Below are 123,375 nucleotides of genomic sequence, written 5' to 3'. Positions count from 1 at the left end.
GCCGCGGCTCATCCCGCACGATTTCTCCCGCTCCCTCTCAGTCTGAGTGACGTCACTAGGTCTAGGTAGACAGGCACTGGCAGCGGCAGGGCAGGAAGCGCAGCAGCTGCGCAAGGCAAGTAAGCTCCGCCTTATCGCCTCCAGTCCACTGTCCTCCTCCGCTCGCCTCGGACCGCTACAAACACTCTATGACTCTGAGACTGAGTTTGTCTCTCGACAGTCATATACTGTGACAATCCATTAATGTTATGTAATTGTAAATAAAATACATTTAGTTGCATAATCATTGCTGCACACATCACGCAAGATCATTCAAAATAAAATTTTTTTTTTTTTTAGCATAGTAGGCACTTGGCGCCCCCCTGCTAATGCGCCCTAAGGCGGCTGCCTATTCTGCCTAATACAAAACGCCGGCCCTGAAGGTCTGCACATGAGTTACTAAGTCTACTGGATTCATTATTGTGGCTTGATTATTATGTCAGGTTATTCACCTGAATTGCTGAATTTCCTAATTCCTGTAGGAAGAAATATTTATCCTTTAGTTGAATCCAACTGTAGTAGAATATAAATTAACTAATAAGGATTTCTATGAGTTTTGTTTAATAGGTGTGTAGAAGATTTATTCCTAAATAATAGGTGGCAACATATGAAAACTTGTTCATAATTAGAAATAAACCTTGCATTGATATATGGTGGAAATCTACACAAGTAAATCTATAGTCAGGTGGATGGCAGCTTATGACAGAGATACTAAGTGCAGGACACCAATATAAAAGATACAGACAAATGCAGCACAATATTAGTAAAGATTGTTAACAAGTTATAGTTTAGGTACCAGGTAATTATTAACATTAGAGAGGAGTATTTAGGTAAGAATTCTTACTATTTAGTGGAAGTCCAGATACTCTGTAACAGGAGGAGATCCTTTGGAGTTGAGACAGTCTGTGTGCAGCTCCGGCGTGTGACATCACACCTGCAGTGTTACCGAAACCGGAAGTGTGAAACTGTCAGCTCTGGGAGAGCAGGAGTTTCAGGGAGACAGATTGATCCTTAGAAATTACTCCAATGAGATGGTAAGTGAGAGTGGATGCTCAAAAGGTGATAGCTGGTGAGAGAGGTGAGGTCTGCACAACAGAGATACCAGAATATGCAGGAGCTGGATAATTCTGAGCTAGTAGAACAAAATAATCAAGCAACTATTAGACTGTGGGAGGAACTTTTATACCTGATGATAGACACCTCCTATTAAAGGGAAAGCAAGGATAGGTGAAAGCATGACACATATATATTTTTACATATTTTCCCATTCTTTAACACATTGTTTACACATCATTGCCTTTGTGTTATTCCAGCACTATTTTTGTTACACCCACTGTTTGTTAATACACACCGTTTGTATTGGATTACCCCAATTGTGTATCACATTACACCCGTCAGTCCTCAGAAAGGACAGAACCATGTCTGTATGAGATTTTTTCAGATGGTAAGACGACGCCTGGAACAGAATATCGTCCAGATAAGGTTCCACTGCAATGCCCAGCGGCCTGAGAACCACCAGAAGAGACCCTAGAACCTTTGTGAAGATCCTGGGTGCTGTGGCTAACCCGAAGGGAAGAGCCACAAACTGAAAATGTTTGTCCAGGAAGGCAAACCTTAGGAACTGGTGATGATCCTTGTGGATAGGAATATGAAGATATGCATCCTTCAAGTCCACTGTAGTCATATATTGACCCTCCTGGATCAATGGTAGAATTGTTCAAATAGTCTCCATCTTGAAGGAAACTTGTTTTGACTTTTTAGATCTAAAATAGGTCGAAACGTGCCCTCCTTTTTGGGGACCACGAAAGATTTGAGTAAAACCCCTGCCCCTGTTCCAGTATTGAAACGGGACGAATTACTCCCATAGTAGAGAGGTCTTCTACACAACGTAAGAACGCCTCTCTTTTTATCTGGTCTACAGACAATCATGAAAGAAGAAACCTCCCCCTTGGGAGAGAATTTTTGAATTCCAGTTGATACCCTTGGGACACGATCTCCAGTGTCCAGGGGTACTGAACGTCTCTTATCCAAGCCTGGGTAAAGAAAGTAAGTCTGCCCCCTACTAGACCGGTCCCGGATCGGGGGCCGCCCCTTCATGCTGTCTTGGGAGCAGTAGCGGGCTTCTTGGGTTGTTTACCCTTGTTCCAGACCTGGTTGGGTCTCCAGACGGACTTGGCTTGAGCAAAATTCCCTTCCTGTGTAGCGGAAGAAGGAGAGGAGACCCCTTTGAAATTCCGAAAGGAACGAAAATTATTCTGTTTACCCCTCAGTTTAGCTGCTTTATCCTGAGGTAGGAGGTGACCCTTACCTCCCGTAATGTCAGAAATGATCTCTTTCAAATCAGGCCTGAACAGGGTCTTTACTTTGAAAGGAATAGCCAAAAGCTTTGACTTAGATGACACATCAGCAGACCAAGATTTTAACCATAACGCTCTACGCGCTAAAATGGCAAATCCAGCATTCTTAGCTGCCAATTTGGCAATCTGAAAGGCGGCATCCGTAATAAAAGAATTAGCCAGCTTAAGAGCCTTAATTCTATCTAAAATTTCCTCTAAAGGAGTCTCAGTCTTAAGAGATTCTTCGAAGGCGTCAAACCAGAAGGCCGCCGCAGTTGTAACTGGTACAATGCAGGCCGCCGGTTGTAAAAGGAAACCCTGATGAATAAATAACTTTTTCAGAAGACCCTCCAACTTTTTATCCATAGGATCTTTGAAAACACAACTGTCCTCAATAGGAATAGTTGTACGCTTAGCCAGGGTAGATATAGCTCCCTCCACCTTAGGGACTGTTTGCCAAGAGTCCCGGACAGTGTCAGCTATGGGATACATTTTCTTAAAATTTGGAGAAGGTGAGAACGGGATACCCGGTCTTTCCCATTCCCGCATAATCATTTACGAGATTATATATTTTATTTTTTATTCATCATCCACTCCATCACATCAAATTTGGATATCTTATTTTTTTGAATTTGAACTTTTGTAATTTTTGTGTATACACTTCACATTGTGTGTTTTTTCATCTATTTGGAGCATATATTTTCACTACACCGTAAAGGAGGGATCACATCACTCAAATATTCAGAGACTTATTTTGACACCCCTTATTTGGGGTTCTTGGACAACTACTTTTGGACATATTATTCTCAGTTTGTGCACTCACTTATAACCAGTCATATATATTTTTACATATTTTCCCATTCTTTAACACATTGTTTACACATCATTGCCTTTGTGTTATTCCAGCACTATTTTTGTTACACCCACTGTTTGTTAATACACACCGTTTGTATTGGATTACCCCGATTGTGTATCACATTACACCATTGATTACCTTAGCCCCATTGGTTGTTATAGATTGCGAGACCTTCCAACTTCACTTTCCATAGAATAGGCGCTGTATTATTATTGTTTTTTAGCCTAATGTATCATTTTGAACTCATTATATCTGTATTCGCATCATGGATCCATGAATTGTTTCAAATTGTACATCGGTTCTTTTTAATTGCGTTTTAATTGTTGTTTATTAAATTATTTTAATGTCACACATTTGATCTAGAAAATAAGATGTCTCCACTCCTCTTGGGAAGTTATTGACTGACGATTTCTCCCTGAGAAAAATAGTACTCACTGGCACCATTTTAAAATAAAAAACTTCTTGATTCACCTCATTTTACCTCTTCCTATCACTAACACAGGCAAAGAGAATGACTGGGGTGGGAGGGAAGGGAGGAGCTATATATACAGCTCTGCTGTGGTGCTCTTTGCCACTTCCTGCTGACCAGGAGGCGTAATCCTATAAGTAAGGATGAAATCCGTGGACTCGTCATATCTTGTAAAAGAAAAAGCTATAAGGGCTCAAAGATTGGAGATTTCGGGTGTTAGAAAAAAAAGGCGGGCAAATGGCTTTAACAATGAGACACATACATATACATTTCTAAAGATGTATTTGTGTATATATATATATATATATATATATATATATATATATATATATATATATATATATATATATATATATATATATAATCCTCCTTGTAGTAAATCCGACCTCCTGTGTCAACAGCCTGGGTACTAGCATGGAACAAATATATCACAATGGAAGAAAGCACTCACAGGACTTCTCAATAGTGGGTCAACCAAAACCTTTAGCCTTTTTGGTTGACCCACTATTGAGAGAAGTCCTGTGAGTGCTCTCTTCCATTGTGATATCTATCATATATATATATATATATATATATATATATATATATATATATATATATATATATACATATATTTATATATGTGTACATATATATTAATGTATTTATATGCGTATATATATGAATTTACAATTATATATACACATATCAATACATTAATATATTTGTACACATATATTGAAATATATATGCAGTAAGTGCATTATAGCCCTTTGCCCTTAAGCAGATAAAACCATGATAAAACATATTTATGCAATATGTATATTTAATAAAGATTTTAACTATGTATTTACTGTAAATCTTTAAAATTTGCTATTGCGAATATGCTATGTTTGCACAATGGGTGCTTGTTTTTTAATTATCAATTTTTTTTTCTCCATTGACTTCTATGGGGAATGTGATTAGGCGATGGTATTTGCACTATCTCGGGTGTTATTTTTTTTCTCTCCATTTATCTCTATAGGGGAATACATACACACGCACGCAAAAACATTTTTTGGGAACTTATAATATGAATGCAACCCGCAAGCGCAAAAATTAAAATCCAAGCAGAGTTTTCGCTAACATTAAAAATATATATACCGTGCCACTTGTAATCTAGCATATAGTAGGGCACTAGTCTTAAAATTACATGCTTTAATAAATTAGAACATGTATTAAGGCCCTTTTGCCATAATATGCAGCATTGCAACTGGGAATTGCAGACGAACAAGTTCTCAAGCTTTTCTATTTGAGAATTTGTCCACCTGCAATTTTGATACATTTTCCCCATAGTTACATTTGGATACACAGTATTTAAAAAGAATAGGAAAGAACGTGGTAGGAGTTGCTCTATATTTGAAAGAAAATATAAATGTTACTGAAATTGTAGGAACTAATGAAAAGGTGCAGTACAATATTTAAAATAAATAAATAAAAAAATAATATAAACTGGGTCATGCAGACAGCTGCCAGTAATGACAATGATTGCCACTAGGGTATAGAGTATTAGAGAGATGTTTGGGAGAGATTAGGGAGGTGGGAAGTGTCAGGTGTGTGTGTGTGGGGAGGGGTGATCCCTACATTACAATACTATTATTCTTACTAGCTAACTATTTCACCCCTTCCCTTCTTGGAATTTCACAAGTGTGATGCGCAGATGCAATTAGCAGCCTTCTAATTACCAAACAGCTATACCCGACTAAAATTATATTAAGGTGCGTTAAATATTTACATAATTTAGATATAAAATATTAAAACAAATTAATAATTAAAAAAAAATATTAAAACTATTTAAAAAATGTAAAGAAACGTAATACTCATATGCTAAATTACTTGAAACTGATGCAGTATAACTGTAAAAAGCTGACAGGAAAATGTCACCTGAGCATCTCTATGTAAAAAAGGAAGATATTTTACCTCACAATCTCCTCAGCTCAGCAGAGTAAGTTCTGTGTAAAAAGTTATACTCAGGTGCTCCCAGCTGCAGGTAAAAAAAAAATAAAAAATGAAGAAATGAACAGCAGCCAATCAGCATCAGCAGTGCTGAGGTCATGAACTCTTTTACTGTGATCTCATGAGATTTGACTTAACTCTCATGAGATTTCATAATAAGCTGAATAGGGAAATAATATGAGAGTGCACGATGCTCATCCCCTAAGCTGTCCCAGGACAGACATACTAATATGCTGCTTACAAATCCTTTACAATGGGAGGTGGCTACTGAGAAACTTTTGAGGTAAGATATCATTCTTTTTTACATAGAGATGTTCAGGAGATATTTTCTAGTCAGCTTTTTACAGCTATGCTGCATCACTTTCAAGTGTTTAAACATTTGGGTATTATGGCCCTTTAAATATTTAATGATTTATTATAAATTTGAAGAATCTCAAAATTAATTATTTTAAATTATTAATTATATTTATTAATATTTTATATAAAATAAATACCTAAAGTGCCCTTATATAACTCCTGTTGGGTATACCGCACATGCAGAACTTATGCGTAATAAATATGAATGGAGTAATATAACTCTTTTAAGCATGCTAAGCTGACATGAATAATATAATTATTTTATGCATACTAAGTTGACACAAGTAATATAATTTTTTATGCGCGCTAAGGTGACAGGAGTTATTTCTGTATTGATAAATGTATATACATAGAGATAAATGGTGCAAACATGTCGGAAGGAGTGTGCAAAATTACTTACAGAGGGAAGGATTTTTTTAGGTGTGCTAACAGCCTAGCCTTTTCCTCTATGCCGTTATAAAAGCTTCGGTACTGCACAATATTTTCACCTGTGATTGGGTATAGCACACATACAGAACATCTTAAAAGTAATAAAAGCCTTAGATAGTGGTTGGTATTGGGTTTTATTTGAAATAATATTTAGTTTTATTATACACTTATATTATTAGTAAGGCTTCCTTACTGGCGAAACATGTCAGGGAGCGCTGAGACCTCCGGTCTCAATTTTTAAATCTCTAGCAGTGCGCTTGGATACACGTTTTACCACTTTATTACTAATTTTAACTAAGTGTGGATGAAAAAGCGTGAATGTGTTAGTGCAACCTTTTTTTAAAAAATAACTTGATCCTGAATGTATTATTCTCTAGTCTAATATAGTAGTATTGAGCTGAGATCTCCCGGTGGGGAACCATTCCTATTAGAAGTATTGGTAATTGGCCATTTACTCTCACACGAGTTATAGTGACGACTTTGGCTACATAATACAAACCTATACTAGTGGATATCTCCCTCTAGAGCGTCTATACATCGATATGACAGTGTTCTGATAGTATAATCAGACTACTAGATACTGTGTACAGCTCTTATCTACACCCACTGGGGCCAACGATAACATTAGTTTTTTGGTCTCTCTCTGACATTCAGTCTGTTATATTAATGCTTACCTAAGTCTTAATTCATGCAATACAAATTGCCTATAAATACTACAAATTATATCTTCATATCCAGACTAATATCAGGCATATGTCTAAAATGTATTATAAAGAAGTACTGAGACCTACCACTATTTGTTGATCTAGTTAATGATAGACTTATTTAATGATATATTCTATACAATTTGAACTTGCATTTCTTCTCCCATTAGATCCTGTGTACAGTTTCTATTACATACCTATTGGGGCTAACGATAACATTATTATAAATTTTTGGTCTCCCTCTGATGTTCAGTCTGTTAAATTAAGTTTTAATTCAGGCATCACCTATTGCCTGTAAATACTACGAATTACATATTTACATTCAGACTGATACCAGAATTGATAGACTCTATACAATTTGAACTTTTTTTAGTCCTCCCACTTGATACTATGCTCAGTGTCTATTTATACCTACTGGGACTAACGTTAACATTATTTTTTGGTCTCTTTCTGACGTTCAGTCTGTTATATTAATTCTTTCATCAGTTTTAATTCGGGCATCATAAATTGCCTGTTAATACTAAGAATTATATCTTTACACTTAGACTGATACCAGTTATATATCTAAAACTCATTATTAAGAATTATAGAGACCTATCACTATCTGTTGACTTAGTTAATGATAGACCTATTTACTGATAGATTCTACTCTATTTGAATTGTCATTAAGCTATCCCACCAGGAGTGTCATAACAAGTACACCACCTATAACCTCTAATTAGAGGATGTGGTAAGCACTACATTTTATCGACATATATGGTTTTCATCTTGGAACTCCTTGGTTCCAACTCAGCCCAATATTACTGACCACAGCTATTTCAGCTCTAACTACACATTAAGCCTGACTATTGTTAAAATTAGCTCAGTGATCAGCAATCACCAGCTATTACCACCTATACCATCATAAGGAGGTTTCACCCCAATACCACCTCCAGACCCAAACTGGGGGGTCTCAATTAGTCTACAGACAATCTGTCTGGAACTCGAGTGCAACCGCATAAGTACACCACCTATACCCTCATTGCAGAGGGGGTGGTAAAGCACTACCATTCACTCTCACTCAGGATCTATAGTTAAGAGGTATTCTACCCAGATATATATGATAACCAGCTATTTTTTCCTGTTGTCTTCCACTTAAGTGATACTATTTGTTAGGTCCTGTGGTCCACACCTGCATTTTTTAATATAATCATTTCCTTTTTATTTGTTCCTATTAAAAGTTAAGTTTTAAATACCTGCCTCTACTAGGGGCTTTCATTCAGAAGTATACTGTGGTCTCTCCGTGCTGTATTGGGGAGTGCTATCCGAGTACATTCTTTTTCATTCGCCTTTGCGAATGATCTCCTTCTCTCAGTTATTCCTTTAATGTACAGCACCCCGGTCCTATAATTATTACCTATATTATTATCTGTATAATTCTCCTTATACAAATCATATAAGGATATACAATTAGGAATAAGGACACAATACCAGTAGTGCCATCTAATTCCCTTTTCTCTTGTCACCAGATTTTAACAATTGTTTAATAAGATATCTGTTGAACAATCTGTTGATTACCATGTGTGGTTTTAATCAATGGCTAATACAATAATTTAACCTTTAACTCACAACAAATGTTTTTTTTTTTTTTTTAATAATCTTTTACTAAGGTTTTGTGCAAGAAAAGAAAAACATACAATAAATGTTATAGCAAAAATGACAACATTTTCATGGAATACAGTCAAAAACCAAATTGATTGCTAAATTATAAATATCTGAAACCTCTATTTTATGATTTTAGGTAGCTTACATGAGTAACCAATTAGCTAGCTGCTTATGGGCCCTTTGATATAGGAAACACTGGTTGGGCATGTTAGTCTTATTAAAAACCCTGTTGGGTCTAATAACACTTATTTAGGAATATTTTACAGCGGGTAAACACCGCTTTAAGTAATGCATTAGCTTAGTATTCAGCGGGTAACAACTGCTGTTGATATTGTAGTATAGATGTATATCTATGAAAATAGTTATTACATTAAGACTCATAATAGAGTAGCATACAACAATACTGCATGCGCAGGAGAAAGTCCATATTACATTCTAACCCTTAGTATATATGTATACATATATAGTTTCAAATACATAGATACCTTAGCTACAACCAAGCAAATAAGAACTGCAGGGGTTTTTCCCTGCTTTGTTTGCCATGTGCTGCTGGCAGCCATTTTACTTACCTCTTACTGAATCTGGTGCAGAGTGTCTGATGCTGCTCATAGCCTGCACTCCCTTTTATGGCCGGACTGGTGTACATCATCCGTGTGAGACAGTTTGCAGTCTCAGTATTGTGATGTCATTACTTAATATTTAAAGGGCCTCTGTTCAGTATGCTTTGCCCTTGCGTTGTCTCAGACCTGTTTGTGAGTTCCTGTGTATTACCTGGCTGTCTGACGTCCCTCCTTTCCTGACTTGGCTCATCTGACTACTCGCTTTGGCTCCTGACTTGGCTCGTTTGACTACCAGATCTGGCTTTGACTCCTGGCTTGTTATTTGACTTGTAGACTTTTTATTATTTCTTTGTTATTAATAAAGGTGTGATTATTTTTGCACTTCTCAATTCAGTCTGATTCCTGGCACCCTGACATTACACAAGGGCCATGAATCCTGATGGTGCTAATAATCCACCTTTACCTACCATCATTTCCAGGATGGATGAACAGAATCACCGCTTGGATAAATTTGCACTAGCCCTGCAAACCCTGCTGAGTTGCACCTGCACATTTGGACGAGAGTGTCCCACAAGTTATGGTTGATCCACAAGTCCTACCAGGAGCATGTTCGGTTCTACACCTCTACCTCAGCATTATGGAGGCTATCCTATTCAGTGCAGAGGATTTTTGAACCAGGTGGCCATTTACTTTGAGATGTTACCTCAGGCATTTCCCTCTGACAGAGCTTAGGTTGGATTTCTCATCTCGTTACTATCTGACACAGCTCTTGCCTGGGCTAATCCCTTGTGGGAGACTAATAAACCTGTGATTTCAAATTTCGAAGGGTTTTTGATGTTCCGGCTCGCTCCTCCTCTGCTGCTAAATGACTCATGTCCATTCAGCAAGGTACGAGATCTGTTGCTCAGTATGCCATTGAGTTCCGTACGTTTGCCGCAGAGGTGGGTTAGAACAATGAAGCCCTTGTTGCCGCCTGTGACAAATCAAACCTTCTCAGCGTCACAATAGAGGGGTGTGGGCATGAATGGGTTAATGGCACACAGCTCTGGTTCCCTTATCCCTGCAACTCTGCAAAAGGACCTTAAAAGAGACACCTCATTAACACCACATCCGGCCAACACTGCTCTAATTAACAATTTCCCTGCTGCCACCACCAAAACTTTTAAATTAAAGGGGAGTTTTGGGGAACCCCTTAAAAACTCACACTATTTAATACTTAGGTAACGTGCCTTTAACTTTGTCTCAAAAGGAGTGTGAATTTCGGATATTAGAGCCCAAAAGACAGAATGCAAAATTATAAAGACACTCAAAATAACATACAAATGCAAAGCTACAGTTCTTTAAAAACAAAATGGGACATGAAAAGAATTACACAATATCTTACTTATTATCAAATTCCTTTAGATATGTGGAGAGCTGCCATTTCAGATGTTAGTCGCTTGGTCCCAAGGGTAGTTCTGACTAAAAAAGTCTCTGTTGCATACTTAAAACAAAATTCCTTTGTCTTGTCAAAGACAATGCCCGGGTTATAATTTACAAAGAATCTGGCCAATAAAAAGAAGTCTTAGCTCCCACTATCAGTCTCAAAGGGGAGGAGTGTTCTGCATTCCTACACACAGTTACACAAACAGCATTAGGCTAAGGAGGGGGAAGGGGTCTCAGCCCTTAGCTTCTCTGAATACAGATTCCACACAAAGAAATAACAGTTCACCTTAACCCCTTCTAAACTGAGACAATACCACCTCTTCTGAGCAGCCAATCCAGGCATCAACTACTCCACATGATTGTATCATGACACCGCCTTATTTCATGGGCTCTCTGATGCGATTAAAGACGAAGTTGCTGCCAGAGATTTACCAGAGGATCTTGAGGCATTGGTGTCTTTTTTAATCCTAATTAACATCAGACTAAGTGAGATGTCCTCTTTCAAGGAGCGGTTGCGGAAGCCTCCTGTTACATTGTCTCCTACATGTTCATTTCCACCCATGCCTCCCTCTCCTCCCATGCTTCCTGGTCCCGAGTCACCAGGTACTGCTGAGCCGATGCAGTTGGGATTCACGCATCTCTCCATGGCGGAGAGGCCCTTTAAGGAGGAGGGAGGGCCTCTGCCTCTATTGTGGGTTACAGGGCCACCTTTTAAAGTCTTGTCCTACATGGCCAGGAAACGCTCACACCTAAGGTCCTGTTGGGGGCAAACCTTGGGTGGTTTATCCTCATTCCCGGAACCGCTAACCGTTTAGTCACGGTTGTCCTTTTCTGGGTGGACTCCTCCATAGTCACCCAGGCTCTTGTTGATTCTGGTGCTTTTGTATCAAATCACTCCATTCCTGTATTGCCTCGGTCTGTTCCACTTGCTATTGAGACCATTGATGGCAGGCCCCTTCAGTCCGCACATGTTACTCACAAAACCGCTCCGTTATCCATGGCTGTTGGGGCTCTCCATTTTGAAGCCCTCCAGATCCAGGTGATAAACTCTCCGCATTTTTCGGTTGTTCTGGGTTATTCCTGGCTCCAAAAACACAATCCCAGTCTCCACTGGCGCAGGTCCGAAATTTTGTCATGGTCCCCACAATGTATCTCCACTTGTCTTCGGAAACCAGTCAAAGTCTTGTGCACTTCTTTGGTATCTCAATTGCCAGAGGAGTACCGAGAGTTTCTAGACATTTTTGACAAGGTGTCAACCCAGAGCCATTCCTCTTCGGGGCCGGGTTTACCCTCTGTCTGTTGCGGAGAATTGTGCTATGGAGGAGTTTGTTGCAGATGCTCTGTCGAGGGGGATCATCCGCAAATCCTGCTCTCCTGCATGGGGCTGGCTTCTTCTTCAGGAAGAAAAAGGGTGGTGAGTTAAGACCATGCATCGATTATAGGGGTCTTAATCGTCTTACCATTAAGAATGCTTACCCTATTCCGCTCATTACAGAAACTCTTTGACCACCTCAAGGGAGCTACAGTCTTTTCTAAACTTGATTTGAGAGGAGCATACAATCTCGTTAAGGAGGGCCACAAATGAAAAACAGCATTTAACACCAGGAGCGGGCATTATGAGTATCTTGTAATGCCCTTTGGCCTATGAAATACTCCAGCTGTTTTCCAGGAACTTATTAATGATGTCCTACGAGATATGTTGCAACAGTGTGTTGTGGTGTACTTAGAAGATATTCTCATACACTCACCCACTCTTGAGGCTCATCATTCTGATGTAATAAGGGTACTTCAGAGATTACATGAGAACGGCCTGTTTTGTAAACTCGAGAAATGTGAGTTCCATCAGACTCAAGTAACCTTCCTAGGTTATGTAATCTCCATTGGAGGGTTCTCCATGGATCCTGACAAGTTGTCTGCAGTCTTGCAGTGGCCTCGCCCAGTTGGTCTTCGCTCTATTAAATGTTTTTTGGGCTTTGCCAATTACTATAGGAGGATTATTAAAAACTTTTCTTCCTTGGTCAAACCTATCACTGACATGACCCGTAAGGAGAATGATCCACTCCATTGGTTACCTACTGCCAATAAGGCTATTGAAAGTCTTAAGACTGCCTTTGCTGCCGCTCCAGTTCTGGCTCATCCTAACCCTGTCCTGCCTTTCATTCTTGAGGTCGATGCGTCTGAGACTGGAGTAGGTGCCCTCTTGTCTCAACTTCCTACTCCTGATGGTTCCTTGCATCCGTGCTGTTTCTTCTATAAGAAATTGACTCCCGCGGAGTGCAATTATGAAATTGGCGACAGGGAATTACTGGCCATAATTTTGTCACTCAAGGAATGGAGGCACCTTCTCGAGGGTACTAGTTTACCAGTGCTCATTCTTACTGACCACAAGAATTTGACTATCCAAAGCAAAACGTTTGTCACCCCGACAGGCCAGATAGGTGCTATTTTTGTCTCGGTTTAATTATGTGGTCTCTTACCTGCCTGGTAGTAAGAATGTTTGGGCTGATGCCCTCTCTCACCAATTTTCACCTCTGTCAAAGGAATAGTCTGTATCTATTCCAGTTATACCTCCTGACCATATTTTGGCTACCATACGTACTAATTTGAATTCTCCCTTGGAGGAGGAGATCCTGGCTGCACAAACCAATGCACCTCCTGAGAAACCTAGTGGTAAGTGCTTTGTTCCTGAGAATCTTCTAACTAAACTATTGCACACTTACCACTATCCTAAAGCCGCAGGTCACCCGGGCAAGAACCAAATGATTTGGTCTGTCACTCGACAATTCTGGTGGCCAGGTCTTCATTCTGATGTTGCTGCATATGTTGCCCCCTGCTCAGTATGTGCACAAAATAAGACTCCTCAACGTCTTCCTGTGGATCTTCTTCAACCTATTGCTAATGGTGAGTGTCCTTAGACACATCTTTCCATGGACTTCATTGTCAAGCTCCCTGTTTCCAATGGCAATACTGTTATCCTAATGGTGGTTGACCGTTTTTCTAAAATGTCACATTGCATTCCCTTGAAGAAGCTGCCTACTGCTCAGGAACTTGCTTCAATTTTTGCCCGGGAGGTCTTCCGTTTACATGGGTTACCCAAGGAGATAGTCTCAAACCAGGGTAGCCAGTTTGTCTCCAGATTTTGGTGTTCCTTTTGTGCTCAAATGGGGATCCAGCTTTCATTCTCCTCGGCATATCACCCTCAATCCAATTGGGCTGCGGAACGGTCTAATCAAGCTCTGGAACAGTTCCTCCGTTGATATGTCTCAGATCACCACAATAATTGTTCTGAACTGTTACCTTGGACAGAGTTTGCTTGTAATAGTGCAATTAATGCTTCCTCACAGTTATCCCCGTTCATGGCGAATTATGGGTTCCAACCATCCTTGTTGCTCGATTCATTCATGTCTCAAGGTATTCCGGCTTTGGAGGAGCATCTCCGACAACTCCGTTCCATGTGGGTGCAGATTCAGGATTGCCTTCATCGTTCTATGCAGCGCCAAAAGTTCCAGGCTGATCGTAGGCATCTGCCCGCGCCTTCCTACCAGGTTGGTGAGAGGGTTTGGCTGTCCTCCCGCAACTTGAACCTTCGGGTGCCTTCCAATAAACTGGCTCCCCGTTATGTTGGTCCTTTTCGAATACTCTGACAGGTCAATCCTGTGGCCTACGCTCTTGACCTTCCTCCTGCAATGTGCATCTCCAATGTTTTTCATGTCTCCCTCTTGAAACAACTGATTTGTAATCAGTTTACCACTGTGTTGCCTCGTCCCATCTCTGTTGACAACTTTGAAGAATATGAAGAACAAGAAGATACAGATGCGCCACATGGCCCAATATTGTTTGATCAAAAGATATTAAAATAATGTGTATGGTTACACTCACATGTATTATAGCACTCCAGATAGTGCAATAGGAGCAGTCTGGGATCTATAACAGTCACCCAGAAGACCGACTTCTTATGATAGATGTGTGATATTTGTTGTAGCAAATATACAACAAATATCACACATCTATCATAAGAAGTCTGTCTTCTGGGTGACCTTGGATCCAGGCCGGGTCCTTCACAGATTGCTGCCTCCGTCGATCATATCAACACAAGAGACTCTCATATATTTATATATACTGCTGGTTTCAGTATCATTGGCTTTAAACTAATATCTCTTTATCCACAGATACTTATTTCCAAATTTTGCCATTTTTTTGTTGGTGTTATTATACTAATTGTATTAATTAGCAGAATAGCTTGTATATGAATCAGGTACATAGTATATAGCCCGCTGTGGCAATTGAATGGATAGTTCCATTTATTGTGTATCACTAGAGATTTACAACAATAGTACATTCTATCGCTTTAATCACAAGGGCGCCCCCTATAATTAGTTTGCATTGAAGAATATGAGGTCAGCAGCATTATTTACTCTAGTATGTCCAGGGGCCGCGTACAGTATTTGGTTCACTGGAGGGGCTACGGTCCGGAGGAGCGTTGATGGGTTCCTTCCTCTGATGTTCATGCTCCCGCCCTCCTCTGTGCCTTCCATGCCCGTTTCCCCAATAAGCCTTTTGTCCTCCCGTGGGGGAGGGGTCATTGAGAGGAGGGTACTGTCAGGGTTTTTTCCCTGCTTTGTTTGCCATGTGCTGCTGGCAGCCATTTTACTTACCTCTTACTGAATCTGGGGCAGAGTGTCTGATGCTGCTCATTTCCTGCACTCCCTCTTATGGCCGGACTGGTGTACATCATCCATGTGAGACAGGTTGCAGTCTCAGTATTGTGATGTCATCACTTATTATTTAAAGGACCTCTGTTCAGTATGCTTTGCCCTTGCGTTGTCTCAGACCTGTTTGTGAGTTCCTGTGTATTACCTAGCTGTCTGACGTCCATCCTTGTTCCTGACTCAGCTCGTCTGACTACTCGCTTTGGCTCCTGATTCGGCTCGTCTGACTACTCGCTTTGGCTTCTGATTCGGCTCTTCTGACTACCAGGTCTGGCTTTGACTCCTAGCTTGCTATTTGACTTGTGGACTTTTTATTATTTCTTTGTTATTAATAAAGATGTGATTATTTTTTCACTTCTCGTCTCAGTCTGATTCCTGGCACCCTGACAAGAACCCAATCAATATATAGTTAAGCCAGTTGGTAATAGTTAACTCAAGGGCCATGTGGTACTGGAGTAAATAATAGCACAAGTAGTCAAAAGTATGATAGGTAAAAACTGCATATCCAATTTCTTCCTTATCTTATATTTGATTGGAAAGCTAAAGCTGAATACATAGAGAGAACAATGGGAAATTATCATGTTATTACTTCACTATCCTGCACCCCACTGCGAGTGTAATTTCTTCTGCTGGCTGTGTTTACTTAGGCTATTCAACAGCTGAGACTCCAGTATCAAAACTTTCAGTATAGGTTGGGAAACCACAAGCTAAATCAGCTATTTCAAAGGCCAAAATAGGGGTAAAGGTGCTACTTGTAAACAATTTAATACACTCCAGCAGGTAAAATGGATCATTGGGAATACTTTATATGAGAGAATTTCTTTGGGTGAACTGTCCCTTTAAGGTTATACATTTTTTTTAAAGGGAGGGAACGTATGCTGGAAGTTGGAAATAGACCTCTAGTTATATAAGATTCTCTATGGTAAATACTTTGTAGTAGATAGACATCACAGTGATATTATTGTCTCTGGACCGTTAGAATTATTCAAATAGGTGAACAAGGTTATTATAAGGAACAGTTACATAACAGTTACATAACCCAAGACATTAAGAAGGAAAGCAATATGTCTTGATTATAGTTGGTGGTAGACAAATACAAGAGAAAAAGTGCAGTCCCGTTTATATGTAGAGTTCACTATCGGCTTAGTCATCCTCAAAAACATTTCTCTTACTAGTGTGTCCTGAAAGCTCACTCTTCGGTAGCGAGTGATCCGATTACCCATATTGGTATCTTTGGTGGGCTGTCGAAGTATGGCGTATAGTCGCTTCAAGTACCTGCTGACAGACGATAAAGGGACTCCATTTTGAGTACTCAGGTTTTTCACTGCGTTGTCGGGTGTACGATTGTCATTTCAGGGTACCTCTTGATCATCTACTGACTCTGCATCTCATTTTGAGGGGTCGGCCGCAACCCTCGGATCGACATCGGCATGTAGATGAGAGGAAGAGGAATCTTCCCCAGTACTTGGCAAGTCAGGGACACTCATGGCTGTGATAGTGGTCTGAGCAAGGATTAATGGTGGGAACGATTTTCGGCCGGTGATATAGTAACGGTCTTTGCTGTTTTTGCAGAAACGCTATACTGCGCTGTAGTAGATCTAACAGTGTGAGACAGGGATTCAAATGTACTTTCCATTTTGAGCTTAAATTCCTTTAGACTGGCAAATATATGTAGCTAGACTTCCTCCTGGTTCACAGCCATTCCAATGCTGTTTAACCTGGGTTACCAGGGGGGTTTGTTAAAAACTCTGAGATGTAGGTCACCGCCTAGGGCTCCGAGTATATTGATCTCTTCTGCTTGGATAATAGAGATGCTGTTCGTGGCCGCTGATGATTGGAGGCTTGCGCGGTTAGTTTCTTAACCAGGGGAGGGGAGTTGATAAGGTGCTGCAGGCCACCGCCATTAAGCTTAGATGGTCCGATTCCACCTTACAAGTTTTCTACTCGTCAGACCTCAATGGATGTAGGTTCTATCAACTCTGGATCTTCCCTTAAGTAGATATACAAAGCTTTGGTGTAGATTGAGATATTTTAGGAAAAGATATTTGGTTGAATAATCGGATTTCAGGCAGAGCTATTGAAATTTGCAACTTAGCATGGTCACGGCTGTCAGGTATCTGTTCTCTGCTGTATGTCCCTTTAAATCTGTCTGTTAAAAGCCTGTCTCTCCCAGCAGCAGGTGCTAATTAATGCAGTTAGATGTGGCATTTGCTACAGCTCACACGCTAAAGAAGCTTTCTCTTCATATCTACAAGGAATTTATAACTACCTTCAACCTCCTAAAAGTTCAAACTATAACTTGTTTCTTTATCAGCAAGAGACTTTTGTACTAAAGAACTTTCCTGGATTGCTAAGGTTGCTTTAAACCGCAACTACAATTCCTACTTACCGGAGCTGTGTACTTCTTTCCAGAACGTTCCACTTATTCAGTGCATCACCAGATTACAGCACCTTTCATCACTACAGATTCATTCCGTTACTGCAAACTGTAAACTAACCGAAAAGGACTGTTCACTTACTCCTAAGAGTTAAAACCTTCGGTATTGCCAGTATCAAGATCTAATGCCATTGGAATTAAACTACCTACAATCAAGTTGTTACTTTGGATCCGGTAAGACCGATGGGAAGATTGTTATTACCGGTTAACAAATATCTATCTCACACCGCTGCTTGTTACGTCACTCAGATTGACAAGCTTGCTCCTCTCTGCAGTGTGTATCGGTCTCGCCCACCTGTGACGTCACTGCAGCTTCAAGTGTAACGCTGCACAAACAGAGTAAGTCAGTTTCCCTTGCAATTAAGTATTGAGTCACATTGTGCAAATCTTCATTCTATCATCATTTGAGACCATCTCATCTCTGATATCTCTTCTTGATACAAGTTCTACACAGGACACTCTCCTGTAACCAGTTAATATTAAAAGAACATTCTGATTCACTAAAATCAGCAGCTCTTACTTCTCTCACTGCTTCTCCATAAGTCTGCAGCTGTGATTCAGGTTATTGCAGCAATATCAATTTCAAGGACTTAAAATTCCTAAATAAATAGATACCTAACATATTAATTAGCCCAAAAACAGAATATGGATCCAGCAGACTTGCCTACTGTGGTGTATAACCTAACTCAACAAGTAAATCAGCTCACACAGGGCTTAAGGGATCTACAGGTGCAAAACGATAGCTTAAAGGAAATGATGAAAGATAATACCCCAGAGCCACAGGTTTCTCTCCCTGAAAAATTTACAGGAGACAGGTCAACTTACAGGCAATTTAAGAATGCATGCCACTTATTGTTCTTAATGAGACCTAAGACCTACAACACAGAAAGAATCAAGGTTATGACAGTCATTTCTTTTCTAAGAGGTGAAGCTAGAACTTGGGCAGATCTACTGTTTGAAAATGATGACCCTATCTTAGGTTCTCTTACAGGATTCTTCACAGAAATGAGTCTTCTCTATGAAGATACTCAAAAACAGCTCTCTGCTGAAGCTAAGATGCGCTCACTCAGGCAGGGACGTAAGCCTGTTGAAGAATATGTTACTGAGTTCAAATTATATATAGCAGACTCTGAATGGAGTGAGATTGCTCTACGCAACCAGTTCAGGCTGGGTTTGTCTGATTCGCTCAAAGATGAGTTGGCTCATACACAACTTCCCAGAACATTGGAAGGTCTCATTAATCTATCAATCCAGATTGACCGTCGCCTTCGTGAGAGACGTGCAGAACGCCAGCAGCCAGAGAGTTCATTTAAATACCAATCTCCATATACTGCCTCAGCATCAGCTAAAGAACCTTCAGTCCCTATGGAACTTGGGGTTGTAAAAGGTCCCCTGCAACCCGAAGAAAGGAGCCGTAGGAGACTTAAAAATCTATGCATGTACTGTGCTTCTCCTGATCATACCGTGAAGGACTGTCCTTTACTCCTACGTCAAAGGAAGAGTAAGTTACAGCCTGTTACAAGTTTTTTCACAACCAAAGTTATTAGTCCAGCTTACTGTACTCTTTCTCTCTCCCTACAGTGGGATCAACTCCAAGTTCGTACTGAAGCCATCGTGGACTCAGGAGCATATTCCAGTATTATTGATGTAACACTTACTAAGAAAAATAAAATACCACTTGTGCTATAAGCAAAACCCGTCTTTGTGAGAGTCATTGATGGTTCACAAGTTATTTCAGGGCCAGTTACTCATCAAACCGTCCCTTTGAAAGTAACATCGGGTAGGGGGCACATTGAATATCTTTCTTTTGATGTACTACCATCTCCTTTATTCCCTGTTATTCTAGGGTTATCTTGGCTTCAACTTCATCAACCAAGCATTAAATGGGGTACACTTAAATTGGATTTTGATTCCTCTTTCTGCAAAGCAAATTGTTCACCTCAACAGTTTTTATTACAAATATCATCATCTGATATACCACAGGAATACTCTGAATTCACCGATGTTTTTAGCAAGAAAGAAGCAGAGGCTCTACCTCCTCACCGGTTGTATGATTGTCCTATCCAACTCCTTCCAGGGTCCTCCATCCCTGTTGGACACATATACCCTCTGTCACAACCAGAACTTGAATTTTTGAAGTCTTACCTTGAGGAGAATCTTAGAAAAGGCTTCATTAGACCCTCTACCTCACCTGCAGGGGCAGGTATCTTTTTCGTGAAGAACAAAGATGGTTCTTTAAGACCAATCATAGATTACCGACAGTTGAATAAGAGGACGATAAAAAACAGGTATTCTTTGCCCTTGATTCCAGAGTTAGTAGAACGTCTCAGCAAAGCCAAGATTTTTACAAAACTTGATCTCAGAGGTGCCTATAATCTGGTCAGGATCAAAGAAGGGGACGAATGGCTCACAGCTTTCAGGACTCGATACGGACTGTATGAGTACACTGTGATGCCATTCGGGCTCTGTAATGCCCCAGCAACTTTCCAGTACTTAATAAATGACATCTTCAGGGATTTACTGGACGTATGCATGGTGGTATATCTGGACGATATACTTATATACTCCGACAATATGGAGGAACATCAGAAACATGTCAAGTGGGTTTTAGGCCATTTAAGAACACACCAATTATACGCCAAGTTAGAAAAGTGCATTTTCCATACCTCTGAGATCACACTTCTAGGATACCACATATCCCCATCAGGTGTACGAATGGAAGACAACAAGGTAGAAGCTATTAAGAACTGGCCAACCCCTAAATGCAGGAAGGATGTACAGCGGTTCCTTGGCTTCGCAAACTTCTATCGAAAGTTTATTAAAGGCTTCTCTGGAATCACCAAACCACTTAGTAAACTCACTGATACTAACACCAACTTCACATGGGACTCTACAGCTGAAAAGGCTTTCAATTTCTTAAAAAATTCTTTCTCATCAGCACCAATTCTTCGGTTTCCTAACCCAGATCTGCAGTATATTCTTGAGGTTGATGCCTCAGAATATGCTATAGGAGCCATACTCTCTCAAAAGGAATCAATGTCAAAGCCTTTACATCCTGTTGCCTTCTACTCCCGATTGATGACACCACCAGAGCTAAACTACCCTATTGGTGAGAAGGAGCTTCTAGTAATCAAGTCAGCATTGGAACACTGGCGGCATCTGTTAGAGGGCACAAAAATTCCCATACTTATTTATACTGATCACCGTAATTTGGAGTATTTACAGTCCAGCAAAACCCTCTCAGCAAGACAACTCCGCGGGAGTTTGTTTTTTACCAGGTTCAATTTCCACATCACATACAGACCCGGATCGAAGAATGGGAAGGCTGATGCCTTGACCAGGAATATCAATAAACCTCCTGCCTTAAATGTTTCACAAAGTATAATATCTCCTGAACATTTCATTGGAATTGTATCCAATCCCCAAGACACTCTACGTGTGGAACAAGAGCAAGACACATCTCTTCCAAAGGAAAAATTATTTCTAAAAGATGGCCTCTACTACTTCAAACAAAAGCTTTATATTCCTCCATCATTAAGGAATCAGTTGTTACACGATCACCATGATCCACCCTTACTGGGACATCCTGGTATCCGCAAAACGATTGAATTGTTACGTAGGAACTATTGGTGGCCAAATATGGAACACACAGTAAAGGATTATATAACTTCTTGTTTGATTTGTACCACCTCAAAGAAGGCTTCCTCAAAACCGTATGGATTGCTCAAACCTTTGCCCATACCACCTAGACCATGGCATACAGTCGGAATGGACTTTATTGTCGAACTTCCCAAATCTAACGGTTGTAACACAGTGCTTGTGATTGTTGATCTTTTGACCAAAATGGCTCACTTCCTTCCCTACAAAAAGTTGCCTTCAGCTGCTGAAACCGCTGATCTCTTCCTCACTGAAATAGTACGATTACATGGAATTCCATCTGTCATTGTATCAGATAGGGGTTCGCAATTTACCTCAAGGTTTTGGAGGCAACTATGTAAGCTTCTACAAATTGATCATAGATACAGCACAGCCTTTCATCCCCAGACCAATGGGCAGACGGAGAGGGTGAATCAATGTCTGGAACAGTATATTCGCTGTTATTGTTCGCATCAGCAGGACAAATGGTTTCAAAACATCTTCATGGCTGAATATGCGTACAATAATTCACAAAACTCTTCTACTACAACTTCTCCATTTTTCTCTAACTATGGGTTCCATCCTACATTTCATTTCCACCCTCAGGCTGAGATCAACTCTCCTTGCATAAATGATCTAGTTACTAACCTATCTGAAATACATCAATTTGTAAAGAATAGTATGGAATCCGCTCAACTTAAACAGAAACATCAGTATGACACTAGAAGGAAAACACCGCCTCCTTATCAGATAGGTGATAAAGTTTGGCTTTCTACCAAGAACTTAAAGTTAAAGACACCATGTAAGAAGTTCTCCAAAACTTTCATTGGTCCTTACGTCATTAATAAGGTTGTTAATGAAAATGCTGTCACTCTAGATCTACCATTGGATCTTCGTATTCATCCCACACTCCATGTGTCTGTTCTAAAACCATACGCTCCTACCCGTACTCCTCCATCTCCTACTCCATCCAACTTGATTCAAACTGATGAAGAAATTTATGAAATCAACCGCATTTTGGACTCCAGAATTGTTAGGGGTCGTCTTCAATATCTTGTTAGGTGGAAAGGTTACTCCTCAGATGAGGATTCATGGGAGCCCTCTGAGAATCTGCAAGCGGAGAGATTGATATCACGTTTCCATCATGCTAACCCGGATAGACCTGGACCTTTAAGCTGCAGAGCAGCTCCTTAGAGGGGGGGACATGTCAGGTATCTGTTCTCTGCTGTATGTCCCTTTAAATCTGTCTGTTAAAAGCCTGTCTCTCCCAGCAGCAGGTGCTAATTAATGCAGTTAGATGTGGCATTTGCTACAGCTCACACGCTAAAGAAGCTTTCTCTTCATATCTACAAGGAATTTATAACTACCTTCAACCTCCTAAAAGTTCAAACTATAACTTGTTTCTTTATCAGCAAGAGACTTTTGTACTAAAGAACTTTCCTGGATTGCTACGGTTGCTTTAAACCGCAACTACAATTCCTACTTACCGGAGCTGTGTACTTCTTTCCAGAACGTTCCACTTATTCAGTGCATCACCAGATTACAGCACCTTTCATCACTACAGATTAATTCCGTTACTGCAAACGGTAAACTAACCGAAAAGGACTGTTCACTTACTCCTAAGAGTTAAAACCTTCGGTATTGCCAGTATCAAGATCTAATGCCATTGGAATTAAACTACCTACAATCAAGTTGTTACTTTGGATCCGGTAAGACCGATGGGAAGATTGTTATTACCGGTTAACAAATATCTATCTCACACCGCTGCTTGTTACGTCACTCAGATTGACAAGCTTGCTCCTCTTTGCAGTGTGTATCGGTCTCGCCCACCTGTGACGTCACTGCAGCTTCAAGTGTAACGCTGCACAAACAGAGTAAGTCAGTTTCCCTTGCAATTAAGTATTGAGTCACATTGTGCAAATCTTCATTCTATCATCATTTGAGACCATCTCATCTCTGATATCTCTTCTTGATACAAGTTCAACACAGGACACTCTCCTGTAACCAGTTAATATTAAAAGAACATTCTGATTCACTAAAATCAGCAGCTCTTACTTCTCTCACTGCTTCTCCATAAGTCTGCAGCTGTGATTCAGGTTATTGCAGCAATATCAATTTCAAGGACTTAAAATTCCTAAATAAATAGATACCTAACAACGGCTTAGACACGCCCCCCTCAACAAATGTTTTATACTATTGTCAGGGTGCCAGGAATCATACTGAGACGAGAAGTGCAAAAATAATCACACCTTTATTAATAGCAAAAAAATAATAAAAAGTCCACAAGTCAAATAACAAGCCAGGAGTCAAAACCAGAGCTGGTAGTCAGACGAGCCGAGTCAGGAGCCAAAACGAATAGTCAGACGAGCCGGAACCAGGAACAAGGAAAACAGCAGAGTCAGGAACAAGCCAGGGATCAGGAACCAGGAAGGACGTCAGGCAGCCAGGTAATACACAGGAACTCTCACAAACAGGTCTGAGACAACGCAAAGGCAAAGCATACTGAACAGAGGCCCTTTAAATAATAAGTGATGACATCACAATTCTGAGACTTCATCCTGTCTCACATGGATGATGCACATCAGCCTGGCCATAAAAGGAAGTGCAGGAAATGAGCAGCATCCCCCACAATGCACCATAGTCAGGAAAAGAGGTGAGTAAAATGGCTGCCAGCAGCACATGGCAAACAAAACAGGGAAAAACCCTGACAACTATATCAGGGCTCAAAAGTCCTAAGCTACTAGCCAGGCCAAAATGTTACTCACCACTTCTGATCCCACCCATTCCTCACCCACATCACACCCACTACACCCCTGTATGCAAGCAGTAAGCTATTGTGACAATCTTATACCATAACAAATTAAATGATGATACATACAGTAATAAATTAAAAAAATAATGCTTAACATCAAAGTCAACTAGGGTTTCTGGGTAAGGCAACAACTGGATGAAAAAAGGCAGCTACTGAACTGTGAATTAGCTCCTTTGGTTTATTTTTGTATATGGAATAGCCGTTTTAGTTCTTTGCCACCACAACCAATTAAAATGGACTGAGCTTGCAGGGAAATCAGATCTCCTTATTTTACCATTTTCTATACACACACATGCTTCCTTATCTTATCTCTGACTGTATACCAAAGCCCAATACGTAGAGAGAGTCCCTTTAATACAGAGGGTAGCTACACAACAAACGTGTTAAGGTTACCAGGCATACATTATTAAAGTTTACCCAAATCCCAAGACATAAAATACTTTATATACTGTGTGAGAAATTTAAGACAGCATACAAAGATTTTGTGCCAGATAAGTTGTTTGTATTTATGTTTGTTGTTTTTTTTTAAATGTTTTTTATTCAGTTTTTCAATACAGAACAATATTACAAAACATATAAACATCTCTGTACAAAAATCAATAAGTATATGTATTGATAGACATATTAGTTGCTAAATATTAAGCACAAAAAATGAATTGTTCTTATATAGCGAATGAATAGGGTGGCAAAAAGTCAATAAACAGCATTACCTTAGTGGCAAATGAAATCAATCTCATATGGTTACTGTGGAGGTACTCATATCTTAGGAGTATGGTGGGGAGAAGAAAAAAGAAGGGGGGGGAGAAATAGGATGATGAGGAAGGCAAAGATGATGAAGAAGAAACAGATATGGTGGGAGGGCCTCATGGTATTGGGAGGGGGAGGTGGGACTAGGGGGTCTAAGGAAGAGTTACCGATGGAGCCATGTGTCCCAGATAGACCAATATGTTTCCTTATGGTCAATTGAATTATAGAAATATTTTTCCATTGTGGCCATTTAATTGACTATACTGAGTCAGTCGTGGAGGGTCTGACTTCTTCCAAGCTCGGGCAATACATAGTTTGGTGGCTGTTAGAATAAAAATCATCAATCTCTTTGACGTGTCCGGGGTGCCCTCCTCCAAAACATGTAGGCTAGTGTTTGAGGGGGTTAAAGTCGAGGAAAGGTGTAGAGAAATATTTATGTTTTTTTTGTTTTTTTTTAATAAAGGCTAAATGTGTTATTGCAGTTAATGAAGTTAGATAACGTTTTCAATGCTACCTTCTGGCAATATACTGTAATTGAATGTAGCAGCTCAGAATATTTTAGGAAGCTTCACAGTCAGGAGGTCTGGTAGAAAGGAGGGGAGACCACACTGAGCCTACAGAGATCATACTAGTAAGGAGCTACAGTGATTCTTCAAGCTGTATACTAAGTAGTACTTACCTACACGTTGCCCGCACTTCTCAGTACTCCAACGACGCTGCAGCTCTTCACCTTCAAGTTGGTGCTTAATCTTCACTGCTTCAACGCTGCTACTCTTACAAGCTGTTAGACTTCAATAGTGAGTGAATGTTAATTCAACATTCACTCACTCTTTCACTTGCCCCAGTTTAAATTCTATTTTCCGCTGGTGAGTGAAAATTTTGAGCCCTGCTATATATGGTTATAAACTTCATATCCACCATATATGGCACTGAACCATTGAGGAGATGTAATGATTCAATCATTGAATTTACCATTGTTTATCACAATATTTGGTTTTACAACTATTGTTTGGAAACAATGTGCAATTGAGCACTCATTAAGAGCACACAAGGCTCATTCTTTGTATGCAAGCCTCATTTTAAAGCTATACATTACTAAACAATCACAAGAACATGTGTTAAACATATATTAATAAAAGGGGAAAAAATCACACTCATGAGTGTTGCACTTATTTTTTTTAAATTTCATTACATATACTGTATATATAATACACATTTAAAAGGAAGTATATTTGGGGGGGGGGGGCGGAGCTGACTGCCGAAGCGGCAGGACATGCAAGTCAGGAGCTCCTGGCTTTGACTATCTTTTAAAAGCTAAAAAGGTTGTTTTTTTTAATATTTGTATATATATACTGAAAGTTCTGTCTACTAATGCTTAGGAGTGACTCTGGAGTCTGTAGTGTGAATGGTGCCTGACCCAAGATCTTTGGCAAGACCACTTTTTATAATGGCTGTGATACACTGTGTGTGTAGCTATACCCAGTTTCCTGGGAGGAGGTCGGCAATCTAGCCTTCAAGGATCACAGTGCCCATTCAGCTAATAGTAGCCTCCTTGGTAATGGTGTCAACACACAGCTGCCTTGTGTGTTGACACCATTACCATGAAGGCTGCTATTAGCTGAATGGGCACTGTGATCCTTGAAGGCTAGGTTGCCAACTTCCTCCCAGGAATCTGGGAATAGCTACACGCACAGCGTATCACAGCCATTATAAAAACAGTCCTACAAGTCACTCTAGAAACTTCTATCTGCACACGTCATATGTATTGAGGAGGAGTTGACTGAAACAACATGCCATTGTTTGCTTGAGATCCAGATAGAAAAGGCAACCGACCTACAGATCGCCAAACAGCAGATCTCAATACTGACCCTTCCCAATCAGAGACCAAGCACATCAGATACAACAAGTCTTGAAGAGTGGGCCATTACAACAACGGAATCAATATTGTCTAATACGGCCCTTCCTGAGTTGAAGCAGCAGCAATATACAATGGAAGGTGAGGAAGCAGCAACACTAGATCCCGCCGTGAGGCGGCCGATCACGGAGGGATCAGTGGACAATTTTAGAACATATGAGTATGTCAACTGTAATATACGGAGATCGAAGACTCAACGACAGCTGCTTTGGAAATGGAGGCAGACTATACACTGTGTGCAGAATTATTAGGCAAATGAGTATTTTGACCACATCATCCTCTTTATGCATGTTGTCTTACTCCAAGCTGTATAGGCTCGAAAGCCTACTACCAATTAAGCATATTAGGTGATGTGCATCTCTGTAATGAGAAGGGGTGTGGCCTAATGACATCAACACCCTATATCAGGTGTGCATAATTATTAGGCAACTTCCTTTCCTTTGGCAAAATGGGTCAAAAGAAGGACTTGACAGGCTCAGAAAAGTCAAAAATAGTGATATATCTTGCAGAGGGATGCAGCACTCTTAAAATTGCAAAGCTTCTGAAGCGTGATCATTGAACAATCAAGCGTTTCATTCAAAATAGTCAACAGGGTCGCAAGAAGCGTGTGGAGAAACCAAGGCGCAAAATAACTGCCCATGAACTGAGAAAAGTCAAGCGTGCAGCTGCCAAGATGCCACTTGCCACCAGTTTGGCCATATTTCAGAGCTGCAACATCACTGGAGCCCAAAACACAAGGTGTGCAATACTCAGAGACATGGCCAAGGTAAGAAAGGCTGAAAGACGACCACCACTGAACAAGACACACAAGCTGAAACGTCAAGACTGGGCCAAGAAATATCTCAAGACTGATTTTTCTAAGGTTTTATGGACTGATGAAATGAGAGTGAGTCTTGATGGGCCAGATGGATGGGCCCGTGGCTGAATTGGTAAAGGGCAGAGAGCTCCAGTCCGACTCAGACGCCAGCAAGGTGGAGGTGGAGTACTGGTTTGGGCTGGTATCATCAAAGATGAGCTTGTGGGGCCTTTTCGGGTTGAGGATGGAGTCAAGCTCAACTCCCAGTCCTACTGCCAGTTTCTGGAAGACACCTTCTTCAAGCAGTGGTACAGGAAGAAGTCTGCATCCTTCAAGAAAAACATGATTTTCATGCAGGACAATGCTCCATCACACACGTCCAAGTACTCCACAGCGTGGCTGGCAAGAAAGGGTATAAAAGAAGAAAATCTAATGACATGGCCTCCTTGTTCACCTGATCTGAACCCCATTGAGAACCTGTGGTCCATCATCAAATGTGAGATTTACAAGGAGGGAAAACAGTACACCTCTCTGAACAGTGTCTGGGAGGCTGTGGTTGCTGCTACACGCAATGTTGATGGTGAACAGATCAAAACACTGACAGAATCCATGGATGGCAGGCTTTTGAGTGTCCTTGCAAAGAAAGGTGGCTATATTGGTCACTGATTTGTTTTTGTTTTGTTTTTGAATGTCAGAAATGTATATTTGTGAATGTTGAGATGTTATATTGGTTTCACTAGTAAAAATAAATAATTGAAATGGGTATATATTTGTTTTTTGTTAAGTTGCCTAATAATTATGCACAGTAATAGTCACCTGCACACACAGATATCCCCCTAAAATAGCTATAACTAAAAACAAACTAAAAACTACTTCCAAATCTATTCAGCTTTGATATTAATGAATTTTTTGGGTTCATTGAGAACATGGTTGTTGTTCAATAATAAAATTAATCCTCAAAAATACAACTTGCCTAATAATTCTGCACTCCCTGTACAGTAAAAGACGAAGGATTTTGCCCACAGAGACTGCTGATTAGAGGTCCATACCAGGGATAGGCACAGACAAAGGCTGTGGCGGACATTTTCCAAAGTACAGACCTTAGTGAAGGACACCAAGGAACATTTGAAATTAAAAACAATTTTATAGTGCTGGGTGTTATTATACTGATACAGATACCACTGACCCTATAACCAACCCTTGTCTGGCTATACCATGAACCAGTGTCACTACTGTATCATTATATAGTGCTGGGTGTTATTATATTGATGCAGATACCACTGATCCTATAACCAGCCCTCCTCTGGCTATACCCATGAGCCAGTGTCACTACTGTATCATTATATAGTACTTGGTGTTATTATACTGATGCAGATACCATTGATCCTATAACCAGCCCTCCTCTGGCTATACCCATGTGCCAGTGTCACTACTGTGTCATTATATAGTGCTGGGTTTTATGATACTGATGCAGATACCAGTGATCCTATAACCAGCCCTCCTCTGGCTATACCCATGAGCCAGTGTCACTACTGTGTCATTATATAGTGCTGGGAGTTATTATACTGATGCAGATACCACTGATCCTATAACCAGCCCTCCTCTGGCTATACCCATATGCCAGTGTCACTACTGTGTCATTATATAGTGCTGGGTGTTATTATACTGATGCAGATACCACTGATTCTATAACCAGCCCTCCTCTGGCTATACCCATGTGCCAGTGTCACTAATGTGTCATTATATAGCGCTGGGTGTTATTATACACATGCAGATACCACTGACGCTATAACCAGCCCTTGTCTGGCTATACCCATATGCCAGTGTCACTACTGTGTCTTTGTATAGAGCTGGGTGTTATTATACACATGCAGATACACCAGTATTTCACTCAGGCTTTATTTATTCCATAAATTATCACTCAATATCGCTAGCAGTCTCTTGACAAGTGACTAACTTTATTCATACTACATATATCTTTTTTTATTCCTATTATTAAATCAGAAAGAAAAGTTATACTAAGGTTATGGTGGACACTGCAAGGGCTAGTCATGGACACCAGTGTCCATATACAGACACCTTGCCTATCCATGGTCCATACTTACCCCAGTTTGTCCATGCCCGATAGCAGAGACTAGCATAAAAGCTGGAAGATAGTACTCCAACGTCCAAACCGGTGTGGGGTGAAGATGACATAGAGATACTAAGACAGTCTTTTTGCTATTCACTAGCTATAAGTGTTGGTTTATGTTTCAAGGCCATTGTTAGGACATTTTAAATACTACTATTACATACTTATTCCTTGTTGTTCATTCAGCTATGTAATACTTAGAATTACTATTCCAAATTATCCATATTTTTTAACGTTATTAGCCCAAGAGTGGCTGTTAATTATAACGGGAAATAGTTGATGCAAGCATATAAAAAATGATTCTACTATATACAAATTTAAGAAACATTAAATAAGTTTCACCGTTTGGGATCCAAAAGTGGTTTGCTTTTGTTTCAGATTACCTACTATAGTTTTATTTGTCATAAGTCAATAGGAGGTCCAAGAGTAGCCTCATAAGCCTTTAGGTGGGTTCCTCGTGTAATAGGCAAACAATCACCTAGATTACGAGTTCTACGTTAGCCTTAAAAAGCAGTGTTAAGGGGTCCTAACGCTGCTTTTTTATCTAACGCTGGTATTACGAGTCAGGCAGGAAAGGGTCTACCCGCTCACATTTTTTTCCCGCGACCCGAGGGCTACCGCAAATCCCCTTACGTCAATTGCGTATCCTATCTTTTCTATGGGATTTGCCTAACGCCGGTATTACGAGTCTTGGAAGAAGTTGAGCGGTAGAGCCTCTACCGCCAAGACTCCAACCGCAAAAAAAAGTCAGTAGTTAAGAGTTTTATTGGGCTAACGCCGGAACATAAAGCTCTTAACTACAGTGCTATAAAGTACAGCTAACACCCATAAACTACCTATGAACCCCTAAACTGAGGACCCCCACATCGCAAACCCTATAATAACATTTTTTAACCCCTAATCTTCCGACTGGACATCGCCGCCACCTACATTATCCCTATGAACCCCTAATCTGCTGTCCCTAACATCGCCGACACCTATATTATATTTAATAAGCCCTAATCTGCCCCCCCAAGTCACCGCCACCTACCAACAACGTATTAATCCCTAATCTGCCGACCGGACATCGCCGCCACTATAATAAATGTAATTAACCCCTAAACGCCACACTCCTGCCTCGCAAACACTATAATAAATTGTATTAACCCCTAATCTGCCCTCCCTAACATCGCCCCACCTACCTTCAACTATTAACCCCTAATCTTCCGCCCCCAACGTCGCCGCTACTATAATTAAGTTATTAACCCCTAAACCTAAGTCTAACCCTAACAACCCCCTAACTTAAATATAATTTAAATAAAACTAACTAAAATTACTATCATTAAATAAATTAATCCTATTTAAAACTAAATACTTACCTATAAAATAAACCCTAATATAGCTACAATATAACTAATAGTTACATTGTAGCTATTTTAGGATTTATATTTATTTTACAGGCAACTTTGTATTTATTTTAACTAGGGTACAATAGCTATTAAATAGTTAATTAACTATTTAATAGCTACCTAGGTTAAAATAATTACAAAATTACCTGTAAAATAAATCCTAACCTAAGTTACAAATACACCTAACACTACACTATCAATAAATTAATTAAATAAATTAACTACAATTATCTAAACTAAAATACAATTAAATAAACTAAACTATAGTACAAAAAACAAACAAACACTAAATTACAAAAAACAATAAAATATTACAAGAATTTTAATCTAATTACACCTAATCTAAAACCCCCTAATAAATAAAAATGCCCCCCAAAATAATAAAATGCCCTACCCTATACTAAATTACAAAGTAATCAGCTCTTTTACCAGCCCTTAAAAGGGCTTTTTGCGGGGCATTGCCCCAAAGTAATCAGCTCTTTTACCTGTAAAAAAAAATACAATCCAAGTTCAATCCGATTGGCTGATTGGATGAGCCAATAGAATGCGAGGTCAATTCTATTGGCTGATCCAATCAGCCAATCAAATTGAACTTCAATCCTATTGGCTGATTACATCAGCCAATCAGATATTTCCTACCTTAATTCCGATTGGCTGATAGAATCCAATCAGCCAATCGGAATTCGAGGGACACCATCTTGGATGACGTCATTTAAAGGAACATTCATTCGGGCATTAGGACATCGGAAGAAGAGGATGGCTCCGCGTCGGCTGGATTCAAGATGGCTCCGCTCCGCTCTGGTTGATTGAAGATAGAAGATTGCCGCTTGGATGAAGACATCTGCCGCTTGGAGGACCTCTTCTGCCCTGATCGGATGAAGACTTCTGTCACTCCGGATGTCCACTTCTGGCCCATCGGTGGCCGGCTGGCTGAAGACGGCTCAAGGTAGGGTGATCTTCAGGGGGGTAGTGTTAGTTTTTTTTTAAGAGGGGTTTGGGTGGGTTTTAGAGTAGGGGTGTGCGGGTAGTGGGTTGTAATGTTGGGGGGGTTGTATTTTTTTTTTTACAGGTAAAAGAGCTGATTAACTTTGGGGCAATGCCCGCAAAAAGCCCTTTTAAGGGCTGGTAAAAGAGCTGATTACTTTGTAATTTAGTATAGGGTAAGGCATTTTATTATTTTGGGGGGGCTTTTTTATTTATTAGGGGGTTTAGATTAGGTGTAATTAGATTAAAATTCTTGTAATATTTTATTGTTTTTTGTAATTTAGTGGGGGTTTTTTTGGTACTATAGTTTAGTTTATTTAATTGTATTTTAGTTTAGATAATTGTAGTTAATTTATTTAATAAATTTATTGATAGTGTAGTGTTAGGTGTATTTGTAACTTAGGTTAGGATTTATTTTACAGGTAATTTTGTAATTATTTTAACTAGGTAGCTATTAAATAGTTATTAACTATTTAATAGCTATTGTACCCAGTTAAAATAAATACAAAGTTGCCTGTAAAATAAATATAAATCCTAAAATAGCTACAATGTAACTATTAGTTATATTGTAGCTATATTAGGGTTTATTTTATAGGTAAGTATTTAGTTTTAAATAGGATTAATTTATTTAATGATAGTAATTTTAGTTCGTTTTATTTAAATTATATTTAAGTTAGGGGGGTGTTAGGGTTAGGGTTAGACTTAGGTTTAGGGGTTGATAACTTTATTATAGTAGCAGCGACGTTGGGGGCGGCAGATTAGGGGTTAATAATTGAAGGTAGGTGGCGGCGATGTTAGGGAGGGCAGATTAGGGGTTAATCAGTGTTGGTAGGTGGCGGCGACATTGGGGGGGGCAGATTAGGGGTTAATAAATATAATATAGGTGTCAGTGATGTTGGGGGCAGCAGATTAGGGGTTCATAGCTATAATGTAGGTTGCGGCGGTGTCCGGAGCGGCAGATTAGGGGTTAATAATATAATGTAGGTGTCAGCGATAGCGGGGGTGGCAGATTAGGGGTTAATAAGTGTAAGGTTAGGGGTGTTTAGACTCGGGGTTCATGTTAGGGTGTTAGTTGTAGACTTAGAAAGTGTTTCCCCATAGGAAACAATGGGGCTGCGTTAGGAGCTGAACGCTACTTTTTTGCAGGTGTTAGGTTTTTTTTCAGCCAGCTCAGCCCCATTGTTTCCAATGGGGAAATCGTGCACAAGCACGTTTTTCCAGCTTAGCGCTACCGTAAGCAACGCTGGTATTGAGGGTTGAAGTGGAGCTAAATTTGGCTGAACGCTCCCTTTTCTGAGGCTAACGCAGCCATTCAGACAACTCGTGTTACCAGCGTTGGCTTAAGGGTGCGCTGGAAAAAAAAGGCTTGTTAGCACCGCGGGTCTTTACCGACAAAACTCGTAATCTAGGCGAATATGTTTATTACATTTTCAACATGTCATATGAACATGCACTGTGTATTTTCCCTGACTTATACTGGTTGTAAGCCTTGACATTATGCTTATCTTTATTGTCTATGATACACTGACATTCAATGCTTGTATGCCTTCATTTGAAAAAAAGAAAAAAAAAAGGTAAAAGTATATTTTGCAGAATGCGTTAAATATAGATTAATTAGTATATAGTTTATTAGAACATTATTTTGTGACATTTATTTCAAGGAACATTATAGTTAAAATTAAATGTACACATATGGGTATAACTTCTAAAAAATCTGCCGAATATCCCCTCAAATGTATAACCTGTGCCAAACGGGGATTATATCTACTAAATCAGACAATACTAAAAAACTATAGTTTATCTTTCCAGAAACCTCGCCATCTGAATCAGCGGCAGATCTCAAGAAGCGGCCTAACAGAAAAATCTGCAACAACAAAAGCTGCTTCTGATGAGCCAAAAACATAAAAATTGTAAAATTTAGTAAAGGTATGCAGAGAAGACCAAGTGGCTGCTTTGCAAATTTGATCAACTAAAGCCTCATTCTTGAAAGCCCAAGATGTGGCAACTGATCTTGTAGAACGAGCTGTAAATCTCTGAGGCGGAGACTGACTTATCTCTAAATAAGCTTAGTGGTGAATCAAGGGTTTCATCCAGGAGGCTAAAGAAATAGCAGAGGCCTTCTGGCCTTTCTTAGGACCCCCCCCCCCCCTCGTAAGAGGGAGAGGAATAGCCCGACTAGCGCTCTAGAGAACCCGAGCTTTGAAATCCAGAAACGAGGTAACAGTCCACACCCCAGTACAGCGATACTATCTACCTGTGGATGGCTCCCGTGGGTTGGAGAGATGAGCACCTGGAGCTGTGACTTGGGACTGCAACAGATCAGGGGGCCTCCCCATGCACTTAGGTCCAAGATCTTTCATGGTCCCAAGGTTTCCTATGTTGGGAGCTATGCCTTGCAGAGTGGTGGCTCTGGACTTCAAACACTGTTATTTCAGATGGACACTCCATCAACAAACATCAGATTGGGGATCGGTTGAACTTGATGTGAGGTACGGTTTGCTCCCAACAGGTCTGATGTTTAATAGACTTTCATTGGGAGCTGACCCTATGGGAACTACCATAGCAAAGTTTTGTTTGTGTTTTTATATTTTTTATTTTATCATCCCTTCTCTCTATCGTCTACCAATACGGATCTGTATAACTAAACCGTACCTGTGCCTGTTTAACTTTGAAATAGACATTTTGCTGCCGAGACTTAATACATCCAAATAATTATTGGGGTAATATCTGAAATGATCTAAGCGCTTCCTTTGACAGATCAAACTCACTACTTACCTACTCTAATGTATACTTATAAATATGTGTATAACCAAGATGTGCCTATCTTGACCAGCCCCTACAATATGCTTTTATCTCCATAGGTTTACAGAATCCTCATCTTACTATATCTAACCAAGAAACAGGTTCTTATTTGTACACTAGGTGTTAAGATTACACCTAATATTGGTCCTCCTTACTGTTTTACTAAAGAATTTCATTCAATGGTCTAACCCTACTCTTTATCAAATAGGGGTTACCCAATCCAGGTTTTCTATATGCAGACTTATTTACCCATAATGTTCATATTTATTCCTACCTCTGTAATATGAATTATACCTATATAAAAATGCTGCTAATCCCAGGGGTTCAATATATGTAAATAGCTACTTATACTACACACAATAATGTTTACTCTTAAAATATTTACTAGCCATCCAAAGCGGTTCTAGAATGTTCCATTTTATTGGGTCACCTTCAGAGATATGTCTCCGCTATAGCAGTATACATGTGAGCCAGCCTTATTATCTTGACTCACTAGAATGCAGCTCTCTCTATTAAAAGCGAATGTCCCAACTCACTCGGCTACCCGCCGCTCTGCCAGCGGCCGGGGTGGGGTGGTGGGCTGAATGTTGTAATTGTAAAATATTAGGGGGGTGAATAGTATTCTATACTTGACCAGACTTAGCCATGTTCTTAATGTGTATTTCTAAACTGATGTATGCTGCATTTAAGATTTGCTATGTTATGGGATGGCCCTTCCTGAGGTCAATAGTAGACACATGATTTCATCCTGATGAACACTCTCTGACTAGCTTATAACTAGGAATTACTTTAACATAAGTACCATGTCTAAACCCTAATAGTATCCTGATTGTCAGGGGTTTTAAGACACCTACACATATAGCTAGAGCTTGTGTTTCCCAACAGATGTAGGGAGGACCACATATTTATTTACATATGCCAAGTATATGCTGATTAGCTCATAAACTTAACCTCCACATTAGATACAACCGGGAGTGAATATTAATCCCTGCATTCTAAACAAATATTGCTCGGATCAGCCTGTTAGTCATACACGTGCATAAAATATTTCTCCAATCTAAGTTACACCCCTATTATAAAATCAACACAGTAAATATTGTTAACAGAATTTAGAGTGTTTCGGTTATCCTTCATTCGTTAAAACCTTCTAACCCTGCTATCTCTAACTAAATTTCAAGGTATAAGAGTGACCTATGCAACATTAGATCTCCTCCTCTTATCCATTTAAATTTTGGAGGTGCATTCATTTCCTATACAAAATAGAAAATGGGGTTCGAATACTTATTATCAGTGTTTTGTACCATAGTACTGTATTGTTCTTCTAACTATGCAAAGTTAATAACTAAACAAATTTGACTGTACCCACTGTATATATACTACTGAACTGTTGTATCCTGTTATTTACCTGAATAACCTCAATTAAAAAAAAATGTACACATATGCTTTTCACATTTTCTTTTTTTTGTTTTAAATATCCTTTCATTATCCAAATATGTATGAAAAAATGTATTATTGTTTAGCAACATATGCAGATATGCTGTGGATGGCCTGCACTACTATAACCAAACACCACACATTTTTAGAGAACCACTAGTGGCTTCTGTAATGAAAAAAAGAATCATCATTAACTAATGTTAGGTGTCCCCTTCAGGGGGTAAGTGTCAGTGCAGGCCAAAGCCTGGGGCCTAGTGTACCACCTGAGGCATATGTAGATTACCTGATAAGGGCCCCTTAGAATGACTCAGACCACGCAGCATTATGATCGAAAGCCAATTCTGTTTATTGCACAGTGCAAGCCTTTCTTATAGTGACATACAGGGTTAAGGGGATGACACGTTAGGACCGCGTCATCTTACACAGTTATACAGAGCAATTTACAAGGAAAAACTGGAACATGAGTTTCTCATAACAATATTTACAGAGTCATAACAAACTACCATCTGCAGAGACAACCGAGTGTCTAAAGCCTCTTGTTTACATTATCTTATTCTATCTTACTTCTAGGCATTAGGCCAGGGTACATTGGCAAGGCCGAATAGCTAAAGAAACTCATAACATGCATATAATTCTCACTGCATAATACCCCAGTATAATAAAGTCTATTCATTACAAAATGGCTGCGAGGAACAAGATGGCTGCGAAGAACAAGATGGCTGCCATCAGGTTCATATTACCCCTAACATACCATCCTTTTATTCTAACAGAATAACATAAAAATAGACAGGCATAGAAAATTAGTAAAGCCTTATATTATGGTAACAGAACTCTATAAGAATACTAAAGAGAAAAATATTTGCATGTCGTGATATACTTTTATAGGCTAATTGTCACTGCATATAGGTACAGTCCCTCCAATACCTTCCATCTATCCTCCAGCCTTCCCAAAACTACCGGTCTACCAGCACAGAGACCCAACCAGCCCCCCATCTACCCCCAAACAACGCTGCATCTTCTATCTCTCCACCTGCATTGCTAGCACCCCCCAATATGTCCAACAGTTCCTTTTCCACAGTAAAGCATGACATAGCAACAGCACAACTGTCTCTAGGTGGCCTCTGAATACTTTAAGAACAGTCTTTGTCCATTTGAGAGCGCTGCACCTTGACACTTTGCTATAATACAGTTCTCCAACAGTTCATTTGCAGTAGGGGTGCTTATCCACGGTTCTTCCGCAGGGAGATACTGGAAATCTGATGGTTTGTTCATGGGGTAGACAAGGCAACCAGTGGATACCCATGGCAAGCAGGACACTCGAGTCACAGGGAGTCTAGGAAGCAAACAGAAACAGTACAGGATGAGTACACACCGCAATACAATCACAATTATGTCCAAATAAAACGTCACTTTCATCCTATGTCATTTAAAATCAAACAAAACATTGTTGATATATAATACAAACTAAATACATTGACATTTCTCAGAGAATAATTTACAACTTCTCTATACACTTTTAAATGATACTTCATGAATACTACGCAAGTGAAAACCTGTCAGACTTCCTCAAGGGCCTGAATGTTTATGCTCAAACTTATGCTAAGGCCTGCCCTGTTGTAAGAATGGAAAAAAGAAAACAGTCAATGAAAATAAATGAATTTCTTTACAATATCACTTTGAACTTCTAAAAAATAAAAGAACCTTGTGTTGCTTTATTCTGGATGGCTGCTATCTATAATGCTTATAATTCTCCAACCTAAATTCTCTCACACTCCTATATGAGGAAAGCATACAAACAGAACATCATTTAAAACTACAAGCTCTTTTAAAGGTAAACACATCTTTATGGTAAGAATTACTCTCTTTGACAAACATCAGGAATGACCAAATTCACTTTGCAGATACCATACTAATTAATAAAAGGGAAAAATACATTTGCTTTCATAAACTATAATTATGCTATTCCCTGAACAAACATTTCTCTGTATATTTACTATAAACTTCTAGCTTAGACGTGTCCTCCTTATGTTCTAAAGGGTGAAGGGTCTAAAATATATGCTATGTTGCAGCATTTTCCTTAAACCTATTTTCTATACTCAGTGGGCCATTCAATAGAGTACAATACTGCGAAGTTCACAGTTACACTTATCTAAAGGGTTACTTTGTTACGCACATAAACTACCATGTGCACTAATACCAATGAAGCATATGATTTCTTAGACCAAATATGATCAATAAAAATAAAACAAATACAAGAGAATACAAAACAAGCAATATAAGGAATAGGGTTAAAACAATACTCCCCTAATTTAATTGGTTGATCCTGTAACAGCATAACAGGACTTCCATATCGAGCGGTAAGGCACAGTCCCAGAGAAGGATAGTCTTTATGTCCTGAAGACACACATCAGAGGAAACAGTCATGGATTACCCAGAGTCCAGTTCTGGGGCTGGTACCAGCATGCAAAGCAAAGAATGGATCCAAAGATAGTTTCAGTAACTTTTTTTACTGCAGTATGATGGTTAAAACAAGCTTGACAAAAGGTCTTTCATCTTTATCTTTTCTTTCTTTAAAGGTTTACTTGCTTTCAATCTTTAATCTTTTGAAGAGTGCACTTATGGAATTTTGCCTGTACAGATTTTACCTAAATATGGAAACTCAAAAATAATTCAGTTAGTGTGTTTCAATCTCTGAAGACAGCATACTCTCATCCTGCAAATACAAATATAGTGTTAAGAACCACATAGAAAAATAAAACATTTTAGGCATCTGAAATTAACACAATAACATTGTACGAGGAGATTCACACAACGTTTTAGGTTCACCTCCTAAAAATAATCTCCTCCATTACATAAAGATATTCATCAATACTCATCAATACTTCCCCCATGTTTGCGTAAAACATCTCATGTGACACGCAAACACAAGATAACAAGAAACTAAACGATAACTCATGCACTCCACTCATGCAGAGACAACTCTCAATAGCAAGCAAAATGAAATACACTTCACAATTCAATATGCTGTCCACAAAAGAGAAAAACATAACAAACAATGAAAACCAATCGTTCTTGTCTTACACAAAACGAAACATTAGCTGCTGACAAAAATTTCAAACAACCACAATTAACTTAGAATGCAACACATATTCTGACATTCGCTGAAATGCAACACACTCAGAACATGACAAACAATTAAAAACATCCACTATGTACAAAACTTTAATATCACACAAAGAAAGCAATCACAGCAGATGCCCAAGAAACTTAAGTTACAGATTGCACAAATAAAATTGTGCTTATTTGGGAAAGATCAGATAACCACAGTAGCCACTGTTAAAGGGACATTCTAGGATAAATGAAAATTCATTAACACTATTAAATCCCCAAATAGTTGTGTTTGAAAACTATAACAGAGGATATGCACAGAATACTTGTGTATGCCACTGATACAGCTTTTATTAGAGCAATTTCAGACAATACAAACTTTTTTTTGCAAATAAAAAGACACTTGCACACGTTTAATATTTTGAAATATATTTTATTTTATTGATGTTTCAAAGAGGCCTACAAAAAATGCATTGCAAACCCAAAATGTCAAACAATACTGATTTTGTCAAAATTGAGAGAAAACAAAAATGTACATTAGGATAAGCAGATAAAACACAGGCTAGAAGACTTTATATACATAAGTAAGTTACTTCTTCTGTAGCACTTATGAAGCATATCATGGACCTCTCCATAAATAAAGTATAACTCAAATATAAGGATTGTACTGGTAAACTAGGCCACTTTTGTTACATGAAAGGTATTAAATACCCCTAGGATCCCAGTCCATATACACATAGCTAACTACTTGACATTTAAAATATCCATTTGAAAGAAAGTGAATGTGATTTTTTTAAATAGAAAAACTTAAAACACCTTTGTACTTCACTTAAAGGGAAAATTGTAATTTTAAATGTATAATATATATATATCAAAAAAGTGTAGGCACTCACTGGATTTGTTCAATTCTTTTCACACTTTACTGCGCAATTTGTGACGTTTCGGGAAAGTGCTCCCCATCTTCAGACAACACATTGTACAAACAAACCAGTTTAAATATCCTGTTTTGTCCCCTCCCTTCAAAAAATCCACCTTTTGGTTTACTAAGCAACTAATATTGTGTTGTTGCAATAATAGCATACACTGATCAAATGCTACAAAGTGCAATACTATATATGTGATTCAGAGGAGCTATTAATATAGATCGTCATATCGTCCAATACCTTATGTACAGTTATATACAATTATTCATCTGACACCAATTATATTATTATCAGCATTGTTGTTTACTACCTGCTAATAACAAGTCATATGGGACACATGACCGGGTATCCTCATATAATGATTATGGCCTTAAACTTATCATAACTAGCTTTATAACATCCGATCACCCCATTGCAATCTTTTTGCAATAGCCCTTTATAGAACCCCTGAATTTACTATACCTTCTTCCTATTATAGTGCGAATACACATTCTCATCAAACCACTTGTCCATTGGCGTCAATGCCACGGTTAACTCCCACTACGTGCAGGTCCAAGGTCATGTTGTACCACATGAATGGGGATACTACGTGTATTGGTCATGCCTTAGCTGTCAATGTACAGCGGTCCGTGAACGGGAAGCAACATTCCTATCTGTAACAAGAAAACACATGAATTAACAGTGGTAGTTATTTTCACTACACAGCCTCATAAATTTCTGTCATATCTATCCCCTATGTGTTATACACTCAATCCTCATACTACTCAATAATCCCAAACTGACTACGTGTATCTACCAGATGACACCAACATCAGGGAATATATGCACTACTTAGTTATATCAGCATGTATCTATTTTTCACCCTTTAAGAGTCAATCTATCAATTATTCACTGTATAGAATTGCATCCACAATTTTTCAAATAGATTCATATGTTATTTCCACCTAAACTAATACTACAACGCTAGACAACAGTTGGTGACATTCCTGTCTAATATAATTCACTTCTTATCCCTGCCAGTCCAACTGGTTATTCAAACCCATTGGATGAAGAGTATTCAGACAATGAATCCATCGGGCTTCAATCTGGAGTCATTTATTATCCCTATCCCCCCTCTCCTCTTAGGTGGAACATGATTAATAACTGAGAATCTCAGATCTTGTACAGTATGTTTGGCATCCAAAAAGTGTTTAGCTACTGGTTGATAATTTTTGTTGGTAGTTAGAGCTGTACTTATGGGTGACCTATGGTTAGCCATTCTAATCTGTGCATTATCAGAGGTTTTGCCAACATAGAACCCCCCACACGTGCAGCTCAACAAGTAAACCACAAAAGATGGCCAATTGTTGATCCAGGGATCATGGAATTGCATGTTGTACATCCTTTCCTCAAGATTTTCAGCCATTGTTGTTGCAATTAACAGTGTTCAGGATCTGTTATTACCAATAAGTCTCTTAAATTGACCCCCTCATATCCTATACATGGAACATCCCATTCAGTAAAGGGTAGGCTAGGGTCACTGTTAATAATATGCCAATGGTCTCTCATCATTTGTCCAATTTTCCGTTTACGCAGATGATATACAGTTGAAAAGGTCATCCTAGGTTTCTTATTGCTGTCATCTTTATTATTCACGGTTAAGGCTTCCTGTTGTGTCATCACTATAAACATATGTTGACCTTGTTTCACTATTTGGGGATTGTATCCTCTTTTAATATATTTTTGTGACATATCTTCCAATTGTTGAATTTTTAAATCTTTGTTACTATTATTCCTCACTACTCTTCTCATCTGTGACAACAAAATGGCTTTAATTAAAGATGGGGTGGCCACTTGAGGTTAATAGAAGTGAGCTTCTATCTGATGGTTTTGTATATGATGTTGTTTCAAATTTATTTGCAGTTCTATACACCAATAAATTGAGAAATCTGTTGAGGAACAATCTTCACTTTACATTTCATTGGATGATCACGTTGATTCAGTGTATGGAACAGTTCTTTCAACTGGTGTTCAGTCCCTGTCCAAATCAGGAACAAATCATCTAAAAAAATAGTAATATGATTGTTGTCAGATGAATAAATGTATATAACCGTACATAAGGTACTGAACGATATAACAATGTATATTAATAACTCCTCTGAATCACATATATAGTATTGCACTTTGTAGAATTTGATCACTGTATGTTATTATTGTAACAACACAATATTAGTTGCTTAGCAACCCAGAAGGCAGGGAGGGGACAAAACAGGATATTTAAACTGGTTTGTTTGTACACATTGTTGTCTGAAGAAAGGGAGCACTTCCCCAAAACGTCACAAATTTGCACAATAAAAGTGTGAAAAGAATTGAACAAATCCAGTGAGAATGCACTGGCTTGGGATTGTGTGTATATATATATATATATATATATATATATATATACACAAAGACTGAGTGTCTGTGCCTTCTTTCATAAATGGAATCATAAGCAGATGAAGATAGTATGGTACTAGAATAAAACAATATGGGGTACAAAGCCCCTATCATCACACACTTACTTCTAAAAACCTCAATCAATATGAGGTAAGTAGTCGCTGTATTAAAACAATGCCCCACTTGCTGATGTCTTCAGGCTGTTAGGTAATGGAAGACCGGAAGAGATATTCAGCACTGCGAATCCTGAAGTATGGTAGTTAGACTCCCTCGGTATGGATCCTTACCTTGTCTCAAATAGCGAGTACAAGTCTTTCTGATTAACTGTTTTCTCAGATAAGTTTTTACTGTTCTCCTCCCCACAGCCTCCATACCGAGGGTGTCTTACTATCATACTTCAGGTCCTTTTCAAATGATGATTTTGAAAGTATTCATAACTCCCTTCGAGTTTAGTGCTGTTAGTTAAGTGCAGTCGGGATAATGCGCCCCATAGAAGTCAATTGAAGAAGAATGCACGCAAGCAATATCCAAAGTCCTGAGGTACTATCATGTGGTGGGTAAATTTTAGATAATATGTGTGGGGTTAGATGCCATAGAAGCTTCAAATTAGTTTCTGTAATATAAATAGATAGTGGGGTCTTACTCATATATCGGAAGATCAGATATCAATCTTTGTCTGGCACTTGAAGCAGGGCAGATTACAAGAATGGTGTCTAAGAATTTCTTTAGAGGCTTTGGGGGATATTTAGATATTTATCAATGCGTCAACTGATAATAAGCTGGAATCCCACGTCGTATTTGACGCAAGATTGATCCGCCGTAGTTAACAAAGCTTCAAGATCATCAAATGTTGAAATGTGTGTCGAAATATACGCTCCCGTGATCTCAATCCGACGCAGATCAATGCTTGCGTCATTACAGATGTTTTGAATTCACATTCGACTCTATTTGACCCTTTTCCCAATTTATCAAACATTTAACAGGTACACTCGCGTCTATTCCGACGCAGCGTACCTAGTTTTCAATCTGCCACCCTTGAGGCCACAAGTGCCATAGAAATCAGTGGAAGTCTGAAAACACAGAAAGCTTATGTTCGATGCTGCAAAAGAATGAAGTATATTACATAATAAAAGTAAATTAGAAACTTTATTAAAATGTTCTAAATCAAACAATATTATTGCTCCACATTTGGTGCACTAGTAGATATAGGGATAAAAATGAAAAATACATTACTACTTATGGATTATGTTACAACTTTGTCTCTCATTACAAAGCAAGGGGGCAATATTATTTCTCCAAATTTATTGCAAAGTTTTTCCCCAAACTTGTTGCACTAATAGATATAGAGATACAAATGAAATAAATACACAACATAATATAGCTAACTTCCTTTTTATTGTTTTGGAAAAATCTATTTGCACCATGTTTAAGCCATGTAATACAAGTCCCACTCTCCACTTCGCCCCAAATTTGATGCAACACATTTCGCACTAATTATGACTCAAACTCCTAAACAACCCACACACTAGTGAATTTTTCAACCACTTTTGATTGGAATATGCATAATCACATGATTTATTACATAAGCCAATCTGATTCAAATATACATTTTAAATTTTCACTAGCAAATCAAATTGCTCAATACTTGTGTCTTTGATCACTCATCAGAACTTGTAAGTGCCATTTGTTACATTGTGTATTATACTTTGAAAGTATGTATATGTGAAATTAGTATTAAAGATAAACATTGATGCTGATATTAGGACACACAGTGTAATATTTTAGGCAATGATTTTAAAATTTGAATTGATGTTTGATTCAATAGAATCTTAAGCTGATAGCTCAAAGGGATAGCCCACCTAACATTAAACTGTCATGATTCAGATACAGCAGAAATTAAAATCACCTCTTTACTGTCATGCTATTTTCAGTGTATTTCTTCCTTCTCTTGAATTTCTTTTTCAGTAAGAAATGTCATCTTATATGCCTGCCCATTTTATAACACCTGTGTAAGGGTGGTTTTTAAAACTAGATTGCAATCAGGAGGGGGTTACACAGGTACAGAGAGAAAACTGGCCCAGCTCTTAAAATATCCATTGACTGCAAATAAATACATGATACCCTGATTACATGTTATGTCTGACTGACTGTTTGCAATTATTCCTGCTCAGAATAATAATACATTTACACTATAAACATATAGTGGTATAAATAAATAAACACAGAGATATGAAAGGCAACATTGTTTAGAACATAAAAAGGAATTTAGGGACATGTAAATATGTTTGCAAAAGATTTCTGACATAACACACACACATATATTAAATATATATATATATATATATATATATATATATATATATATATATATATATATATATATATATATACACAGTTGTGCTCATAAGTTTACATACCCTGGCAGAATTTATGATTTCTTGGCCATTTTTCAAAGAATATGAATGATAACACAAAAACTTTTCTTTCACTCATGGTTAGTGTTTGGCTGAAGCCATTTATTATCAATCAACTGTGTTTACTCTTTTTAAATCATAATGACAACAGAAACTTCCCAAATGACCCTGATCAAAAGTTTACATACCCTGGTGATTTTGGCCTGATAACATGCACACAAGTTGACACAAAGTGTCAATGAGTTTCTGGACTCCTGACAGACCCTTGCATCTTTCATCCAGTGCTGCACTGACGATTCTGGATTCTGAGTCATGGGGAAAGCAAAAGAATTGTCAAAGGATCTGCGGGTAAAGGTAATTGAACTGTATAAAACAGGAAAGGGATATAAAAAGATATCCAAGGAATTGAGAATGCAAATCAGCAGTGTTCAAACTCTAATAAAGAAGTGGAAAATGAGGGGTTCTGTTGAAACCAAACCATGGTCAGGTAGACCAACTAACATTTCAGCCACAACTGCCAGGAAAATTGTTCGGGATGCAAAGACAAACCCACAAATATGTTTCAATATGCAAAATAAGGAGGCACTTGAAGAAAAATGGGCTGCATGGCCGAGTCAACAGAAGAAAGCCATTACTACGCAAATGCCACAAAGTATCTCGCTTACAATACGCCAAACAGCACAGACTCCCTGCCCTGCTGTATTGTTCTGACTTCCTGCTCCAACCCTTCTGCCCTCCCAGCTCTATATACTTGCAGTCGCTGTGCGACTGCGCAGCGGACGCACGCAGCAGGTGTGCCGATGGCGCGCCAAAGGTAAGCCCGTCAGTGCCTGTCCATGCCTGGACCGCACCCAGCGACACGAACCATGACCTCTGCACCCGCCACCGCTATAACACCAGCACCCTTTGCTCTCTCAACATCGGTAAATTATCAGCATGTCACCTCGCATCCCAGACGAACACCAGTGGACCATTCACCTGCCACAACTGCTCTTTCACCGCCCTCCCGACCACAAACCTACCAAACATCCCTCACTCAAACAGCCACGAGAACCTCAACTGCATCCTCCTCAACACCCATTCCATCCACAAGCACACCATCGAAATTAACCTGCTCGACTCCACCTCCCCAGACGTCGCCTTCCTCACCGAAACCGGGCTCAACCCCACATCAGCGCCAGACATCGCCATCCCCAATGGTTATAAAATCTCCCACAAGAGATACCTGCTCTTTATAGGTATCCACAAGTCCTTCATACTAATGTAGGGTGCCCTTGAGTTGCTGCACCTCACTATGAGCCAGCGTCAGCTTCTCCTCCAGTGTCGCTAAGTTTGTCTTTAATGTTTCATGTTCCACTCTGAAGCTGGTGTTTTCTGCGGTCTGTCGGTGCAGCTTGTCTAGCAGAGATTCCCGTTCTAAACGTGCTTTTTCCTCTGCGCTCCTCTTTTCTCCCGCTAGCATCGTTACGTGATTGCTTAATGTGACCATTTCATCCTCTACTTGACTCTTCTCCTTCATCAGCGCATTGTAACGGACTTCCACGTATCAATAGTGGACAGAGATTTACTGAGCTCAGTGTCCTGGGGCTCAGCAGCAGGTGGGTCAGTCTCTGCGGCACAGATCTGGGCATGGGTCGTCACAGGGTTAACATCGGTGGGACCCATGGGAGCGTAGGCAGAAACAAGGGGGGCCAAGTCATTTCCAAGGAGAACATCAGCTGGTAAGTCCTTCATGACCCCCTCATTCACATGTCTAGAGCCCACTCCCCAATCCAAATGTACCTGGGCAACAGGTAGGCGGAACACAGTGCCCCCTGCTACCCTCACAGCCACAGTGTCTCCGGTGTGCTGGTTCTCAGACACCAAGTTCTTTTGGAGCAAGGTCATGGTAGCACCAGTATCCTGTAGACCACTGACCTCCTTCCCATTCACTTTAACCAGTTGCCGGTGCTGTTTCCGGTTATCCCAGTGGGCAGCTTGCACGGGGTCTGCTTCATGTAGCATGCCCCAGCATTCTTCCTCCTCTATGCAGTGGGCAGCAGGCTGAGGGTTACGTGGGTTTCCGCCGGAGGGTCTCCTCCAGGACTGTGCTTGGTTCGCTGTGTTTAGGGGACACTCTGGTCTTTTGTGCCCTAGTCACTTACATCCAAAGCACCGAATAGGCTGTGAGTAATCCCGTGAGTTGAACCGGGCTGTCTGAGGATAGTTCGTGGCTGAAGGCGGTGTGGTAGAGAGGTGCTCCAGGGGTTGGTAACTGGTAGCTGCTGGGGTGACTGTGGGTCTGTACTCCACTCTGGCAGGCATCTTAGTGGTAGCAGTGTCCAGTTTGCGGGCATCCGTATACTCATCTGCCAGGCGAGCAGCTTCATGCAGGGTGGAGGGTTTACGGTCCCGAACCCACTCTCTAACTCCTGCGGCACCTCTTCCCCAGATATGGCTTAGCACCCCACTATCCAGTGAGCTGCTGTGCTGTGCACCTTATATGCCCACTCGACGTACGAATCTCCAGCTAGTTTAACAGTGTCTCTGAACCGCCTCCTGTATGCCTCCGGTGTAATCGCATACCTGGAGAGCAGAGCCTCTTTTACAGCATTATAATCCCTGACTTCCTCATCTGGAATGGCCCGAAAAGCCTCACTGGCCCGGCCGGATAATTTTCCGGATAATATCGTGACCCAGTCCTCTGCGGGTACCTTGTGTAGTGCACATTGCCTCTCAAAATCCGCAGGGTACCCATCAATCTCTCCTTCTGTTTCCATGAAGTTTTTAAAAGCTGCAAAATGTACCTTTCTCTTTTCCACTGGGGTTGCTGTGACTTGGGCTGCTGCAGCGCTGCTTTGGCGAAGTAGGTTGGCATCCACAGCTGCTATGACCCGGGCGATAATTTCGGCAGTCGGGTTGGGGCCATAATGTGCCAGTCTTATTTTAACTGCCCGGTTAAAGCTTGCTTCTTCGGGAGTTCTGTCTGATATGCTTGGCTCATTGGTTCCTTCGGGCCCTGGTACTCCGTCCATCTCGGTCAGTATTGTAATAATCTTGCTCTTCCTGAGGTTACTGGCTTGTCTGCCCCGTTGTTCTAGCAGGTCTTTAAGGGTGGCTCTTTTCAGCCTTTCATACTGTATTCCCATTAGGTCCGGATGTGTAGTTGCTCTTCTAGGCTATGAGGACCATCCCGTCGCTTGCCACCAATTGTAGCGGAGAGGCAGTAGGATCCGCAATATCTTTTAGTTAGGCAGAGACATCCTCATCTTAAAAATGTCGTCTAAATAATTCAGTCCAAGTTTAAGTCTAAATCAGCTATTTATTTTGCTTCTAGCCACTGCTTAAAACTGGTGCAACAAAAACAACTGCTAACAACAACTGTCTTAGACAATACAGTTACTCAAAACTAACAGTTACTCAAAACTGAAGTTAACCCCTCCAGTACTGTTGGATTTGCACCCTGTACCTATAATGGGCACAGGGTGACTTAACATAATGCCTGAATCCATAATCCGTAGGGAGGTTGACAGAGGGGTCTGTCACATCCCCCTTTATATAAAGTTCCTCTATTTGGTTGTTGAGCCAGACATAAATATTCAAATGAAGTTAGAGGTCTGCTCAGTTTGTGTTTTTCAGGGTGTCTTGTAATGAAGTGGGAAAGTTGAAAATATGAGCACTAAGATGTAAAGTAAATGGAATACATTTTTTTTTTTTGTTTTAATGAGAATTTATCTTTTATTATATTGGCTAAATTTAATTATTTTTAAAAATCAGCCAATAGAACTGCCAGGACATCCCTATAAAGGGGGGAAACTGACAGGAAAAAATGATTGTGCTGCGTGACAGCATAAAGACCGGATGTGGATAATATCTGATGAAGAGAACCCCTTTGTTTTTTTTCCAGCTTGCATTTTTTCTTTGTTTTTTTTTAATTGTAGATTGTAGATCTGATGAAGAAAAGAATAGGACCCCTTTCTTTTCAATCTATTTTTTCTTGTTTTTTTTTTTTATCATGGATTACTTCTGATGAAGAAGAGGACCCCTTGTTATTTTGTTTTCCATCTTGGGTCTTTTTCATGCCTTTTTTTATTGTTTTTTTATTGCGGATTACGTGTGATGAAGAAAAGAAAACTACAGATTGGGAGGAATAAATATTTGTTTTTAAGGTTTACTAAAGCTAAATTTTTGTATTTTTTGTTTACTTTGTTGTTTTTGTATTGTCATGGGGTTTTGATTTAATGTGTTGGTTTTTTTTTTGTGGTTTACTGTTGTGAGGTTTTGATTGATATTTTTTGTGATAGGTTGTTTTTATTTACTGTCATGGCGTATTTAGGGGTTAATAGAGTTGCTGGGTTAGGTTGCATTTAGGGTTATGATACTTTAGAGGTTAATAGTGTCACAGTGGGTCACCCAGATTAAAAGAGCCTAATGTCTTAACCCTTTGCTAAGCAAAAAAAATCCTTAGTATATAAGTGGCGGAAATTAAACATGTTCTAAATGGTGACATTGAGATGCTTTACTTCATCACACATTGTATTCTACTCTTCCTTGTATTATATATCACATCTCATTTAGCTACCTGACACCTGACTACACACTGCTAACCTTCAACATAACAAAAGATCACACATAAGATTTCAGAAAAAACTTACAAACAGTAAGCAATGAGTAATGACGATAGAGTGCAATCGAAAGCCACAGTGACATCTGTGGAGTACTGCACACAATATTATTATTATTATATTTTTAAGTAAGATTTTTATTGATAATCCTATTGATAATGTGCAGAGTACAATGCATATAGAGACAAAGGAAGGCATTTCAATTTACAAGTCTCAGTAGAACATTTACATCCATGCGTCATGTAGAAATGCCAAGTAAGAAACCTACTCTATAACAATTCTAGAAGCATAAATAAGTTAACTAGACTAAGAAACACTTCAAGCTGATCATATATAGACTGCTACTATAGGGTACAGAAAAACAAAAGAAAAGAATAAAAAGGGGGGGGGGGTTGTGTGACACTTCCCTCCCAAGTCACTAATTCCTTGCCTATATATATGTCACTATTAGGGTAAGCTCTAGTTAGCTTGGGTTCATTGATGACTAGGTGCATCCCAGGGTTCAAAAATCATACAAAATAGCTCAATTTGCTGTGTAGAGCTATAAACATATTCTTCCATGGTTTTACCATGATTTACACAGTCTGAAACATTCCTTTATTGTGGTGCAGACACTCTTTGTCCAATTCCTAGCTATCAGACGTTTCACGGACAATAAAATATAGATCAATAGGTGCAATCTGGCCTTAGTGGTTTTGTTGACTCCTAGATGTAATATTACAGTGCACACACTATTATTAAACTAAATACAGACTTTACTGAACATGGGACAGACTTTAGAGACAGGGTCAGGAAGCCAAAAAAATGGGACAGTTGGCAACTAAGACTTAGAGGGCATATTTTTAATGTATTACATTTTTGCAGCCTTTTTAAACATGCACAATGGATGTTTAATATGGTGTTCCTCTTAAACAAATGTCCCTAAATCCCAAATCCTCCCCTGAATGCCATATAATGCAGGGAAGGGGTGTTGTGCATATTCTACAGGGCTATATATTCATTGCAGAGAAGTTAAAGGACCACTAAATAAAAAATAATTGTAAAATACACAATGCAATAGCACTTACTTTGAATTTAAAATGAGCAGTAGACTATTTTCTGGGAAATTTTGAAGTTAATCCTGTACAATTTTTCCTCCTCCTCTATCATGTAACAACCATCAGCCAATCACAAAATGCATTTATATGTATATACTGAGCACTTTTGTACATGCTAAGTAAAAGCTAGAGCCTCAGAAAGCGTGCATATAAAAAGACAGCACATTTTGATAAATGACTTGCTTTTTTAAAATTGACACATTCTGTGGTAGCAAATTGGTTACAGAGCAACACTCTTCTTGAAGGAAAGATAAATACAATCTATCCCTCTGTCTAGCAAAAAAAAAAGTATTGTTTTTTTCTGTTGGACTCTCTCTTTGGCAAGGAAAGTGTTACAGTGTCACATGATTTAGTATTCTCTCTGGCAGGGCTGGGTGCAATGCTCTAATAAGCTGTCTCTGTGGGTATTAGTTTCTGCAGGCCTCTCTATCTTTAGTAGCAGTGTACTGCTTCCATCTCATGTTTCTATCATGATCTCAGTTTCAGTCTCCTATCCGATCAATTACCAGGTTAGAAACAAACAGTTCTGTGCATAGCTACCTCCTGCCTGTCTTACAGGGCACCCATCAGTCTATGTTGAGCATCATCCAAACATTCTACAGAACTTCTCCCTTCTAGTTTGGTAGCGCAGTAATTCTTTTTTGCCTGCATAGATTTACCTGAACTACTGGATATCTCATTGCTGTTTAACATGATGAGGATCTACTGTGCTCTTGTCTTCATCTCTTCAGCACTTTCCCTCTGCCGTGCAGGTAAAAACATCCACCATTGATAAATGTATTAAGTGGTGTAACAGTTATACTAATCTCCAGTATGCACAGCAGCATTACAGATCTGCATAGACAACTACTGTGAGATCTTCTGGTTATATGTTTGTTTTTCTTTGTTCTGTAGAAGCCTGCAGCCATTTGGGGTCCTGTATTAGCTGTATGGAAGGGGAGCCAGCTCTAAACATCTCCTGCAAATGGATAACTTGTGGACCCTCAGGTAAAGGATACAATTTAAAAACACTAGGAAGAACTCACAAAAGCTTGCAATTTAAATTACATTTTGTAGACAGAGAAGTTGTTTGAAGAATAGTGATGAAACAGTGATCACCAAGAGAGAATATCTTGCACCTTACATTCTTTATATATATATAATATAGCAAAAAGAGCACACTCCCACTCAAATAACATCTACCAGTGTGCAGGCAAATGTAATAAGAGAATAAGAAAAAGGCTTGTACTCACAGTATTAATGACAAAGTGCTTTAATTAGCACATAAAAAAATGTGTGACGTTTCGGGGATCAATCACCCCTTCATCAGACCTTTTTCTTATTTTTTCTTTTATATATATATATATATATATATATATATATATATATATATATATATATATATATATATATATATATATATTTTTATTATTTAAATGTGAAAAAGGTCTGTCTTCAGGTGATTTTTTTTCTTGTATTACCCAGAAAATAGCAGCTGTATCTCCCATGAGAAGCAACCGGAAGAATTATGCCGAATATCAAACACAAGCAGCATGTGCACAGGTGATGTCCAAGTGTGAAAAGAATGTGTCTGCTTTTATTTAAGTTTTTTTTTTAATATGTTTGTAACACTTAAAGGAACAGTAAAGTAAAAAATAAATGTAAATGGTTTGGATAGAGCATACACATTTAAGCCTAAGCACCTATTAGCCTACCTAGGTTTACTGTTCAACAAAGGATACCAAGTGAACAAAGCAAATTTGATAATTGAAGTAAATTGGAAAGCTGTTTAAAACTGCATGACTAGGGTAGTCACCTCAGCCATATTTTCCTGGACACTCTGCAGGGAGGAACATGCATTGTTGTACTGTACAGAGACACAATACATCTTCCACCCTGCTTACTTTGCAACATGTGTAACTCACAAGTGTCCAGGAAAACATGGCCGAGGTGACAACCCTATGCATGACCTATCCAAATCATAAATGTTTTATTTTGATTCTACTGTCCCTTTAAGTTCACAAAGATGTCTGTCTCCTTTTTTCATACGTGAGCACTAAGTTGTATAGAATTTTTTATTTTATTTAAAAATAATAATAATAATAATTTATCATTTTACAAAGGTGTTATTTATTTTATTTTCCCCTGCCTTCTGTTGTTTTTTTTGTTTTTTTAAAGTAATTAATTACATTTTGTTTTGGTCTGTTTCCCTTGTCCCTTTTGATAATGTAAAAAAAAAATACATAAAACATATAATATTACATTTATTCAAATGCTGAATACGTTTGTCAGATTATTAATGAAGATTGTCTCAGATTAATAAAAATGTATGTGTGAATGTAGGAAGGGTGAACAGTGCATGTCACATGTGCACTTTTCATATATGCACAAGCTGGCTAGAAAACAGAAACTGTGCAGTGAGAATGGTAAAAGCTTATGAGGGTATACTGAGGTATTCTCATGCACGTGCATGTGTCTTTAGCACTATATGCCAGCTGTGTTTGAAACAATGTTTGCAACATTGTTTTAGTATTCAGGTGCATGCTCCTGAGCCTACCTCAGTATGCCTTTATAGAAAGGAGCTAATTTTCAACATAGGAGACCAAGATAAAATGATATATGTGATAGTAAAAGAATATTGGAAAGTTTTTAGTGTTAAAGCAGAAAATTGTTTGGGTGGTGTACATGGAAACTTTTGATGTTGAAATGTATTCAAGACTTTGTGGCATATTTATCAAGTTCCGTATGATGCCCCGTGTTTCTGGCAAGCCTTCATAACCTGTCCGTCTGCTCTGAGGCGGCGGACAGACATCGCCAGAAATCAACCCGATCAAATACGATTGGGTTTATTGACACCCCCTCCGATTGGCCGCAAATCTGCAGGGGGCGGCATTGCACCAGCAGTTCACAAGAACTGCTGGTGCAATGATAAATGCCGACAGCATATGCGCAGCAGACAATATCGGATCATGTCTGCTTGCACCTTCTTAAATAGGCCCCTTTGTCATTGTACTGTGTTATTGGTAATTATTGTTGAGTAGATAGAAACAATGACTGTAGGTATAGGCTGATGGACTCCAGTTAAGAGAAATAGATAATGCAAACTTTAGATAAAATGTTTCTGGTTGGGGGCTTAATTTAGCGCAAAACATAAGTAAATTAGTGAGCAAAAGGGTTGTTGGGGTTAAATAGATGATAAACATTTCGGTTGTCTTACTATAGATTAATATTTTAGCCAAGTCTATTTTTTTTTTAAAGTTGTCTGCAGCAATTGTTTTTCACTTGCCCTATTTGGATGAGCCAATCTGGTCTTGAGTCTGCAGCCAACAAGGCTAGTCACAATGATTATGTTAGTATAAAGTGAATTGTTTTGCAGTTGAGGGAATTATATATAGCAAGGTTAACCCTGAAAAGTCTGCAGTGTGGTTTTTCAGTTTTGATAATAAAAAAAAAACTGAGTAAAATTTCATGATAAGGGGGCACATAGTAAAAGCACAGTGCAAAGTTGTTTTATTACGCACAACTAAACCATTGATATTAAAATATGTCCCTTTAAGTAAAGTAGCCACCATAATTATACACTCACTTAAATATAATTCAAAAGAAGCATTAAGATATAATCAGAAAAATACAGAGATAGATAATTAGATTGAAAGAAAAATAAACAGTTGAACATTTAGATATTTATCAATTAATAGATACATATTATCAGCTATTTAAAGAGACACTAAACCCACATTTTTTCTTTCATAATTCAGATAGAGCATGCAATTTTAAGCAACTTTCTAATTTACTCCTATTGTCGATTGTTCTTCGTTCTCTTGCTATCTTTATTTAACCCCTTAGTAACAGACCGTTTTTCAATTTTCTTACCATTAAAGTGATGGTAAACAATGACAGTTTCAAACATGCAGTCCTATAGTAAATCAAAATCGAAATGGACTTTCATTCATGAAATCTCTTATAATGCTGTTTTTTTAAAATATTTACTTTTATAATCCTCCAATTGACCCTCCGTTCCGCCGCCATTAATTATGAAAGTCAAGTTTTATTAATCTGCAATCAAAACCGAGGCCAGTCGGCGACTGTAAAAAACCTAACACGCCCCACGTTTGCAAAGTGCATGCTCTACATATTAGATTGCAGACTGATAGACTGAACGCATGCACAATTCGATCCGTGAAGACAGAGATGCCCATATGATAACATAGAGAGCGGGTGGATCCGCTCTATACTCAGACCAGGAAGTAATGCCGGGGGTGGAGCTAGCAACGATAAAGCTTGGTAATTAAAATCTTAATTAATAAACATACCTTTCACATAATAAAAAACCCACATAGTGATTTAGGTGCTACAGACATAAGGAATACGCCGGTAATTCCAAATTGCACTAAATTTACAATCACTTTAAGGACCAGGGCTGTTTTTACATTTCAGCTGTAATTTTCCTCTTACTCGTCTACTGTACCCACACATATTATATACAGTTTTTCTCCCCATTAAATGGACTTTCTAAAGATATCATTATTTTCATCATATCATATAATTTACTATAAAAAAAAGTATAAAATATGATGAATTTTTTTTAAAAAAACCATTTCTTTCTAAATTTGACCCCCAAAATCTGTTACACATGTACAACCACCAAAAAACACCCATGCTAAATAGTTTCTAAATTTTGTCCTGAGTTTAGAAATACCCAATGTTTACTCCTTAACCTCTTAAAGGACTGGGCAATTTAGACTAAAACTTCCTTAAAAGACCTGTGTATTTTTAGCCTTTTTGCTATCACTCCATTTAAACAGAAATAGAGCCTTTTTTATATTTACCTATCAAAACTATATATATATTTTTTTAGTAGACAATCCAAAGTATTGATCTAGGCCGATTTCGGTATATTTCATGCCACCATTTCACTGCCAAATGTGATCAAATAAAAAGAAATTGTTAACTTTTTCACAAACTTTAAGTTTCTCACTGAAATTATTTGCAAACAGCGTGTGCAATCATGGCACAAATGGTTGTAAATACTTCTCTGGGATCCCCTTTGTTCAGAAATAGCAGACATATATGGCTTTGGCATGCGCACCACACTTGTATTATTTACAGCAGTTAAGGGGTTAATTAGGTAAGTTGTAAAGTTAATTTTAGCTTTAGTGTAGAGATCCGCCTCCCACCTGACCCTTCCCACCCCCTGATCCCTCTCAAACAGCTCTCTTCCCTTCCCCACCCCCATTGATCACCCCTGTCTTAAATACTACTTAAATATGAAAATATAAGGATTTTTTTTAATAACATTTTTTTTTCTGAAACAGCTCTCTAAACCTCCCCCCTCTACCTATTAGCCGCCATCTTAGGTACTGGCAGCTGTCTGCCAGTATCCAGTTTGCAATAATTTATCCTATAATATAAAAGGCCAAGTGTGTTTGTCCGAAGCTGTCATGCGCAGTAGAGACTGCACGAGGACAAACACACCTGGCCTTCAACAAACTGACCTGGTCTGGCTGCTGGCAACTAATCCATGAAGGGGCAGAGCTGACCGGCCGGGAAGGGACGGAGCTGTGTCGTGAAGGGGGTGGAGCTGGGTGTGTAGGGGCAGAGTCTAAATATGACCGGGGCAGGGCCGGGAGCTGCCATGGCTGTCTGAGTGTCTGCATGAGAGAGAGAGCAGCACAAGAGGGGGAGAGAGAACAAAAGAGAGGGGTGAGAGAGAGCAAAAGAGAAGGGTGAGAGAGAGCAAAAAAGAGGGGTGAGAGAGAGCAATAGAGAGGGGGGAGACAGAGAGAGCAAAAGAGAGGGGGGAGACAGAGAGAGCAAAAGAGAGGGGGGAGACAGAGAGAGCAAAAGAGAGGGGAGAGAGAGCAAAAGAGAGGGGGTGAGAGAGCAATCAAAAGAGGGGGAGAGAGCAAAAAAGAGGGGGAGAGAGAGCAAAAGAGAGAGGGAGGGAGAGAGAGAGAGAGAGAGCAAACGAGAGGGGGGAGAGAGAGAGCAAAAGAGAGGGGGGAGAGAGAGAGAGCAAAAGAGAGGGGAGAGAGAGAGAGAGCAAAAGAGAGGGGGAGAGAGACCAAAAGAGAGGAGGGAGAGAGCAAGCAAAAGAGAGGGTGAGAGAGAGCAGGCAAAAGAGAAGGTGAGAGAGTGCAAAAGAGAGGGGGAGAGAAAGAGCAAAAGAGAGGGGGAGAGAGAGCAAAATAGAGGAGAAGAAGAGCAAAAGAGAAGAGGGGAGAGAGAGCAATAAAAATGAGAGAGAGAGAGCAAAAGAGAGGGGGGAGAGCGCAAAACAGAAGGGGGGGAGAGAGAGAGAGCAAAAGAGAGGGGGGAGAGAGAGAGTAAAAGAGAGGGGGAGAAAGAGAGAGAGCAAAAGAGAGGGGGGATAGAGAGAGCAAAAGAGAGGGGGAAGAGAGAGAGCAAAAGAAAGGGGAGAGAAAGAGCAAAAGAGAGGGGGGAGAAATAGAGCAAAAGAGAGGTGGGAGAGAGAGTGCAAAAGAGACAGGAGAGAGCGCAAAATAGAGGGGGAAGAGAGAGAGCAAGAGTGGGTTGAGAGAGAAAGAGCAAAAGAGAGGGGGAGAGAGAGAGCAAAAAAGAGGGGGAGAGAGAGAGCAAAAGAGAGGGGGAGAGAGCAAAAGAGAGGGGGAGAGAGAGAGAGAGAGCAAAAGAGAGGGTGGAGAGAGTGAGCAAAAGAGGGGGGGAGAGAGAGCGAAAAAGAGAGGGGGGGAGAGAGAGAGCAAAAGAGAGGGGTGAGAGAGAGACCAAAAGAGAAGGGGGAGAGAGAGCAAGCAAAAGAGAGGGTGAGAGAGAGAGCGGGCAAAAGAGAAGGTGAGAGAGAGAGTGCAAAAGAGAGGGGGGAGAGAGAGAGCAAAAGAGAGGAGAGAAAGCGCAAAAGAGAGGGGGAGAGAGAGCAAAAGTGAGGGGGAGAAAGAACAAAAGAGAGGGGGAGAGAGCAAAAGAGAGGGGGGGGGGAGTGAGCAAAAGAGAGGGGGGAGAGAGCAAAAGAGAAGGGAGGAGAGAGAGAGCAACAGAGAGGGGGAGAGAGAGCAAAAGAGAGGGGGGAGGAGAGAGAGAGCAAAAGAGAGGGGGGAGAGAGAGAGAGCAAAAGAGAGGATGGAGAGAGAGAGAGCAAAAGAGAAGGGGGAGAGAGAGAGATATTTTAACAAATAAACCATCATCATTTTTTTTCTGTAGTGTAGCTGCCCCCCTCATTTCCCTCCCCACTTCCAGATTGCTTTCCCACCCTATTTACCCTTTTGCACTATAGGAGCCCCCTCTCCCTCCTTTCCCCTCCCTTCTTCCCCCTCACTGACACTCTACCTATTTTTTTCTGTAGCGTAGAATAAGCACCAATAAGCAAGCTAAACCCAGGTTCTGAGCCTAAGTTTTAAAATCCTGCTTTTTAAATAAAGATAGCAAGAGAATGAAGAAAAATTGATAATAGGAGTAAATTAGAAAGTTGCTTAAAATTGCATGTTCTATCTGAATAATTGAATAAAAAAATGTGGGTTTAGTATCCCTTTAAATAGCAATTCATACTGCTGTAGATCATTACCTCACGAAGGAGGAACAACACAAAGACTGGGGATAACACAGATCCTAGCATGACATCCACACATTTTTGTAATATGACAGAAATGACCAAGGATGCCTACTATAATCAGAAGATATAGTTTCCACACCTTGAGACTGACACATAGTTAATAGTAGTTCCTACATAGTTTATAAATGGTGCTAAGTACCACCTTGTTACCTGTAAGAGAAATAAATGCATCTCTGTAGTATCTCAAAATAACATGGTCACTGAAAATACTGAAATAAAGCCCCATCCTGATACAGATTTATTTGTGTTGGAAGAAGTATTACGAGGGCTATTGGTGTTAAAGGACCAGTAAATACAGTAGATTTGCATAATAAATGCATACATGATAAAAAGACAATGCTGCCGTGGATCCACATACAATGCCCTAATTTATAAAAAAAGTAAAAAACACGCACGTCAAGTACGGTGCGATGAGCATCGGACTGTTGTCAACTAACAGTCATCGATGTTGCAGTTATTCTGTTTTTTTATTCTGTTTTTTTCCCAACTTTATTTATACCATTTCATTACTGTCCATAAACAAGAACATTTCTCTAAAGCTAATCTTTATTTTTCCATATGTTAATGTCCAAGAAATAGCTTGATTTATACCTCAACAAACAATATCTCATAGAAAGTTATTTTTAAATGTATGTTATATGATACTTTCACATAAATTATTATGTATTTGTATTTGAAAAAGTAATTATATGCTTTTATCTAATGTTTTTTTCTATAAATGATTACTAATGCTAGCATTTGTACATATATCTTTGCACATACTTGTATATATATATATATATATGTGTGTGCGTGTGTGTGTGCATGGGTTATGTCAGAAATCTTTAGCAAACATATTTGCTGCTCTATCTGAATCATGAAAGTTTAATTTTGACTTGAGTGTCCCTTTAAGAGTAACTAGATGTAAAGGGTGATGGCGTCTCCAGTAAATTAATTTATGTAAGAACTTACCTGATAAATTAATTTCTTTTATATTGGTAAGAGTCCATGAACTAGTAACGTATGGGATATACATTCCTACCAGGAGGGGCAAAGTTTCCCAAACCTCAAAATGCCTATAAATACACCCCTCACCACACCCACAAATCAGTTTAACGAATAGCCAAGAAGTGAGGTGATAAAATAAGTAAATGAGTAAAAAAGCATACAAAAAGAGGAACTGGAATATAATTGTGCTTTTATACAAAAAATCATAACCACTATAAGAAAAGGGTGGGCCTCATGGACTCTTGCCAATATGAAAGAAATGAATTTATCAGGTAAGTTCTTACATAAATTATGTTTTCTTTCATGTAATTGGCAAGAGTCCATGAGCTAGTGACGTCTGGGATAGAAATACCCAAGATGTAGAAGTCCACAGAATAGTCTCTAGAGAGGGAGGGATAACATAAAAACAGCTATTTCCGCTGAAAAAAAAAATAAAATCCATCAAAAAATAAGTCTCTCATAAATTTCTCAAATTTTCAAGAAAAAAACTTAAATCATAAGCAGAAGAATCAAACTGAGACAGCTGCCTGAAGAATTATTCTACCAAAGACTGCTTCATAAGAAGCAAATACATCAAAATGGTAAAATTTAGTAAATGTATGCAAAGAAGACCAAGTTGCTGCTTTGCAAATCTGATCAACCTATGCTTCATTCTTAAAAGCCCAAGAAGTAGCAACTGATCTAGTAGAATGAGCTGTAATTCTCGGAGGCGGAGACTGTCCCGCCTCCAAATAAGCCTTGTGAATAAAAAGCTTTAACCAAGATGCCAAAGAAATGGCAGAGGCTTTCTGACCTTTCCTAGGACCAGAAAAAAACAACAACAAATAGACTAGAAGTCTTCGTAAAAATCTTTAGTAGCTTCGCCATAATATTTCAAAGCTCTTACAACATCTAAAGAATGTAAAGCTCTTTCAAGAGCATTCTTAGGATTAGGACACAAAGAAGGAACAACAATTTCCCTACTAATGTTGTTAAAATTCACAACTTTAGGCAAAAATTTAAATGAAGTCCGCAAAACAGCTTTATCCTGATGGAAAATCAGAAAAGGAGACTCACAAGAGAGAGCAGACAATTCGGAAACTCTTCTAGCTGAAGAGATAGCCAAAAGGAACAACACTTTCCAAGAAAGTAGTTTAATATCCAAAGAATGCATAGGCTCAAAATGAGGATCCTGCAAAGCCTTCAAAACCAAATTAAGACTCCAAGGAGGAGAGATTTATTTAATAACAGGCTTGATAGGAACCAAAGCCTGAACAAAACAGTGAACATCAGGAAGCTTAGCAATCTTTCTATGAAATAAAACAGAAAGAGCAGAGATTTGTCCCTTCAAAGTACTTGCAGACAAACCTTTATCCAAACCATCCTGAAGAAACTGTAAAATTCTAGGAATTCTAAAAGAATGCCAAGAGAATTTATGAGAAGAACTCCATGAAATATAGGTTTTCCAAACCCGATAATAAATCTTCCTTGAAACAGACTTACGAGCCTGTAGCAATGTATTAATCACTGAGTCAGAGAAACCTCTATGACTAAGCACTAAGCGTTCAATTTCCATACCTTCAAATTTAGTGATTTGAGATCCTGATGGAAAAACAGTCCTTGAGACAGAAGGTCTGGCCTTAAAGGAAGTGACCAAGGTTGGCAACTGGACAAGATCCGCATACCAAAACCTGTGAGGCCATGCTTGTGCTATCAGAAACACATGCGATTGTTCCATTATGATCTTTGAAATCACCCTTGGAAGAAGAACTAGAGGCTGAAAAATATAAGCAAGTTGGTAAGACCAAGGAACTACTAACGCATCCACCATCTCCGCCTGAGGATCCCTGGACCTGGAAAGGTATCTGGGAAGTTTCCTGTTTAGATGGGAAGCCATCAGATCTATTTTTGGAAGACCCCACATCTGTACAATCTGAAAAAACACATCTGGATGGAGAGACCACTCCCCCGGATGCAAAGTCTGACGGCTGAGATAATCCGCTTCATAATTGTCTACACCTGGGATATGAATCGCAAAAAATTGGATTCCGCCCAAGAAAGTATCCTTGATACTTCTTTCATTTCCCAAAGACTGCGAGTCCCTCCCTGATGATTGACATATGCCACAGTTGTCATATTGTCTGTCTGAAAGTGAATGAAAAGTTCTCTCTTTAATAGAGGTCAAGCATGAAGAGCTCTGAAGATAGCACGGAATTCTAAAATATTGATTGGTAACCTCGCCTCTTGAGGTTTCTAAACCCCTTGTGCTGTCAGAGACCCCCAGACAACTCCCCAACCTGTAAGACTTGCATCTGTTAAGATCACAGTCCAGGAAGGATGAACAAAAGAGGCCCCTTGAATAATCCGATGATGGTCCAACCACCAGGACAGAGAGGTTTGAATGTTGGGATTTAAGTATATCAATTGTGATATCCGAGTATAATCCCTGCACGATTGATTCAGTATGCAAAGCTGCAGAGGTCTCATATGAAAACGAGCAAACGGGATCGCGTCTGATGCTGCAGTCATGAGCCCTAAAATTTCCATGCACATAGTCACTAAAGGGAATGACTGAGACTGAAGGTTTAGACAGGCTGAAACCAATTTCATTTGTCTCTTGTCTGTTAAAGACAGATTCATGGACACTGAATCTATCTGGAAACCTAAAAAGGTGACCCTTGTTTGAGGAATCAAGAAACTCTTTGGTAAATTGATCCTCCAACCATGTCTTTGAAGAAACAACACTAGTTGATTCGTGTGAGATTCTGCCAAATGTAAAGACTGAGCTAGTACCAAGATATCGTCCAAATAAGGAAACACTGCAATACCCTGCTCTCTGATTACAGATAGAAGGGCACTTTGGAGGTGTCGCAAGGCCAAATGGAAGAGCGACAAATTGGTAATGCTTGTCTAGAAAACCATAATTTATGTAAGAACTTACCTGATAAATTAATTTGTTTCATATTAGCAAGAGTCCATGTGCTAGTGACGTATGGGATATACATTCCTACCAGGAGGGGCAAAGTTTCCCAAACCTCAAAATGTCTATAAATACACCCCTCACCACACCCACAATTCAGTTTAACGAATAGCCAAGAAGTGGGGTGATAAGAAAGGAGCAAAAGCATCAAAAATAAGGAATTGGAATAATTGTGCTTTATACAAAAAAATCATAACCACCACAAAAAGGGTGGGTCTCATGGACTCTTGCTAATATGAAAGAAATGAATTTATCAGGTAAGTTCTTACATAAATTATGTTTTCTTTCATGTAATTAGCAAGAGTCCATGAGCTAGTGACGTATGGGATAGCAGATACCCAAGATGTGGAACTTCCACGCAAGAGTCACTGGAGAGGGAGGGATAAAATAAAGACAGCCAATTCCGCTGAAAAAATAATCCACAACCCAAATCAAAAGTTTTAATCTTAATAATGAAAAAAACTGAAATCATAAGCAGAAGAATCAAACTGAAAAAGCTGCCTGAAGTACTTTTCTACCAAAAACTGCTTCAGAAGAAGAGAACACATCAAAATGGTAGAATTTAGTAAAAGTATGCAAAGAAGACCAAGTTGCTGCTTTGCAAATCTGATCAACAGAAGCTTCATTCCTAAAAGCCCAGGAAGTAGAAACTGACCTAGTAGAATGAGCCGTAATCCTTTGAGGCGGGGACTTACCCGACTCCACATAAGCATGATGAATCAAAGACTTTAACCAAGACGCCAAAGAAATGGCAGAAGCTTTCTGACCTTTCCTGGAACCAGAAAAGATAACAAATAGACTAGAAGTCTTTCTAAAATCTTTAGTAGCTTCAACATAATATGTTAAAGCTCTTACTACATCCAAAGAATGTAAAGATCTCTCCTTTGAATTCTTAGGATTAGGACACAATGAAGGGACAACAATTTCTCTACTAATGTTGTTAGAATTCACAACCTTAGGTAAAAATTGAAATGAAGTCCGCAACAACGCCTTATCCTGATGAAAAATCAGAAAAGGAGATTCACAAGAAAGAGCAGATAACTCAGAAACTCTTCTAGCAGAAGAGATGGCCAAAAGGAACAAAACTTTCCAAGAAAGTAATTTAATATCCAGAGTATGCATAGGTTCAAACAGAGGAGCCTGTAAAGCCCTCAGAACCAAATTAAGACTCCAAGGAGGAGAGATTGACTTAATGACAGGCTTGATACGAACCAAAGCCTGTACAAAACAATGAATATCAGGAAGATTAGCAATATTTCTGTGAAAAAGAACAGAAAGAGCAGAGATTTGTCCTTTCAAAGAACTTGCAAATAAACCTTTATCCAAACCATCCTGAAGAAACTGTAAAATTCTAGGAATTCTAAAAGAATGCCAGGAGAACTTATGAGAAGAACACCAAGAAATGTAAGTCTTCCAGACTCGATAATAAATCTTCCTAGACATAGATTTACGAGCCTGTATCATAGTATTAATTATTGAGTCAGAGAAACCTCTATGACTAAGAATCAAGCGTTCAATTTCCATACCTTCAAATTTAATGATTTGAGATCCTGATGGAAAAATGGGCCTTGAGATAGAAGGTCTGGTCTTAACGGAAGTGTCCAAGGTTGGCAACTGACCATCCGAATGAGATCCGCATACCAAAACCTGTGAGGCCATGCTGGAGCCACCAGCAGTACAAACGAACGTTCCATTAGAATCTTGGAAATCACTCTTGGAAGAAGAACTAGAGGCGGAAAGATATAGGCAGGATGATAATTCCAAGGAAGCGACAACACGTCCACTGCTTCCACCTGAGGATCCCTGGATCTGGACAGATACCTGGGAAGTTTCTTGTTTAGATGAGAGGCCATCAGATCTATTTCTGGAAGTCCCCAGATTTGAACAATCTGAAGAAATACCTCTGGGTGAAGAGACCATTCGCCCGGATGAAATGTCTGGCGACTGAGATAATCTGCTTCCCAATTGTCTACACCTGGGATGTGAACCGCAGAATTTAGACAGGAGCTGGATTCTGCCCATACAAGTATCTGAGATACTTCTTTCATAGCTTGAGGACTGTGAGTCCCACCCTGATGATTGACATACGCCACGGTTGTGACATTGTCCGTCTGAAAACAAATAAACGATTCTCTCTTCAGAAGAGGCCAAAACTGAAGAGCTCTGAAAATCGCAAGGAGTTCCAAAATGTTGATTGGTAATCTCGCCTCCTGAGATTCCCAAACCCCCTGCGCTGTCAGAGATCCCCATACAGCTCCCCAACCTGAAAGACTCGCATCTGTTGAGATCACAGTCCAGGTTGGGCGAACAAAAGAGGCCCCTTGAATTAAACGATGGTGATCCAACCACCAAGTCAGAGAAGACCGAACACTGGGATTTAAGGATATTATTTGTGATATCCTTGAATAATCCCTGCACCACTGGTTCAGCATACAAAGCTGAAGAGGTCTCATGTGAAAACGAGCAAAGGGGATCGCGTCCAATGCAGCAGTCATGAGACCTAGAATTTCCATGCAATAAGCTACCGAAGGGAATGACTGAGACTGAAGGCTTCGACAAGCTGAAACCAACTTCAGACGTCTTTTCTCTGTTAGAGACCAGGTCATGGACACTGAATCTATTTTAAAGCCCAAAAAGGTTACCTTTGTCTGAGGAATCAAAGAACTCTTTGGTAAATTGATCCTCCAAACATGTTTTTGAAGAAACAACACAAGTTGATTCGTATGAGATTCTGCAGAATGTAAAGACTGAGCAAGTACCAAGATATCGTCCAAATAAGGAAATACCGCAATACCCTGTTCTCTGATTACAGAGAGAAGGGCACCGAGAACCTTTGAAAAGATCCTTGGAGCTGTTGCTAGGCCAAACGGAAGGGCAACAAACTGGTAATGCTTGTCTAGAAAAGAGAATCTCAGAAACTGATAGTGATCTGGATGAATTGGAATATGAAGATATGCATCCTGTAAATCTATTTTGGACATATAATGCCCTTGCTGAACAAAAGGCAGAATAGTCCTTATAGTCACCATTTTGAATGTTGGTATTCTTACATAACGATTCAATATTTTTAGATCCAGAACTGGTCTGAAGGAATTCTCCTTCTTTGGTACAATGAATAGATTTGAGTAAAACCCCAGACCCCGTTCCAGAACTGGAACTGGTACAATTACCCCAGCCAACTCTAGATCTGAAACACATTTCAGAAATGCCTGAGCCTTCACTGGGCTTACTGGAATGTGAGAGAGAAAAAATCTTTTCACAGGAGGTCTTATCTTGAAACCTATTCTGTATCCTTGAGAAACAATGTTCTGAATCCAAAGACTGTGAATCGAATTGATCCAAACATCTTTGAAAAATCGTAACCTGCCCCCTACCAGCTGTGCTGGAATGAGGGCCGCACCTTCATGCGGATTTAGGAGCTGGTTTTGACTTTCTGAAAGGCTTGGATTTATTCCAGACTGGAGAGGGTTTCCAAACGGAAACCGTTCCTTTAGGGGAAGGGTCAGGCTTCTGTTCTTTATTCTGACGAAAGGAACGAAAACGATTAGCAGCCCTGTATTTACCTTTAGATTTTTTGTCCTGAGGCAAAAAGGTTCCTTTCCCCCCAGTAACAGTTGAAATAATAGAATCCAACTGTAAACCAAATAATTTATTACCTTGGAAAGAAAGAGAAAGCAAAGTTGACTTAGAAGTCATATCTGCATTCCAAGATTTAAGCCATAAAGCTCTTCTAGCTAAGATAGCTAAAGACATATACCTGACATCAATTCTAATTATATCAAAAATGGCATCACAAATAAAGTTATTAGCATGTTGAAGAAGTTTAACAATGCTATAAGCATTATGGTCTGACACTTGTTGCGCTAAATCCTCCAACCAGAAAGTTGAAGCTGCAGCAACATCAGCCAAAGAAATAGCAGGTCTAAGAAGATTACCTGAACATAAATAAGCTCTCCTTAGAAAGGATTCAAGCTTCCTGTCTAAAGGATCCTTAAAGGAAGTACTATCCGCCGTAGGAATAGTAGTACGTTTAGCAAGAGTAGAAATAGCCCCATCAACTTTAGGGATTTTATCCCAAAACTCTAATCTATCAGATGGCACAGGGTACAATTTCCTAAACCTTTGAGAAGGAGTAAATGAAGTACCCAGACTATTCCATTCCCTAGAAATTACTTCTGAAATAGCATCAGGAACTGGAAAAACTTCAGGAATAACTACATGAGGTTTGAAAACCGAATTTAAACGCTTAGTAGATTTAGTATCAAGAGGACTAGACTCCTCCATATCTAATGCAATTAACACTTCTTTAAGTAAAGAACGAATAAACTCCATCTTAAATAAATATGAAGATTTATCAGTGTCAATATCTGAGGCAGAATCTTCTGAACCAGATAGATCCTCATCAGAAACAGATAAGTCAGAATGATGACGGTCACTTAAAAATTCATCTGAAATATGAGAAATTTTAAAAGACCTTTTACGCTTACTGGAAGGAGGAATAACAGACAGAGCCTTCCTAATAGATTTAGAAACAAATTCTTTTACATTAACAGGGACATCCTGAACATTAGATGTTGAAGGAACAACAACAGGTAATGGATTATTACTAATGGAAATACAATCTGCATTAGAAAGTTCATCATGACAATTATCACAAACAACAGATGGAGGAAGAGTTACCAAAAGTTTACAGCAGATGCACTTAACTTTGGTAGAACCAGCATCAGGCAGCGTCTTTCCAGAAGTAGATTCTGATCCAGGGTCATGTTGAGACATCTTGCAATATGTAATAGAAATGGGAAAAAATGCCAAATGAACAAGCCTCTAGCAACCAGAAGCAATGAAAAAATGAGACTGAAATAATGTGAAAAAAAGGTGGAGACAAGAATGACGCCCACATTTTTTTGGCGCCAAAAATGACGCCCACATTATTGGCGCCAAGTACAATGCCCATATTTTCTGACGCCAAGTATGACGCCACATCCTGTGACGCCAAAAAAAATGACGCCCACAATTTTGGCACAAAAAAAACGTCTGAACGTCAAATATGACGCAACCATACGCAAACTTCTGGCGTCAATTAGGGCGCCGGAAATGACAAAATTTTTGCGCCAAAAATGACGCAATAAATTGAAGCATTTTCAACCCCCTGCGAGCCTAACAGCCCACAGGGAAAAAAAGTCAATTGAAAAAATTCTTTTAAGGTAAGAAAAAAATATTTCATATGCATTATCCCAAATAATGAAACTGACTGTCTGAAATAAGGAATACTGATTATCCTGAATCATGGCAAATATAAGTTTAAACACATATATTTAGAACTTTACATATAAAGTGCCCAACCATAGCTTAGAGTGTCATAAAAAATAAGACTTACTTACCCTACGACACTCATCTACATATAGTAGACAGCCAAACCAGTACTGAAACGAGAATCAGTAGAGGTAATGGTATATAAGAGTATATCGTCGATCTGAAAAGGGAGGTAAGAGATGAATCTCTACGACCGATAACAGAGAACCTATGAAATAGATCCCGTAGAAGAAGACCATTGAATTCAAATAGGCAATACTCTCTTCACATCCCTCTGACATTCACTGCACTCTGAGAGGAAAACCAGGCTCCAGTCTGCTGCGAAGCGCATATCAACGTAGAATCTAGCACAAACTTACTTCACCACCTCCATGGGAGGCAAAGTTTGTAAAAACTGAATTGTGGGTGTGGTGAGGGGTGTATTTATAGGCATTTTGAGGTTTGGGAAACTTTGCCTCTCCTAGTAGGAATGTATATCCCATACGTCACTAGCTCATGGACTCTTGCTAATTACATGAAAGAAAGAGAATCTCAGAAACCGATAATGGTCTCGATGAATCGGAATATGAAGATATGCATCCTGTAAGTCTATTGTGGACTTATAATGACCTTACTGAACAAAAGGCAAAATAGTCCTTATAGTCATTATCTTGAAAGTTGGGGCCCTTACAAAACTATTCAAAAACTTCAGATCCAGAACTGGTCTGAATGAATATTCTTTCTTTGGGACAAGGAATAGATTTGAATAAAACCCCAGACCCTGTTCCTGAAGCAGAACTGGTATAATTACCCCTGAAAGCTCCATATCTAAAACACACTTCAGAAAAGCCTGAGCTTTCACAGGATTTGTTGGAACATGAGAGAGAAAGAATCTTCTCACAGGAGATCTTACTCTGAAACCTATTCAATACCCTTGAGAGACAATGCTCTGAATCCACTGATTTTGAACAGAATCTGCCCAAATGTCTTGAAATAATTTAAATCTGCCCCCCACCAGCTGAACTGGATTAAGGACAGTACCTTCATGCAGACTTGGGGGCTGGCTTTGGTTTCTTAAAAGGCTTGGATTTATTCCAACTTGAAGATGGCTTCCAATTGGAACCAGAGTCTTTAGGGGAAGGAGTGGTTTTGTTTTCTATTCTGACGAAAGGAACGAAAACAATTAGAAGCTTTAGATTTACCCTTAGATTTTCTATCTTGAGGCAAAAAAACTTCCTTCCCCCCAGTGATAGTGGAAATAATAGAAAACAACTGGGAACCAAATAAATTATTACCCTGGAAAGATAGAGATAGTAATCTAGATTTAGATACCATGTCAGCATTCCATGATTTGAGCCAAAAAGGTTTTTCTAGCTAAAATAGCTAAAGACATAGATTTAACATCAATTTTGATTATATCAAAAATATAATCACAGATGAAATGATTAGCATGTTGAAGCAAACGAACAATGCTAGACAAATCAGGATCTGTTTCCTGTTGTGCTAAGCTATTCAACCAAAAAGTTGATGAAGCCGCAACATCAGCCATAGAAATGGCAGGCTTGAGAATATAGCCAGAATATAAATAAGCTTTCCTTAGATAAGATTCAATTTTCCTATCTAAAGGATCCTTAAAAGAAGTACTATCTTCCATAGGAATAGTAGTACGTTTGGCAAGAGTAGAAATAGCCCCATCAACCTTAGGGAAAACTCTAATTTAGCCACTGGCAAAGGGTACAACCTTTTAAACCTAGTAGAAGGAAATAAAGAAGAACCAGGCTTATTCCATTCCTTAGCAATCACATCAGAAATAGCATCAGGAACAGGGAAAACCTCAGGAGTAATCACAGGAGGTTTATAAACATATTTTAAATGTTTACTGGTTTTGTTATAAAGAGGACCAGACTCCTCAATATCCAAAGTAACCAATACTTCTTTCAACAAAGAACGAATATACGCAATCTTAAAAAGATAAGTAGGGGCAGAGCCAACTAGCAACCTAGATGGTCGCATGATATGAGAGCTCTGCACTACAAATAATCAAAAATGCCTTATTAGCAACTAAAAAGCCATAAAAAAATATATTTAGTGAAGTGGATACTGCTTAGCAGGGACTTGTGCATACTGGGTGGCTGATTTCGAGTCAGAAGAGCTGAGTACCTACATCGGAGCAGGCTGCAAGGCACGACAATTTAACGCCATTGATGACTGTCTGTATACTCAGCGTGGTTATCCACAGTGGCAAGTACAACTTTCTGACAGCTGCGATATAGTACAGCTTGGGTCAGCAGGAAGAGCTGTGATTCATTATATACCAAGAACACTGAAATTCAGTCAGCGCAGAAATACCCCAATTGCAGGAAGCCATCATGCTACTAGCCACGTGGAAGGAGGAAATCATGCAGATTCTGCAGATGCACTTCTTGTGGTTGGAGCACTCGATGCTGGAAGCCTTTGGGACTGTTCTCATAGACGGAGTGACAAATATGCCTCAAGTAACTACAACTACAGCAGAGGAAAACTCAGCGCCATTAGTGACAGATGGCACTAACCACGTGGCTGCTCCCCATGGTGGGGACAACTCTTATGACCAACATGACATGGTATTAGCCGTGAATGAAAACCCACAGTATGCTGGTGAGATAGCTGATGGGGTTCATCATGATCTGCAATTAGGCTTGGTCCTGACACAGGTCGCATTTAATGTGGTGAGACCCATGAAACTACCATTAAGACATTGACTTTTTGCTGCCAATATACCCCTAAGGCCCTGTTTTATAACTCCTTGGTTGACAGGAGGTTGCTTGTGGGTCCTTCAGTCTTAATCGAGAGGCTAGGGGTGGGCTAAGTTGGAATTTTGGGGTATACCTAGAGCAACTCCCTCACATTCAGGTTATCCCAGACTTTTAACACACTGCTCTGGCTTCTTTATTTGTACTTCCCTTCGGAACTGCTCGATGCTCTCTACTGACTGGATAACATTTATGCAGCACACTACAGACCTCCCATATTCACTTACTCCTTGCATTTTCTGTTAACCCACGTAACATATTATATGTGCACCTTTGTGCTCTTACTCTACCTGGATATGTTATTTCGCTACTCTGGCCTCTGTTGGCAGACCATGCTTCTGCCTGCTCAGTTTAAGGTTAATTATCATAATAACCTTCTCTGTTTTTTGTTTCCACCCTACTTATCACTGTTGTTTTTAGTTTACTGGCACTACTGTTGAGTCCTGCTTATAGAATTGTATGTTTACATTGTTTGATCATCTTTGTCATTTATGCAGTGGGGCTAGTCATTAAACAAGGTACACTACCCAGTACTGAGCATAGTGGGCAGGCTGACTTTCTTGGGATTAAACCATGTCCTGCTATAACTCCTGTTTGAATGTCTTTTACATAGGGGCACTCAGTCTCCAGCTATATATTATTGGAATTAGTTGCCACTGATTGTTCTTCTTAATATTATACCCTCATCTCATGTCCGGTTTTAAAGATCTTATGTATAGGTACCACCATCTAAAATGCTAAATTCTACACGTAGTAGTGTAATAAAGAGCACTTATATAATTAATATTTACCGATGCTTAAACTAAAGAGGTCACCTGTATATTGTGCTAAGAGTATTTCCAGCTTAAGCCTTCATAGTTGATAGAGGACCAAAAGGACAAATAAAGATGGCAACAGACTAGCAGATGTACCTGAGCTCGCATTTCTATGCTGACTATGCCCCACCTTTATATTTTTTATATTTTATATATTATATGTTGTTCTTTATATGTGAAACTTCAAACCGTGTATGTGTGCATATGGGTATGTATACAGTGTGTATGTAAGTAACGCAAGGTAGTTATATATTTATTTATTAGATTGGGGAAGACAGATCAGACAAGAGGATATATGTTATTCTTCTATAATATGACTATAGCAATTAATACAGATCTAGGAATAGGGTATTGTATGCATCTTTAGTTAAACATTGTTGAAAGCTGGTGCTATCCCAAGGGCCCTGGATGGCATAAAGTTTTGTGATTTCTATATACTTAGTCTATTCTCACCTCCCATCTCCTAAAAGTAGTCATGTTGTCATAGATCGCTTCCCCTTGCTTACCTCACACATAAAGACTTTGTATAATCTCAACATCTTCCCCCTGGTAACTCATATGCACATGAGACTTTATATATGGTCATGTCGCCCTGTAATGCCAAAGCCTGTCTACTTAACATATGCTACCTGCTACACCTAAATAACTACCTACCCCCCCCCCAATCCGTAATGAGTCTCCTAGATTAGGAGAACTACCTATGCGGTTTCTCTTACCTATACTGCAACCCTTACCACTCTTTAAATTTTAATAGCAACCTTTATATTTTATTATCATGTTGACCTTATCTTCCCCACCCACTCTAGCAAGACTGGTTAGCATTACTTACAAGCTGAGCCTAAAGTAACTAATATAAGCAGAGGTTCATTTGTGGAGAAATAATTGTGACCTTTTTCTGTCGTACACATACTGTACCTTTGTATTTTGACTGGCTTCAAATCAGATATACTTCTGGATACACACCCTATCTAGGAGATTGAGAACCTTATTGGTGTACTAAGCAATTTTTTTCTTTTTATGATCTTCACTGTATGTCATATTAATATTCTCTGCATATGTTCTATTTTATATTTTGTACCTTGATCTCTTATGACTGTAAGTTACTTATGAATCTGTAATACTACCGCTTGATGACATATGCTACTTGTATACTCTTTTGAACCTCAATAAAAATTAAAATGTAAAAAAAAAAAAGATAAGTAGATTTATCAATGTAAATGTCTGAGGTAGGATCTTCTGAACCAGAGAGATCCTCATCAGAGGAGCATATTTCAGTATGTTGTCGGTCATTACAAAATTTATCAGTTTTATGAGAAGTTTTAAAAGACCTTTTACGTTTATTAGAAGGCGGAATAGCAGACATAGCCTTCTGTATTGCATCAACAATATAATTTTTTGTATCAACAGGGATATCATGTACTTTAGATGTTGAGGGAACAACAGATACTGTACTAGTACTGATAGAAACATTTTCGGCATGCAAAAGCTTATCATGACAACTGTTACATACTACAGCGGGAGATATAATCTCCACTAGCTTACAACATATACACTTAGCTTTGGTAGAACTGTGTTCAGGCAGCATGGTTCCTACAGTAGCTTCTGAGACAGGATCAGATTGAGACATCTTGCAAAATGTAAAAGAAAAAATAATATTTAGACAAAACATTCAATTTCCTCATATAGCCGTTTCAGGAATGGGGAAAAATGCAAACAGCATAGCCCTCTGAGCAAAAAGAAGGCAAGAAGCATATAGGAAGTGGGGTAAAATAAAAACATTTTTTTTGGCGCCAAGTATGACGCACAACGGAAAATTAAGTAGAATTTTTTTTGGGGGGCGCCAACAAACATCCGGAAATGACGCAACTCGCGTCTTGACCGACGCAACTTGGTGCCAAACAACCTGGCGTCAACAAAGATGCAGGAAATTACGAACTTGCGTCATCATAGACGCACATTCAAAAAATCTTGCGCCAAGAATGACGCAATAAATTACAGCATTTTGCGACCTTGTGAGCCTAATTTTGCCCGCAAAATTAAAGAAAAACAAGTCTATTTGAAAAAGAGACTATACCCCAGGTAAGAAAATAAAATTCCTAAAACATGATTCCCGTACTGAAACTGATAGTCTGCAAAGGGAAATATACATAGACCTGACTCATGGCAAATATAATTAAAAAACATATATTTAAAAATTTATATTAATACATAAAGCAACAAACCATAGCTGAGAGTGTCTTAAATAATGATACATACTTACCGAAAGACACCCATCCACATATAGCAGATAGCCAAACCAGTACTGAAAGCTATCAGCAGAGGTAATGGTATATAAGAGTATATCGTCGATCTGAAAAGGGAGGTAGGAGATGAATCTCTACGACCGATAACAGAGAACCCTTGAAAAGATTTCCTGTGAGAGAAATCATAAAAATCAATAGGTGATACTTTCTTCACATCCCTCTGACAAACACTGTACTCTGATAGGAATTGGGCTTCAATATGCTAAGAAGCATAGAAGAAAAATTAAGCACAAACCTACTTCACCACCTCCATAGGAGGCAAAGTTTGTAAAACTGAATTGTGGGTGTGGTGAGGGGTGTTTTTATAGGCATTTTGAGGTTTGTGAAACTTTGCCCCTCCTGGTAGGATTGTATATCCCATACGTCACTAGCTCATGGACTCTTGCCAATTACATGAAAGAAAGTGTATTGGTGACAATCAGGGTAGGGTAAGCACTGTTGAATGTAGTACATCAATGAATATTAACAAATTTTTTTTACATTAAATTAATCCAAGGGAGCAGTGTGTGTTAGTGCATGAAGAAATTGTAATGGCATTTTATGTATTTATGTATTACCTATTGGTGTGTATAAGACATTTGTCTTCTCTTCTTCAGTACCAGAGAAAATTTCGACCGAGATGTCTCCAGAGGGTGAGTATTTATTAATTGAAAATGGGAAGAGCTTAGTAATTTGGGTGCATTTGAAATTGTGCAATTGTGTTTTTTTTTTACAAATATACAATTACTAGTAATACTGAGAAATAAATAAATAAATATATATGGACATGAATTCAAAATTCATAATTCAGATAGAACATACAAATTTAAAATAAAGTTTCTAAATTACTTCCATTAAAATTTTTCCTTCATTCCCTTGCTATTCTTTGTTGAAGATCATACCTAGGTAGGATGCACATGTCTAGAGCAGTATATGGCAGCAAACACTGACACCATCTGGTGTTCTTGCAAATGTATACTATTGTTGAAAATAGACTTGCAAAACTGCTTCCATACAGTGATTCCACAAGCACAATCTTGAGCATTTCTAACTGATTTTCAACAAAGAATCCCAAGGGAACAAAGTACATTTTATAAGAGAAGGAAACTGGAAACTCCAATGTTATATTACTTAAAGTTACACTGTACACTAGATTTTTCTTTGCATAAATGTTTTGTAGATGATCTATTTATATAGCCTATGTGGTAGTGTTTTTATAAAAAAATTATTGTTTTGCTTATTTTTTAAGAACATTCTGCTGATTTTCAGACTCCTAACCAAGCCCCACAGTGCCAGATGTATACACGCGTTTACAGACTCCTGCAGGCTCCTGTTTATGTAATCTGTCTTTTTAAATGCAGGGAAGGGGGGGAGGTAGGCAGTGTCTGCTCTTTTTGTTTACCCAGCTTCTTTCAGTGGGTGTCCCAGACAACCTCATCAACGGTGCTAAACTGGGAGCTTATAAAGTAAGTTTTTAAAAGGTTTTATACTGGATTTTTAGACCAGTATCTGTGCAGATTCTTCTTTATAGTAGTGTCTATTACATGCAATTATATGAAAATTGGTTACACTGTCCCTTAAATGCAGGCTGGATATTCTCTAAGAGTGGAAATATGATCAAGCTTTAATGAACAGACTGTATAGGATGTCATAGGACTGTAGACACTGCAAACTTATGGCTAGATTACCAGTTTTTGTCGGTAATGGTGTGCGGTGTTAACGAGCATTTTTTTCTCACTGCTCACTTAAGACAACGCTGGTATTCCAGGTTTTTTTAAACCCGGCGTTAGCCGCAAAAAAGTGAGCAGAGAGCAGAATTTAGCTCCACATCTCACCTCAATACCAGCGCTGATTATGGTAGCGGTGAGCTGGCAAAACGTACTTGTGCACGATTTCCCCATAGGAATCAATGGGGCAGAATCGGCTGAAAAAAACCCTAACACCTGCAAAAAAGCAGCGTTCAGCTTCTAACGCAGTCCCATTGATTCCTATGGGAAAATACATTTTATGTCTACACCCTAACATGAACCCCAAGTATTAACACCCCTAATCTTACACTTATTAACCCCTAATCTGCTGCTCCGGACACCGCCGCCACCTACATTATCCCTATGAACCCCTAATCTGCTGCCCCCAACATCGCCGACACCTACTTTTTATTTATTAACCCCTAATCTGCCGCCTCCAATGTCGCTGCCACCTAACTACACTTATTGACCCCTAATCTGCTGCTGCCGATATAATAAAGTTATTAACCCCTAAAATCTAAGTCTAACCCTAACCCTAACACCCCCTAACTTAAATATAATTTAAATACATCTAAATAAAATTCCTATCATTAACTAAATTATTCATATTTAAAACAAAATACTTACCTATAAAATAAACCCTAAGCTAGCTACAATATAACTAATAGTTACATTGTAGCTAGCTTACGGTTTATTTTTATTTTACAGGCAACTTTGTATTTATTTTAACTAGGTAGAATAGTTATTAAATAGTTATTAACTATTTAATAACTTCCTAGTTAAAATAAATACAAAAGTACCTGTAAAATAAAACCTAACCTATGTTACAATTACAACTAACACTACACTATAATTAAATTAATTCCCTTAACTAACTACAATTAAATAAAATAAACTAAAGTACAAAAAAAACACACTAAATTACAGAAAATAATAAAATAATTACAAGATTTTTAAACTAATTACACCTAATCTAATCCCAATAATAAAATAAAAAAGCCCCCCCAAAATAATAAAAATCCCTACCCTATACTAATTTACAAATAGCCCTTAAAAGGGCCTTTTGCGGGGCATTGTCCCAAAGTAATCAGCTCTATTACCTGTAAAAAAAAAAATACAATACCCCCCAACATTAAAACCCACCACCCACACACCCAACCCTACACTAAAACACACCCAATCCCCCCTTAATAAAACCTAACACTAACCCCTTGAAGATCACCCTACCTTGAGACCTCTTCACCCAGCTGGGCAGAAGTGGTCCTCCAGAGTGGCAGAAGTCTTCATCTGATCCGGGCAGAAGAGGTCCTCCAGAAGGGCAGAAGTCTTCATCCAGGCGGCATCTTCTATCTTCATCCATCCGGAGCGGATCCATCTTCAAGCCATCCGACGCGGAGCATCCTCTTCCATCCAACGACTAACACCAAATGACAGTACCTTTAAGTGACGTCATCCAAGATGGCGTCCCTTCAATTCCGATTGGCTGATAGAATTCTATCAGCCAATCGGAATTAAGGTAGAAAAAAATCCTATTGGCTGATGCAATCAGCCAATAGGATTGAAGTTCAATCCTATTGGCTGATCTAATCAGCCAATAGGATTGAGCTTGCATTCTATTGACTGATTGGAACAGCCAATAGAATGCAAGCTCAATAAATTTAAAAAGCTCAATAAATAAAAATAAACCCTAAGCTAGATACAATGCAACTATTAGTTATATTGTAGCTAGCTTAGGGTCTATTTTATAGGTAAGTATTTAGTTTTAAATAGGAATTATTTATTTAATTGTAGTAATTTTTTTTCAATTAATTTAAATTATATTTAAGTTAGGGGGGTTAGGGTTAGGGTTAGACTTAGGTTTAGGGGTTAATACATTTAATATAGTGGCAGCGACGTTGGGGACGGCAGATTAGGGGTTAATAAATGGAGGTAGGTGTCGGCGATGTTAGGGACGGCAGATTAGGGGTTAATAAAATTTAACTAGTGTTTGCGATGCAGGAGTGCAGCGGTTTAGGGGTTAATATATTTATTACAGTGGCGGCGATGTCCGGTCGGCAGATTAGGGGTTAAAAAATGTATATAAGTGTCTGTGATCTGCGGGGGGGCCTCAGTTTAGGGGTTAATAGGTAGTTTATGGGTGTTAGTGTATTTTTTAGCACTTTAGTTAAGAGTTTTATGTACAGCGTTAGCCCATAAAACTCGTAACTACTGACTTTTAAATGCGGTAGGAGTCTTGACAGGAGAGGGTGTACCGCTCACTTTTTCCAAGACTCGTAATACCTGCGTTAGGCAAATCCCATTAAAAAGATAGAATACGCAATTGACGTAAGTGGATTTGCGCAATGCTCGAGTCGTGGAAGAAACGTGAGCGGTACACCTGTACCTGCCAGACTCGTAATACCAGCGGGCGTTAAAAAGCAGCGTTGGGACCTCTCAACGCTGCTTTTTAAGGCTAACGCAAGATTCGTAATCTAGGCGTTAGTGAATCTGGGACATATAAGCTAGATTCAATGACAATGTTATTTGCTCCATCTTCATTCTACAGCTCAGCCGGTTTTGCCAATTTTTTTTCAAAATCACTAATTGCCCCAGTAGCGGCAACATAAAAGACAAATCAGAAAACTGAATATCTTGTCTAGTCAGAGAATAATCTTTCCCAAAAAGTCTTTGCTCAAATGATTTTCGAAGTTGGAGCTCAAAAGTGCTGTTTCCATCTAATTCTGGAAAACACACATTTGGAAGTTATAGAAACTAGTATTGTCTCTTTACATGAGTTAGTCTTTATGGGGGATAATTATCAAGCCGTCAACTTTGTTTGATTCGACGGCACCAATACACTCGCCTAACATTGTGGCCGCGGGCCTGAATACGATCTCCATATTTATTAAAAAAGCCGGCAAAAAGTCTCGCACCAAGTACGGGGCGATGAGCATTGGACTGTTGTTAACTAACAGTCATCGATCTTGTTGCTATTTGGCTTTTTATCAACTTTATTTATATCCTGTCACTAAACGCTGCCACTATACTAAAATGTTTAACCCCTATCCCACCGCTTCCGGACCCTACCGCAACTTTAATAAAGTTATTAACCCCTATCCCGCCGCTCCCGGACCCCGCTGCAACTAAAAAAAAATATTAACCCATATTCTGCCGCTCCGGGACCCCACCACAACTAAACAAAAGTATTAACCCCTATCCCACCGCTCCCGGACCCCGCCGCAACTTTAATAAAGTTATTAACCCCTATCCCGCTGCTTTCGGACCCCGCCGCAACTAAATAAAAGTATTAACCCCTATTCCGCCGCTCCCGGACCCCACCGCAACTAAATAAAAGTATTAACCCCTAAACCCCTGGCCTCCCACATAACTACCACTAACTAAACCTATTAACCCCTAAACCGCCAGCCCCCCACATCGCCATAAACTAAATTAAGATATTAACCCCTAAACCTAACAACCTGCTAACTTTACATTAAAATTACAACATCCCTATCTTATAATAAATTAAAACTTACCTGTAGAATTAAATTAAACTATATTAAACTATTAATTAACCTACCCTAACTATTATACTAAAATTACATTAAACTACCAATTAAATTAACTATATTACATATTAAAAAACCCTAACCCTACTCAAATTATTTTAATCTACAATAAAAATTTACTAAGTTACAAAAATCAAAACACTAAGTTACAAAAAACAAACACTAAGTTACAAAAACAAACAAACCACAGTATCAAAAATAAAAAAGAATCACACCTAATCTAATAGCCCTATCACAATAAAAAAGCTTCCTCAAAATAAAAAAAAACCCTAGCCTATAATAAACTACCAATGGCCCTTAAAAGGACCTTTTGCGGGGCATTGCCCCAAAGAAATCAGCTCTTTTACCTGTAAAAAATAATAATACAAACACCCCCCCAACAGTAAAATCCACCACCCAACCAACCAATCGCCCTAAATAAAAACCCTATCTAAAAAACCTAAGCTCCCTATTGCCCTGAAAAGGGCATTTGTATGGGCATTGCTCTTAAAAGGGCATTTAGCTCTTTTATCTGGCCAAACCCTATTCTAAAAATAAAACCCACCCAAAAAAAACCTTAAATAAACCCTAACCCCCGACGATCCACTTACAGTTTTTGAAGTTCCGCTTGAAGGATCTATCCAGTCGGCAAGAAGTCTTCATCCGGGCAGCCTCTTCTATCTTCATCCATTCCGAGCGGGTCCATCCTGAAGACATCCGGCACGGAGCGGGTGCATCCTGAAGACATCCAGCGAGGAGCTCCTCTTCAATACGGTCTCTGCCATGAACTGGATCTTGAATGCAAGTGACGTCATCCAAGATGGTGTCCCTTGCATTCCTATTGGTTGAAAGGTTCCAATCAGCCAATAGGATTAGAGCCGCTAAAATCCTATTGGCTGTTCCAATCAGCCAATAGGATTTGAGCAGCTCTCATCCTATTGGCTGTTCCAATCAGCCAATGGGATTGAGTGCTCATCCTATTGGCTGATTGGAACAGCCAATAGGATGAGAGCTTCTCAAATCCTATTGGCTGATTGGAACCTTTCAGCCAATAGGAATGCAAGGGACACCATCTTGGATGACGTCACTTGCATTCAAGATCCAGTTTATGGCAGAGACCGTATTGAAGAGGAGCTCCTCGCCTGATGTCTTCAGGATGGACCAGCTCTGCGCCGTATGTCTTCAGGATGGACCTGCTCCGTGCCGGATGGATGAAGATAGAAGAGGCCGCATGGATGAAGACTTCGCTGGCTGGATGAAGATAGAAGAGGCCACATGGATGAAGACTTCTTGCCGCCCGGATGAAGACTTCTTGCCTGCTGGATGGATCCTTCAAGCGGAACTTCAAAAACTGTAAGTGGATCATCGGGGGTTAGTGTTAGGTTTATTTAAGGTGGTTTTTTTTGGGTGGGTTTTATTTTTGGAGTAGGGTCTGGGCAGGTAAAAGAGCTAAATGCCCTTTTAAGGGCAATGCCCATACAAATGCCCTTTTCAGGGCAATGGGGAGCTTAGGTTTTTTAGATAGGGTTTTTATTTGGGGGGGTTGGGTGGTGGGTTTTACTGTTGGGGGGTGTTTGTATTTTTTTTTAAAGGTAAAAGAGCTGATTTATTTGGGGCAATGCCCCGCAAAAGGCCCTTTTAAGGGCCATTGGTAGTTTATTGTAGGCTAGGTTTTTATTTTATTTTGGGGGTTTTTTTTTATTTTGATAGGGTTATTAGATTAGGTGTATTCTTTTTTTTTATTTTTGATACTGTGGTTTGTTTGTTTTTGTATCTTAGTGTTTGTTTTTTTGTAATTTAGTAATTTTTAATTGTAGATTTAAATACTTTGAGTAGGGTTAGGGTTTTTTAATATAGTTAATTTAATTGGTAGTTTAATGTAATTTTAGTATAATAGTTAGGGTAGGTTAATTAATAGTTTAATATAGTTTAATTTAATTCTACAGGTAAGTTTTAATTTATTATAAGATAGGGATGTTGTAATTTTAATGTAAAGTTAGCGGGTTGTTAGGTTTAGGGGTTAATAGCTTAATTTAGTTTATGGCGATGTGGGGGGCTTGCGGTTTAGGGGTTAAAAGGTTTAGTTAGTGGAAGTGATGTGGGAGGCCAGAGGTTTAGGGGTTAATAAATTTATTTAGTTGTGGTGGGGTCCGGAAGTAGCGGGATAGGGGTTAATACATTTATTTAGTTGCGGCGGGGTCGGGGCGACAGATTAGGGGTGTTTAGACTCGGGCTTATGTTAAGGTGTTAGGTGTAAGCGTTACTGGTTTTCTACAATATAAATCAATGGGATATCTGGCAGCATCGAACAAAAGCTTTTGCTGCTTTCAGACTCCCATTGATTCCTATGGCATCAGCGGCCTCCAGGGTGGCGGATTGAAAACCAGGTATGCTGGGCCGGAATAGCCGCGAGTGTACCGGTTAACTATTTGATAACTTTGAAAAAGTGTCAAATAGTGCCGAATATGTATTCGGAACATCTGTAATGACGTAAGCATCGATCTGTGTCGGATTGAGACCGGCGGATCGTATGTTACGTCACAGATTTCAACTTTTGCCGGTCTGTAGGCTTTGATAACTAGGTTGAATCAAGCTCACCACAATTACGCTGCGGAATTCCAGCATATTTGCGGTTGAACAGTATTTTATTAAATGTAGATTATGATCATGGTTTCTCAGATTGTGGACTAGTCTCTGTTTATTTTCATAAAAATCAGTTGACAACAGGTCTTGTCCCTCAACTTCACTTTTCCTGTTATCCTGGACATTGACGATGAGAAATTTTAAGCTGTATAATAATTTACCTTCATATCTGAGTATAATTTTGCAATGTATAATGCAGCTTTAATTTTTGAAAGGAATATATATTTTTTAAAGTTTTTTTTTCTTTTCACTAATTTTCACGTGCAATTAAAGAAAGGGCTTGGGGTAGCCCTACCTTCTTTCCTTAAAGGGACAGTAAAGTTACAATTAAATGTTTGTCATGATTGTTGATGCAAAACTGATAATCCAGTTTAAGAGAGTAAATAAGAGAGACAAAATGAGGGAGAGAGGGAGGAAAACACTAGTTCACAGAAAAGTAGATAACATTAATTAAAAGTAGATAGCATTAATCCATGTCTCCCTGCGAGAAAATGGAAAAAGCACAATTTTCAGATTTATTTCCTGCTGCTAAAGGCAGCAAAATAAATAATGAATGTATATTTCAATCATTTTAAACTTTTAATAATGATACATTTTATGCATTGTTAACAGTTTGAGTTTAATGGCATTTTAACTGTTTTTCCCCCCACAGATGGTCCAGAGCCTCCTGCTTCCAGTCATCCAGTCTTCCATACAGGCAGCTTCATTGGTGGAGGTCTCTTGGTTATTATATTACAAGTCATTGGATACTTTGTCTTGAGAAGCCTGCGAGGAACTGAGAGAGACTACCAGACCATGTGAGAATCCTGAGATTGCCCTCAGACATAATGTATATAGCAGTATATACTACATGACAGTTCATCATATAACCTTTATTCATACTATTCCTCTCATGTAAACATCAATCATATAATAGCCTTCATCTATATAGCCTAGTAACCCATTACACTGTAACTACCTCGTAATATGAAAGTACAATTGCAAATCAAAATTTTGTGTAACACTGATATACTGCTTACACAATTATTTCACACTAAAATATCACTATTACAGTACCAGCTTCATAACCTTACTAGTTATTACACAATGAAATTACTACTCAAGATAGTAATTGTATTTATTTTCCTGAACAATTATATAGCCTAGAAAACAATGTGTCAACACAAGGGAATTACAGCTTTAGTGCTGGCACTAAAGTTAAGTACATTGCAATGATATTTATAAAAAAAAATAAAAAATAAAATATATATATATATATATGTTATGCATATGTGTTCATATAGCAGTGTTCATGTACACATTACTTAACAGTTGTGGACTTATGCAAATGGTATAGCTGCACTTTAAGGCAAGAACAGGTATAATAAAAACTAAATGTATGCTTACCTGATAAATTATTTTCTTTCTGAATGATGATGGACCACAGTCCTCAGTAACATATGGGACATATTTCCCACCACTAAGAGGAGGTCAAGAACCCATACAAGAGCTTTAAATCCCTCCCACCTCCCTTATCTCTCTTAGTTTAACATATAGCTGAGAAGAGAATAGGAAACACATAGGTAGGAAAGACAAAGAAGGGTCTGTAGAGGTGTCAATAGAACTGTTGTCCAAAAATGTAAACGGGCAGGGCCTGTGAACTATCATCATTCTAAAAGAAAATAATTTATCAGGCAAGCATACAATTTGTTTTCTTTCATAAAATGATGATGGTCCACAATCCTCTAACATGTGGGATTAAATAATACCCAAGCAGATGGACTATGTTACGGAAAGCATGGGACAATTTTATCTGGCAGTTCCTATTTAGCCGTCACCGCAACCTGAAGGGCTTTCCTTCCAAAAGCTGCTTGCGAAGAAGCAAAAACATCAAAACGATAAAATTTGGAAAAGGTATGCAGAGAAGACCATGTGACAGCTTTGCAAGTCTGCTCCAAAGATGCATCATTTTTTAAAACGTCCGCAATGTTACAACTACTCTTGTAGAAAAAGTTGTGATACGATTAGGAGACAACTTTCCCACCACCAACAAAGTCTTGTGAATCACTTGATTAGGCCAAGAAGCGAACACTACCTTAGTAGCTTTTTGTCGTTTACTGTAACAGTCTCTCCTTAGAGTTAGAAGGATCTGGACACAATGAAGGAATAACAATTTATTGATTGATATTTTCAGTAGAAACTACCATAGAAAGAAAAATCATATTTGGTACATGGTACAGCCTTATTCTTGTGAATGATTAAAAATGGATAAACACAAGACAGTTCTGACAATTCATAAACTCTTCTTGCAGAAGAGATTGTTAACATAAAAAGTACTTTCCTAGATGACAGAATGATGTCAATGAAACGCATTGGTTCAAAGGAAGAACCTTGTAATATAGAAAGAACTAAAATCAAATTCCAGGGTGGAGAAATAGATTTTACAACTGGCCTAATTAGAAACAACACCTGGACAAAAGTCTGAACATCAGGAAGTTTAGCTAACTTCCTATGAAAAGGAAGAGATAAAACATAAATTTGACCCTTTAGGAAACTAGTGGACAAATCCTTGTCAAGTCCATCCTGTAAAAATTGAAGGATTCTAGGAATTCTAGGAATCCTAAAGGAATCCCAAGAAAATCATTTTGGAAGAGCACCACTCAAAATAGGCCTTCCTAGTGTAATGAAATTATATAATGTGCACTAAGCATAATAAATACTCTTCCCTCATAGCAACATGCTCCCCTGCACAACCAGAGTTTCCTCTATTGAACAGCTAATTTCACTGAGCAGTTAATGGTCGTCTTAAAGGCCAGGCACCTATTTTCTAAAAGGTACCATAAATATTTCAAGTAGAAAAAGGAGAATCTCCCCTCTATGGGTAATGTGCTCAAAATAATAACAACTGTTACACAGCAGCAATCCAAGCAAACATAACGTGTCCCAAAATAGAGTACGTAGAAGAACAATACTGAATGTGTAAGGACAAAAATTGATCTTACCCCCTATCTTATGATCAGTCCGGTCTTTGGGAGAAGTTGAATCTGGTCGCACTCTCTCCTTTAAACTCTCTCCTTTAAACACCGCTGTATAATCTCTGTGGAGACATACGGATCTTCCAACTATCCAATCCGCTCCCTCTTCAGACGTCACGATAGGGGGGTGTTGTCCACTTCCTCAATCCTTATTGGGCAACAGTGATGAAGCAGTCAGGCCTGCCGCTGGGCTACAGGGAATTGCTACCGTGCTTACACGCTGTAGGAGGTCACATACGAGAGTAGAAGCATCAAGTGGAGCGGAGCACCGGTTTAGTAAAATATACAAATTCTTTATTCCAAAAATCGTTAAAATATTTCAGCAGGAAACAAAAGTGGAATGTTGGCACAAATAGGAGTCAGCTAGTACAGCTGACATATTTCAGCTTGAAGCAGTTATCAAAGCTGATGGATGCGGAGGAAAACCCCCCGCCTCTTAAAATGAGTAAATTACTCCTATTGAACAACATTAGATGTGCAATATTTACATATTAATTATTACATGACCATTGTATATTGTCAAATTAAAAAAATCTCTCACCATTATACTAAAACTAACAGTTATTCACACAACAGTATTATACAAAAGCCTGTAAGGCTATTACATTGTGTTTCTAGGTAATATTATAAATGGTAAATGTGCGGTATTACCATGTTACTCCCTAACTTCTGTAGGGGCAGACTAATGTCCAGATGGGCAAAATATATATATAGAGAAATTATTTTTTTGTAGTGATTACCCTACTATCTTACAAAGGGGGGGGGGGGGGCAAACAAGTATGCAAAATAAAAGGTACAAATCTATAAACAACCTTACGATATTAATACTTGGACTTTAATATTGGTTAGCCTGGTCATAGGGTATAGTTATTCCAATTTCTTATCTATATTAGACAAAATGAACAATCCCATCCTCCAAAAGGGATAGGTGCAAATGATTAACACTTTCGCATTCTACTGTCTCATTAACTACGGAGGTACTGACCAGTATGCTAAATAAAGGTACAAATCTATAAACCACCTTATGTTATTAGTACTTAGATTCTAGTATTGGTTAACTGGATCCTAGGGAATATCTATTCCAGTTTCTTTTCTATATTAGACAGGGTGAACAATCCTATCCTCTAAAAGGGGGATGTGCAAAAGTTTAACACTCTCGCATCCCTGCTATTTCCTTAACTGCGGGGATGCTGTCAGTTTCTCCTGAGATGACTTGGAAACCAGGTGGTTAGTTTTACAAATATTATTAGAAATAGTGCCTAGTGTATAGTTTTATCCTAGGAAAATACAAGTCATTTTAGATAAAAGTCTATGATAGACTGCGGGACAAGGAAGAACCACTACCAGAAATTTATTAAATCATATGATGAATTCAACCCTGTTGGGTATCTAGTTTTTAATGTAAACATCCAAAAAAAAAATCTTTCTCTGTCCCCCCCCCCCCCCTTGGGGGGGAAGAGACTCTCTCTATACATGTCCACCGAAAAGTATCTGCGTTTTTGTTGTGATTTGTGACGAAGTGTTGTACTAAAGGGGTACTTGCACTTCCAATCCTAATGCTAGAGAGATGTTCCTTAATCCTTGATCTCACGTGTAGTGAGACCAACATATTGTTTGTTGCAATCCACACAGGTGATAAGGTAACACATATGTAGATCTGCAATTCAAACTCATGTTCTTCGAATAAACCTGTCCTGTGACTGATGACATAAACAGTTCACCTATTTCAACCTTTTTGCAGGCTACACAATCCCAATTGTGACATTTAAACATCCCTTTGTGTGTTAGCCATGAGGATTTCTGAGTTTTCTGTGCTGGGAGTTTAGTAGGAGACACAATATTCCCTATTGTTTTATTACGACGATAGGTGAATTAGCATGAACTTGATGAAAAGTTAGCCAGTCCTTCATCTGCTTTAAGCATAGAGAGATGCTTTCTGATAATGCCACAAACCTGGTTGTATTGCTCTGAATGGTCTGTTATAAAAAGGAGACCATCCTGGATTTTATATTTTTTTGTCACAGCCAGGTTTGGGGCATAACTGGTCCTTCCGATCTAGCTCCCTAACCTCCTCTACTGTTTTGTCAATAGAGTCCTGTTTTGTCCAACAGAGTGCTTCGACTCTACTTCAAACTGTGCAGGGTCTGAGCAATTTCGTTTTAGACTAATTAACTGTTCTTTGATTATACCCCTGAACACACTCCTGGGATGGCAACTTTTTGCATGTAGGAGTGTGTTGCCTGAGATTGGTTTTCTATAAACTGTTGTGTGTATTTTTTCACCACATTTCACAGAGAGCATTACATCCAAATAATTTATATTGGATGGGTTGGATTCTGACGTGAAGCTGATACCCAAGTTGTTATTATTTAAGTAATCCACAAAAGGGGGAAGTTCCCTTTGGTCCCCCTTCCAAAAGGTCATCACTGAACCTTTTATATATCACTATCTTCGAGCCGAAGGGGTTCCCACCCCCATAGATGTGGTCCTGCTCCCACCACCCCATGAAGAGGTTGGCGTAAGAGGGGGCAAATTTAGCCCCCATAGCAGTCCCACAAATCTGGAAGTAGAAAACCCCCTCAAACTCGAAGTAGTTATGTGACAAAAGAAATTCTGCAACTCAAATCACATATTCACAAAACTCAGGGTTCTCACCATGGTATGTCAAGGCTAGTAAGCCTTTATCATGAGGGATAGAGGAGTAGAGTGATCTTACATCTACCGTTAAGCAAAGGTACCCTTCTCTCCATTCTATGTTCTCCAAGAGGTTGAGAATATGCATGGTGTCTCTTACATGGCTCCACAACTTCAGTACCATTGGTTGTAGGATTTGATCTAACCACTCCAACATATGCTTCAATAGTGATCCGATGCCACTGACAATGGGTCTATCCACCACATTTTCAAGAGATTTGTGAACCTTTGGTAGCTGATTGAATATTGGGGTCATGGGATGTTGAACCACTAAATAATTACTAGTGTCTTTATCTATGAAACCCCCTTCAACACCATCGTCTATAAGATCCTCAAGTTTTTTCCTAAATTTACGTATAGGATCAGAATTTAATATTCGATAATCATGGGTGTTTTGAAGTTGTCTTTGGGCTTCATTGACAAAATAAACTTTGTTCATCAGAACCGCAGACCCCCCCTCCCCTTGTCAGTGGCTCGAATCACCAGTGAAGTAGTTCTATGCTTTCTGTTCTGTTTGGAGTCTCTGGAGGGTGTGCTGTGTCTATGGCTTGTGTGGTATATCTAGAGGTGGTGGAAGTATTTTTTAGAATAGAGGTTCGGAGAGTAATTTTTTCTTTGTGTCTTACTACTTGATGTAAAAATGGTGTATTAGTAAGTTCACTGTGGGCTTATGGTTGTTGTATCACTGGCTCATTCTCACCTGAAGCTGAGCTATCACCATATGATTCAGCTTTACTCTCTGAAAATTGAATCCTCCTCTGTTGTCTATCCCTGCCTCTACCTCTACGCCTACCCCTATACCCTCTGCCGCTGTTCTCAGAGCCAAAGCCCTGGTTGTACTCTCTACGTTTTGGGCCCTTTCTTTCCGGTTCCAAACATACACAGTATTGTTGTTAAAGTCCATCTGATCTCTAATGTATTTAGAGTGCTTGATTTCTAATAAAAGTGCCTTGGCTTCTGCCACTGCATCCTGCAGAAGTTTGTCAAATTTAGCAAATTCACTATTGTCACATCTTTTGTTGAGTTCGTCCTTCACTTGTATAATTTTTATAGAAATTTCTTGGGTTTATTTCTTTTTGTATGTAATTAGTAAGTCCCAAGAACACTCAGAGAGGGTTTCGTTCCATTCTAATATGAATGCTTTATCCTCTGTGGTGAAAGTCGGGTATTTATTGAGTCTTAGACCCCTGTGTATAAGTTTCAATTTCAAATAGTTCTCCAGGGCCCCAAATCTGCCAGAGGGCTATGAAGTGCAACAGTGTTACTTGTCTATGTCCCGGATAAGAATATGGAAGGTAGCGAATTTAAAAAAAGATAAAAGTGTGTCATGAGGAGAGCAAGCTAAGTCCCCTGGTTATGCTGTACTTGCTGTCAAAATACCTACAAATAGCCTCTGGGCTATGTTTGTGTTGTACCTTATGCAGCACACCTCCACTGGCTTATGTCAAATCCTTTGCAATGCCGCTGCAGCAGTATCCAGTAGAAAGTTGATCCAGTGCAGATATTGAGTACCACAGAGGATTGCAGTAGGAAATACCTGATTCCCTCAGGGGGAGGCTAGGCACGTGTCCCTGTGACGCCTGAGGGTAGTTATGGCTGAAATACCGTTAAGAGGAATTCTGTGCACATAACAGGGTATTCCTGTGTCCCTGTATCATTCAGCTGCTGTAAAGAGTTTTTTCTGTCTTCTTTGTAAATGATAATCACCAGGGACTCTGGGTCTCACACAGGTCTGAGCTCCCAATTTGTTATCCATAAGCAAGTAGCTGGAAACATCTCTATTTTCATCCATCTTCTATGAGGCCAAGATCAAAACTAAGAGAGAGAAGGGAGGTGGGAGGGATTTTAAGCTATGCTATGGGTTCTTGACCTCCTCCTAGTGGTGGGAAATATATCCCATATGTTATGGAGGACTGTGGACTATCTTTATTTTACAAAATAAATAAATATTGATCCCCTATCCCAAAGAAGGAACAAACTATGGCCTAGATTACAAGTGGAGCAGTATTTAGCTCAAATGCATACAATGATTTGTATTGCACTGTTACTTTACTATACCTAAGTGTTTAACTCCTGCAGAGTGGTTAAACACATAGTTAAAAAGACATGTAACCCAACATTCTTCTTTCATGATTCAGATAGAGCATGCATTTTAAAACAACTTTCTCATTTACTTCTATTAGCAAATTTTCTTCATTCTCTTAGTATCTTTTGTTGAAAAAAGCTCAGGAGCATGCATGTGTCTGGAGCACTATACGGCAGCAGTTTTGCAAGAATGTTATCTATTTGAAAGAGCACTATATGGCAGCACTATTTCCTGCGATGAAGCACTCCGACACCAAAATCACTTCAACAAAGAATACCATGGGAACAAAGAAAATTTGATAGAAATAAATTGGAAACTTTTTAAAAATTGTATGCTCTGTCTGAATCAGAAAAGAAAAAAATTGGGTTTTATATCCCTTTAAATCAGCTCTGGACTGGCAATGCACTACTGATGTAGAGCTGAAGAAGATTGTTAAACCAATATAATGGTGGTAAATGTGTAACCGACAGTCACCAGCCATGTCCATTTTAGGATTGTCTGTGTACTGAGTTTAACTATGTGTTTATCTTCTTTGTGGGATTAAGCACATCGGCAAGCAAAATTGCAATAAAAATATTCCTTGATAGAGCTTTATGTCTCTTTAACAAAGGCGTAAATCCATATAACATTTCACTAATTGGTATATAAGGCATGTACTATAGACAAGTAAGCCCTTTTATGGCCTAAAAACACACTCAGTTCATTAACCCCTTAAGGACCAAGGCCATTTTTCAATTTCTTTCCCTTAAGGACCAGGGGGTCCATCCGATAAAAATCGTCACCCGCAAAAGCCGGCGACGCCAATATTTGCGCGGGTTTGGTATCACATATACGGCGTAACCTAGAAGTTACGCGCGTATATTTCTGCCGTCGCCCGTAGTTTTTTGGGCTATAGGCAGGTATACCAAACCCGCGCAGTTTGGTATCCAATATGCAGCGTAAGGACTTACGTGGCGAAAATGGAGAAAACTTACTCCATTTTCACCTCGCCACAAAAAGCAGCCGTAAGAAGCCTTACGCTGACTATTGGAGCCCCGTAACTCCCTAAACTGGCTGCTAAAATAAACCTAACACCTAACGCATGCGCAATGTCTATCTCCCTGTCAACCGCGATCTGCTAAAATAAACCTAACACCTAACGCATGCGCAATGTCTATCTACCTGTCAACCGCGATCCCCCCCCCCCCCCCGAAATCCCTAATAAAGTTATTAACCCCTAAACCGCCGCTCCCGGACCCCGCCGCCATCTACATAAACTAACCCCCTACTGTGAGCCCCTAAAACCGCCGCCATCTACCTTATCTATCCCCTAATTAGAACCCCTTACACCGCTGTTATCTACCTTATCTATCCCCTAATCTGACCCCTTACACCGCCGCCACCTATATAAAAATTATTAACCCCTAATCTAATCCCCCTATACCGCCGCCAGCTATATTAATATTATTAACCCCTAATGTAAGCCACTTACACCGCCGCCATCTCTATTAAAATGATTAATCCCTTATTTAATCTACCTACCCCGCCGCCAGCTATATTATCTATATTAACCCTAAGTATATTATAGTTAATATAGGTATTACATTATATATATTAACTATATTAACCCTAATTATATTAGGGTTAATATAGTTAATATAGTTACTATAGTATTTATATTAACTATATTAACTCTATCTAACTCTAACTAAATTTATATTAAATTAATCTAATTCATTTATAAACTAAAATGTTCCTATTTAAATCTAAATACTTACCTATAAAATAAGCCCTAAGATAGCTACAATATAATTAATAATTACATTGTAGCTATGTTAGGGTTTATATTTATTTTACAGGTAAATTGTTAATTATTTTAACTAGGTATAATAGCTATTAAATAGTTATTAACTATTTAATATCTACCTAGTTAAAATAATTACCCAATTACCTGTAAAATAAATCCTAACCTAAGTTACAAATACACCTACACTATCAATAAATTTAATAAACTACAAACATCTATCTAAAAATACAATTAAATTAACTAAACTAAATTACAAAAAAAAACAAACACTAAGTTACAAAAAATAAAAAAAAGATTACAAGATTTTTAAGCTAATTACACCTATTCTAAGCCCCCTAATAAAATAATAAACCCCCAAAATAAAAAAAATTCCCTGCCCTATTCTAAATTAAACAAATTTCAAAGCTCTTTACCTTACCAGCCCTTAAAAGGGCCTTTTGTGGGGCATGCCCCAAAGAATTCAGCTCTTTTGCATACAAATACAATACCCCCCCCATTACAACCCACCACCCACATACCCCTATTCTAAAACCACCCAAACCCCCCTTAAAAAAGCCTAACACTACCCCCCTGAAGATCTCCCTACCTTGTCTTCACCACACCGGGCCGAACTCCTGATCCGATCCGGGCGATGTCTTCCTCCAAGCGGCAAAGAAGAATTCTTCCTCCGGCGATGTCTTCCTCCAAGCGGCAAAGAAGAATTCTTCCTCCGGCGACGTCTTCCTCCAAGCGGCACAAAAGTCTTCATTCTTCCGGCGGCATCTTCAATCTTCTTTCTTCGCTCCGCCGCCGCGGAGCATCCATCCCGGCCGACTGCTGAACTATGAATGAGGTACCTTTAAATGACGTCATCCAAGATGGCGTCCGCCGAATTCCGATTGGCTGATAGGATTCTATCAGCCAATCGGAATTAAGTTAGAAAAATCTGATTGGCTGATTGAATCAGCCAATCAGATTCAAGTTCAATCCGATTGGCTGATCCGAACAGCCCATCAGATTGAGCTCGCATTCTATTGGCTGATCGGAACAGCCAATAGAATGCGAGCTCAATCTGATTGGCTGTTCGGATAGAGCCAATCGGATTGAACTTGAATCTGATTGGCTGATTCAATCAGCCAATCAGATTTTTCTAACTTAATTCCGATTGGCTGATAGAATCCTATCAGCCAATCGGAATTCGGCAGACGCCATCTTGGATGACGTCATTTAAAGGTACCTCATTCGTAGTTCAGCAGTCGGCCAGGATGGATGCTCCGCGGCGGCGGAGCGAAGAAAGAAGATTGAAGATGCCGCCGGAAGAATGAAGACTTTGCTGCCGCTTGGAGGAAGACGTCGCCGGAGGAAGAATTCTTCTTTGCCGCTTGGAGGAAGACATCGCCGGAGGAAGAATTCTTCTTTGCCGCTTGGAGGAAGACATCGCCCGGATCGGATCAGGAGTTCGGCCCGGTGTGGTGAAGACAAGGTAGGGAGATCTTCAGGGGGGTAGTGTTAGGCTTTTTTAAAGGGGGTTTGGGTGGTTTTAGAATAGGGGTATGTGGGTGGTGGGTTGTAATGGGGGGGTATTGTATTTGTATGCAAAAGAGCTGAATTCTTTGGGGCATGCCCCACAAAAGGCCCTTTTATGGGCTGGTAAGGTAAAGAGCTTTGAAATTTGTTTAATTTAGAATAGGGCAGGGAATTTTTTTTATTTTGGGGGTTTATTATTTTATTAGGGGGCTTAGAATAGGTGTAATTAGCTTAAAAATCTTGTAATCTTTTTTTTATTTTTTGTAACTTAGTGTTTGTTTTTTTTTGTAATTTAGTTTAGTTAATTTAATTGTATTTTTAGATAGATGTTTGTAGTTTATTAAATTTATTGCTAGTGTAGGTGTATTTGTAACTTAGGTTAGGATTTATTTTACAGGTAAATGGGTAATTATTTTAACTAGGTAGATATTAAATAGTTAATAACTATTTAATAGCTATTATACCTAGTTAAAATAATTAACAATTTACCTGTAAAATAAATATTAACCCTAACATAGCTACAATGTAATAATTAATTATATTGTAGCTATCTTAGGGTTTATTTTATAGGTAAGTATTTAGATTTAAATAGGAATATTTTAGTTTATAAATGAATTAGATTAATTTAATATAAATTTAGTTAGGGTTAGATAGAGTTAATATAGTTAATATAAATACTATAGTAACTATATTAACTATATTAACCCTAATATAATTAGGGTTAATATAGTTAATATATAATGTAATACCTATATTAACTATAATATACTTAGGGTTAATATAGATAATATAGCTGGCGGCGGGGTAGGTAGATTAAATTAGGGGTTAATCATTTTAATAGAGATGGCGGCGGTGTAAGGGGCTTACATTAGGGGTTAATAATTTTAATATAGATGGCGGCGGTGTTAGGGGCTCACTTTAGGGGGTTATAGATATAATATAGCTGGCGGCGGGGTACGGGAGCGGCGGTTTAGGGGTTAATAACTTTATTAGGTTGCGGCGGGGTACGGGAGCGGCGGTTTAGGGGTTAATAGCTTTTTTTATTGTTACGATAGTGAGGGGGGATAGCGGATAGAGGGTTAGACGTGTCGGGCTATGTTAGGGAGGCGTGTTAGACGTGTCGGGCTATGTTTAGGAGGCGTGTTAGACAGTGCGGGTGATTTAGACTTTAGTCAGGTTTTATAGGCGCCGGCAGTTTCTAACGTGCCGTAAGTCACTGGCGACGCCAGAAATTTGTACTTGCGCAGATTTCTGGACATCGCTGGTTTGTCAGACTTACGGCACGTTAGCATCTGACGGCGACTTATATAGGATAGCTCGAGTTGCGAGCTGAAACTGTGGGCGACGCCCGTTCCCTCGCTTGCGCCGCGAACTGCGATCTATATCGGATCGCATCCCAGGGCTATTTTTACATTTCTGCGGCATTTGTGTTTAGCTGTAATTTTCCTCTTATTTATTTACTGTACCCACACATATTATATACCGTTTTTCTCGCCACTAAATGGACTTTCTAAAGATACCATTATTTTCATCATATCTTATAACTTTTTATTAAAAATATTATAAAATATGAGGAAAAAATGGAAAAAAACACACTTTTTCTAACTTTGACCCCCAAAATCTGTTGCACATCTACCACCACCAAAAAACACCCATGCTAAATAGTTTCTAAATTTTGTCCTGAGTTTAGAAATACCCAGTGTTTACATGTTCTTTGCTTTTTTTGCAAGTTATAGGGCAATAAATACAAGAAGCACTTTGCTATTTCAAAACCACTTTTTTTCAAAATGAGCGATAGTTACATTGGAACCCTGATATCTGTCAGGAATCCCTGAATAGCCATTGACATGTATATATTTTTTTTTAGAAGACATCCCAAAGTATTGATCTAGGCCCATTTTGGTATATTTCATGCCACCATTTCACTGCCAAATGCGATCAAATAAAAAAAATTGTTTACTTTTTCACAAATTGTTTCACAAACTTTAGGTTTCTCAAAGAAATTATTTACAAACAACTTATGCAATTATGGCACAAATGGTTGTAAATGCTTCTCTGTTATCCCCTTTGTTCAGAAATAGCAGACTTATATGGCTTTGGCGTTGCTTTTTGGTAATTAGAAGGCTGCTAAATGCCACTGCGCACCACACGTGTTTTATGCCCAGTAGTGAAGGGGTTAATTAGGGAACATGTAGGGAGCTTGTACAGTTAATTTTAGCTTTAGTGTAGTGTAGTAGACAACCCAAAGTATTGATCTAGGCCCATTTTGGTATATTTAATGCCACCATTTCACCGCCAAATGCGATCAAATTTAAAAAAAACTTAAATTTTTTCGCAATTTTAGGTTTCTCACTGAAATTATTTATAAACAGCTTGTGCAATTATGGCACAAATGGTTGTAAATGCTTCTCTGGGATCCCCTTTGTTCAGAAATAGCAGACATATATGGCTTTAGCGATGCTTTTTGGTAATTAGAAGCCTGCTAAATACCGCTGCACATCACACATGTATTATGTCTAGCAGTGAAGGGGTTAATTAGGGATCTTGTAGGGAGTTTGCAGGGTTAATTTTAGCTTTAGTGTAGAGATCAGCCTCCCACCTGACACATCAGACCCACTGATCCCTCCCAAACAGCTCTCTTCCCTCCCCCACCCCACAATTGTCCCCGCCATCTTAAGTACTGTACTGTCAGAAAGTCTGCCAGTACTAAAATAAAAGGTATCTTATTTTTTTTATTTTTTTTAAGCATATTTACATATGCTGCTGTGTAGGATCCCCCTTAGCCCCAAACCTCCCTGATCCCCCCCCCAAACAGCTCTTTAACCCTCCCCCTCTATATTATTGGGAGCCATATTGGGTACTGGCAGCTGTCTGCCAGTACCCAGTTTACAAAAATATATATATTTTTTAATTTCCCCCCCACTTTTATGTAGTGTAGTTTCCCCCCCCCCCCAAAGACTAAACCCCCATCCCCTCCCAGATCGCTTTGATTATATATTATAAAATTTTTATTCCCCCTCTATCCCTAAAAATTACACAAACTGTTCCATAGTGTAATGGTTCCCACCCGCTCCCTCCCCGTGCATGCGCCCGCTCGCCTCCCCCGTGCATGCGCACGTCCGTGCGCGCCCCCAGCTGCCCAGCCCACCTCTGCACTCACCAAGCCACCGATGGCCACCCACCCGCCTCCCACATCGGCTCCCACCCACCGATTGCGGCCATCGATGTCCGGTGCAGAGAGGGCCACAGAGAGGCTCTCTCTGCATCGGATGGGGGAAAACGTTATTGCAGTGATGCCTCGATATGGAGGCATCACTGCAATAACCGGAAAGCGGCTGGAAGCGATCAGGATCGCTTCCAGCCGCTTTCAACCCCAACGTCGTACAGGGTACGTCCCTGGTCTTTAAAGGCCAGTTTGTGCAAGACGTACCCTGTACGACGTATGTCGTTAAGCATTTTCAAGCTTTTTACATAGCAAGCAAACACAAAACATATTCTATATATAGATATTTCTCCAACATTGGTGTGTCCGGTCCACGGCGCCATCCATAACTTGTGGGAATATTCTCTTCCCCAACAGGAAATGGCAAAGAGCACAGCAAAAGCTGTCCATATAGTCCCTCCTAGGCTCCGCCCACCAGTCATTCTCTTTGCCGCTGAACAAGCAGCATCTCCACGGAGATGGTGAAGAGTATGTGGTGATTAGTTGTAGTTTTTTATTCTACTATCAAGAGTTTGTTATTTTAAAATAGTGCTGGTATGTACTATTTACTCTGAAACAGAAAAAGATGAAGAGTTCTGTTTGTGAGAGGAATATGATTTTAGCAGCAGTAACTAAAATCGTTTGCTGTTTCCACATAGGACTGTTGAGATGAGATAACTTCAGTTGGGGGAAACAGTGGGCAGACTTTTTCTGCTTAAGGTATGACTAGCCATATTTCTAACAAGACTGTGTAATGCTGGAAGGCTGTCATTTTCCCCATCATGGGGACCGGTAAGCCATTTTCTTAGTCTCAAACAGAATAAAGGGCTTAATATGGGCTATAAAACTGGTAGACACTTTTATGGGCTAGATCGATTGCTTTATTGGGGCATTTTATACAGCTTGATGTTGAAATTCACACTTTATAATTTTGGGGAACGTTTTTTTACGTCAGGCACTGGTTTAGACAGTCAGGAAGGGCCTTCTATGTAGTAGGCAGAGCCTCATTTTCGCGCCATTACTGCGCAGTTACTTTTGAGAGCAGGACATGCAGCTGCATGTGTGTGGGTCTGGAAATAGTTGAAAAGGTTCCTGAAAGGCTTCATTTGGTATCGTATACCCCCCTGAGTTTGGTAAAGTCGCAGCAAAGGCTGTAGCTGGGACTGTAGAGGGCTTAAAACTGTAAACGGCTCTGGTTTCGTCATTTTAAGGGTTAAAGGTCTGAAATTTGGGGTGCAATGCTTTGAATGCTTTAAGACACTGTGGTGAAAATTTGGTTAAAATTGAACAATTCCTTCATAGTTTTTCACATATTCAGTAAAAAAGTGTGCCCTGTTTAAAATTTAAAGAGACAGTAACGGTTTTGTTTTAAAACGGTTTTTGTATTTTATTGACAAGTTTAAGCCTGTTTAACATGTCTGTGCCTTCAGATAAACTATGTTCTGTATGTATGGAAGCCAATGTGTCTCCCCCTTCAAAATTGTGTGATAATTGTGCCATAGCATCCAAACAAAGTAAGGACAGTACTGCCACAGATAGTAAAGTTGCCCAAGATGATTCATCAGATGAAGGGAGTAGACATAGTTCTACATCATCTCCTTCTGTGTCTACACCAGTTTTGCCCACGCAGGAGACCCCTAGTACTTCTAGCGCGCCAATGCTTGTTACTATGCAACAATTGACGGCAGTAATGGATAACTCCATAGCAAATATTTTATCCAAAATGCCTGCATTTCAGAGAAAGCGCGATTGCTCTGTTTTAAACACTGTAGAGCAGGAGGGTACTGATGATAATTGCTCTGTCATACCCTCACACCAATCTGAAGTGGCCATGAGGGAGGTTTTGTCAGATGGGGAAATTTCTGATTCAGGTAGAATTTCTCAACAGGCAGAACCTGATGTTGTGACATTTAAATTTAAGTTAGAGCATCTCCGTGCACTGCTTAAGGAAGTGCTATCTACTCTGGATGATTGTGACAACCTGGTCATTCCAGAAAAATTGTGCAAGATGGACAAGTTCTTAGAGGTTCCGGTGCACCCCGACGCTTTTCCTATACCCAAGCGGGTGGCGGACATAGTGAATAAGGAGTGGGAGAAGCCCGGCATACCTTTTGTCTCCCCTCCTATATTTAAGAAATTATTTCCTATGGTCGACCCCAGAAAGGACTTATGGCAGACAGTCCCTAAGGTCGAGGGGGCAGTTTCTACACTAGCCAAGCGCACTACTATTCCTATCGAGGATAATTGTGCTTTCAAAGATCCTATGGATAAAAAATTGGAGGGTTTGCTTAAAAAGATTTTTGTACAGCAAGGTTACCTCCTGCAACCTATTTCGTGCATTATTCCTGTCACTACAGCAGCGTGGTTCTGGTTCGAGGAACTAGAAAAGTCGCTCAGTAGAGAGACTCCGTATGAGGAGGTTATGGACAGAATTCACGCACTTAAGTTAGCTAATTCCTTTATTTTAGATGCCGCTTTGCAGTTAGCTAGATTAGCGGCGAAAAATTCAGGGTTTGCAATTGTGGCACGCAGAGCGCTCTGGCTAAAGTCTTGGTCAGCGGATGTATCTTCCAAGACAAAATTGCTTAATATCCCTTTCAAGGGTAAAACCCTTTTTGGCCCAGAATTGAAAGAGATTATCTCAGACATCACTGGGGGTAAGGGCCATGCCCTCCCACAAGATAGGCCTTTCAAGGCCAAGAATAAGTCTAATTTTCATTCCTTTCGCAATTTCAGGAACGGACCGGCCTCCAACTCTGCAGCCTCTAGACAAGAGGGTAATGCTTCGCAAACCAAACCAGCTTGGAAACCGATGCAAGGCTGGAACAAGGGTAAGCAGGCCAAGAAGCCTGCTGCTGCTACCAAAACAGCATGAATGAGTAGCCCCCGATCCGGGACCGGATCTAGTAGGGGGCAGACTCTCTCTCTTCGCTCAGGCTTGGGCAAGAGATGTTCAGGATCCCTGGGCACTAGAAATAGTTTCTCAGGGTTATCTTCTGGAATTCAAGGAACTACCCCCAAGGGGAAGGTTCCACATGTCTCACTTATCCTTAAACCAAATAAAGAGACAGGCGTTCTTACATTGTGTAGAAGACCTGTTAAAGATGGGAGTGATACACCCAGTTCCAATGACAGAACAAGGAATGGGATTTTACTCAAATCTGATCGGAACAGCCAATAGAATGCGAGCTCAATCTGATTGGCTGATCCAATCAGCCAATCGGATTGAACTTGAATCTGATTGGCTGATTCCATCAGCCAATCAGAATTTTCCTACCTTAATTCCGATTGGCTGATAGAATCCTATCAGCCAATCGGAATTCGAGGGACGCCATCTTGGATGACGTCCCTTAAAGGAACCTTCATTCTTCATTTGGACGTCGGAAGAAGAGGATGGATCTGCGTCGGAGGTCTTCAAGATGGAGCCTTTCGTCATCGGATGAAGATAGAAGATGCCGCTTGGGTCAAGATGGTTGCCGGTCCGGATCTCCTCTTCTTCCCGGATAGGATGAAGACTTTGGAGCCTCTTCTGGACCTCTTCAGCCGCCGCTTGATAGAAGACTTCAGCCGGATTATGGATCGCCAGCCCCCGCTTGGGCTTGGATGAAGACTTCGGAGGACGGATCGGTGAACCTGGTATGGTGAAGATAAGGTAGGAAGATCTTCAGGGGCTTAGTGTTAGGTTTATTTAAGGGGGGTTTGGGTTAGATTAGGGGTATGTGGGTGGTGGGTTGTAATGTTGGGGTAGGGGGTATTGTATGTTTTTTTTTACAGGCAAAAGAGCTGAATTCTTTGGGGCATGCCCCGCAAATGGCCCTTTTCAGGGCTGGTAAGGTAAAAGAGCTTTGAACTTTTTTAATTTAGAATAGGGTAGGGCATTTTTTTTATTTTGGGGGTCTTTGTTATTTTATTAGGGGGCTTAGAGTAGGTGTAATTAGTTTAAAATTGTTGTAATATTTTTCTAATGTTTGTAAATATGTTTTTATTTTTTGTAACTTAGTTCTTTTTTATTTTTTGTACTTTAGTTAGTTTATTTAATTGCATTTATTTGTAGGTATTGTATTTAATTAATTTATTGATAGTGTAGTGTTAGGTTTAATTGTAGGTAATTGTAGGTATTTTATTTAATTAATTTATTGATAGTGTAGTGTTAGGTTTAATTGTAACTTAGGTTAGGATTTATTTTACAGGTAATTTTGTAATTATTTTAACTATTTTAGCTATTAAATAGTTCTTAACTATTTAATAGCTATTGTACCTGGTTAAAATAAATACAAAGTTGCCTGTAAAATAAATATTAATCCTAAAATAGCTACAATATAATTATTCGTTATATTGTAGCTATATTAGGGTTTATTTTACAGGTAAGTATTTATCTTTAAATAGGAATAATTTATTTAATAAGTTAATTTATTTCGTTAGATTTAAATTATATTTAACTTAGGGGGGTGTTAGTCTTAGGGTTAGACTTAGCTTTAGGGGTTAATCCATTTATTATAGTAGCGGTGAGATCCGGTCGGCAGATTAGGGGTTAATAATTGAAGTTAGGTGTCGGCGATGTTAGGGAGGGCAGATTAGGGGTTAATACTATTTCTTATAGGGTTAGTGAGGCGGATTAGGGGTTAATAACCTTATTAGAGTAGCGGTGAGGTGCGGTCGGCAGATTAGGGGTTAATTATTGTAGGTAGCTGGCGGCGACGTTGTGGGGGGCAGATTAGGGGTTAATAAATATAATATAGGGGTCGGCGGTGTTAGGGGAAGCAGATTAGGGGTACATAGGGATAATGTAGATGGCGGCGGTGTACGGAGCGGCAGATTAGGGGTTAAAAATAATATGCAGGGGTCAGCGATAGCGGGGTCGGCAGATTAGGGGTTAATAAGTGTAAGGTTAGGGGTGTTTAGACTCGGGGTACATGTTAGGGTGTTAGGTGCAGACGTAGGAAGTGTTTCCCCATAGGAAACAATGGGGCCGCGTTAGGAGCTGAACGCTGCTTTTTTGCAGGTGTTAGGTTTTTTTTCAGCTCAAACAGCCCCATTGTTTCCTATGGGGGAATCGTGCACGAGCACGTTTTTGAAGCTGGCCGCGTCCGTAAGCACCGCTGGTATCGAGAGTTGCAGTTGCGGTAAATATGCTATACGCTCCTTTTTTGGAGCCTAACGCAGCCCTTCTGTGAACTCTAAATACCAGCGGTATTTAAAAGGTGCGGCCAGAAAAAAGCACGCGTAGCTAACGCACCCCTTTGGCCGCAAAACTCTAAATCTAGGCGTTAGGGTTTATTTATTTTTTTATTTTTTTCAAGTTTAAATTTTTATTGAAGTTTTTAAATGTAAGATACAGACATATTTCCATTGCATGGCAACATCATATATACGCTAACAATATTGAAATATCTAGGTGCCAGTAGGTTTGGGGGTAACATTGGAGAACTTGATAACCTAACGATAAACCTGCTGGTTAGAACCTGGGGTCTCTCCAATGCTATGGATCTAAGTGTCAAAAGCAATAGGAGAGAATAGTTAGAAATCCGAGAGACCTCTTCGAGGTCTCAGTGATAGAACTCTAGCTTGGTGTTACAGAAGCATTAGTTATTTTGTTGTGAAGAGCTTATTTCCCAGCAGCAATGCCTGAACCAGCAAGCCAGCGCCTAAGAAGGGCTCCAAGAAAACCGTAACAAGTTTCATTTCATAAAGAGTTAACTCTTTTTTTTTCAGCTTTTAGAAACTATTGTCTAATCACCTCTGGAGCCAGACTGCTAATTGATAAGATGAACTTGTAAACTTGTTATCTTAAGTACTGTAATCCTATTGTGGCCTGTCAAAGGACAGTGCTCTCTATCTAAATGTGTGATGGGGGATTTTGTGCTTCCCCCCCTCTCCCCCTGGGAGTGCCCTGTGTGCATGTAACCTTAATAAAAAGCAGGCTGGGCATCCCAGTCCTGAGTTCTTGTTTTGACCCTCAATCGCAGCGTTGACTCGTTTTTGTGGGCAGAAGGGTATCCTAGCTGTACTGCAGCTAAGGGAGATTATTCTATATTTGCGAGACTCATATAGAATACTATGGAAAGCAGCTTCTCCCCTCTTTAGCAATAGGGATCCAGGCTACTAAGCGGTCCATCTCTCAGCGAGACTAAGGGTAACCGTAACATTTGGCGGCAGCGGCGGGATTTTCCTGGATTTCCTAGGAGAGGTACAGAACGGATGGAGAGCGCTTACGAAAAATTGAAGCGTACCACCCTAAAGGATTTACTTGAAAGCAGAGGGGGGTACGCCAGCAACCGGCCGAGGAGAGAGCTGATCGCAGAATTGACCGAACTGGATCAGAGCTTCACAATGGCGGAAACACCGACCACGATTAGTGACGAAAAAACCAGGATTGTTCGGGAAAGGCTCTCATTATACGGGCCGAACCCCTCCATGGAATTGGTACAGCAGTTGATGGCGGAGGCGGACGAGGATATACGAGAGACTCGAGCCCACGAACTCAACCTAGCGAACGCACACCGCAATGCTGAAGCCCCGCAGGTAATCATCCCTGTCGAAAATGCTGGGAGGCCCAAGATACCCTATGCGGCATTTCGACCCTTCCTAGAGAGCGAGACAGGGATTGATGAATATTTGGCGGACTTCGAAAGGCAATGTGCCCTGCACCAGATTCCCAACAGAGAGTGGCCCACGATATTGTCTGGGAAACTATCCGGGCGAGCCCTGGAAGCCTTTCGTACTCTGGGTGCTGAGGAAGTGACACAGTATGAGCTAGTTAAGGAGACACTGTTGCGACGGTACGCTGTAACTCCGGACACGTATCGCCGACAGTTTCGGGGCACGGAAAAGAAGCCTAACGATACCCATATGGAATGGGCGCACCGAATGCGGAGAGCGGCAAATCACTGGCTGAGCGGAAGTAAAGCGGTGACTGGGGAGGAAATTTTACAATTGTTTCTCTTAGAACATTTTTATAATGGCATGGAACAGCAAGGGAAGGAATGGCTGCAAGACAGGCGGCCTTCTACCTTAGAAGAAGCAGCCAAATTGGCCGATGAACATTATGACTCCCGTCTTCACGAACCCATGAACTACCGAGCTCCAGCACGGGTCGAACCCAGAGAGGTTTACCGTGCACCCCCTCGTGCTGAATTCCGAGCCCCGGTGCCCACAGGGCCCGTCCGACACTCAGGACCACCCAATAACAGCTCTGAGCGTCCCAGACCGACTTGCCACCGATGCAAGCAACCAGGGCATTTCATGGCTAGCTGCCCCCTTAATACGCACCAGACACCCAGGAATTACAATTACCCCTCTGGGTCCTATCGTCCGGCCCGGGCCCTCTGTGTTAACCAAGAGGCCCCTATGGAGGGATATGTGGGGCCGCTTCACGAGGCAGACCCTGTATATGCTGCCTCAGATAACCGCCAGCACCATCGGCAGAGGGTATGGCTCGAGGGGCGATCTACCGAGGGATTGCGAGACACAGGGGCTACTATCACGCTGGTACAGAGTCATTTGGTGCCAGAGCACAAGCGATCTGGACAGACTGTGGCCGTTAGAGTGGCGGGGGGGGATGTGTACAAAATTCCAACAGCTAAAGTGCATCTTGATTGGGGAGCGGGAAAGGGGGCTGTGAACGTGGGCCTAATGGATAATTTACCTGCCGAAGTACTACTGGGCAACGATTTGGGCCCCATGACTTCTGCCTATGCTCCAGTATGCAACAACGAGGCAGACCCAGTGACTACACGGGCCCAAGCCCGGACGGAGCGAGAGCTTTCACCAGTGCGGGAGACACAGGTAAGACCTACCCCGACCTTGCCTGACAGGTTAGGCCCCATACCCTGGGACACCCCAGATGCTTTCGAGGCAGAGTCTAAGACTGACCCGACCTTACAAAAGTACCGGGAACGAGCAGAGACCGGAGGGGGCGGGGCAGATAACGAAACATTCTTATGGGAAAAAGGGAAACTATACCGCTGGACAGAGAAAAGGGGACAGCGTAGGCGACAGCTGGTAGTGCCCCACAAATACCGTCAAGAAATCCTCAAAATAGGCCACGACATCCCCTTAGCAGGCCACCTAGCCGTTACCCGTACCCTACACCGCATTACTCACACGTTCTTTTGGCCAGGGGTGCACGCTGACGTTAGAACTTACTGTAACACCTGCGATGTGTGTCAACGAGTAGGAAGGCGAGGCGATCACCCTAAAGCCCAGCTAGTAAATATGCCCATTGTAGAGGAACCCTTCAGCCGGGTTGCTATTGACCTAGTGGGACCACTGGCTACCCCTAGTCCCTCCGGTAAGCGATACATTCTTACCGTAGTGGACTACGCTACCAGGTACCCAGAGGCTGTCGCCCTATCCAACATACAAGCTGATACGGTAGCGAATGCACTAGTACAGGTGTTCTCCCGGGTAGGATTTCCAAAAGAAATCCTATCCGACCGAGGCACCCAATTTACGGCTGAATTGACCCAACAACTCTGGCAGGTTTGCAAAATTAAGTCCCTCCTAAGCTCCCCATACCACCCCCAGATGAACGGGCTGTGTGAGAGGTTCAATGGGACCCTCAAGCAAATGCTCAAGACGTTCACTCAGGAATACCGAGACTGGGAACGCTTCCTGCCGCACCTCCTATTTGCTTATCGGGAGGTGCCCCAGGAAACGACAGGGTTCTCTCCCTTCGAGTTGCTCTACGGAAGAAAGGTACGGGGACCCCTAAACCTGATCCGGGAGCACTGGGAGGGAGAGATGGAGGCTGACGGTGTCCCAATTGTGCCATACGTGCTGGAACTCAGGGACCGAATGGAGCAATTAGCCAAATCCGTGCGGGCTAATCTCCAGTTGGCCCAGAGAAGACAGAAAGTATGGTACGATCGGGGGGCCCGAAAGAGAATCTTCACCATAGGACAAAAGGTGTTAGTACTTAAGCCGGTGAAGACAGACAAATTGCAGGCGTCCTGGCAGGGTCCCTACCAGATCGTAGAGAAAAGGGGAGACACCACTTATGTGATAGCTAGCTGCCACGACAACAATCTTAGAAAGACATTCCATGTAAACATGCTCAAGGAATATTTTGAGCGACCAGAGAACGTGACGGCCGTATGTTGTTCCCCTCAGGAAGACCCCGACAGTTTACCTATTCCAGACCTATTAGAAAAGAGCCTCCCCACAGGTATAGTGGCGCAGGTTCAGATAGGGGACCGACTTAGCCCCACTGAAAGGGAGCAGCTCAACCAACTCCTCCAGTCCAAACACCTCACCTTCTCCCCGAAGCCAGGGTACACTACTTTAACCACCCACCAGGTAGATACTCCGGGACAAGCTCCCTTGCGCCAGGCTCCGTACCGAATCCCCGAAGCAGTTAGGACAGGAATGAAGAAGGAGATCGATGAGATGCTCCAGCTCAGGGTAATTGAGCCCTCCGATAGTCCCTGGGCCTCCCCAGTTGTCTTGGTGCCCAAGAAAGATGGGACCACCCGGTTCTGCGTAGACTATCGGAGGCTCAATGAAAATACCGTGACGGACGCTTACCCTATGCCCAGGGTAGACGAGCTACTCGATCGTATAGCCAGGGGAAATTACCTGACCACTATTGACCTCTGCAAAGGTTACTGGCAGATTCCCCTGGCCCCGGAGGCTATCCCCAAGTCGGCATTCGTCACCCCATTCGGCTTATATCAGTTTAGGGTAATGCCGTTTGGGATGAAGAATGCCCCAGCTACATTCCAGCGCTTGGTGGATAGGCTCCTGGATGGCTTCCAGAGTTTTGCTTGCGCCTACCTGGACGACATAGCGATCCACAGTGAGTCCTGGGAGGACCACTTAGCTCATGTGGGAATGGTTCTGGATCAGATCCGGGCTGCTGGCCTGACTCTGAAGCCAGAAAAATGCCACTTTGGGATGGCCGAGGTACAGTACCTGGGTCACCGGGTGGGGTGTGGAAAGCAGCGACCAGAGCCGGCCAAAATAGAAGCTGTCGCCAATTGGCCCACCCCCATCACTAAGACTCAGGTCCTAGCCTTCCTGGGCACGGCAGGGTACTATAGACGGTTCGTACCAGACTACAGCACACTTGCCAAACCCCTGACTGACTTGACCAAGAAGAACTTACCTCGACAGGTCCTGTGGTCTCCCCACTGTGAAACGGCTTTCCAGGCTCTCAAAAATGCTCTAATTAACGCTCCTGTCTTGGCGGCCCCAGCCCTTAACAAACGTTTTATCGTCCATACAGATGCTTCCATGTTCGGGCTGGGAGCCGTCCTCAGCCAAGTAGGCGAAGATGGAGGGGAGCATCCAGTTGCCTACATCAGCCGGAAGCTCCTGCCCCGCGAAGTCAGCTATGCAGCGGTCGAAAAGGAGTGTTTGGCTTTGGTGTGGGCATTAAAGAAATTGACTCCCTATTTATATGGTCAGGAGTTCACTCTGGTCACCGACCATAACCCGTTGGTGTGGCTGAACCGGGTCTCTGGAGATAACGGCAGGCTATTATGTTGGAGCTTATCGTTGCAAACCTTCAATTTCACCATTACTTACAGACCTGGGAAACAGAATGGCAACGCCGACGGGTTGTCCAGACAAACCGACCTCAGCCCCGCATAACCAGCGGTCTGGACAGCCTTAGTCTGCCCCGAAAAGGGGTCAGACCGTGTCTGCCAGAGTGTTCCACAGAAAGGGAGCAATGTTACAGAAGCATTAGTTATTTTGTTGTGAAGAGCTTATTTCCCAGCAGCAATGCCTGAACCAGCAAGCCAGCGCCTAAGAAGGGCTCCAAGAAAACCGTAACAAGTTTCATTTCATAAAGAGTTAACTCTTTTTTTTTCAGCTTTTAGAAACTATTGTCTAATCACCTCTGGAGCCAGACTGCTAATTGATAAGATGAACTTGTAAACTTGTTATCTTAAGTACTGTAATCCTATTGTGGCCTGTCAAAGGACAGTGCTCTCTATCTAAATGTGTGATGGGGGATTTTGTGCTTCCCCCCCTCTCCCCCTGGGAGTGCCCTGTGTGCATGTAACCTTAATAAAAAGCAGGCTGGGCATCCCAGTCCTGAGTTCTTGTTTTGACCCTCAATCGCAGCGTTGACTCGTTTTTGTGGGCAGAAGGGTATCCTAGCTGTACTGCAGCTAAGGGAGATTATTCTATATTTGCGAGACTCATATAGAATACTATGGAAAGCAGCTTCTCCCCTCTTTAGCAATAGGGATCCAGGCTACTAAGCGGTCCATCTCTCAGCGAGACTAAGGGTAACCGTAACACTTGGGTTAATAGGTATAGAGTGATGGAGCTTGAGGATAATATAAAGTTATAAGAGGGCCTACAAGCTCTCGAGAAAACACAAGTACTTATATAAATAGAAGGTGAAGAGGGACTGGGAAAGGGAAGGAGGGGGGGCTTAGGGTTTATTTTATAGGTAAGTAGGAATAATTTAGTTAATGATAGTAATATTTACTTAGATTTATTTGAATTATATTTAAGTTAGGGGGTGTTAGGGTTAGACTTAAGTTTAAAGGGTTAATGCATTTAGAATAGTGGCAGCGACGTTGGGGACGGCAAATTAGGGGTTAATAAATGTAGGTAGGTGGCGGCAATGTTGGGGGCAGCAGATTAGGGGTTAATAAATATAATGTAGGTTGCGGCGATGTCTGTAGCGGAAGATTAGGGGTTAATAAGTATAATGTAGGTGGCGGTGATGTTAGGGGCGACAGATTAGGGGTTAATAATATTTAACTAGTGTTTGCGAGGAGGGAGTGTGGCGGTTTAGGGGTTAATATGTTTATTATAGTGGCGGCGATGTCCGGAGTGGCAGATTAGGGGTTAAAAAATGTATTATAGTGTTTGCGATGCGGGAGGGCCTTGGTTTAGGGATTAATAGGTAGTTTATGGGTGTTAGTGTACTTTTTAGCACTTTAGTTATGAGTTGTATGCTATGGCGTTGTAGTGTAAAACTCATAACTACTGACTTTAGAATGCGTTACGGATCTTGTCGGTAGAGGGTGTACCGCTCACTTTTTGGCCTCCCAGGACAGACTCGTAAATACCGGTGCTATGGAAGTCCCATAGAAAAAAGGGTTTATGAACTTTACGTAAGTCGGTTTGCGGTAAGGCCAAACAAGTGTGCGGTGCCCCTAAACCTGCAAGACTCATAATAGCAGCGGTAGTGAAAAAGCAGCGTTAGGACCTGTTAGAGCTACTTTTTTACCTTAACGCACAACTCGTAATCTAGCCGATATAAAATATGAAATACACCTTGTTCCTACAACATCTGAGCTACAGCCTGTAGTTATTTTTAAAGGGATATGAAACTCAAAAATTCTCTTTTGTGTTTCAGACAGAGCATAGAGTTTTAAAAAAAGTCCCCAGTTTACCTCTATTATCAATTTTGCTTTGTTCCCATGATATTCTGAGTTGAAGAGATACCTAGGTAGGCATCTGGAGCACTGAATGACAGGAAATAGTGCTACTATCTAGTGCTCTTCCAAATGAATAACATTCTTGCAAAAATACTGCCATATAGTGGTCCAGAAATGAGCTGGCTCTTAAGCATATGTCCCTGCTTTTCAACAAAAGATACCAAGAGGACAAAGAAAATTTGATAATAGAGGTAAATTAGAAAGTTGTGTAAAATTGCATGCTCCATCTGAATCATGAAAGAAAAAAAAATGGGTTTTATGTCCCTAACTTTAATCCATCACAGTTTCTGTGCAAAGTGCTTGGCATGGCTATTTGTCTGGTTTATCCATTTCAACCACCATCCAAATTCATTTAACAAATAACCCAGTTATCACGAGCTACTGCATTTATGCCACATTACCAACCCATACACTGCACTGAATAGAGACAAAGTGACAAAGATATTCCAGTTAATCAGAAAACACTTTTCATGCCACATTTTAAAAGAGCTTTTTGTACTTTTCTAATTCAGCTACATTCACCAACTGAAAACTTTTTTTCCTGCATGAAACACAGCTTTTTTTCAAAGTTAAAAAGAAAACAAACAGTAAATTCTCTAATGTGTTAGTGCAGTTTATTGTACTATTGCTTGCTATCTATAAACTATGGGCGAGATTACATATGCGGCGTCACCCGCAAAAGCCACCGCCGCGCCGGTGTTTAGTCCACATATACGGTGTTTAGTATCACATATACGGTGCCGCATATAAATGCGGCGCGTATATATTTTACTCCTATAAGCTAACATAGAACTGCCTCGCAAATGGGTATCACATATTCAGCTCAAGGACTTATGCAGCGAAAATTGAGACATTTTACTCCATTGTCACCTTGCCACACATAGGCAGGCATAGCAAGCCTTACGCTGAAAATGTGAGCACCGTAACTCCCGGAAAATATTAACTAACACCTAACGCATGCGCAATATCTACCTGACAACTGCAATCCCCCACCGCAATAACTAATAAAGTATATTAACCCTTATCCGCCGAACCCCCTCATCGCAATATGCCTAATTAAACTATTAACCCCTATTCCGCAATTCTCCCACATCGCAAACTACCTAATAAAGTATATTACCCCTAATCCGCCAAACCCCCACATTGCAATATGCCTAATTAAACTATTAACCCCTATTCCGCAATTCTCCCACATCGCAAACTACCTAATAAAGTATATTACCCCTAATCCGCCAAACCCCCACATTGCATATGCCTAATTAAACTATTAACCCCTATTCCGCAATTCTCCCACATCGCAAACTACCTAATAAAGTATATTAACCCCTAATCCGCCAAACCCCCACATCGCACTATGTCTAATTAAACTATTAACCCCTAATCCGCCATTCACCCACATCACAAACTACCTAATAAAGTATATTAACCCCTAATCCGCTAAACCCCCACATCACAATATGTCTAATTAAACTATTAACCCTTAATCCGCCATTCACCCACACCGCAAACTACCTAATAAAGTATATTAACCCCTAATACGCCGAACCCCCACATCACAATATTCCTAATTAAACTATTAACCCCATATCCGCCATTCACCCACATCACAAACTACCTAATAAAGTATATTAACCCCTAATCCGCTAAACCCCCACATCGCAATATGTCTAATTAAACTATTAACCCTTAATCCGCCATTCACCCACACCGCAAACTACCTAATAAAGTATATTAACCCCTAATACGCCGAACCCCCACATCACAATATTCCTAATTAAACTATTAACCCCATATCCGCCATTCACCCACATCACAAACTACCTAATAAAGTATATTAACCCCTAATCCGCTAAACCCCCACATCGCAATATGTCTAATTAAACTATTAACCCTTAATCCGCCATTCACCCACACCGCAAACTACCTAATAAAGTATATTAACCCCTAATACGCCGAACCCCCACATCACAATATTCCTAATTAAACTATTAACCCCATATCCGCCATTCACCCACATCTCAAAACTACCTAATAAAGTATATCAACCCCTAAACCGCCAAACCCCCACAATGCAAATAACTAAATACCTAAAATTAAAAAATACTAAATTACAATTAAAATAAAAAACCTAACATTACTTTTAAAATAAAAAAACTAAGTTTAAATTAATATAAAATTACAAAAATAAAAAAGTCTTACATTACATCTTTTACAATTGCCCATTAAATCCCTAATCTAAAAAATAACCCCCCCCCCCCCAAAAAAAAGCCTAAATCTAACCCCCAGATAGGTACTCACGGCTCCTGAAGTTCGGCGGTGAAGTCTTCTTCCAAGCAGCGACATCTTCTTCCATCGTGGTGACCTCTTTTTTTTTATTTTTTTTTTATTTTTTAGATTATGGATTTAATAGGCAATTGTAAAAGAGCTGAATGCCCTTTTAAGGGTAATGCCCATACATATGCCCCTTTAGGGGCAATGGGTAGTTTAAAAAATTTTAGTGTTACGTATTTTGGGGGGTTTGATGGGTGGGGGTTTACTGTTAGCGGGAACTTAGTTTTTTTTTAATGTAAAAGAGCTGTTTAATTTAGGGCAATATTTAAGGGCTATTGGTAGTTTAGTTTAGATTAGGGGGTGTTTTTATTTTGGGGGGCTTTTTTATTTTCATAGGGATTAGGTTTAATTTTTTAATTTTTGATAATTTGGTTTATTATTTTCTGTAATGTTAGACTTTTTTATTTTTTGTAATTTTAGATTAAATTAAATTTAGTTTTTTAAGTACTGTTAGGATTTTTATTTTAATAGTAATTTAGTTTATGTAATTTGCGGTTAATTTAGGGGATGTTAGGTTAGGGGGTTTAGTAATTTAATTTGTTATTTGCGTTGTGGGGGGTTAGTTGTTTAGGAGTTAATAGATTAATTAAGTTTATTGCGATGTGGGGGTTTGGCATTTTAGGGGTTAATAAGTTAGTTACTTTGCGATGTGGGAGTTTGGCGGTTTAGGGGTTAATACATTTATTAGGTAGTTTGCGATGTTGGGGTTGGCGGATTTAGGGGTTAATACTTTTTTTTAGGTAGATTGCGATGTGGATGAATGGCGGATTAGGGGTTAAAACATTTATTAGGTAGTTTGCGATGTTGGGGTTGACGGATTTAGGGGTTAATACATTTATTAGATAGTTTGCGATGTGGGTGAATGGCGGATTAGGGGTTAATAGTTTAATTAGACATATTGCGATATGGGGTTAATACATTTATTAGATAGATTGCGATGTGGGTGAATGATTAGGGGTTAATAGTTAATAGTTTAATTATGCATATTGCGTTGTGGGGGGTGTTGGTTTAGGGGTTAATAAATGTATTATTAGTTGCAATGTGGGGGGGGGGTACAGGGGTTTTACGTGTCGGGTTTATTTTTGGGAGGCGATTTAGCCTTTTATGGGAGATTTTACATATTTTTTTATTTTCTTAGGTGCCATCAGTTTCTAAAGTGCCGTAAGTCACTGGTGACTCAAGGAAATGTGTATTTGCGCACATTTCTGGACATTGCTAGTTTATTCAATTTACGGCACTTTATGAACTGCCGGCGGGGTTTATGTGATTGCCCGATGTGGGAGGTGAAATTACGGGCGGCGCGGGTTTTAGCAGTTGCGCTGAAGCCTGTGCCGCATATGTAATCTCGCCCTATATGTTTAAGTCCACACGTTATTAAAGACAGCTCCAAATCAGCAATGCAATACTTGGAGCTAGCTGGATACATATGGTGAACCAATGACAAGAAGCATATGTGTGTATCAACAAATCACTAGATAGCTCCTCTAGTGCATCACTGCTCTTAACAAAAGAATAAACAGAAACATTTCAATTTAATAACAGAAGTAAACTGAATTCTCTTAAAATTGCATGTTCAATTCATATGTTAAATGGACATATTACTCAGTAGCAGACTTCCCAACTGCCCCTTTATAAAAGGGCCAGTCCCTGATTCTGAGCTGTCTGAGCCACATGTCCTAATTTGCAGAATTTCTCTTAGACCCGCCCACAAACTGCCTAGACACACCCACATCCGGCACCGACACGCCCAATGATCACTTACAAATGCCCATAACGCCACCCACTATTCACTTGTGACCCTTCCCTTCTGACACAGCCCTACCCACAAAATGATGAAGGTCCTCCTCAACTTCCCGGGATGTTGGGAGGTATTTGGTAGTATGCTGAGTACTTATCTCCTATTCTTCTCTGCTCTATTCATCCTAGCTGCTCATTCCATGCAACATTGAAGTTACAATCCTTTACAAATGAGGCCATTGTAGTGCATACATTATAATGTTGTAAATGCACAGTGTTACTTGCTTTGTGAGCCATTTTGTTAAAACAAAGAGCCAAAAATTGTGTTTAAAACGTAGCTGACACTCTATAAATTAAAAAAAATCTGCACATTTAAATGCCTTTTTTTTATTTTACAGAGGCTTTAGGCCAGATTACGAGTGGAGTGCAAAATTGCGTTTTTGCGATATTTGCGATCCACTCGTAAAACCAGCCACGCAATAGAGTGCACTTCCATGGGCTCCAATGAGATGCTGTGAGATACGGCATGAGAACTAGTGCAGCGAAGGGGGTAATAGCTGGTTATTTATTGCGCACCTGCAAACGGGCGAATTTGAGATAAATTAGTGCTCCACTTGTAATCTAGCCCTTTATTGGATACCAGGTTAAAATGGCTGTCCAGTTCAATACTGGAATCTGGCGACTGTACATGGACTATCGCTCTGTTCGTATTTCTACCATTGTAATATTGCTACAGAAATGTAATTGCACCTCAAAATTTACCATATAATATCAGTACATTGTTATAACTCCTTCCTAAAAATATTGCAGTATAATAATATAGAATAATATATAGTACTTTTATTTAATTGCACACCAAAATATCAATACTTCTACGTAATTATGCCCCTAACATATCAGTGAATTCCCATGATATCACTAAAGTTATGTATTCACATCAATGTAATATCACTATACTGCTATACAATATATTTATGCATCCCATAATACTTTTTCTTTTTCTTCTTTCTTTAAAGGGAGGATGCGTCACAATAAAATTTCAACAGATGCTGAATATAATGAATCTCTGTGACTTCCCGTCCATGTATTTCCAAGGCTTTAAAGAGAGATGTTTAACTAAAATGAACATTTTGAACCTGATGACATTTCGTGTTGACCTGCTGGAAAAAAAATATAAATTCCTTTGCCTATTCATCTCCTAAAATAATCAGCTTTTTTAATGCATATATCTTCATGTAACAGATCCATATAATATTTATCTCTCACTTGAAGTCATTCTCTGTATAACCTTCTCTCTCTCCAAATAACATTCCAATAAATGGTTTTAACTATCCCTATAACCCTTGGTACTCTCTATATAACCTTTCACTATAGTTTCTGCTAGCTCTCCATGTAATAGTTCACAATAACTCCTATCTTCCCTTAAAACATCTCACTATAGCTCTTTCTATCTATTCATATTACATCTCCATATAACTTCTATCTCTGTATCTAATTATTATTTATGCAATATCACATTTCAGACTGTGTAACATCTATATAAACTAGGGTGCATTGTGGTGTCCTGCTATACAGAAGCTGAAGGGTTAATAATTTAATCCTTGCTTGCATATTTTGGTACTTGCTGTAAAGGTATTCTCTTAATGCCCTATGTGAGAGACTGAGAGGTGATGAGAAGCTTAATGATTTAACCTGCTTTAAAGGACTATAATAGGGCAATAATGTTAGATCAATTGTATTATTATACTATTGCTTGGCCATAACCATAAATACTATTGCTGCAAAGGAATTAAACAGATAATTACAGTCCAGTTCCAGCAATGCACTACTAGTGAGCCAATGAAAATAGACCAATGTGTGTAGCCACCAATCAACAGCGTACCCAAGGGAACAAAGTTCAATTTGATAATAATGGGGAATTTAGAAATGGCATGCTCTAATTGAATCAAAGTTTAATTTCAACTTCCCTATCCGTTTAAGCTAGTATTTTATTTTATTTTTTTGGGGTGGATGGGAGTGGGCGGAACTATGCAAACCATACATGGGTGTGGCTCTGCTACAAAGTGTCCCTGGAATTTTGTTTTCAAATTTTGGCAACTATGGGAAATACTCATGGAAACGGAATCTATCTGAACCCCAGAAACAGCAACCTTAGTCTGAGGAACCAGCAAACCCTTTCGAAAAAAATATTTTCTAACCATGTTGTTGAAGAAACAACAAAAATCTGCTGGTGTGAGAATCTGCTAAATGAAAAGATAAAGCTAGAACCAAAGTATCTTCCAGAAAAGGAAAAACTGCAATACCCTGATTGCAAACAAAAGGGTACCCAGGATCTTGTAAAATATTCTGGGAGTTGTACCCTGACCAAATGGTAGAGCAACAAACTGAAAATGCTAGTCCAGACCACCTAGAAAACTGAAGATAGTCTTTAAGAATAGGAACATAACGATAAGCACGCATAAATCTATTGTGGACATAAACTGACCTTGCAAAACAAAAAGGCAGACAAGTCTAAATAGTCTCTATTTAGGAAGAAGGAATTCTGCAAAATAAGTTCACAGCCTATAGAGCCAGAACTGATCTAAAAGTTCCTTCCCTTATAGGAATAAAGAAGAGGTTGGAAAAAAAAACCCTTCCCTGTACCAACAAAGGAACAGGAACAATCACTCCCATAAATTTTGATCTGAAAGTTTCCTCCCTTAAATGGCCAGTAAACATAGAAAATAATGTTATATAATTCTGCACATAGTGCAGAATTATATAACATTATATTAGTTCTAGCTTTATAAAACCTAATATTGCCTGTAAACTTTTATTCAAAAATAGTGTTTTCCAGACCCGCTCTCTGTGCTCTACTGACTGGCCAGATGCGCTCAGTGTAAAAAACAGACCTGCTCAGAAGAGCACAGAGAGCGGGTCTGGAAAACATTATTTTTTAATAAAAGTTCACAGGCAATATTAAGTTTTATAAAGCTAGCACTAATATAATGTTATATAATTCTGCACTATGTGCAGAATTATATAACATTATTTTCTATGTTTACTGGCCCTTTAAAGGAACAAAGAAGAGGGTTAGAATAAAACCTCTTTCCCTGTACCAATAAAGGATCAGGAACAATCACACCCATAAATTCTAGATTCAAAACTGACTAAAAAAGGCATGAGCGTTCACAAGACTTCACAGAATATTGGACAGAAAAAACAGAATGAAACCAAGCTTCCTAAAAGAAGCCAACCTGCCCCCTACTAGAGTCTCTGGATCAAGGGTTGCAGCTTTGTGCAAATTGAGATAAAGCAGTAGATTTGTTGGACTGATAAGATTTGTTTCACATAGAACTTGGCTTCCAGACAGAACCAGAGGAACTTGCTTCTAAATAAAGGATTCAGATTTCTGTGCCCTGTTCTGACGAAAGGAACAAAAATTATTTGGATAAGCTTGTTTAACTTCCATCACATTAGAGATAAAAGAAGCCAAACCAGAACAAAATTACATGTTTCCCTGAAATGAAAGAGATAAAAGCCTGGATTTAGAAACTATATCAGCAGACATACGGGCCGATTTATCAAGGGCCCCTGATGCCCCTGTTTCCACGCGAGCCTTCAAGCTTGCTAGAAACATCAGTTATGAAGCAGCAGTCTTAAGACCGCTGCTTCTTAACTTAACTGGTCCGCTACCTCTGAGTCTGCGGACATCAATCCCCCCAATCCTATGCAATCGGGTTGATTGACACCCCCTGCTCTGCAGGGGGCAGCATTGCACAAGCAGTTCACTAGAACTGCTTGTGCAATGTTAAATGTTGGCATTCAGCGATGTCCGCCAAGTTTTGATAAATCGGCCCCCAAGACTTAACCATAAACCCCTTTAGAAAGTACCAAAAACTTGCTTTAGCATAAACTTAATGACAACTAAAATAGCATCACAAATGAAAGCCTTAGCAAATTTGAGCAACAACAAATGAGGGTTAAAAAATCTTCACAAGCAGAATCATCAGAAGACTGCCCAAACATATTATTAAAACAAAGGAAGAAGTAGCAACTATATTGAAATAGATACTACGGATCTAAAAAAAGATAACCTGCTTGCTGAACCCCCCCCCAAAAAAAAAAAACTCCTATGGAAAGAATCTAACTTTAAAAGGATTAGAGGTATGTAAAGTCTGAGTAGAAATAGCCCCATCTACTTTGGCAATAGTTTCCCAAAATGTAACATTGGAGGCTGGAAAATTATACATTTTCAACTCTGCTGAAGGATTAAAAGGAATACCTGTCTTGTTTTAGCCCAATCTCTGGAAATAATCTCAGAGACCGCATCAGGGATAGGAAATACATAAAGGGATTTAACCATAGGTATAAAAACAGGATTTAAACAGTTAACCAGCTGTTAACCTCATCTACTTTAGGATCTTAAACTCTAAAGTAAACAGTTTCTTTAAAAAGAGAACAAATATGCTCAATTTAAATGAACAAGTATATACTTCAGGTCCATGATCAGAGGTAGATTCAGAACCAAAACTCTTCCTCTGAGAACGTAGCTGCTTCATGACTAGAAACATTAACTTCAGCAGGCTTAGAGCTAGTAGAAGATAAATTCTTACCTGACCTTTTACGCTTACATGAAAGAGGCATTGCCACAAACATTTCAGACACAGAAGACTGTATAAAATCATTGACTCCAGGAATCAGTAGGATTCTCCTGTAAGAAACAAACAGACGGTGAAGTAACATCCTTGGAAGCAAGAGCAGCATTAGAACGGTCAGAATGCATTAGAATATTAATACCTCAGCTTATTTACAATACCACTTAACACAATACCACTTAACACAATGCCACTTAACACAATACCACTTAACACTGGTAGGAAAGTGTTCAGATGACCCAGCTTCTAAGATAAATTTAGGGACAGTCAGTAAAGTGCAAGAAAAAAAAAGCATGCAGCTAAACGGTAACATCACCATTAAAAAAAAGCTTTAAAGAAATGGAAACACCCCCTCTCAAAAAAGAACTCTTAAAAAAATTACAAGTTCAAAAATTATAAAAGCAGAGATGCGGTTACACAGGACACCTGTTATCTAAATAGCGTACATAAGAGAGGAGGTGCGCATCAATCTGGCCAAAACGTATGCTATCACGTGTCAAAAAAAGTACACATTTGTAAAAATCTAGCGTGCGTTTAAAAATATAGGCACAAGAAAAGCTGTTAAGCGTTAAACAAATATATGCAGGCTAAACATGACACATAATTATAAATACTTAATAATAAAAAATTAAGGGGAATTACCTAATATATATATATATATATATATATATATATATATATATATATATATATATATATATATATAAAACAGGCTTATAGTGTGCCAAATATAAAATTCAAAATAAAGAACTTACCAATAGGCACTCTACTACTGGAGGAAACCAGTAGGAAGCCAAAACCAGTGCTGAAACATAACAGCAGAGGATCTGGAATAGGAGTATATTGGCAAACTAACAGAAGGAGACAAAGGACAAGTCATGATACGATTGGGTTGATTTCTGTCCGTGGCCTCAGAGCAGGCGGACAAGTTATGGAGCAGCGTTCTTTAGATACCCCCATGATGAATGAAGATGTCGCCGCCTGGATGAAGACGTCTTGCTGCCTGGATAAAGATAGGAGATGCCCCCGCGATGAAGATGTCGCCGCCTGGATGAAGACTTTCTGGGGTTAGTGTTAGATCTTTTTTTATTTTTTGGTTGTTTTTTTTTAATTAAGGATGGGCAGTAAAAGAGCTGAATGCCCTTTCAGGGGCAGTGGGTAGCTTAGGGTTTAGACTTTTTTTTTTATATTTTTATTTTGGGGGGTTGGTTGGGTGGGGGTTTACTGTTAGGGGGACTTTGTAATTTTTAGGTAAAAGAGCTGTTTAACTTAGGGTAATTTGTTAGGTTAGGGCATGTTTTTATTTTGGGAGGGTTTTTTGTTTTTTTAGGGGTATTAGATTAGGTGTAATTTTTATTATTTTGGATAATTTAATTTATTATATTTTGTAATCTTAGATTTTTTATTTTTCGTAATTTAATTTTTTTGCAATGTAATTTTTTTATTTTTTTTTTGTAGTGTTAAGATTTTTTTAATTTGTAATTTATTTATTTTTAGTTAATTGTAATGTTAGGTTACTTTATAGTTTAAACTTCGTTTATATTGTAAATTTAATTTAAACTAAGAGGGTAATAGGTTTAGAGTTCAATAGTTTCAATTAGAGTGTTGCGATGTTGGGGGCTGGCGGTTTAGGGGTTAATAGGTTTAGTTTAGTAGTTGTGATGTAGGGGGCTTGCGGTTTAGGGGTTAATAGGTTTAGTTTAGTAGTTGCGATGTGGGGGCCGGCGGTTTAGGGGTTAATAGGTTTATTATAGTAGTAGCGATGTGGGGGCCGGCGGTTTAGGGGTTAATAGCTTTATATAGTTTTGGCTATGTGGGTGGGCGGCAGATTAGGGTTTAATAAGTTTAATATAGTATTTGCGATGCGGGAGGGTGGCGGTTTAGGGGTTAATAGGTCGTTTATGGGTGTTAGTGTACTTTGTAACATTTTAGTTATGAGTTCTGTGAAACATTTTTGTTTTGCAAAGTCCATAACTACTGGTCTCAGATCGCGAAATGGATTGTGTCGGTATAGGCTGTAACGCAAGGATTTTAGCCGGACCGCACAACCTGTATAACGGCGCTATGGAAATCCCGCACTCAAACGTCATTTTTTGAGTGCGGAATGGATCGTTGCGTTACAGCTATACCACCACGACTTGTAATACGGGAGATCTGCCATTCCACGCGCAATGGCCAATTTTTCAGCGCTATAGCCATACCGCACCATATTGCAAAACTTGTAATCTAGGTGTTTTTAATTAAGATATGTACATTGTTTTTTTTTTTAGATATAATGTAATTGCACACTTAATATACTGCAGTATAATGTAAATATAACTTTTGTAGCCAATGGGAAACAAAAAAAATAGTGTGACTCACTTTATTGCAATATTCACTTTATTGCTATGGTCTGGAACCAAACCTGCAATATCTCCGAGGTCCGCCTGTACTTGGATTTTGCAAATGCGCTTGATACAGTTCCACATGAGAGATTAATCTGAAAAATTAAGGACTGGGAATAGCTGAAAATGTTAGCTCATGGATAAATAACTGGATAAAAGACAGGGAGCAACGAGTAGTAGTAAACAGATCAAATGGTAATAGCCTTAGCAAAACAGAGGAGGAAAGGTATTTGGGAAAAGTTATACATAGCAAGCTAGAGATGGGTGTTTAATGCAGGGTAGCAGCTACTAAGGCTAATAAGATACTAGTATGTATTAAAAGAGACATTGATGCAAGGGAGGAAAGCATACTTATCTCACTATATAAATCCCTGGTAAGACCTCACCTTAAGTATGGAGTGCAGCTCTGGACCAATCTCTAAAAAAAAGACATTGCAGACTTAGGAAAAGTTCAGAGATAGGCCACAAAACTAATAAGGGGAATGAAGAATTTAACCTATGAGGAGTAGTTAGCCAAACTGGTTCTGTTATTGAGAGGTGACATGATAACATTTTTCAAATACATTCAAGGCCCATATGCAGAGATGGCAGAATCTGTTTATTCCAAGAAAATTGTTTGTGACAAGAGGTCACAATTTAAGACTGGAGGAAAGGAGATTTAATCTCCAGCAGCGTAAATGCCTTTTCACTGTAAAAGAAATTCAGTTTTGGAACTCATTGCCTAAGGAGGTAGTAAATGCCAATGCATTAGACACATTTAAAAACTGTTTAAAAACATTTCTGTCCAAAATGTAGTGATATGATTGCTGGTGTTAAATGGGTCACCCTTTAATGGGATTAATGTAAGCTCAACTGGAGCTTTTATTGTAAATAAGTTAAGAGAGAAGTAAACTAGAAACCCCTATCTGATAATACATTGGACTCCAGCCCTTCTCATCTCCTTTGGCTTAGCTTGCCCCTACATACTCACTGACAACTTCTTGATTGGCTTAGCGCAGCTCCTTACCATGCTCTCGTAAGCCATGACATTCCAAGTAGTACATTGCTGCTCCAGATCCTACACTTCAACAGAAGATACCAAGAGACTGAGGCAAATTTGATAACATAAGTAAATAAGAAAGATGTTTAAAATAGAATGCTGAATAATGAAAGAAAAATGTGGGCTTTCATATCACTTAAACACCTAGCCCAATAGAGTGATACCTGTTGCAGCATAGACCCTCACCCTGGACCCCAGCCATCACACATGCCTACAAGAAAAGGCAAAACATCCACCAACCTAACCATCACAGGGATGTGGGCTCTCCAATGCCTCCAGGGACTAGAGGAGGAGAAGGAAATTAATAATTTTCTTTCTTTGATGGGCAGAAATAACAATTAAGTGGTCAGCAAGGGAAGTCACTGTTAAGGGGGAGTGGTTATCTCACTGGTATCTGTGTAGGACGAGGGAAGATACAACAGTTCTATTTCATTTTGCTGTGTATTTCAGAAAGTTGCATGGTTTATTAGAATTAATTTGAAGTTTGTATATTTACCACTGGCAGGCCATTTAATTCATCTACCCATTGTTGTGTAAGGGTAACATGCTTACATCCACTGCTCTATGGGGCAGACGTTTCTACTTACTATGACCAAGATTACAAGTTGTGCACTAAACCGGGTGCGTAAATAATGCAAAAAAAATAGTGGCATCGCACTTTCCATAGCGCTGCCATTACAAGTTACTGAAAAACCTTCTTTTGTTGTGCGGTATGGTGCGTTAAGCTCCATACCGCACAAAACCCTTGACTTGACGTTTTCCCCCATAGACATCAATGGAGAGAAAGTGTTAGAAAAAAACTAAGACCTGCGATCGCCGAATGGAGATCACAGTAACGCAATCCCCATTGATGTCTATGGGGAAAATAAATTTATGAACAAGGAGAAAATGCAGCACTCGGGGGACACCAACTTGAAATTAAAAGGCAAAACTTTATTCCATTAGTTTAAAAATACAGGTAGGATCAGGGAATTAACCCCTTACGCGTTTCGTGCTCCGCCTGAGCACTTAGTCATAGGGATATTTGCTTAAACCGGACATAGCCTATTTAAAGGCACAGTGTCCAATCAAGCAATGTTTCAGAAAGATTTAAAAAAACAATAATATAAAAACATGTTGACATTGAACATGATCATCTTGCAATATGAATGCATGAATCAGCCAAACATCAGTGAATATTAAATGTAAAAATAAACAATTTTGTATCACATCAAAGTTCCGTAGTATTAAATGCAACAACACACTGCTTCAAAAAGACAATATAAACATAGATCTTGTAACAATGACATTAATCAGCTAGAGACACTATATGTATAGAAAAGCTTTTACCCAATACATAAAACTTTTAACTAACCTAGTACGTTTATGTTACGTAGGAACTGAAGTTGTTGCCATATTGTTTAATAAATACAAGAAAAAATCATAGCAGTGTGTTACATAACACTGAACATGGTTAGTAATGTTGTGTAAGGTATATGTCTTGGGATGAATTGATAACCAAATAGCATAGTGTGACATGGTAAAACTGGAAATAGATATTAGTCTATGAATAGACTCATATCCCACTCCTTATTTAAACCTTCAGGGGTAACCGTTCTTAATTTATATATCCAATACATTTCTTGTTTGAGTAACATTTTATTTCTGTTTCCCCCTCTGGTCGGTGGATACATTTTATCAATGACTTTAACTGTCATATTAAATTTATTTGTCATGTATATGCTGAAATGGTGCCGTGCAATTGCTGAATTTTTATTATACATTTTAGTGTCATATATGTGTTCCCTCATACGAGATCTTAATTCTCTACTAGTCTGACCTGTATATTGCATGTGACACAGATTACACTCAAGTAAATATACAACATAGTGGCTCCTGCAATTTGCATAGAAACCAATGTTGTAACTTTCAAGGGTTACAGTACTTAAAAGTTTCTCCTCTGCCTATAATGTCACAGGTTGAACACGGGCCAGTGCCACATTTAAAAGTTCCTGCTATCGAAACAAAAGAAAGATAACAGGGATTTTGCAGATTCTCCTATTGTTTTCTCAACTGAATACTCTAATCAGTATAACCAGGTATGTGGTATCCTAAGGAGAAACTTACAAATCTTACAACAAGATGAGATACTAAGTGGGATTATTGATAAATGTAAATTTGGTCCCAGACGGGCGCCCACTTTAGCCAATAAATTGTCACCAAGCTTAGTGTCCTCTAAGAAACAGAGAACAGGTACATGGCTACATAAAAAAGCAACTTTTAAATGTGGCACTGGCCCGTGTTCAACCTGTGACATTATAGGCAGAGGAGAAACTTTTTCAAGTACTGTAACCCTTGAAAGTTACAACATTGGTTTCTATGCAAATTGCAGGAGCCACTATGTTGTATATTTACTTGAGTGTAATCTGTGTCACATGCAATATACAGGTCAGACTAGTAGAGAATTAAGATCTCGTATGAGGGAACACATATATGACACTAAAATGTATAATAAAAATTCAGCAATTGCACGGCACCATTTCAGCATATACATGACAAATAAATTTAATATGACAGTTAAAGTCATTGATAAAATGTATCCACCGACCAGAGGGGGAAACAGAAATAAAATGTTACTCAAACAAGAAATGTATTGGATATATAAATTAAGAATGGTTACCCCTGAAGGTTTAAATAAGGAGTGGGATATGAGTCTATTCATAGACTAATATCTATTTCCAGTTTTACCATGTCACACTATGCTATTTGGTTATCAATTCATCCCAAGACATATACCTTACACAACATTACTAACCATG

At 39.5% G+C, this 123,375-nt stretch overlaps 1 protein-coding gene across 2 annotated transcripts; it reads left to right on the top strand.

Annotated features, from left to right (window-relative positions):
* Positions 1 to 51,564: 51,564 nt before the first annotated feature.
* CD164L2 (CD164 molecule like 2) lies at positions 51,565 to 113,857 on the top strand. Of its 2 annotated transcripts, XM_053707060.1 has the most exons (7): positions 51,565 to 51,654; positions 51,799 to 51,897; positions 52,040 to 52,132; positions 52,610 to 52,687; positions 74,457 to 74,492; positions 82,410 to 82,554; positions 113,534 to 113,857. In XM_053707060.1, exons 2-7 carry the CDS (start codon positions 51,837 to 51,839, stop codon positions 113,550 to 113,552), a joined length of 432 nt encoding a protein of 143 aa, XP_053563035.1. In that variant the 5' UTR covers positions 51,565 to 51,654; positions 51,799 to 51,836; the 3' UTR covers positions 113,553 to 113,857. The 2 variants fall into 2 exon arrangements, with proteins under 2 accessions (XP_053563035.1, XP_053563034.1); XM_053707059.1 differs by lacking the exon at positions 51,565 to 51,654 and having other exon boundaries at positions 51,661 to 51,897.
* The last annotated feature ends 9,518 nt before the right edge of the window (positions 113,858 to 123,375 follow it).

The sequence above is a fragment of the Bombina bombina genome, chromosome 3 (assembly GCF_027579735.1).
Source record: "Bombina bombina isolate aBomBom1 chromosome 3, aBomBom1.pri, whole genome shotgun sequence".
Lineage (NCBI taxonomy): Eukaryota > Metazoa > Chordata > Amphibia > Anura > Bombinatoridae > Bombina > Bombina bombina.
The sequence above is the reverse complement of the archived record's forward strand: the minus strand, read 5'-3'. Positions and strand labels throughout refer to the sequence as shown.

Coding starts and splice junctions, on each gene's coding strand:
- CD164L2 (XM_053707060.1), top strand. CDS start 51,837: ATGATGAGGATCTACTGTGCTCTTGTCTTCATCTCTTCAGCACTTTCC. Junction 51,898..52,039: donor ACTTTCCCTCTGCCGTGCAG/GTAAAAACATCC, acceptor TTTGTTCTGTAG/AAGCCTGCAGCCATTTGGGG. Junction 52,133..52,609: donor GATAACTTGTGGACCCTCAG/GTAAAGGATACA, acceptor TGTATTACCCAG/AAAATAGCAGCTGTATCTCC.